The 144,179-nt window shown below is 44.8% G+C and overlaps 6 protein-coding genes across 6 annotated transcripts in view; 4 read left to right on the forward strand and 2 right to left on the reverse strand.

Annotated features, from left to right (window-relative positions):
* The window catches only part of LOC131294259 (chitinase-3-like protein 1), a 1,235-nt gene extending 1,063 nt beyond the window's left edge, over positions 1 to 172 (reverse strand). The window contains exons 1-2 of the mRNA XM_058322305.1: positions 109 to 172; positions 1 to 43 (exon numbers count right to left, since the gene is read on the reverse strand). The exon at positions 1 to 43 is cut by the window's left edge and continues 1,063 nt beyond it. Of these exons, the coding sequence (XP_058178288.1) occupies positions 1 to 43; positions 109 to 172 (107 nt within the window). The remainder of the gene's footprint in view (positions 44 to 108) is intronic.
* A 9,718-nt stretch (positions 173 to 9,890) lies between these two features.
* LOC131282308 (uncharacterized) lies at positions 9,891 to 10,142 on the forward strand. Its single transcript, XM_058311726.1, has one exon. It carries the CDS (start codon positions 9,891 to 9,893, stop codon positions 10,140 to 10,142), a length of 252 nt encoding a protein of 83 aa, XP_058167709.1.
* A 1,252-nt stretch (positions 10,143 to 11,394) lies between these two features.
* On the forward strand, positions 11,395 to 35,716 carry LOC131294260 (serine/arginine repetitive matrix protein 2-like). Its single transcript, XM_058322306.1, has 4 exons — positions 11,395 to 11,415; positions 14,826 to 19,252; positions 19,339 to 19,357; positions 35,672 to 35,716. Exons 1-4 carry the CDS (start codon positions 11,395 to 11,397, stop codon positions 35,714 to 35,716), a joined length of 4,512 nt encoding a protein of 1,503 aa, XP_058178289.1.
* Positions 35,717 to 36,932: 1,216 nt separating this feature from the next.
* Positions 36,933 to 82,393, forward strand: LOC131294261 (FH1/FH2 domain-containing protein 1-like). The gene is made up of 14 exons (XM_058322307.1): positions 36,933 to 36,943; positions 43,201 to 43,378; positions 52,046 to 52,155; positions 53,017 to 53,075; positions 72,066 to 72,474; positions 72,539 to 73,311; positions 74,142 to 74,773; positions 74,901 to 75,518; positions 75,593 to 75,739; positions 78,675 to 79,489; positions 80,354 to 80,593; positions 80,669 to 80,778; positions 80,854 to 80,988; positions 82,320 to 82,393. Exons 1-14 carry the CDS (start codon positions 36,933 to 36,935, stop codon positions 82,391 to 82,393), a joined length of 4,311 nt encoding a protein of 1,436 aa, XP_058178290.1.
* A 5,261-nt stretch (positions 82,394 to 87,654) lies between these two features.
* On the forward strand, positions 87,655 to 92,023 carry LOC131281733 (uncharacterized). The gene is made up of 4 exons (XM_058311080.1): positions 87,655 to 87,847; positions 90,825 to 90,977; positions 91,048 to 91,311; positions 91,383 to 92,023. The coding sequence occupies exons 1-4, from the start codon at positions 87,655 to 87,657 to the stop codon at positions 92,021 to 92,023; spliced, it is 1,251 nt and encodes a 416-aa protein (XP_058167063.1).
* Positions 92,024 to 97,002: 4,979 nt separating this feature from the next.
* The window catches only part of LOC131294263 (band 7 protein AGAP004871), a 55,594-nt gene continuing 8,417 nt past the window's right edge, over positions 97,003 to 144,179 (reverse strand). The window contains exons 3-7 of the mRNA XM_058322308.1: positions 100,480 to 100,589; positions 98,073 to 98,145; positions 97,818 to 97,900; positions 97,415 to 97,674; positions 97,003 to 97,294 (exon numbers count right to left, since the gene is read on the reverse strand). Of these exons, the coding sequence (XP_058178291.1) occupies positions 97,003 to 97,294; positions 97,415 to 97,674; positions 97,818 to 97,900; positions 98,073 to 98,145; positions 100,480 to 100,589 (818 nt within the window). The remainder of the gene's footprint in view (positions 97,295 to 97,414; positions 97,675 to 97,817; positions 97,901 to 98,072; positions 98,146 to 100,479; positions 100,590 to 144,179) is intronic.

The raw sequence follows: 144,179 nt of genomic DNA on the forward strand, positions 1-144,179 counted from the left end.
GGACGCCAGGCCGACCAGGAGGCGTAGTAACACACGATGGACTCTGCGGGGAAGTGAAAGCGGATTAGGCATCTTCAAGTGTTTATAACCCCCCAAAAAAAGACGTACTTGCCGAAATTCGATGTGCTACAAACACTAGTAGGATAAGAATTAGAATTCCACGAAACGCCATACTTTGAAACAGCAAACCAAGAACACTACTCCTTCAAACAAACTTTTTAGGAAACATACAACGACACGTTTTTCGCAAACAACACCGACAGGGGGTTGATGAAGGCCTTTCTCTGCGCTATCAATCAGACGACTAAACAACGGCACTATAAAAGCTCCGTTATATACCATCGTAACACCTTCAAATAAACTGGATTGCGATAATCGGCGTTAAAATTAGCCCCCTACTTATCGTATGCGACGCAATCGGATCAATTTAGATTAACCCAACCATCCACGCCACGTGCTGCTCTATGTGAGGTGAGTTTTAATCTAATTTCTCACAAAAGAGTGATAGAATGAGAGGGGAAAACGATGGTACTACATGGTGATAGAATGTTTAGGAAGTTTCAGACATCAATAAATGAGAAAGAATCATAATCACTAACGTAAACATGTTGTAAATTCCACCAGCGGACCAAAAGTAGGAACTTCTCCTTACGAATAGTAAGGATACGAAACAAACATCTAGATCAGGGATGTCAAACAAGCGGCGCGCAAGAACATTGGGTGCGGCTCGCGACCCCTTTGAAACAATACATCGAAAGTTTGGATCCTTGAGTATTGGCTTTCCTTTGAATATCAAAATATTTAATGTAAATCGTATCACGAACTGCGAATTGCAAGAGAACTGAACGAATGTCAATTTAAACAATTTCAATAAGAAAGAGATATGCAACTTTGATCCACATCACGCCGACATATAGCGGTTGACAACAGCAAAGGTGGCACACAGATTTTTTTAGACAAGTGGATAAATAGTGTTTATACAAAACAAACGTGATGAACTACAAGACCATTCCAAATAAAATAACAGATGCGGAGCAATAAGTTAGCTATAGTAATTATACACCTTTACTTTTGTAAAATCTTTACCAACATACACAATAGTGTTGAACTGCAACATATGTGTAAATAAACTTGATTTGAATTCGTTGAAATTTGGAAAACGATTGAGCAACAAACCCTCTCTTTTACTCAAAATTTGTTTATTTTTATGGGATGTAATATATGTAATATGAAAAAATTATTATTATTATTATTGATTATTATTATTATTATTATTATTATTTGAGTTTGACATCACTGATCTAGATCAGCTTAGACGAATTTATCACATAATTGACGTGAACGAAATTTACTCATTTGACTTACAGCATATTACATGATTTAACAAAAATAAACTTTTTGTATCCGCTTTAAATGCACCTAAAAATACGTCAACAATAAAGCTTCCTTAAGGGAAATGGAGTAAAAACTAACTGAAACATATTCATTAGTTAGTAAAAACAATGATCTTTTATCATAGCCTTTAAAATAGCAAATAATTGCACACACTTTCTTCTACGAAATTGCTCACTGACAGAACCTTTCCGGCAAATATAATCATTCCGTGCGCTGCCTGATCGAACACATGGAGTGTTGAGAAATAAATTTCCTGCTGGGTCGCGAAGGTGAGGTTTGTTTGCAGTGTGATAGCAACAACATTTTTCGGGAAAAGAAATATATTTTCAGCTGCCCCCATCGTGTTCGGTGAGCGCGGGAAACATCCACCGTATAAAAGATCTGACCTGCATAGTAGGAAAGAAGAGAACCTTCTGGTTTCGAAACGCAGGTTTTTAATGTGCGAACACCTTCTCGCACGACCACCTGGCGACCGGAGCGCATTATTTTTCCCTGCTGGGATTGCGGATGGAGTGGATGGTTAGGAAATTTTCTATTCGCTACCAGCTATGTTTACAGGACTATTTTAGAACTTATGGAAAAAATTAAACATACTGGTGGAACGTTTTGAATAATATTGTTTAGTGTATGTGCATATAATGATCAATATCGTATTTTATTTAAATTAAAAGTTTTAGTAATCTGTTTTAAGTTTTACAAACTAGGCACAGTGCTTTATTTGGTACAGTTTGCCTTTCATAAGCGGTGATACCCTACGGGCTGAGCATAAGTCTACTTCCTGCACAAGTAAGGAGTACTTATCCTAATTTTAATCTCTTCTATCTATCTTTGAGTTATAATACACGACACAGTAATTAGGACGTATAGTAATTCATAACCCTAGGTGGACATTTTAACTCTTATGTACGTCTTCCTTTTTATGCTTCATAAGAACATAAGATTGCAGCTATTTTCTGTACACATATTTTACCGAGCAACTGTGTATAACAGATTCGTACTTCGGTTGTGAAATATGTCCCTGTAATATTCTGAAATCCTGAGAAATATTGAAATATTTCATGAAATATTCAGCATGCGTGAGCAGTGACTATGAAATATATCAGACTCAAATTTCCGTTAAGGACATTTGTCTTCTTTTCAAAAAACGATGGTCAAACTATTATTTTGTCCACTTTTTTATTATTAAAGAAAATTTAGATTTGCATAAAAATGTATGCAAACGATAGTTAAGCAGATAAATTATGACACAATTAATCATTCTATTTTGAATGCATAACAATTTTTTCAAAAAGAGTGGAATAAAATGTTATGATCTCGTTTTAATCTTTTCTTGCAGGAAGATACAGTTCTTGCAGTTAACAACTAACAAAGCAAACCAGTGCATGAAATCTCACCATCGTAATTAACAAGCATATTTGGTCCATCTGTGGTGTAAAAGCGTTTAGAAGTGCATCGACTCTCGAATACATCGAAACGTGACGGTCCCATCGACTAGAACTTCACTCACAGCGAAAAGAAAAAAATGATCATCTCCGTGATCTCGAGTCGTGCCTCCGAAGAATGAACCGCGCACGATCAATTTCAGTTTCATTCCGATCGTTGCGTGATGTGCACGCACTTTCAGATGATTTTCGTGCCTCGTGATCGCCGTTCAGTGCCAAAGTCAGTGTGTGTTTTTTAAGGTAACTGGTGAAAAGTGTTTTTGGTGCTGGTGGTAATTAGTTCACCTTTATCGTGATTCATTCGTGCGTTACTGTGAGATGATGGTGTGACATTGTAGTAGACATAAAAAATGAAGTTTAGGTTTATTTCATGTTTAGTGAAAGTGGGCAGCCATGTTTGTGTCGAACTTTTCGTTCGAGAACGAGAAGCAGAGAAGAGGAGCGTGCAAAGTGAACTAAGACTTGAACAACAACGAACCGTAAAAAGAGAACAACTATTGTTCGAACGTTGTGTGGAAAACTTATCCCGAAACAACCTCCCGGCAGCGCTGTTTTGTTAATGTGACCGCATGTTTTATGTGATAAATTCCTCTTCTCTGCCGTCGACGACCGGTGGATGATAAAAATAAATTCGCCGTCTCGAGTCAGACCACTGAAACACACCAGCATACACACACACACACAGTTGGCACACGGGAATTCTTGGTACGTCCCATTCCTAATTCCCTAGGATTTCCCTACGGAAAATCCCATCCGCATCAGCGAGTCGCATCCAAGACGGAGCGCAGATCTTCCTCGACACCTTTCGCTAGCATAGCAAAAAGATTCGATGCGCTGCACCGTGCGTAAGGGAAAGGGCACCGGAAAATCGACTGGTAATACCTTCAGCTGTGTTCAGCTTCGTTGCAGCGAACGGGTGGACAGAATTAGATCATCGTTTTCCGTGTTTTGAGTGCGTTCCGAAGGAAACGAATTTCTAAGTCGCGGTTTCGCGGTACGCACAATCGAATGCTGTCGATCCCACAGGTGGGACCGATCGGTCTGGTGGTCTAGGAGATCAGACACAGTCCGGTGGGACAGTGCTCGGGTGCACTCGGCAGTACGGTGTCCATCCACGCACATCGAACCTCGTCGGGAACCGCACGGGAATGGCGATTAAATAATTATGCAAAACTGTAAACAGTGCACGCGCTGGGCGAAACGGACAGTTTGTGAAATGGTTGTGCGTTTTGTTTGTGCTTCACAAGACAGGACGGTCCGACGGAGACGACCGAGCATCGTCGAGGTCGTGTTTCTATTTTGAGCATTGTTTCACAACACAACTAATCGAATCGGTCTTGTAAATCACGCGAACATTCGTCTGCATAAATAAACAAATCGCCTATCGATACGCGGGTAGCAGAGCTTAGTTTATGCTTACTTTCTTCAGTTAGTTTATGCTTATAGTTAAACAGTTATTCTTTGAAAAATAATTAAAAATGTTGTTCTCTCAACATAAAACAAAAACATCCTCCTTAATCTCCTGTTTCTTAACATTTGCATAAAGTTATGTTCCAGAGTGCATGCACTCTAAAAACAATTCTTTCCCTCGGCTTTCCTGCCAACAAGGAAGAAATATGCTTTTTCCCGCTGCCCCTTCCCCCCGCTCCCAACTCTACTGCTTCCTTGCATGTGCATCCTTCCTTCAAATCCCGTATCCAATGGTCTCTGCTACTGAGTAGTATGAACTTATCCTTGTCGACACAAGGATTTGCCATGCCGACTTGTGCTAGCGTTCTGACATGTAGGATTTTCTTAACACACGAACCGAGATTAGGCCGGATTGAGGGACGGTAGTGAGGGGATGGGGGCTGCTCGAGCGTGGGATGTTCTTCCGGATTAGGCAGAATGTGCAAATGAGGGCAAACTAAATATTGGATGATGGAGTTTGCACTTTTTGACTCGGTGTGGGAAAGGGTGTCAAGTTGAGTTTTTTTGGTCGAAAAGGAATAAGCCATTTCTTACGTTTTAAGCAGATTATAGCAACCTTATTCTTTGGTGGTAGGTTCTGATACCTATTCGGATCGTTTACGATTTACTTTCTCTAGCTATAGTTGTCATGATTAGTTCAACACCTAAAGTCATGACATTAAACAATCATTCAAAAACTAGTAGATCATTGCACCTTGAACATGATTTTTGTGACTGAAATTTCAAACCTTGTTGATTACAGAATGTTTTACACACATTTTATTTAGCTCACACAGAAACAGAACACGGCGAAATGTCAAAGTGAGCAGAAAACATTTGTTACATTCAGCGGTGCACTCAAAATAGCAGAACATGCAGCCGCTACCCGAAAGCCAAAATATCGGAAAATGTGGGTCAGTTTCCCCACCGGTAGAAGTGTATCTGCCACTGGCAGAAGCCCCGATGCGCCAGCAGTGTGGTGCGTCACCGGCACGTCTACCGTCAGTTTTCCGTCTTTCCCGTCCATTCTCACCCCAGCTACAACTGTGGTGGAAAAGGAAAATGTCGTCAAGCATCGCTCGTCGGACATGGGTGTGCCGATGGGTCAGTCGACCACCGTCCGTGGAAGACTCGGACTCGCGGACGCAAGATTTTGGCATGCGTGTGTTCTCGGCGTTGGCGATTGCGGAAGAAAAGTGACCCAGATCCATCAGCTCGAGCGATTGTGAGTGGAACACCGTTGCATCATATGATCTTCTTTCAAACACACTTTACTTTTATCCACTTTTCAGTTTATTACTTAATCCGCGGTGGGTAATCGGGAAAGTATCTTCAAATCTTTTGACATGATTAGTTTTTGTCTAATGCAAGCTACACAATCTGGGATAAAAAATAAAAAGTTTACTATCATTTATTGTACTTCAAAACTTTGATAGAATTAACCTAATATTTTGAATGATGCAGTTAAAAACAAATCAAGAATCCCAACAAAACTCCTTTATGATGTTCTTCTTGATGTAGTGGTCAAACATGTTCAAACTCAAATTAAAATAATATTTGAGAATTTCAATTATATTTTAACAAATTTTTCGCGTATCATCTCATCACAAAATTTATTAAAATGCACCTTTTTGCATCTTCCTATGATAAACTCTGTCCGTACAGTTTTTTTTTTCAGAAAACAATAAAAGCCGTCCATATTTTGGAAAATATTGGTTTTCAGAGGACATTTCTTAGCTTGCAAAAATTGAAAAATGCAACAAATATCAAATGAAAATTAAAATCGTAGAGTTAGTTATTTGCAAAAGAATAATTTTGAATTCTTCTAAACTCAATTGTAGTTTATTGAGTTTAGAAGAGTTCAAAATTAGTGTTTAAACAGCAATTTCTCTGTAAAACTCACTTGCCCTTTGGAGCACCACTTGCCATTTGCTACTCAGAACAGCAATTATCTGTAGTGCCGGCGGTAGCGCATTAGCGAGTGAGTTCGGGAAAATAGGCCACAGGAAAACAAGTTTATTTTCACTCCCTTGGAAAATCAGCCTAGTCAATTTTTCCTCCGTTTTGCGTTTACCCTGCGGGAGGTGGTGGAGTCGCACAATAGAGCTAGTAGTTTGGTGTCGCTGCCGGTTATTTATTTGTTTATCCAACGGCCGGGCGAAAATAGAATTTTGGAGATGAAGCTGGCCAATAAAGTGCAGTGAAATGTGTATGTAAACAAGCGGACTGCAAACGGGCTACAGGGGTGGGAAAATCGGCAGCTTCCACAGCTTCCAGAGCATTCGGTCGGCGAATCAACGCAGGATCGTTTCAGGCTTCCCGCATCGAAAGTGGAAGACCAATTGGATGAGGTGAACCAAAACCAAAAGAAAAAGGATCGGAAAAAACAACTCAATCATCCATGATGTTGCGCTGGAAGGCCGCGCGGTCCAAACGCAACCCCGGAAGCAAATATGGGAATTATTTATGCTTTGCGTTATGCACCGGGCGCTTCCAGTGGGAGGGAAATATGACAGCAGTAGGATGAGTGATTTATTGGCATCAATAACGATTTGCCGCGCGTTTTTTAAATGACGACCATCGAGTCGCTTTCCCGGCACTCTTATGATTTATGCACATTGCGGCACTCCCGAACTTCCGGTACCAGTCTCCTCGCCGCCCTGGCCAGGATCAAACCATTATGCGTTCGGAATCGGTTGGACGTGGGAGTATCGTCGTCATCATCATCGCCCTCAGCAGCAAATCTGGCCTGGCCAAATGGGGTTTCCTGCCACTGTTCTGTTTATAGCCACCGTCCGAATTCAGCCACGGACGCACGGTGTTGATCTGTGTCAGATTTTACAACGCATCAAGCTGTCGATTCGAGCCGGCGGAAGATTGCACTCGAGCACACTTCACCGGAAGCGGACGATTATCCCGAGCCAACTAGCGACGGAAGAGTGAAAATAAACCATCGAGCATCGGGGTGGGTGCATGTTGCTAACCGCCAATACAACCCCGCAACACCGCGTTTGGGTGGACTCGATCGAAGTTTTGATTTATGGTTGGGGAGATCGGTGAAAAAATGTGTAATAATGCTACTGGGAGCTCTGTTTTTCCTGTGCAATCAATTACAGTGGCAATTGTTCGGCAAACGATTAAATGCAACAGTCAAGTGTTAGTTGTTTTTTCATTCGATGTAATTAAAATTTATTACAATCGATGTAATTTCTTTGAGAAAGTGGATTGGAACAATTATATAATTGGAGTGGAATCATTTTGTACTATTTATAAATTAAAATGCATAATAACGATCGAAATGCCACATACTTTTAATGTTTTGTTATCATCGCATAACCTTAAAATGCATATCTTTTTGTATAAAAATGCAAGTAGAAGTATATTCAATGGACGCAACATTCTGAATTACTTCATCCTAGTGTAGATTGAAATATATTAGAATTCAACGGAATCTCTTCATCGACTCTTACCTCTTTAACATTTATTGTGCAAGGTATCGGTTTCTTGGTGACACTAAACAGTTCATGTCACAAAACGTAAGCATGAAGAAACGATAGCGCATTCCGAATGGAGCAAAACAGAACAATACGAATGTCCAATTAACAAGTCGATGCCATCGCTTCCTCACACGTGATGATAAAAATAGTTTTTCCGACTGTCCTTGAAAGTTTCCTGACGCGCGCACCGGGTGCGTGCCCAGTACGGCATAAAGTACGTTCTGCTGAGACGTTAAGAACCCGACCCTTGGAAAGATTCTTCGGCGCAAACCGCCATTGCACGCACCGCGCATCGTGCATTCCTCCAAAAAGCGCATCCGCTCCGCGGGCATCCGACGCGAGCGCCCAGCATGATTTCCACGCTTCGGTGGCGCTGTCACCGGCTAATCTGACACTTTAATTGTTATTTATTTAACAGCCGACGATCCGCGCTCGAGCGGAGAGACGAATTTCCGTCGCGTGAAGCGAATACAATCCCGCATCGAAAGTGAAACGCTAAATATAAGCGCCCGTTTGGTGCCGACCGGCTCTTCCGGTTGGCGGTCGGCGCAGACGGGAAATTCTTTCAGCATTCGGGATGGGACCATCCGTAATCCGACGTCGCGCAGAACGAAGCGTATCGGTTTCAGATTTCACCGATCAGCTTGGCTTGGCTGCGAAGAGGGCTTCCTTGCGATCGTTTCACATTCTTTGTCTCCAGAATGTCTTGCTTCCGTACGCCATTTCTTTTCAAACAAATAAATAACGAAAGAAACTTATTTTTCCGCGTTGAATTAAATGGAAAACGAATGCTTTCCATTTTAAAGCCACTCATTGTCATTCAATTTCAAACAAGGTTGTCATTATAACCATTATTGTTCGATTAGCATTTGACAAGCACCTTGGTTAACAAAAATAGTAGAATTTCGGTTTCAAATCGAATTTCATTTATTCCATTTTAATATGATTATCACATTTTTGGAAACAATGATTGTGTAATTGAGATTCAAGTACATGATTACTACATGTGAAGATCTGATCTAATGGCAGTATAAGTCTATTTATGTGGCATTAAATTTAATAAACGATATTAAAAAATAATAAAAAATAGTCAGGACTGTTAAACTAGAAACATTTAAACTTATATACTCTACGCATGTCTTGCAGTCTAAATGTCTCATATGTATCCCATTTATCCCATGGCGATTAAACTATGTTTATTTATTCAATGTGCTATTATTTCAATGAATACCCTAATGTGTCTTTCGTTACCTAAAGTTGATGATAAAGGTGTTTACTGACTCATATGTTTTAGTCAAACGTGTTCATTAATCATCGAGTCGGATGTATCATGTTTTGACTAGACACAGAAGGGATACGCTTTAAAGACGCCATTACAAAAAAAAACGAAGGTTCACAGGTGAACCGTTTTGGCTTGCTTTCGCTTATGTCGTCACTTTTGCTTCTCCTCAAAAGACGATAGCGTTTGAAGACGTCTTCGAAATTCAGCACACTTGTTTGGTGTCGAAAGCAGCTGAGTTTTTGTCAACTCTGCTACTTCTGCGCCGTTTTTAAGTCCGAGTTGCGCCGTGAGAATTTGTAGTTCAATTCTGTTTTTTTTTTTTTTTGCATCGTATGATTCAGTGTTTCCTCCTTTGCAGCACCCGAGGGTGCATGACCACTCGCCGGGATGGGTTGGGTTTTCTCATCTCAGTTTCAACGAACCCCTTCGACCGGGAACAAGTTTTATTTCGAACTCGAGTCCGCCGCTATCAACCCTACGACAAACCTACGTTCCTTCTAACCTTTACACATTTCGAACCGAACTGCGACGAACTCGGCTCGCGAAACCAATCGACGCGAGCGGAGAAAACGAGGATTCGTGAAATTTTAACGAAAAAACGGCGCACGTGAAACGCGCGTTTCGAATCGACGAGCAAGTAAAACCACGGTTTTTCCGAGTGCAAGTGCGAGTAAACCTCAGCGAAAAAAAAGGATGTGCTAGATTGCATCGCAGTAGACCGGCGGAGTAGAAAACAGAAATGCGCTAGCAACGACGACCTGCTCTAGCAATTCGACGGTTCGGGTTGGCCAAGTTTAACCGCCTCTATACGCCGGATAGTGTGTGATGGCCATACTGCTGATACACTTGCGCCGCATTCTGCTTCTGGTCACGGTCGTCTATCTGCTGGGGGCGCTCGTGCGGAAGCTGCTGTACGGTGGCACGGCGGTGGCCACCCTCCGCTCGGGCGGTTTCCTGTTTGCCAAACGACTACACCTGCAGCCGTGGGTGTACATCTACACGTTTTATCTGTACGCACTGGTGCAGACCGGCGCCGGCTGGAACGAGCTGAACCTATTTGACAATTTCTTCCGATAGCGAGACGACCCGGTAGACGGCTCATATGTTGCAGAACCTTCTTGCGACGAAGAGGATGTGCGTACCTGCGTTTCCTGCGTGTCAGTGTTTCGGTCTTTCGAACTGTCAGTTTCAAAAACTGTGTGTATGTGTGTGTGTTTTCCCGTCGTGTTTGGCGTATCAGAAGATCCACGAGTGAAAACGTAGGAAGAATCTAAAAATAATATTGCGCCAGCGAATTAGTCCACTCGAGACGCAGCCAGTGCGAGTTAACGCGGTCCCATTTGGGGTACATCACCACCAAGATCTTCACTAACACACTACCCAGCATCCCGTGCGCGTGCCTGTGTGTGTGTGTGCCCTGTGACGAGTGAAAATTCGGATTCGCTTTCCTCTCCGTGGCTTGCTGGAAGTAGTTCGGTTCTAGCCGCTTAGCATCACGTAGTGCTAGTAGTGTCTACGAAGACCGTGTGCCGACCGAGTGTGCACCTAGGAGGGCCTCGAAGGGCAGCTCCGCGGTTGAGCAGACCCCTCCTCGCAGCTGAGTGTGCGTGTCCGCACATGGCGAAACATTCCCCGGGCATCCCGCGTGATAGATAGCGCATCGAAAGGGTTTTGCGAAATTACTTCTGGTTTCTTCCCAGCGAGTCGAGTGATTGAGTGAGTGAGTGTTCTGCCCACCGGTGGAGATCGTGCACGGTGGATTGGTTGTGGAAAAATCGTTTTCGTTCTCGCATGGGAAGGGAAAACTCCAACAGTTCCAATCGATACGCCACAGCGGGGGGAAGCAGCTCCAAACACGCTGGGTGGCCGTTCAATATCGTGAAGGGTGTGATGCAACAAGTGGGCGAAATAGTTTTCGAAACGTGTTGATTTTGTAATCGAAATGTTCGATTCTTGACGTTTCCCCGTGGCGTTAAGTAGCGGGAGGTGGCGCGGTGAACCGGTTGAAGTGATCGAATTTCATGCAGATGCTTATTAAAAAAAATACTTCGTGAAACCAACAACCGAAATTTTACACGAAAATCACAACATTATATTGTTTCTGTGAAGTTTTAGCAAAGTACAATCTTGATCGAAGGTCCCCAAGTGCCTAAGTTCTCTAAGAATGGTGATGGAGCTGAACAAACACAAATAATTGTAAATGATCGTGAAAGTGTTGCATAACAGGCCAGTGCAAAAGAAATTAATCCATGCTAGCCGAAACGTCCGAGAAATCATCAGTGAGCATCATTTTTGGGACAATCACCAAGCATCATAAACGCACAGCAAAATGTCGTATCGAAGTTACAACGTAAGTAATTGTTTTGAAAGCGAGCAAACGTAAGTAAAACATTATTTTAATGCTTTTTGAAAGTGTTTGAAGTAGCCAAATTTAAACTGAATTGAGTTATTGGAACACTAACAATAAAATACTTACATTGCTTATTACAAAATCGGGTAAGCAGAGGACAAACACAACGCAGACGTAATTGCATAAACAAAGATCAAAGCTGAACACATAGACCAATAGACAATACATCGAAATAGTTTTTATTTGATGTGAACATCATACAAGGACAATAAATAATAAGAACTTGAAAGACATACTGGAATATGCTTTATTTGGAAGACGTAATGCAGAAACATACATATAATATCTTTTTAGAATGTTGAACATCAGTGTCGAGTAGAAAAATGGTTTCAATCAGATAAGAACTAAATTCATACCTTTCTTCTACACAATAGTAAAATTAAAGTAAATTAAAGTAAAGTAAAATTAAGGTAAAATTAATGCTTAGAACTTAAAAAAAGATGATAAATTTAAACCTAGCATAGAACAAACAGAGATAGTTTCATATATGTAGAAATCCATCCTAGGGACGCAAAAGGAAAAGGCATCCACACTTGGTCCAAATTTATCGTCAACCAATTTCGAATCAATGATCGATCCTAAACCCTCTTTCCATCACACACGGATCGTTCGAGTTAGTCGATATTCCTATTTTAGAACGTTTTCCACCCGACCACATCGGGTTTCCATTCGGGGAAAGGAAAACCCGCTGCCCACAGCACCATGCGCATACTGCAGCGCCCGCGTTTTCGCAGCGTGACTTATGAATCATCGGGAAGAGCCGCCGTCAGCTCGTAAGCGACGGAATTTGTGACACTCACCCGAACGGGGCGCCCTTCGCTGGTGGAGTTTGTTTTTCCTCGCCGTCCGACCAAAGTCCATGCACGTCTGTAAAATGTGCTCCCATCCTCTCTCGATGCTCCTCGAACGGTGCAGGCATGTGCATCTAGGAAGCGTGTTTTGAAAAATCAGAACGTTTTCCAACCACCAGCACCCGAACGGGGCAGTGACACGGATTTTACCCCTCCATAAGCGCTGGCGAACGCGAACCACTGCGAATGCTCGTAAAACGTGATGGCGCTGATGGATGCAAAGCGATTCGTTGCGTGAATTGTTTACACGTGGTTTTATTCTTCACCGTCGGGTTTTTTTTTCGCCAGCCGAGTGGGCGTTAGGCCGGTTGAGTACATCAAACACGGCCCTCGTAATCCTCAAGAAGCTGATGCATTCGCTAACGAAGTGCTGAGAGTGCATCTTTTCTCCACAAGCACCACTTGCGAAGAGGATGCGAACGGTGCTTCGTGCCGCAAACTGTGTGTAAACCCTGTTAATTGCACTTTCGAATGAAAACAGGTCATGCGCGGCGCGGTGTGGTGCTACTATATATAACTTGTAAGTCATTAGAAAATTCACCGCAATTAAGTTCTATTGCAGCTGGCAGAAGATAAATAGGTTTAGGATTGTAGGACGTTTTGTGCAAATATTGCGTAGGGTGGGAAAGTTTGTGAACATGTTTATTCTCCGCTCTCAAAATTGATGGACAGTATTTCATTTAAAAGAACTCACCAAAACCCCAAACAATATATTACTTTGCTTAAATAAATCATTAGTTCAATTTAAATAATAATATGACTTAATCATTTCAAATTATTCCATCTTAACAATTCACATAAAAATATATACACAACGGACACACAAATACATTGAATAAATTAAAAATCTTAATTTCTTATCTAAAGTATTGGTTACTTGCCATAAAACTCAAACATTGAGACAGACAGCAAACTCTTCCAGAGATCAAAACATGGTATAGAGTGGAAGTTTGCCCGAATGTTTAGTACTCATAGCCATTTGTTCCGGTCCATTTCAGTATCCTTGGACATCGTCCAGCTATAGCTCAAGCGCCTCATCATCATATGCCAACTCGTCGAGTCTTCCAAGCTCGTACCGAAGCTCTAGAGTACGTATTATGGAGAGTTGGAGTCTCCCGAAAAGGGATTGCTCGAGTGTCTTGTGAACCCTCCCCCCAATGTACCTTATTTGTTGCCCCTTAAATGTGATTTTTATATGCTGTGTTCGACGTTCTCCTCCGTTATCTGTGGTCCTTTGTTTGAGATACGTGTTTAATTCCCTTTAAATGTTTTGATGTGACACTTTCCTTCAATGTTATCAAAAATAATTTGCTTTCCACCAAACCTCGGAATTCGAAACACCGTTACGCAGCAGTCCACCCTGAACTCGATCGGTCGAACCCTTATCACTCCGACCCGCTTGTGTGTCCCTGTTTCCACCCCCCTCGGTCGACGAAACCTTTCGACGATCTTCTGCGTCAATTTCGATGCCAATGTTTGCGTGCGCTTTTGGCTTCGACTTTTGCAGGTTGCGGATGAGCATTCGACCAGGCGACAAACTGTCGTCACGGCTAGCATCGATCTACGCCACTATCGCAACAGACGCTTGGACGTGGTTGGTCGCCAGTTGATTGACAGGTTGGCTTGCCTGCGCGGTTTTGTTTTTCTTCTCTGTGCTATTTCTGTGCGAAAGGGCTTCGAGATTTCCCGCATGGTTGTAGCCGGTGGCAGCGTGCCTTGCACGCAGGACGCTCAACCGGCTTAGTTTGGTCCCCCGAACGTCGATGCCGTACATGCAGACTAGGTGACGAGTGGTTAACACTGTTAATTGCTCCTTGGAAAGGAGAAGCAGCATTTCATTCCTTCGATTGAGATTCCCAAGGGGGAAACCGAATCTAACATGGCGCCAGATTCACGTTTCGTTTTCGCATTCAATGGTAGCCGTGTTTCAGGACACAAATTGCATATTCGCTTGCGAGCCAACGTGAAGTGATTGATTACCACTTCCGCTGCATTTTCGTTGCATTGCAAAACAGACAGCCGCGTTCTAAGCATGAATTCAGGCGAGAAATCCAACCATTTGTCAACCATAACGTATTTCTAGAATCAAAATTGCATGCAGAAATCTCTTTTATGTTCCTTTGTGAATAATAAATTATTTATATTTTGACACCAATTTATTTGAAGTGTTTTTCTGGGTCTGAACGAACCATAACTAATTGGGATGGTAATGTTATTTATTTTATTTGATTGTTTAAATGTTCCTTAATAATCCATATTCGATAACTAACCAAATAATATTATCCCCAACATTTTGTACGCTGTGAATTGTTCTTGTTGTTGGTTTTATTAAAATAATTTATGTTATGTTTTGTTATGTAAAATGCTTAGTACATCTTTTAAGCGTAAGTTTATGTTGATTTTTATAATCCGTAATTGTTTTTTACTAGCTTTTTACAGTGGTCTCCATTTAATCATGAAAAATTACTGATTGCATTGTATTTCCACTCATCTTTCCAGTTCTCGACCGAACCCTCGTCGACCTCCCGGTTCGGTTCGTTGAGTTCCACGAGCACCGGAAGCAGCTACCGCCCGTCATACACCTCCGGCACGTATCGAACGCCTCGGACAACGGCATCGACCGCACCGCCGAGCTCGACCGTGTCATCCTTCATCAGCCGCTACTCGAATTTAGCCGCCGAAAAAGATAAGGATCGGGAGCGGGAAAAAGCGAAGGAGGAAGAGCGCCGCAAGGAGCGGGAGCTGCGCGAGAAGGAACGGGAAAAGGAGCGCGATCGCGAGAAGGAGCGCCTGATCGAAACGTCCAAGAAGCTCGAGGCGGAGCTGAAGGAGAGCAAACCAACGCCGCTGAAGAAGTCCACGCTGATTGCCGCAAAGTACGGCTCGACCAAGGATCTCTCGGAGGAGGCCGGCGCTAAGAGTGCGGCTGGTGGGAGAGCACCCGCCAGTAAGGATGCTGGAACATTGAAGCAGAAAAAGGACAATGCCCCGCCAGTCACCTTCACCACAAGGTACGGGCGGGCGGGAGTGGCACGGGATAAGTCACGCGAACCGAGTCCGGCAACGCGAACAAACTCGTCCACATCGATTGCAGCCCGACCGAGACAGCGAGATCCGAGCCCGGTGGCATCGACGGTTACAGAAAAGGCACGCTCCCGGGATCCGAGTCCGGCAGTGGAACCGAAACGCACCGGAGGCTACGCGTTGGCGATAGCTAGCAAACTGTCCGGATCGAAACTGCCCCAGCAAAACGCTCCCAATGAGTACCGGAGACAGTCCAGCGGGACATCCTTTGCGCAAGGAAGGGCACGATCGCGCGATCCCAGCCCCACGGTACGGACGCGAACTTCTCGAGAGCCGAGTCCGGCGGAACAGCGACGAATACAGCTGGCCAATAAGATGATTGCTACGGCGGCCCGTTCCCGCGATCCTAGCCCAGCTCCGCTGCAGCAGTCCAAATTGCCCAAACAAGGTACCGCGGGCGATCCGAAGCAGAGGTTTACCAGTTCCATCACGATCAAAACTGGACCAGGAACTCGCTCGCGCGATCCGAGTCCGGCGGAGTCGAAGAAAATCCCTACATTTACCCCAGCGAGCAAGTTACGGTCGCGCGATCCAAGTCCGGCCGATGCGAAACGGCAATCCACGGGCAATCTTACCGGCCGGATGTCTCGAACGGGTAACGAAGCTGGTGGTTTGAAAACGCCCACTCTAGGTGCAGGCAAAAAGACACGCGATCCTAGTCCCGCCATCAGCATCAGCAAAGGACGCAGCAGAGATCCAAGCCCAGCCACGGTGACACGCCGACCCTCGCGGGAACCAAGTCCAGCCGAGTCCGTACGGGAGAAGTACGGGTTGGGTGGAACAAGTGCCTATCGGCCTTACGGCCGAACAAACAGTGGACTCCGGTTCGGGGCCAGCGCAAGTCCAATCCCCAAGAGTCCAATCGGAGACATGGCGCTATCTTACATGACGTCCAGTGAAGCTATAGCGGCTCGCACCAGCCGACCTTCGTCTCGCCTGCGACTGAACTCCCAATCCCGCGAACCGTCACAGTGTTCGTCACCGCTGACGGCAAGTCAGATCTTCTCGCCCGAACCGCGAGCCGTGCCCTGTGAGGATCAAAAGCGCGAAGGATCGAGCTCGTCGGAAACTGCCACCACCAGCTCGTCGGAGGAATCGTCCGAGGAAACGGAGAGCAGCGTCGAACCGGAGCCGAAAATCTTCATCGAAGTGACGCTGGTCACTCGTGGAACATCGCCAACGCCACCCGGTGCGACACCGCTGCTGAGAGCCCGCCGGGCAGAAATGTGCAAAACGATCGAGAAGACCATCCAGAAGCAGCTGCTGCCCGTCGAAACGGCGGACAAGCAGGTACAGTCGGATCGGTTGGACGACCCAACGAGGTACCTCCGCTATGGACAACCGTCTGCACGCAGCTGGTCGCCGTTTACCGGGGCATCGTCACCCACCATCGGGTACACGCGGTACTCGAGCGCTTCCTCCCGGTACAGCCGGGACAGCCCGAGCTTGAGCCGCGAAACGAGTGTCAGCTCGTCGAAGAGTGACGTCCCGGAGAAGCGCGAACTGTCCACGCTGGCCGCTCGCGTTAAGGAGCTCAGCCTTTCGAAGTCCAACAGCTCCAAGTCAACGACGAGCCGCTCGTCGACGGGAAGCAGTCCGGGAGTGAAGCTAAAGACGCCTCCCAAGCAAAAGTCACCCGAAAAACCTCCACCTGTACCGGCGAAGGATAGCCCCTCGCCCGTCAAGTCCATCGCGAACAAGGACTTCCGCAAATCGGCCCTAAACATGGGACCCGCTCCAGAGCGTCCCAGGAAATCGTCCTCGTCGTCAAGTAGATCGTCGAGCTCCACCACGAGCTCTTCCTCGGCCGCAACGGCCACTCCACTGGTGGAAGCGAATGGATCGAACAGTCGAATCCCCCAGGGCCGTCAGCAGAACGGGACCAAACCGGTCAAACGCTCCGATCGGTCGGCCTCGGCCAGCTCGGAGGATACCAGCGTTGGCAGTGCGTCGTCGGGAGCCGACACCGATCGGGAGCAGTCGATCACGCGTACGACGGCGAATGAGCTGGACGAGGCGAGTGCCGCGACGGACGCGTCCAACGCCAACAACGAGCTGCTCATGCGTGCGATCCAGCTGGCGACGACGTTTGTCAACAACCAGAACCGCGGCCCAGGCAGTTGGTATGACAACGCTAGCACCACCAGCATGGCCGACAGCTTGGTGGCGGATCCCAGTGGGAAGTCGGGTTGGGAGGCGGGCACGCACTACATGGAGAGTATAAAGGATGACTCCAGCGAGGAGGAGGAAGAGGACGACGACGAACAGCAAGGGGACGGTGGCGATAAATCGGATCTACAGCAAGCGACCTGGTGGAGACGGTCGGGTACCTTCCAGCAGACGGCCACCGTGCAGGACTCGCCCCCCAACGCGCGCAGTTTCACCTATCGCATAAGGCGTGTCGAATCCGGTGAGAAACCGTGGTGGCTTTCAGATGAGGGAAACAAACCGGTACCGGAGCTGGAACCAGATGCGAACGATCTGTCGGCTGGTGATGCCGAAGAGGAGGGCAAGAACATGGGAAATGTCACTGACGATGGTCGTACAACGGCAACGAGTCTGTTCGAAAGCCAGACGCTCAGTCCGTTCCGTCCGATAAGGATTACGCGGGGGGAATCGGGTGAGCGTGCCTGGTGGATGAAGAGTTCAGAAAACGTGGCCACCAAGAGCTCCGGTGAGGCGAGCAAAGAACCAAGCAAGGAGCAAACACCAGAGTCCGTTGGCAAGAAGAGCCCGGGCTACACGGTGTTCAAGCTGGAAGCGGAAGATGAAGCGTGGTGGGAGGAAGCGATGGCGGATCTCGCACGCAAGGAGCAATCCTCCGGTAGCAGTCCGAGCAGCTCTTCCGGAAGTCGTGAACCTTCGAAGGAACCGTCGAAAGAACCGACGCCGGAACCTCGCAGCCAGGGAATCACGCTCACCCGTGTGACGTCCGGTGAGAAGGCGTGGTGGTTGTACAGCTCGGACAAAGTGAACGAGCTGGACTCGGTCGCCGAAACTCGGGCACCAAATGATGGTGAAAGTGCGGAGTCGGTGCGTGAGTGTAGCCCGGTGAAGGCGAAACCGTTCAAGATTACTCGCGTCGAGTCCGGGGAGCAACCGTGGTGGATGCTGGAGACCTCCGACGCTCCCGTGTCCCGGTCGGGCTCGAAGTCGAACGTGGTGAGCCGCTCGAACAGCTTCAACTCGAAATCGGGCGCCAAGCAGACCAGCCCCACCAAGTACCGCATCACCCGAGTCGAATCGGGCGAGAAGGCCTGGTGGATGGCGAGCGATAGTACGGAGGAGTCCGGTGGAAGTCCGCGTAAGCTTTCCTCCTTCGTGGAGCAGCACGGCGAGGAGGAAGCGGACCAACAGAGTGCGGACATTGAGGCGCAGGTCGAGCAGGAGCTCCAGAGTATCACCAACTTTGTCGCTGGTTTGCCAAAGTTCCCGACCGGTGACTTTACGATCGAGCAGATCGACGAAACACCTCCGCTGGGTGATCGTGCCAGTCCGGAAGGGGTGGAGGATAGCCGCCCATCCGGTCGAGCGTCCCCGTACGACAACATTCCCTCCACGATGCCGATTTCGGCGCTCAGTGTGTCACCGGCCCCGGCAATCCACGTGGAAAAAGGTACGACCGTTCCGCCCGTCGGTTCATCGACACGCAAGGAAACTCAATCACCGATCTTCATATCGCGCCACACCAACATCGACGATCTGCTGGGAGGATCCTGCCACCCGCTCAGTCCGATGATGGACCGCATGTTCATCATGGACGGCCTGCAGGAGATCACCCCGAAGGACGTCCGGGTGCACGACAGCACGCCGCAGTTCATCGACTACGCCAGCGCCAACAGGTAAGACGAAACTCACCACTCACCAACTGGTTCGTGTCTTGGCTCGGTCGGAAATCTCACCACTATTTCGTTTCTTCCCATTGCAGATCACAAACACAACCGTCGGTAAGTAAACAAAACGCTCGCACATTCACAACCTCCGTGCCGCCATGCGATCGCGAACACGCGGTCCACGGTCGATGTTCGCGGCTCAAGACAAAAGCAGACAAACACGTGCTGCTTCTCACCGGCTCATCTCACACTCGATCGGGCCTCGTTCCGACGAGAGGTGAGAATTTATTTTTATCTCACGCTTCTACACTCACCGCTCCACACTGCAATGATCCGCATCTGCGCCGGGCGTGTGTTTTGATTTCCACGATTCAACTGGTGCGCGAACTACAAACGGCGAAATTCGGCTTCCGACCGTTCGGTACATGGTTCACGGGACGCGGTTTGGACGCTACGGACCATCTCCATCACCACCTGCGCCAATTTTCCACTGGTGTGGGCGATATGGGTCTGTGGTTATGGTTCTGGTTCGCTCTGCGGGAAGCGAACCTAACGTTTCCGCCGGGTAATGTCGATTCGGACCGAAACATTTGCGATGTACCAATAGTGGAGCAAAGAGTACGTCAGTACGTTCGTTTCTAAGTTTTAGAATTCTGCTGTTTGAGTCATGGTTTTCTCGACTGAATTTGACTTCCCAAAGTTTCTATCTGAATATCTAATATTGGTGAAATATGTACTTGCAGTAGAAATTCAGTGAAGCTGAGTTTGAAGATTTTAACATTAAAACTTGGTATATTTTGTTGATTAAATTTAGTAGAAGTTGATTAAGTTCTGCTTTATTTACAAATTATTCTCTCTTCCAACCTTTGTTGGTAGAATATATTATCGATTTATAGATTCGATCCCTTTTTGAGAAGGCAAATTATTTCTATTACTGTTGGAGCAAATACGGATACCCCAATTTGTGAATATACAATTTATGATAATTAATTGACATTTTTTATTTGTTTATCGAGTTAAAATTGTCAAGGAATTGGAAACAAATTGATCTCAATATTTTTTGAATTTATGTTGACATTAATAATTGATGTTATTTAATAATTTATTACATTTTACTAATTCGGTTGGAAAAGATCTAGTCCAACCTATTGTTCATTATGGCACTCGAAACTACTTCCTGCTTCAACGCCGCCGGTCGTTGACTCCAATCGCCCGTACGTTCTCAGCAAAACACGACACTCAGGGAACGTCAGGGAAACTCCGGTATGTAAATCGGAATGAGGGCTGCCGGAATTATGATCCATGCATCCAACTGTCCTCGTCATTTCACCGTAAGCACTTTGCGACCACACAGCACACGGACAGCTCCTTCCGCAGGGTGACAGTTTCGGATGGTGGCATGCTGTACGGGCGTCACACAAATCACTCCGGAACAGCGCATCATCTTTTTATCCGCGAGATCTACTGCGCCGTCGTCGGGTCGGTTCAGCTTACGTCGGAGCACCCGTTTCGCAATCCGCGCGACGGTCGGCAGTGCAAAGTCAGCAGGCGTGAAATATTTGCATGCACCGCAGGATTTACGACCATGAATTGGGGTTTCAGGCTGAAATCGATCCTGCTCAAAGCAGCAGAGCGGGATGAGGAATCAAAAGGTTTAATTTACACTCAAAGGGAATCGCATCTACGCGATCATTGAATTATGGGGATGTTTTTAAGGAACCACTATAAAATTAAATTTAAAGAAAAGCGTATAAGGTACAAGATTTCTAATTAGAACATATACTTGATGATTTCTACAACTTTTTGATGAAATTATAGTCTACTGTATATCGTCTGAGCCTACTAAGGTATATTCGCACATTGTTGATCATTATAGTCGAATGATCCTCCGAATCAACAATTTAAAATGAAATGAGTAAATAACAAACTTTCAAATTTACTGTCTCTTCATATGGCAGCTCTCCTTATCGACACTTTGTGTAATTAATTGTATCAATTGAGATCTTAATAGAAATTACTTGCACGCGCTTCCCCCCTAACTACGACGGTAGTGCCTTAATGGACACGACTCAGCTAAAACACACGATCACATTTGGGGAAGATGTCGAACGACCTCTGACGTCAACAGGGAACCACATGTTTCTGGAGCGGCGTTTTTGCGCGTTTATCATTTCAACGCGTGCAAAAGTTGCGCCGTCCATTGAAGGCCGAGAGGCGAGGGAGTCTATCACCAGTTCGGGTTTCGGTAATTTTATCGTTTAAAAATAGTCATTATTTCATCAGCGCCGACCAGAAACTCCGCGCAGTGTCTTTACACCGATTGACTCACTATCCACAAAGCGGCGGTGGATAAACATTGCCGCTCGTGCCCGCCACCCCCAGGGAACGTTGGATTACACTCACGGTGTAGTCCCTTTTGCTGCGGGATGCGTCAGTGGTAGAAGTAACCCCGAGTAGACGTTAAGACTTGTGCGCGAAACGGTCAATATTTGATCTCTCCTCGGCTTCACTCGGGAAGGAGGGTTTCTCGTTTTCAAGCGGTCGGGGAAGCGATGCCGGGGGGGGGGGGGGGGGGGGGGGGTCGACAAACAGAGGGAAACCGAAGCTGCCGCGAATGATCATTTTCTTTGTTGGCCTTCAAATGGCTACAATGTTTGCGGCCGGTACGGTGCGCCATTTGGAAGTCGGTGCAAAAGTGAGCAAACTTTGCAAAAAACCAAAAAAAAACCAGCTCGACTCCAACTCACACCAACGCGTGTGCGGAACGCGTTCGTTTTTGCCAAAACCACCCTCCACCCCGTGGGGGGAGTGTGTCCCGAAGGGGTTGGTTTTACCCCCAAATTAACGTAACCTTTGATGGTACGATTTGGGGCTCAGGAAACCTTTCGAGTGTCCAATTGGAGGTCCTGTATGCGATTAGCCTTTTAGGAGGAGTCTAACGAATTCCTTAGAAGTGTAGCGTTCGAAGTGCGCCAACCTTCGGTTGCAGAGATGCACTTTTGGAGACACCATTAGGCAGAACGTTGACTTGTATTGGTGGAAGTCTTGCAGATGCAGCTTTGTTCACAATGTGCAATGGTCGTAACGGTTTTGCGACTATCACAGCGATCATAAAAGAAGGTTGTTGTGGTTTGTTATTTTGAAAACTTTTTTCTCATTTTTGAGAGTTTACATTTACATTCAAATTTAGTGCAAGTTTTATGGCTTTTTTTACTCTGAGAAAACAAACTTTCGTGTTGAATTGCCAATTGCTTTAAATTAATTTTAATGGCTTAGTTCATAAACAATAATGGTAGCTAAATGACCTTCAGCATACTTGTTAAATAAAATTATGATTTATGTAACTTATTTTTCACCGTTGCCAGGATTGATGTTACCAGTTTTTACACTTTATTTATTGTCTTTGAATATGGGACCGTAATTGGGTACCCAAAAAGCACGGAATGCACCATGCAAACCATTTTCAGGCCATTCAGCTGCAGCTTCGATTACTTATAGTGAAGCCGGCATGCTGCCCGAGTGGTGTGCGTGGTCCCCCGGGGGTTGGCCATAACGCAGCCAAAGACTGGTTGGGTTGTATTTCGCACCCCGTCCTCACGGGTGCCCTTCCGCTGGCTCCTTGTGGAGCATAACAAACAGCCGTGCATAAGCCCTCGCCGGGGTGTTGTTTGCACCAACACAGCAACATACACTGGAGTCGAATATCCACCCCGTTGTCCGCGAGGTGACCTACACAGGTGAGTGCCGCTGAGGGCGGGTCGTGTAGCCGGGGTTGGTTGTGTTGGGGGAGGATGGAAAACTAGTTTCAAGGCAAGCCGTCCGCCAGCGATGGATGGTGTTGGCGTGTGAGAGAGCGCAAGCGAAGTAAGAGCGAGTAGGAAAGCGCAACATCGATCGATCCGCACAGCACGGAGCAAGGGAGAAAGAGAGAACCCAAAGAAGAGAGAAAGAGAGGACGTAAGAAAATGCTAAGAAAAAAGGGAAAGAAAAGAGCGAGAACGAGACCGAAAGTACGAGCGAGCGAGAGAGAAAACCGCGAAATGCACGGGCAATAAGCTTTCCGGCCTTTCAACCGGGCCGTTAAGTCAGTCGCCGTGCGATCGTTGCCGCGGAAACTTTGGGTGGATGTTGCTGGTGCCGCCAAGCGTGATCGAAAAGGACTCGAGCAGTGGATCGTACGGCTTAAGGGTAGAAGAAAACGAAGACAGCCATCTTTACCCCTCGCGAGGTGGCTGCAGCGAATGGCAGCTTCGCATAATGGTTTCGTTGCTGCGCGAGTGCTAAGCAAAGTGGAAAGAACGTGAAAATCGATTCCTGTTTGGTTCTATGTGATCTTGGTTTGTTCCTCAATTTGATTTATCCAGTGAATGCTGTGGGGCTTACACCGTTAAACCGTTAAGTTCTTACCAAGTTGTGTGATCGTGCTTTAAAAAAATCCCTTGTGCGCTCGGACCACTTACGAAGGTGTGGAATCCAAATGCAGAAGCAGTAAAGTGTAATAAAAAAGTAGAAACATATTTTACGATAGGAATTTATAAGACCATCACGCTTACCTCGTAGTTTCGTGAAGAGCTCAAAAAGGGTTTAGATTAATCCTTAACAAAATTCAACGCGCTCCTACTTTTAAACATCGGTGATTAATCATACAACATCTTAAGGAAGCCAGAACGGATTGCGTGAAGTTTGACCATCAAAAAGTGAAACGACGAATCGTGGACAGTGTATCTGAAAATACCGGTGCTCACAACGAAATTCGCACACCGTCCGGCCCTTGTCGTGAAGTAAGTCTTCGACCCTCTACCATCACTTTTGGCCCGAAGTGTGCCTAGAAGAGTTGGTTATGGATGGCTGAGCTATTTCTGTGGGGGTTTTTTCTCTCCTATCTTGCCATCTCCAACTGGAAAAGTAAAAGTAAACATTAACGACAACGAAATGGAATGGAGAATAAAATTCTGACGAATGTTCTTAACGACCCCATGGGCAATGTTGAGATTTTCGGAGCTTTATAAGAGGAATGCAATGTGAAGGTCACTTGGTTCGCTGGATATCGATCGGATTGCTTCAACAAAAACAAAAGTAGGGTACTATATAAGGTACAAGGAGGGTTTTACACGATTTCGAGTACCTTTTAAAGCGAAAATCGATAACGCACCTCAGTATTGCATAACAACCCGAGGTACTGGTCCCATAAATACATGCAACGAATCCGGTGTTTGCGTGGCGTTTAAGAATTCATGCCCACACAGAAGGACAGCGTGGCATGGGCTGCCGGTACATTCTCCTCGCATTCGGCCCGGGCGCCACCGAACGTGTGTTGGAAATTAAATTATATGCACTGTGAACAGGCACTCGGGCAGCAAACGCAAAAAAAAGAAAGCAATTGAAAATTCTAGCCACCACCGATCAGGTCCACCGAGAGAAAGACGTGTATCCAGCCGGCGATAAGCCAGACGCCATCGCCACAACACCGTTTCCCGGTCGCGCGAAGGCAAACAGCTGAGCTCGAACTGCCGGCAGTTAGAACCGGTGTCATGACCGATACACGGTTGGCTGCCTGGCGAGCGGTTCACAAAATGGTCGGTACAGTTAGTGGCCAATTATTTTGCCATCTAGCAGGCCGTGGTGGCAGGCAGCACTCAACGGTTCGCCTTTCTCCCTGTTGACAGGTTTGTCTTGCTTCGCCGGAGTGATAATAAAGTGGCACAGTGAACGAAAAAAACACAACTTTCCGCAAACTATCCCTTCCTGTGGATACGCGCGTTATCGTGCTCGATACGACCGATATTATTTGCACACTTTTTTGTGTTGTCGAAACGAACCAACACCAGAGGGACCGATTTCCATGGGGTTGACAACAACAAAAAAAACTATGCCTTTTTAGCACCATGGCGTCACATTTTTCGGGCAAAAGATAAAGTTATCTTTGCGATCGTCGCGTGGTTTTTTTCCTATCCGAACCTCACAGAAGGTAATGTGTGCTTACGAGGAGAAAAAAACCAATAGTGACACTACGGATGTTGCTCATTCTTTACATTGCTCTCGCCGAAAAAGTGTCACTTTTTTGTAGCTTCCATCATTTTTGGGGCATTTGTCATAGTGGAATTTGGTGGAAAAAAATTCAAAGCTATAGATAAAGTGACGTTGAAAGGGAACGAACTTGGTAATATAATTAAAAAGACTTCTTTTTCTACAAAACTTTCGTTTTTATTTATCTAGAATGATAGTTTGATAGGCTCATTAGTTCGAAGTAGTCCTAAAAATCTGTGTGCATCTTTATGAAAATATATGATGAACATCTCTATGGAAAATATTAATACAACAATACAATGTTTCTGATTCCATCAAATCAAAATATTTAAATTTGATTTGTTAATCAGTTACGTGCCGCAAATAACTCTTCAAGGGAATCGTTCTGTTGAGTGAATGAATAGAATTGCGGAGATTTCAAAATATTGGCTACAATAATTTTAATTTATTGTTTGTTTAACGAGCAATGTTGGAAGCATTTATGGCTCCTGGCTATAAATTTATGGCTAAAAGCATATAAAAACAAAATTTTACATTTTAAGTCAATTTTACTTTGAACTGAAGAGTCATGGCTCATGAAATGTAAATCTTTCGAGCTATTTCGGGCATCAACACAGGCGGGTAGAAATAGTCCGTCTATTATGTTATGAAATATGGGACGTAAAGAGGCAAAGATGCAGACACCTGTTGAGGTATAAATATTTACAGTATGCTGGCACCGGTTCCGGTGTTTCACCGTACCATTGACATTTAATCCCGGCCAACGATCAACGAGCAACGCTGAGGATCGAGGGGAGAATATTGATTTATGCGCTCGAGCTGGTAGATTAATTTCGCCGATATCCCATTGGACGGGACTACGTGTCTTCTCGTCGTCATAGCTCCACGTCAGGTACGGTTGTACACGAAAATGCCAGCGCTGGCGGTAGCATTTGCGACTGCAAGAACCGTTTAGCCGTTCGAACTCGCTGGTCTCGAAACAAACGAACGGGACCGAGACCTCACCGCTAACCGTTTGTAAGCGAGGTCGGGGTTCGGTGGAAAATGGTGCGCGAGATTTTGCCTCCAACACGTTGCAGCCCGGGCTTGCAGTCCGGGCTTTGCAAGAAGCAAGAAGAAGTTCATTTTCCGCCCGCGTGCCATGCCCTTCGGTGCCCTTTTACGCCAATTGGATGCCAGAGAAAGCCCCAACCGATTCGCAACGTACTCACAACGGTCTGGTTTTCTTTCCTTTTCCCACCCGCCCCGTCGGTGCAGGTCTGTAGCTCGCAGAGTTTGCTCGTTTCACGGATGCGGATCGATGAAAAATGGTGCCTTTGACCTCTGCAGACTCCATCCATGGGGATGGAGGGGGGGGGGGGGGGGGGGGAGGAATGAAATGCTACGCATTCTGCCCGGATAGTTTCCCCTAGTCTAAACCAGTACTTCTCCCTGCTTTAAACGCTCCACGGTTTGTGGCTCGCCCTCATTCCCCTGCCTAATCCACCGAACGATCGTGCGACGAAGCAAAACCAAAACAAAGACCCACAAGCGTCCAAATCAGATCATAATACCTCGCGCCACCCAAAACCCCGCCTGGACGACCGCGAAACCTCAACCCCATCATCCGGAAACGATGGCTTATTTATCGATCGATGCGGCTGCGCCGTCACATTCGCGATCCGCGCTTTGCTCGTTCGGGCGAAGAATTCAATCCGATTCTTCCCAGGGCCGCTGCTTTGCCACCGGTCCGGACTGGTTTCGGTCTTACCCCCTCGCTCGAGATGGTCTTGAACTTGGGTGCGGATTTGTTTACCACTAGTCCAGTCGAGTCTATCGTAACGCTGGCTCGATTGTTGCGTGTCCAACGGTGTCGCACGCTAGGAAACTGTGCCGTTGGACCTCGCCTGCTAACCGGACTAGCTCCAGACTGAGGGAGCTATTGATTTTCCCCAGATCCCAGAAGTTCTGAATGTTTCCCGGTGGCTCCTGCTCCCTGGTGGCTATTCGCAAGGTCAGAACGTTGCTTAATGCTTCCGTTCGGTGGGGAACTTAGCTCCCGAACCCGGCTGAAGCGAACGACCCGTTCATTGATAAGAATAAACATTCGCGCTGCCTCAATTTATGTACCGGCCGGGAACAACGTTCCCAGGTCACAGCGACGCCGTTTCGTGCGCGATTTGCTGGGAAACAGGTTTCGAGCGCCGTCGATGGGAAGAAACCCAAATAACAAAAAAAAACGGGCACATACACACAGCACGGCCAGCTTGGACCGCTGCAACTGGGGCTCAGCCGAGTGGATATGTACATACCTAAAGACCGGCGGAATCGGTCCGTCCTTGCGTCCGCCGTCAGACACTGCCCGGTTTGCTAGAGGCGAAACACCAGCTCGCGGAAGGTGTTCCACACGGAACAGTGCTATCTTCCATCTTTCACGTCGTCCCCGGCCGCGTTTGCCGTTTTTGCAACACCACCACAGCGCCAGCGGTGAGCGAAACAGGCAAACGAGTTGCCAATGGAGGTAAAATAAACGACGACGCGCCCAAGAATCGCTTCCCTTCCCCGCCTCCCCGGAGCAGGTTTAGGGCGTCTCGGAAAGCGGCCAGCGTCGCAGTGTGTCGCTGTGGTTCGGTCCGAGATTGGCGCGGTCCAAACCTGTTCTGGTTTAGGATGAGATTGCGCCTGTGTGTGCGAACAATGTGTAACAGTTGGCGTCCGAGGTTTGGACCTACGGACCAGAGCAAGTCCTCTGGAATGGTGGTACCTGCTGGAGCACTTTGATTCCTTCTTTTGGGGCAATCGAGTGGAAGAACTCAAATTGGCTGGGTCGGTTCGGGGAGGCTTTTCTTTTCGGCTTTGCCTAACGTCCGTCGTGTGACAGTCCGTTGGCCAGCTGGACGGTGTCTCAAAAATAAACCCCACACACGCGCACGCCTATAGACACACAACAACCGGTGACGATGCTTGTCCGACGGAAAGCATTTGTTCTCGCTCGTGTGTATCCCTTCCAAAGAGCCTTAAATGGATACTCCAGCATCCTTCGGCAATGCCGACCAGACCTGAGGCGGCTGTAATGAAATATTCATGTCCGAAAACGCATGGAAGCGCTGCAGAATGGTCCCCTGCGGTGCGGCGCGCAACCGTTGGATAAAACATGCGGCTTCGACCGTCGGTGGAACCGAACCCAGGGAAAAACAACCTGAGGGGGAAGGAAAAATAATTTCGTACGGCCCCGAAAAAATTGAGCGATTGAATCGCCCGACCAAATGGACGGCCGAATAATGAATGATGAGGTGTTCGGGTGGAAACATTGGCCGTTCGATTGAAAAGGAAGCAATCGAGCAGAAAAATGAAAATTATATGACCAGCCGAAGGGTGGGGGAGGGCGGGAGGAGATGTAGGTGAATGGGGTAGGCGCGGTTGATGAAAACTGATACCCTGGGCCAATGGATGATGGCGTCAGTTTGGCGATGGGCCGTTTTTGTTGCATATGGATACAGCTGAAGCTTTCCGGAGCGTGGAAGGAAATAAAAAGCGACAAAACTGCTTCGCCGTGTTTTCGCGGACATTGTCATTAATGTGGAAATGTAACACAAAATGAGCAAAAGGGCTTTCAGAACTGAAATTGTTTTCCTTTTTTGCTTCGAACAATTCGATTTGTTGAATTGAAAACACAACTGTACTCGCTTTCGTAAATTATTAACAAACAGAAATTGAACACACCGTAAAAACAAACATAACATCAGCAGGATTTTTTTACAACCATTCTTAAGTACTCAACATATACTTAGTATGACAAACATTTTGATTACGATAACGTTTTCAATGAAATCGTTTTTGCATATTCGACAATTGTTTTGATGATTGGAAGGTTTATTTTTCTTTTGTCAGTCGATTTCTAAAGATGCTTTAAATGAATAAAAATATGTAATAAACAAACGTTTATTATGTTTCAATAGCTAGCACAATGTCCTAAGCCATACAATTCACGGAAACCCAAAACATATACTTTCGAATGCTACCTGTTTTGATCTTTCAGAACAGTTTGTTCACGAAAGAGAATAAATGCTGCACTTCGGGTAATGAATGGGCAGTGCCGGCGATGGAAATCGAGAAACCATTCAGACCAAATTTTACAACTCATCCTTTTGCGGAAATCGAAAGGATTTACTGGGGCCGGAAGAGTAATTAAGGTTGATTAGAGCATTAAAATCGACTCGCCACAACAGGTAGCGCGGAGGGAAAACATTAAATCACTCGTCAAAATTATCCTCTCCCGATAATGGGCACCGTCGGTTAATGCGCGATTAAAGCAATCACCGCGCAGCGCCGTGTTCCCGCGGGAGACGCGGTGGCCTTCGCCCGATGGAACCACGTTGGCCATCGGTGGCCATTTTCAGCCGAGAGGGCGGATGCATTAGATCGAAAGTGGCTTCCGCTGGCGTACGTTCTAGACTTCGCAAGGGTTCGATTGGCTTCCTGTAGTGGTGGTGTTTCTCTCTTTCACCGTGCACAACTGGTTTTATCTCCGGCTCCGGAAGTCGGTCATTGCGAACTTCGTTCTTACATCCCCGGGGCTCCAACCGCTTTCCCGGTCGTGGGAGAGTGCAGTGAAGAGGATTAGGAATTTATGGTCATATGGGAAACGGACTGCTTTGAATTGCAAATGAGATCTATCCAGCAGGAGATCCTCGGGAAAACATTGGTTTCCGTCGGCCGGAGGGGTCACTTACAAAAGGGAGTGGGGGAGTAGTTCAATGAATAACCTTTTGCCTTAAAACTAGCCTTTTAATCCTTCCAAAATAGAGGAACCACACATATAAATCTTCCAAGGAGTACACGACTCCACGATCGACCGTAAAGCAAATGATATTTTAATTTCCATGTCATGGATGGTTACCCACCTTATCCCGACCGTGTTCACCTTTTTCCCGCCTCCCTAGTGATGGCACTATGTGCCATCAGGTGGCCATTGTCATCAGGCTGGAACGATCGAAATCATTTTTCTACCAATTTTATGCTCTTTTTTCATGGGAATTCGTTTGCATAATTTCATGCTGCCAACGCTCGTCTTCGGAGAATCTCTTCAACGTTCTGATGCAGGAGAATTTTGGGGATGGAGGAGTGGAACTCCCGGGTGGTTGTGTGTTGGCTGTGCACTGTGACTGATGACATCAGAATATGGTGGAAAGCCAAAACAAAACGCCAAAACGATGAAAATGAAACTGATAGAGTTGCTTCAAACCTAAATAACGTAACATCGCCTCCGTATCGCCTTGATCTTGGGTTTGGTCGGAGTGACCCCAGTCAGTCAGTCAGTCATTCCTGCCCTCCGGATTCCGGTCCCTGGGAACGACCTCTTTGCCACTTTGTTGGGGTAAGCTAACCGGGACAAAAAGTTTGGTGGACTTGCATGAAGCAAATGCTGTAAAATATTGGTTTTATGCTTTCCGAGAAGGTTTGTCTTACCGTTTTACGTGTGAGTCTAACACGCGGCTCGCAGGTAATTTTTACATGACGCTAGGGTAGGTTATCGTTAGATCTTCGATAAGAATCTTAACACGATCAGCGGATAATCGTATACCATTTCTGACACTTTGTCTACCTTGGAGATAAACAACTTACTTAAAAACTGTGGATATTCATAAATTGTACCATCTCCGGAATATCCGATAAATAAACAAATATTTGGGAACAGGTTCTGTGTCTCAAAGTGAGCATCAACACGCCCATTATCTCCCTTTGGCTTCTATGGTGGCATTCACAATACTTGCTAGAGGACAAGTCCAGCCAAATAGTTGCATTCTGACTCATCGTCCACATTAAACCACTAAGCAGATAAAATAATCCCAAATAGCTGAGGTAAAGGGCGAGACTATCGTGACTACGAGTTAAACTCTCCTTTGCTCGTGGATAATTCTGTGGCACACGCGGCCTAATGGGTGCTTGACGATTTGGACGGATAAGAATACAACCGGGACGGTTCTCCATTACGGAATGTTCTCAAAACCCTGCTGGGAAAGAATTTAAGGTTCACTTTAGTTCGCGAGCAGCGTGTAATTTCAGCGCATCATTACAACCTACTGCGCGCTGGTGCAGGAACAACAATTTAAATTCAATTACACGTTGTAAATTCCACACCATCCATCGGTGATTCCAGCGACCACCGGAGGGTTAAGAACCAGCTCGAGGTCCGTCGGCGCTCGCAGCAAGGGAAGCGTGAAGGGCAAAGGATTTTTTGTCGCGCCACCTTGGGAAAACAAGTCCATTCCCCGACGCGTCGTTCCGGTTCGCAGGAGAAAGGGCTTGCACACACATCTAACTCAACCACTTTCTCGCGATGCACGGTCACGGTTCCTGTGACGCGTTTTCGGTGGCCACCGCCAACACAATGGTGTGAAATGGATGTCTTCTGGAGCACGTTCCTGGAAGCGCTGACCACAATACCTTAAGCGGGTGTGTTGTCTCTAGCATGTGTTTTGACCTCTTAATACTTCCTTGCTTGCGGTTTCAATTTTTAAACTAACAGATGTAAGGATTTCTAAAAGGGTTTCTTTAAGGCAAACCAAGCAAACTGTTGATTCGCCATGACCTATAAATTAAATTAAAAAAAAAACAGCATTGATCTTTATTTGAGGACCGTAAAAACACGAGAACATACAGGCATAGCCAATGAGAGTGTAAGAAAGTTTACGTTTCACTTTTCATCTGGTCAACATCATCACTCGAAGATAAAAACAAACAACAAGCAAGAAACAGCTATCGGGAATTATCTATCTCGCTACCGCATGACGCCATCGGTGAGGGTTCGTTTTGCTTCTTTTCCGTTTCTCTCGTTTGACTTCAGCATGATTTTTGACAATCTGTTGAAAAGGGGTTTCTTCGCTGTTTCTTCAAATTTTTAACTTCTTGCACCCGATAGCTTCTTTCGTTCACGGTTTCACGGATAATTGTTATTACCCGCAAGTAATTAACTTTGGCCCGGTGTGGGTTTTTTTGTCTTTCTCTTGTCTCTCTTGTTTTGAGGAAACTTTCTCTACACTTCCCCATTTGTACCCCATCCAATGTACGTAGATCTAGAGAATTTGGTTTTGTTCGGTTTAACTCAAATTTTTCCGGCTCGTGTTCACTTTTGTATTTCGCTAGTGTTTCATTGCATTTCATCAACTCAAGGAGGGTATCGGACAATTTGATTCCATTCCGGTACCACTGGTTCGTGTCAATCCTGTTCCTTCCGTTTGTCGCCATGAGCTAGGATTATTGAATAGTAATCACGCAAGGGAAAGCAGAGCAAGGAGCGCACATCATCCCTAATCGATTTTTAAACATTATTACCCATGTTGATCACGAGCTATTGGTCCGCTGTTTATAAAGCAATAGACATTGCAGTGACGCAGGGTAATTGGGGGAATGTTCATACTATGTGGTCATCATTGTTGGATATCTAAGCTGCTTTTCTGACATGAAAATAACTTCCTGGTTTTTTGTTTTTTGTGAACATATTCTTCGATCTTGTTTGTTTCAAAATCATTTTTACAATAACAAATGATTTTATTTGTCTTACAAACTTAAAACAAAAGCTGTAGCATAAGCAAAAACGTCAAGAGAACATAAGAAACGAACCTTGTTGCAGTTTTTGAAGAATCCCGGTACAAAAAGACATTGACTTCTTGGGCGTGGGAAAGAAGTGCTGTTTTTTCTCCCATTGAATTCTTCCATCGAGCGCAATGAAGGATAAAGTAGAATGTTTGTCGTAAGACCTGAGCATGAAGAACCTGAGCGGCTCAGATGAATCTCTCCTGCCACGATATCTCACGTGCAATATCTTCATTTAGTGTTTTTCCTCCTTCGGGATCATCTTCGCGAGTAACCGAGCATCTGATCTCTAAATCATGACGCGCTGTTTGCGCGATGTCGATCGACGCAGAACGAAAAAAGTCAACAAAGAATCCAGCGTGTTGCCTCTCCAGTGATGGGCCAATGGTTGGGACAGAGGAAAAAACGGTTCGTAGGACTTCGGTACCGAACTGTCGACGGTGGAACTAATGATTAAATTTAATTTGAACCCTACCGTACCCGAGGGCGAGTCCTCGGCGATCGAAACGGCTTGGATCTCCCGTGTCTAGAACGGCTCGATTCCGTTCCCAGGCGTAGATCATAGAACCGGTGGCCGACGCTGGTGCTCGATGGATAGTTTGTTTGCTTTTGGGACTTCCTTCCTGTGTGTCGGTGCGTTCCCCTGCCCCGCGTGGAATGTTTTTCATTTCCCATAGCGCCAACGCGACCATAACGGATCGGTGGATAGGAAACTGGCCGACACTGTGACACTGTACAAGAGACGAGACGAGTGCCCGCCGGAGATGGAACGAACGCGCTGGAAAAGGTGAACGCGGAAAGGTCGGAATGCTACCTCTAGGGTCTGTTTCTTGTTCTGCCTTCCCCGTCTTTTGCCGCCGGGACGCCTTTTTATGCCTACCACCGTCCTTACGGTCGACGAAGGGAACCGGGTTCTTTCCACCGCGTCACGGCAGGTGGAAAGTGCGTGGAACAATCCACGGGCAGCTAATGAGTGATTCAGTCTCCGTGATATGTAATGCGTCACCCGTCGGCGTGTCGTACACGCTGGCTGCGAGCTAGGAGTTGCCCTTCGTCTCGGTACGGTCAAGAATCTCTGCCCGTCCCGCGAGGTGTTAAGAGGTTAGAAAGAGGGAATCTGAAGAATGTCGATGCCGGGTCCATCGACAGGCCGACGATCGTCCCGCGCCGCGCTCGACTTTTATTGCATTCTCACTTTATCAGACCCTCTTCGGGGGAACTACCTTGCCACGAATGTGAGAAAGAAAAAGGAAGGGAACGCTTTTCTTCTGGTAATACTTCCTGAAGAAAAATAAATTTACACAGACACACACTCAGGCACACACTGTTGATCGACGCTTGATCGACGTTGAATTTAGATTTCTAGCTCGGCATCGAAGGCCGCCGAAGACGTTGATGCCGCGTTGTTTCTTGGCGCTGGCGATGAATCATGTTCGATTTCCGAGCGCAAATTGCAGCACACCTTGTTGTTTCGAGTCGTAAAGATGTGAAAAATCTGGGATTTGGCAAGCTTTAACACTGCATGCTCTAGATAAATCATTTGCTAGGAGGAAAACATTGTTAGTTCAAAGCAACTTTGTTCAAAAAATTAGTCTCAAAAACAAAACAACTCCATTCCTCAAGTATAAGATCGTTTTAAAAATAATGGCGTTTTAAAACATGGAAAAAATGGCTCACGTATTAGCCATAAAAAAGTAAAATTTATAATTTGAAAACCACCTTTAAATTTTGTTTTGTTTTAAACATTTCGTTCGCAATGTTTTTATTGCAGGGTTTTTCACTCAAGCTCCTATATCGGCTTTATAATTTAAAATGCTGCGATTCTCATTTCAATTGACATCGCTATAGTTAAAATGATCGTATTATAAAATCAACTGATGCTGTTGGATTATCATGTGGTGCAGTTAGAAATGATGCTGCTTCCTTTCAATATTAGAAATATTATTTTCCCCCTTTATTAGAAGATTATTCGTTGTATGAAATTTGACATAACACAATTATATTTTGTTTGTCACGTATCGGATCCGAGAAACTGTTGTCGTTTAATTTTCTTTTCATTGTCATGTTTGGAAAAAACAGATTCATCTCAAAGAGACCAAACTGTTGCCAAAGGTTCTTAATTACATGAAGGTGATGAAGCGTTGTCCGTTTATGTCACTAAACTGAACATCCCTACAGTTTACACATCTTCACCTCGCGCCACGAACAACATGGGCCGTTTTCCTTTATTTATTTTCACATAATTTTTCACTTCATTAACCCCTTCGATCCATGAATGGACGGCCCCGTACTCGGCTCGGTCTGTTGGTGGCGATAATGTTCGCTCGCCGCTCACCAATATTCCATTAGCGGTGGCCGATCTTATGCCCGGCCGGGGTGAGTACGCGCTTGGGAGCTTCCAAATTTATAATTATGCAAAGCGCCACCGCCGCAGGGTATTAACAGGGTCGGCGGTTTTTATGGTTGGCCGGTGGGGAGGTGGTGAAAATCATTATGTCTCAATAGTGTCCAATCCGGTGGAAGAGAGCGGGATGTCCCGGACACGAAAGGAAGCTGGGCTGGGCATGGCAGTAAGTACGCACGGTCAAAACCGCCAGAATCCACAATCCCGGCAAATATGCATACATGCATCTGCCCCACGGGGTGTATTCATGTGTGTGTGTGTGTGCGATCGAGCATGTATGTTGCGTCAAAATGTTGCGGCGTCTGGCGTCATTCCAAAACGTGACCAGAAAGCGATAATTGATCGGCAAACAGAAGAGAAGCGAAGAGAGGGCAAGTTGTGGAAATTGAACTGAAAATCCGCTTCACTTTACGCCCCTCCAGTTGAAGTTGGTGTGGGTGGAGGCGCAGTGCACAGGGGGCGCCTAGGTGAGGATGAACCAAAAGAGGAAGCGAGCGAAATGTTCGGAAAAGTTTTCGACCCGGATTATGCATATTTTTAGAGCTGCATAAAAAAAGGCGGGAAGGGGTAGAGAGATGTTGAGCGATAGATAAATCTCGGCGAGGTCGGTTGAAGAGTTTGGAAATTGAGTTCCCGAGTGGGGCTTCGAGTGGGAAAACCACCCCCGGCTAAGGCTAGAATCTCGGACAGTTTCTGCTGCCTGTCAGCACTTTAATCTGTAGAATGTCATAAGGTCAATTAAGTTGTTAGTTTTGACGGTTTATCTCTCCTAGCTGCATTTTTATTTATGAGGTTTTCTTCTACTATATGTATATTTTGAATTGATTCCTATAACTTTTACATTCATTTAATTAAGGATTAACAAAGTTGATCTTTTTCAAGGAACTGCAGCACGAAAATTCATCCAATCTTCGATAGTAATTGACTGCTATAATTATATTTGTACCCCCTTTCGCACGCCGGTGCACCTTTTGGAAAGGTGGCGCAAACATGTCGAGTATCGATTTTGTAACGAACCACCTTCGAACCGCGTGCGGCCTTCAAACGGCGCCAGCTCGTTGATCGATATACATTTTCTGCGCAATTAAGCCGGGCATGTGTGTAATTTTGTGGCTTTTATCTTCAAGCCGACTTGCTGGAAGCGCCGGACGAGACATCTTGGGCCGCTTTTGGTTTACTTGCTTATTTGCTCCTCAACAACACCAACATCAACAACACGGAATGTCTAGCGAGAAGAAAGAGTATCAACTTCCCTCTGTTGGCCCCGTTTCGTTGCGCCTCGTTGGCGAACCGATCGGATCCGTTTGTAGCGTTTTGCGGTTGTGGGGATGATTCTTCGGATGCATCTAAGACTAAAACCTTCGCGGAGTCTGTGGTAATGGTTAATCTTCCCTTCTTCAGGCCAGATTAGCTGCGATCGATCGCCTTTCAATAGTTCCCTAAAGATGATGCAACGTCGTTAAAGCAACGCGGGTTTTGTGTGCGATGAACTATCGCATACTCATTTACAACAATTTCCGTTCACTGCAACGCCACGTTCACGTGCACTTCAAACCCATCTGTGTGTCTGCGTGTCACTTAAATCAGCTGATGCGTGTAGGAAGCCGGTCGCATTTTGTAAGGTTGCCTTATATGCACCGCCGTGCCGTTGCACGCCTCCAGCCAGTGAGCGATTATTTTTGCATGATAATTAAGCATCGCGTGGTTTACGCGAACGCACGCCAAGGGTGTGGATAACGATCGACGATCGATAGGGTTGGTCGCAGTGGCTGTTCCTAGTTTTAAATATATACATTATTCGACCTGATGTGTCCAATGCTTTGGAATTTCCGTACTTAAACAAGGTAAAATGGCTACAATGTGTTTGCTATGAATTATAAATTAAATTTCACCTGAAACAAACAAATGATGATGATTTTCCAGTATTAGTCGAAACCTTGTGACTTTTTCGACATTTTCCAGTTTTTTTGACACTATATTGTTTTGAAGCAAAAATGTTGTGTTCTTATTCACGGTGCCTTTTCGTTTTACATTTGAACGTTGCTATTTTTCCTACGATTTTTACAACAATTCGTGCCCTCTCTTTTAAAATGAACACCTCGGCTTGTCAAACAAAAATTTAAAGCAACCAGAAATGTTTTCACTGAAAGTTCTAGAGTAATTTGTGAGAAAAAGAGAATTTTCCGTTAATTTATCTTGCAATTTCCCTGCATAATTGATGTTCAAACGCGGGGCGTCTGAACCACGTTAGAAATCTTAACCTTGCGACATTCTTGGGAGAATATCCACCATAAACATTCCTTCCCGAACATACTCAACACTTGCCCTTCTTAATAAGGAACCAACTCGTATCGGTGGAGTGTAATTAGAGTACGCAGTTTTCCTTCTCTTGCGAATAGTGGTACCTTACAGTTACTCGCAAGCGCAGCGAACATACATCTCTTTGGCAGCCATTTTTTCTTCCTTCTTTCTGTGTTGCAATTCCTATCGCGGCGAGGAAAAACTACCGTTCAGTGGTAGTTGTGCCAGGGATTGACGTTGTCAACACCGACCGACGACCACACCGTCTGTCCTTTCACCCCCCCCCCCCCCCCCCCCCCTCGTCTTTTGTAAGCCGGCCCGTATCAAGTTGCACACGTGTATGGGTGCCTTTCCGCACGGGTATTATCGGCAATTTGCTGACGTTTATGGGATGTAATCGATGCCGCTTTCCACTGGTTTGGGGCGAGGAGGCTACTTTGTTGTCCCCGGGAAGACCCGGGACGTCGAGCTGCGGGATGGAGAACGCCAGGGGGGGGTCCGTTTCGTTACGGGAGGCACCGGATCGATGATGGATGAGACGCTGATGAGTGTGACCTGGAAGGATTCCCATGGTGGGCTATCGATCGGAAAAATGACACCAGCAATGAATAGCTACCGTAAAGCTTTGTTCCAGAGAGAAGTGTCCACCTCGTCTCATCGTTTGGTTCTTGTTCTCGCGGTCTTCAGCTTCTTGTGGGCAGATTCGCGATTAAAAATGCTTTAGTTTTTGGAACCCATCGGAACTCATTCAGGTGATAAAAAACAGAAGCACAAATAGTATTTTCTTCACTTATTTAAACGATTACACATTGTTCATTTACCTATTTACCGCCAGTTCTTTTGTGTTGTGTAACATTAAACAACTAATCCATCGGTAATTTCTGCGGATAAAGGCTCTTTACGAGATTAGTGCGGTCATTTGTTGACGTAAATCAACCCAAATGCTGCGGATGGCCTCGGTAAGAACACTCAGGAACACATTGAGGGTAATGGACGCGAAGAAAAAAAATGCATTTGCGTAACCTTCACCCTTGGGCGTGAAGTGGAGAAACCCATAAACATTTTTACCACCTCATGAGTTTGGATGAATGTGTGTTTATTTTGTTTTTTTTGTGGATAAAATTCTTCTACATTAAATTGCAACAATTGTCCCACTTTTTTTTCTACAACCCTATTAGTTACTTATTCATAATAGATTCCTGCTCGACATGGCCACAAATGTAATGCGTCGTCAATTGCCTCACGCAATTATTTTACTCGAGCTCCAAAATGGGTTCAAATTGTTATCAAAATTACACAATTCAAGCGTCTGCATGTAAGAGCATACGTTAACGGTTGGGCATCTCGTCGATTCGGTACAAAATGTAGTTCACTCGTGTGCTCGACCACGGTTATGGAAACACGATCGGCAAGATCTGCGTCCGCGAGATGATGAGGCATTGGAATTAATATGTCTACATTCAGGTTTTCCGCTCCCTTCCCCATTGTTGTCTTTTGCATTTGATCTCATTTCGAGCTCAAATTTTGATAGTGGAACGATTTTTTCCAGCCACACTTTTCCATCCACAACGTCACCGTATGATGTTTCCCGACACCGACCGTGTTCGCTCGTAAGCTGTTGATGCAACTCAATTGCAGGTCGAGTTTTTCAACCCGCCAGCGGTCGATTGCATCCCGGTGTGCATCCCACCCGGCGCACGAGCAAACGTCGGCAAGCTTTTGGAGTTGCCGTTTGGCCCCGACAGCGACCCCTCTGAACCTCGCCCATTGAACTTCTCACCCCCGGGGGCCAAACCCCCCCCTGGAGAGGGCTAATTTCAACCCCACCCCTTCCAGCCTTCGTGCCGGACCGGGGCAAACCGGTAGTGAAGCAACCGTTTTTCTCACGGACAAACTGGGGTGGCGTGTGCGCCAAGATGCAGGCCAGGGAGTGCACCGGCAAAGGGCAAGGTAAATATTTGCCCAGGAAATCTGGCTATGCTCCGGAAACCGGATGGAAGCCATCGGAGCTGCAAGCCGCTTGCATGCAAGGGGAGGCATGAACCCGTGCGAGCATTCATTGCACATCTTCGATGCATTGCATCGCAAAAGACATTTTCTCGCCGCCGGCACTTAAAGCTGTGTTTGTGCGAAGGGGAAAGTGAAAGCACACGGGATCGAAATGCTTCTTTCAAAGTGGCAGATCAAACTTGAATTGAAGAACTGGTTTGCTGTTTGTTTACGTTCACTATCATTGCTTTTATCGACTTCATTCTTGATATTCAACATTGAAAACGATTCCTCTTCGTTCTTAAAATAATGTTTAAGAGTAATTGCAAATCTACAATTTTTTTTTACCACAAAACAATAAAATTTTATTTTATGTTTACTTGTTCTGTTGATAGGTTTTGATTCTTTTGTTTGAATCTATTGTACCTTCCACATATTTTACATTATCGAAACAGACACGATTGTTGCTTCGGGTCGGGAAAAGGCTTCTTGTGCGTGTTTCGCTACGCACCGGTTTGGAGCTTGCGTAAAAGGTGTACTTTTCGCCTTCTCACCACCCTCCGTCACCCCTCCCAAGTGCGTTCCCTTTTGCACCCCACCAAAACCGGATGGCTCGATTTTCGATTACTTCCTTCTATCGGCGCGGGTTGCCGGGGGTTTTTCCCGTGGATGCTGATGGTGAAATGGTCGATTGTTTGCTGCCTCATTGTAGGCCTCCCGACCGACGGGAGGGACCGGAGGGAGAGCCGTTTACCCTTCCCGTGTAGGCCACCCTCCCAAAACATGCCCATGGATGAAGGCGGTGGTAAAAGAAACATCACGCACAGCGTTTCAGCATCTTGTATCAGGAAATTAGCAATCATTATAATTCAACATTTGAATGGTTGAATATTGTGGAACGCGATGGACGAGATGTGTTCACGGTGCGAACTGCGTGGGCGAGCGATACCGATTTAACACCATTACACACATACAGACCCGCCCAAATTGTGCCTAATTTCAAGTATTTCGTTGTAGATTTCGAGCCCAAACCGAGGAAAATGATGGAAAAGTTGTATCATTTGGTGCGGTGTTGTTCAAATTATTATTACATTTTTATTATTCATTGATGAAACGCGAGAAGGAAACTGTGTACGATGGAGATACGATTTTCTTACGAAATTTCATCTAACGATCTTATTGTTCAAATCACTTACCTCGTAAACAAGCATGAGATCACATGTGCTCATTGACTTCCGGAAAATCCTGCAAATGATGTCGTATAGAAGTGCGAATATGAAAAATACTGCCACGAACAAAACAATAAGTGATAAATAGATAAAGTCTATCATGTGTCTAATATTATTTTACTTTTCTCTAAGACGATCAGGTTTCTCGAAAACGTGTTTTTGTGATATTGCACAATACCGGCGCCACGACGATACCGTGTTGTAATTGTGTTGAAACGATTTCTCCAAACTTTTTTTCTAAAAGGCAGTGGTTCTTAACCTTATGCAAAACATGTGATTTTTGCAAAATACATTGGGGCTAAATGTTACTAAATGTTTAGTACTAAATTTGTTGATGAGTCTTGTTAAAACAGCAAAGGAACTTGATGAAGAATATGGGAATTCAATAAAAAAAATATTTTGAATGTTCTAGGCATTTCTTAAAGTGATCTAAAATACATGATTTTTCACCTTGTATTTCATTTATTTAAATTCTTTTAAAAGCATTCAATTTGTTATTTTTCAAAACAGTAAGAGCAGCAGACTTGAAATCAAAATCAATGAATCAGCTGTTGGTGCGATGGATCACATTGCGATACTGGAATTAATTCATCTCAAATAGATGATCATACGTGCTCCAAAGCATGTGGCAAAAATTAAAGATAAATAAAGTCATTTACTAAACGCCATTTTCAACTGTTCAATGAGGAGAGTATGCAAACAAGAGGTTGGAAAGCAGACGGAGCTGCGTATGAGAGTATACGTCACAGAGAGAGTGAGGAAATGTACGCATGGAAACGGGTACGCAGACAGCAAGCGAACTGCCAAGCACCGGGGCATCAAGTGAAACTGCCATTTACATGACTTTTGCCGTGCGTTTGTTTGCAATGGAAATAATTTATTGCTCCGTGCCCGATATCAAAACAGGAAGCAGCTCCGGGGCTCGCGCTGCAGATGAAGGATTTATGGGAATCGGTGGGAACGATGGGTGGGATTACGAGGGCAGTGCGGGAAAGTGGTGCGGATGCTGTGCATCACTAAAACCTGAAACCTGATCAATTATCCCCGTCGGTCGCTGAAGGGCTCGCGCCAACGCCACCGGGGCGACTTCTTCATTCCGGGCGCGTCGTTGGTGGGGAGGGGGAAAAAGAAACCAACAAAAATAGTTGTACCAACATGCAGAGCATTTTTCCGACCTTTTTTTTCTCTTCGCAAAAAGAATCCACCGAAGCCGAGCGAAGAACAACAGGAAGTGAAAGGAAAACGCACGTCAATTCTTGCAATTCTCAGATTTGAGTAGGTTTTTGCCTCTTTCTGCTTACCTTTACCACCCTTTGCACCCTCGTCTCCGTCGCTCCCGAGCAAGATCGACTTCCTTTTTGTGGAAGCTTTCCACCGCGTACGAGTGAAAGTACTTTGGCTACCGCATTTTCGACTGCATTTGCACCGCATGGAAACGATCGCGCGGGATGCACTACTGCTCATTCCATTTCGTCGCCGTCATCGTTGATGTTTGCTTTCCTCTTCTGAACAGAAGCTCTGAAAAGCAGTTTGTGGTATTGTAGGGAGGAAATTTCGGAAAAGTTGGCTTGTTTAACTCAGTCCATTTGGTTGCTTTTTATCTCTTCATACAGATCTGGCAAATCGTTAGTTAAGTGTGTCACATTTTTAAGGTTAACTGAACATTAAAAAATAAGAAATTCTCCATTACCTTCATGATTATTCAAAGTAAACAATCAATAACATTGATACTTAAAACCGTCCACGTATTTGTAATTCAAATCGCAATTAATATAACGAGTAGTTTCCACCAATTAAACCGTTTTTCCTCTTGTAGCCCAATAAACAAATATGAGGTTCCTAACTTCCCGATTGGCCATCTCTGCCATACCACGCTGCGTTCCTTCGAGCCGAACAAACGGCGCGTAGATTGTTCCGCTAAAATTGCCTATACTTGCAGATCGGCGCATCGTATCGGATGGTTCGAATCGCCAGCATTCAGCTGTCACCAGCGCCGGCCGCATAATGTGCTCCGTGGTGTTCTCCGCAGTGGCTTATGGTGCAACGGAGTTCGCAGCTCCCAGCGCTCGCGGATTGCAGCGGCCAACGGTTCAGCGGCGGCCAGCCGTGTTTTGCGTGTGATACTATCAACCGTGGTGTGTGTGTGTTTTTTTTGTGCATGTGATTTCGTTGATTGTGCATCGCTCGCGTGGAATCGGGAAGGGGTTTCGATTTTTCCACTGGGAAGCACCCGGTCAATGGACGGCCGGTTGATTGCAGCAAACATTGCGTGACCGCAAGAAGGTCCTGTGTGTTTTTCGCCGCCGGCTGCGTTAAAAAAAACGCGGAAATTGCGAAAATCTGTTCACCTCGTCGTGTGGGTGACCGGCGGAAACAAAAGGAGTCGGATAGGAAAACCCAAATAGGAACGAAACACGCTGCCACGGCGACAGAATGGAACCGGACGAGCTGATGACGGTTCGGGTGCAGTACCTCGTGGACAGCGATCCCTTCAACAGTCTGTCGATGTACCCGATCCCGTCCCGGGCGCCGGTCTTCTCGTTCGCCAGCGCCGTCCCCCTGGCCACGCAGCTCGGGGCACTGCTTCGACATCTGGGCGCACCGCAGCGGGTAAGCAAGAGCGACGACCGAACATGGAAAACCATGTCCAAGCGGTGTTGTGGTAGTTTAGCCAGAAGGTGGTGGAACTTAACTTGGTGCTGGATTGTAGAAGTTAAAAATAAAAATTTAGATGTACTTGATGTTTGAAAATATCCTATAGTCAAATCTTAATATGTGAAAATTTACTTGTCTATTCTTTTAATGATCCTTATTACTCAGTAATAAACCAAAACATGCGTTGAATAATCGTACACTAGAAAATCAACAGTGCTGATAGGGGGGATATCGTATTAGAATACGACATATACACCATTGAAAACAGTTTTTATAGTACATATCATATTCATTCTCAGATGAGCTTGTTTGCATAACATTAGAATCCTAACAGAGAAAAATATTAAATTATTCGAAATTAAGAAATTTTAATGTATTTTCTTCCTAGCACACTATTTTTTTGCGAAGTTGAAAATAATTGTGATTCGATCTATTTTTGCTCTAAACTGAGCTAGTGATATACGTGGGGGGACCCAAAAGTAACGGGAATCGGGTTGTAGGGAGAAGAGGGGAAAAAGGGGATCGGGTACAATATTTTTTTTAGAAAGCTTAACATGTTCTTGATCAGTATGCAAAGTTTAGTTTCTGTAAGTGCATCCGCTAGTCTTTGAGAATTTTTTAAGAGTAACGGTTTTATTGTTTTCGGCGATTTTGTGAGATGGGCAAGTGAAACTGAGGTCAACCTCGTTCTGGGCTCCCCACAGCTTCAAAAGCGGACGAAAATGTTTCAAAAATCAACAATCCTATTCAGCATTTGTGTATCCAGGATAGAGGATAAACTAAAAAATCCACCAGGCAGATTTGAAGATGTTGAGGGAAAAAAGCTGGAAGAAAACGACGGATCCGTGGCGAGACATGGTTCTTCCACGGAACTGAGACCACGACAACGCACCTGCCCACAAAGCGCTGTCCGTGTGGCAGTTTTTGACCGAAAATGGCATGATACCGATTTTTCCATCCTGGAGGAACACATTCTGAACAAGGTTGTTGATTTTTGAAACATTTTGAAAAAAAGCTGAAAGCTTTTGAAGCTGTGGGGAGCCCAGAACGAGGTTGACCTCAGTTTCACTTGCCCATCTCACAAAATCGCGGAAAACAATAAAACCGTTACACTTAAAAAATTCTCAAAGACTAGCGGATGCACTTACAGAAACTAAACTTTGCATACTGATCAAGAACATGTTAAGCTTTTTAAAAAAAATATTGTACCCGATCCCCTTTTTCCCCTCTTCTCCCTATAACCCGATTCCCGTTACTTTTGGGTCCCCCCACGTATGGAGAATCGCATCGGAAAACCGCTTCGTCACAGATTAATCAATTCTAAAAAGTTGATGGAGTTGAAATATAAAAAAAAATTACGAGGTTCTAGATTTAGTACTAAAGCGGTCAAGAGCTTTGTATTCTAGTGTTCGAAAGCACAACCATTATTTTCACTGACCAAATCATAACTTTAGTGATCAACTGATTGTGTATGCATTTTTGACCCCTGTAGACCATTTTAGTCATTTCTGAACTCATTTGAGGCTTAAAATCAACGCAAATGCTTATCAAATATTCAATATTTTAATGGCACAAACTTTCCCATTATCAGTAACTTTCTCAAGCTTCTTAGCCTCTGGAAAAAACTGCTTCGGATTAAAAAGATGCAAAGGAAACAAAATTGCATAAAAAACTATTTCATTCTTTTGATTCACTTTTGTTGTAACAGCAAAAATGAAGTATATTATAGAAAACCCAATTCGATGGAGAAAGTGTCATTATTTGTACAATTGAATATAGACTTATGATTTGATTATTAATTCTCTTATAGTAGTTTTTTTTTAAGTTCATTCAAATTTCTCTTGTACAATTCCAATTTTTGTTGGGATGCTCAAGTTATTGGCTAGCGGCATAAAAAGTATAAAAAAAACTCTGGCTACACACACACTGCAATGGAATTTGTAATAATTTCAAATTGTGTTTCGCTAATGCCCCGATCGGGCCATTGCGCCCGTTCGCTCGCCGGCAAATTAAATTAATACAGTTAGATAATATCACGCAGGCATATCGGCTGACCGACCGGGCTCGTAATAACGCTCGCCATTGTGGCCGACCCATTTTCGGCACGATTGCCATAAAAATTGAACGATCGTAGCTGGACCGCTCGATCGAGCCGGAAAGCCCGCCGGGTTTGCCCATGTTCCGGGCGGCCGAAGAAGCGCCAACGAGACAAGCTCGAGCCGGCTCGGTTTCAGTTAATCTGTTCACGTACGAAAACGTTAGAAACGTTACTCGGACTCGGTCACGTTTTGTGGTTGTTGCGCCGTGTGCTGGGAGGATGGAGCCGATGTTGCGTTTCGATTTCCGGTTTCCCGGGCCCCCGCTCGGGGTCAAGCTTTCCAAACCGATCGCAGCCCGAGAAGCGGCTCGCGATGTACGTGGCCTTTTTCCCCCTCGGAGAAGAAATTGCGAAGTTTCCTATCCGTTTTCGGGTGGCGTGTCGGGCGTTAATTTGCCAAAACAATAACAATAAATTGCACTGGCTAGTCTGGTCCCCGGTTCACTCTTCGCTTTTGTTTCTCCCCCTCCCCCTGTGGAAATCGTGGTCCGCCCAAGGGCAGCCGCCTTGACGCCACCGCTACCAACTCGGGGGGCCCCGTTCTCCGTTTCGGGCGCGGAAAAGCGAAACATGCGATGCACATGTTACACCCCAATCGGTTCCGCCGTTGATTGGTAAATTTGTCGCGAATATTGTCACTAATGGATTGTTTTTATTTTCCCTCCTTTCTTCGACGATCATTAAAGACCGTGATGTTGGTTCGCGTGCCGAAATTTAGGCGGTGAGCGGCGGCAAAAGCTGGCGCCAGCTCTGGTCAAAAGCTGTGACTTCCTCAACGAATCATTTGTGGCTTTCACGGTATACCGTCTTATAACGCTTGCTCGAGGTGTTAATGGCGATATTGTCGTTGCCCGAGCGATACATTCGCAGGAAATTAGAATGTAAAAAGCACTCAAAGGAATTATGTTGCTTGTTTTTCGTGATTCAATACCTGCGTTTGTTGCGTGTTAAACATTTTTACACCGTCTGAACAACATCTTTCTTTTAACTTTGTTACAAGATAATCTGAACAAAGTTATTAAAAGTGGTTGCCAGCAAATGTATTATGGCACATTTCTTTGACCTGAAACATGGATGAAACAAATTTTACATTTGCTGTTCCAGACGTCTTAAATGTAATATTAATATTCACCTTAAAATATTTTAAATTAGCCAAAACAATTAAAATTTAGAGCGCTCTGGATTATTATAGTCTTCTACCACAAGATTTTATAACATTTTGGTTCATGGTAATGCAAACAAACAAGTCAAATTTATCAACATGATCATGTTATTCGTTTCTACGTCCATTTTAAGCCGTTCCATAAATGGTGAAAAACGTCTTTCGATTTTATTCTTTATCTTTGTTTTTATAATATAAACCACATAAAAATCATGACTATAAACACTTAAATCTGATTATTAATCAACACAATGTGTATTTCATCGAAATTCAAACCTAAGCAAAATGTGTTAATCTGTTTTGTATCTTAAAACTGCCATCGTGAAATGTTGATCAAAGAAGGATTAGATTGGTGATAATATTCATAACGAATCCTAAACCCGTCTTTCATTCGCACTAAACCAGCTGCGATCTTCTTTGAATGGCTTTTAATTGGAGTAACCAAACATTTCGTGCGAGATTTGGCCGCGTTTTCCAACTTTGGAAATAGATGCATCTGTACGGTTTTTCCATCGCTCCTTCTCTCCGGCTGCTGTCCCTTCCTTCTCTCCTATTTAGCACATTTGTCATTGCGAAGTCTCGCCATCCAAGATGGTACCCATTTAATGTCCTATTGAAATTCAAATGAGGCTCGCCTCTATCGCCGGCGGGCGATCAGCGATGCGGCGGCAAAGATTCTGGCGCCTCGCCGGTTACCTCATTTTCCGCTTTGCCATTGTTGCGCGAACTAGCCGGCGCGCCGGAAAATCTGGCCACCGCCGTGGCCTACATTCGCTGCGCACGATCCCATCGATCAGCATCGGCGTGTAAAGATGCGAACCGAAACCGATCGAAGCTGTTGTAAGTCGTTCCAAAACGAAAACGCGAAGCGGAACCACCGAACGGTCGACGCTTGATTTTTTTTGTTTGGTTAGTGGGCAGATCTAATCGCTAGAAGAGGTTGGTCACCAAAAGTGATCGGTACTGCACCACACTCGGCGAGCTGTCAGATGGAATTGCCAATGGACACACGCGCACTCGACCTCCTTGACCACGTTTTTCGCGAAAACTTTTTTTCGGCCTTTCGGGCGGATGGATGGATGACCGTTTGTTGTTTTCTACTTGGTTTTACTAGCGGGTGTCAAATGCTAAACGAAACCCACCCGAAAGTAACGGAAGGCTGCGCAAGCCCAAGTGAACGGAAGTGCGGCTTTCGCAGGTCGAGCAGCGGTAACATGAACATGCGTTCGTCGCGTCATTTTGGAGTATGCAAATGACCGCTGTGTCCGCGCCCGTTACATAAAAGAAGGAATCGAAGAAAACCGGCCATCCATCAGCGACAAATCGCGAAAGCAGAGAGGGCCCCGGCCCCATTGCAGCGGGCCAATCGATTTAAAGTGAGTGCGAAATGCTGTTTCGATTTGGCCGTCGCGTGGCCCATTGTTAAGTATTGGACAATTTACACCCTCGACAGCGGGTGACAGCTGGGACGGCATCGTTGGTTAATGGATTTTTTACGGTCAGTAAAAGTGAAACCGTTTACTGAGTCGCTTTATTAGCGGATGTGGTCGGTTAGGCAGCGCGAAACGGCAAGCGGGAGGCTTTGCTGCCTTTGTTTTCCAATGCCGAAACATTTGTCAAGCTGCACTCTTTTCTCTTTGTTATGTCTTTGATGATTCAGTTTTGTTTATTCATTTTACGTTGTGGGGCTTTTTTTCTAAATTTGATGGTTGATGTTTTTTTCTCAAGTAGGAAAACACTTACCCACTTTTTTCATGAAATTTGATTAACAATTTTTGTTTTTGTAAAATATTGTTTATTTATAGTGTTTGAAGCGTGGTTTTACTATTAGGAACACCGAAAATTCATCACTTTTGGTACGGTCATTGTTACTGTCCTCTTATAGGGACAAGGCACACGCGAGAACATCAAGATCAATCACTCGATCGTTGTTTCCAACGATGTGGAACAATCATTTCAAATATAACAAGAATCGAATTTTTATATTATACACAACGTGAAATTTTTTAAATAATATTTGTTTATTAAAAAGGACGTTTTTGAAAATATAGGCGTAAGAGATGGAATAGGATCTTACTTATGAATTTTGTAACTATTTTGGGATTTGAAAAAAATTCTTTTTGGTATTCAAATTTCTGTAGCGATTTCTGTTACTTGCTCATTAAATTATTTAAGATTAGAACTAGTTTGGCATTACGTTTAAAAAACTTAACCAATTTTACATACGGAAAATAGCTTTAAAAAAATCGACTGATCATGGCGAATGTGCAGTTATATTCAAAACTATTTTTGTGACTCTCTGCGTTCGCGTTTTTCATAATTTTGTAATTTAGTTCATAAGTCATAGACAACCAATGTCCGATGGACCTAATAAATAATAATCATAATAATACTAATAATAATAATAATAATAATAATAATAATAAAACTCTAAAATGAGTTATCATTAAAACGAATCAAATTTGAAAAATAAACAAAACAAAGCAACATTTTACGAAGCGATCTTAAAGCTTGGAAAAACAAGAACGTAAACAAAAAATGAAGTTTAATCAAATACAGTTGTAGGCAAATTAAAAAGATACAGCTGGTTAGTATGCATTACATGGGTATTGTATGGATTTTTATGTCTTACCAAGGGACGTGTGTTCGTTTATATTAAAACGACAATCAACCTGGTACTTCTTCACGCGAATCAAATACAACCCCCATCTATAAACCTTACCCATCCTTCCTTTCTCGCGCTTTTCCTTTATTCAGGAGTTGAAATGAAACTTTCACCGTCGTGCAATGTTTTGACACTTTTCTTTGTCCACCCGCAACGCCACGACGTGCCTTATGGCGCCCGGAGCTCCGGGGAATGTTCCATCCGGATTCATTACATGACCACGATCGCTTTCCATCCTTCCGGAAGGGGCCATCTTGGTAGACCGAATGGCGCGAGTCAATCACGACATTCGTGGTCCCCGGGATGGTTTCTCCCCATCGACCTCCTTCCCCGGGTGCAGTTGGCAGATGTTCGGTTCTCGTGTTCCCAGCCAAGACAGCCCGGGTGAACAAACGATCGTTCACTCGCCGCATCTATTACCGCACCCCATTACGCGAATCGATCCCGTCGGGGGCTTTTCCGTGGCGGTAATTCTGCCGGGAGGCGAGGGCTTACCGGAGGGCTCTCTGGCCGGTTTGGGTGGGCTTCCAAGCTGCCGAGTTCAACGTGCACCCGCGGTGTTGGAGGTCTGCTGCAAATCATAATAATGACTCAGTTATGTGGTGCGCCCGAATGTGCGGGAGTTCATATGCTCTTCATCTTCCCACTTGGATTCCACGAAGGGTTACGGTCCGAAGGAAGGGGGAAGTGGGCGCCAACGGTTGCATATAATTAATGGCACCTCGAACGAAATCGAAAGCTCGTCCGGCGCCGATGCGTGTAAGCCTAGCTTTCGATCTTACCGCAGCGAGCGAACCAGAACGTGGTCGTGGCGTCGCAACAAGCTCCAGCAACGATTATGTACCTTCTCCAGCAACACGCTCGAAGATAGATCAAAGACTAAGATCGCGTCTCGGATTGAGTTGTACGGGCAACATAACACGTTCGTAACACGTGTGTATGGAAGCGCTGTGTGTGGGCGGAACAGCAAATGATTCACTCCATTGATGTTGAATGCTCGAATGTGGATTATTTCGTAAGATACTGTTTAGAAGCTGAAGGGTGGCGCTTTTGCTAAGAGATAATTAACTTGAAATGCACGACTTCATTATTCCTAATTTATCTTGCACTTCAAAAAGGCAATGTTGCTCGCAAGTCGCCTGAAAAATATGAGTGCGGCACGTCAATAAATTAAATGGCACTCAGGTAAGGTAAGCCGGTCGTAATCGGGATAAAGTGAGCAGGGTTGTTAATTTGCGTTCTCCTTCGAAAAGTTCATTAGGTGTAAAAATGCCATCCAGAATGAGAATCATATTTTACTCTACGGAAAATGAGAACAAAAGGCTGCGAAAAATTACGAAACAAACCGGAGTGGGGGCAAATTTCAAGGTTCCCTTACGAGGTGGTATTCTGCGTTGACTCAAATTTCCATCCACGAAGGAAGAGTATATTTTTAACTCGCTGTCAGAACATGATAAATTGTTTTATCACACACATCCTGGGTGGAAGCTGGCTCGTCCAATGGGAAAGATAGATAGAAGATAGCGGGGAATTATAGACCAAAAAAGGGACGCACCGAGCAAGGTTTGCGAAAGTGCAGTACAACCCCGAACCAGCTGCAGCTCCGAAAATGATCCAGTTGCAGCAGTGGAAGATTTATGAGTTGCATCCTTCGCAATGCACATGTCCTCTGTGTTCGCCGTAGAAAGGCCAGTGTTTTCCATTTTAATTTTTTCATCCAATTTAATGTTTTTTTCCATTTTAGCATACAGTTTGTTGTTTTTCGGACCCGAGGTTTCATGTTCATTTTTAAAAAAATGAAAACCGACCGAAAAATGAGCAGTGACCGTTAAATTTAATAATAAATTCTCATTTCAAGCCGCCAGCTTTTTGCGGTCAGTTTTCCCCCGTTCGCGGTGATTATTCGTAACCAAATTGGAAAAGCGTTGGTTAGCGGTTCCAGGTGGTTCCGTAACGCGCCCACAATGGTTGGAGAAACGGTGACCGGAGTCGCATAATATCGTCAATGCGTTGGCCGGTTTGTTGTTTTAAAACGAACTTTAAGGTAAAACTAAAACGTTCAATTTTCTATCCGAAGCTCTTTAATGGGATAATATTTCGATGGTGCATCTGGCTGGGCGAACTACTAAAGGAAACCCCTTTTTTCTGTAAGATTCATTAAAAATGCATCGTGTCGATGCGTTAAAACTTAACACCTCGAGTTATGGATTATCATTCATAATTCGGTAAATTTATTTTGTTACTTCTCCAACCCTGATTGAAGAATACTGGTTGCTTCAAGTGCCTTTTTAATTAAAATACGTCTTCACGCGTTATATGGCTGTGGAGGATGTATTTTTTTTTAAATTGCACAAGTGTAATATTCTATTAATATTTATATCTCGAACATGAAGTATATTTTCTGATTATTAAACTCCCACGACGTATTGCGTTACATTGCATCGATAATAAATAGAGTTTCCGTGGAAATAGGTACATCACTATTAATTTCTTAGTTTTGTAAGACTGCTTTATGTTGGGAAAGGTGTTTGTTGATAAATATTTGCTTGTAAACGAAAATAAGCAGCGTTTGTTGATGTCGCTCTTGATGGTTTAATCAATTACAATTAATTCAGACGTCCATTTGCTTTCATGATAAAAGCTTTTAAAATATAGCTTCTCACTCTTTCTTTCTCTTGTTTTTTCTTTTCCCCGCAGCTCGACGATGCCGCCCTGCAAGTGTACAAGGACGGCGATTATGGGGCATACCTGGACCTGGAGTCGTCGCTGGCGGAGCAGGCCGAAGACATCGAAGGTCTTAACTCGAAGTAAGTTACGCGCCGTATCGGCATCTGGGTGGTGGCACAAACAAATGTTCGAAAGCTATGAATGAATTTCAATTACCCTCACCGACATCCCCGGTTCCACCAGGTCCATCAGTGAGAAGCAGAACTGGCCAGCTAATTGCAACGCATTAAATTTTACCGCGAAAGGAATGAGGCGAAAATTGTGTGCTTTCTACGGCGCAATTTGCTTTCTTTGCTTGCCGTCGAGCGAAATTCCTTCCGTGGCCGCAAAACTCGTTGGCGATAGTTTCTGTGGCGTTCTTTTCATTCACTCCTGTCGCCAAATCCGTGCACTTTTCGAACTTCTCCAACCCGCCCTTGCCTTTACCGTTACGTTTCTACCGAAGCTTGGACGGTTCAGGGCAAAAAAGTACTCAAACTTTTCTCTGATACTTTGCTATGGTGTCCGTTTAAAATGTTGAGCAGCCTTATAAGAAGGCGAAAAAACCCTTAGCACAATGACGCAGGCGGCGATAAGACGTCAGGGCGCTTTGGATTTTTATGCGATCGATGTAAAAGTTGGCGAATAAAAACACTTAAAACACGAGTGGAAGAGTTGAAAGTTTTCTCGCGCTGCAAGCGGTTCCTATGCACTTTGCAGAATTAATTTTACAACCCCTCGGGCTAGTGATGCTGATATGAATAAAATCGTAGTTTGGGTAATTGGATAACGATAATATAGCTTTCGATATACGTACCCAATTTACAGACGTTTGACTGTTCGACAGAACCTTTCAAAGAAGTGTTTAAGGTTTTTAAAACAGTTTTGTTGATGTTATCGTTTTCAGCTTATTTTCTCAACCTCTTTTGTTTTATATTAACTATATTCTCTTTCTTTTGCAGCCGCAAAAACTCGCTGGTCGTCCGCACACAGCTTAGTGTTCGAGTTCACTCTATCATTGGTAAGTTGCTAACTAAAGCGTATTACAAACCGTTCCGTACTTCTTAAATTCCCACGGCAGAGACATCAAATATATACATTTGACCTGTGAAGCCGTTCATTGCATCTAGAAAACTACGTTCAGCAAACGAAGTCGTGAACCTCGTGATACCTTGCTCGTAAAAACGATTTCAAACTGAAATAGAACACGATAGAAAACTGCAATATCGTGCCTAACCAGTGAAATGCTGCAATAGCGCGAGAAGTTTAAACAGTTTAAATTAAGCGATGCAGCTTTTCGTTGCAATATTTAATTTTTGCTTGCTTGTGGACGTATCGAAATTGCTTTAATTGATTTCGTTTACAAATACAACCAAATTGTTCACAGTTGGACAATATGTAGACAGAACAAAGAAAAACAAAGGGCACGTTTGGTTCAAATATTGAAAATTCTATACCTTACCCCCATATCTATGCTCGAAGGAAACGATGGTAGATTTGAACGACGAAAATATTCTATGGAAGAATATCCTTGCTTGCAGCATTTTTCGAGACGAAGAGTATCACTCTTTGCCCCAAAATTCCCGATCCCGAAGGCATTATTGGCTCTACCGAAAGGACGACAACAAAGACGCTGGGAAAGTTTCGGCGACACGGGGCCTTAGGTGTCTCAATTGTCCGCCCTCTGCCTGCTTCTTTGATGTTTCACTCAATTAACTCCATTTTACGTTCGTAGTTTGGAGCGCTTCGTCACGGCCACACCTGGATGCCGAAGTGTTCCGGACCGTCAGGTTTCGGAGACCGAAAAAAGAACCCATGTGGTGAGGGTTTTCCTTTCGTGGCGTACAGGTGTATGGAGGATTTTTTCTTCTTCTTCGTTCCTGTCGTTTCCAAAGGCCTGTCCCTGCATTCCAGACGATGGGAGAAAAGTTGAACGGGTATTGGACCGCCGTCACGACTACCGGCCCACTTGGGAGATGGGAACCGGGGGAGGCACGATGGCAATAAAACGTGGTAACTGCCTTTTTTTATCATGAGATCTTTTCTGGACGCTTTTCCAAGAATCACATCGCACCGGGAGGGTTGATGATGAAAAGTAAATAAATTTCAAATTAGTTCCTTAAACTGGAGAACGGATGCAGGTCAGGAATGTGGGGGTAGGTGATTAAAAAGGACATTCCGGAATGGCCAAAACGCCTGGATTGAAACGACAATGTTGTGTAACGGTGGCAATGCAATGCATACCATCACGTTTATTTGTTTTCGATGAAAATCTCATTATATTTAAATTTCAACAATTATTGGACATTTTTTAGTCATTGCTTGTATAAAACAAACAGTCTGTTGATGAAACAAACAACCGAATCATTCATTTATACTAAATCAAGCAATCACATATTTCTCTGATGACTAATGAAACATCATTTGGTTTGGGATTGAAGTCCTTTGCAACAAACAGGGTTTCATTCCAATCTCTCTAAAAAGCAACAGGTTCGCCTGCCGAGGATTGCGGTGATTGCTTTCAAGCATCTAACCGCCCGACAATCGATTTTGGTGCCCTGCACCATCCGGTGCAGTACAATCATATCCCACTGGGATGAATATAGAATTTATTCCATGCCATTACACGCGTCGCCATCCTGAATTTCTCCTGTCAGGTTGCGCTCTTTCATCGAACAAGAAAAAAAGGAACAACGCTTCCATTTCCCGTTCCATATCGTTCCGGTTGGCGCAGCGGAATCGATGCCAATCCGCACACGTTGCACATTGCGTCGGGAAAGGGCGTTTTCGAATGCACTTTCCACCCAGTCGGTGGGCGAAACTGGAGCACCGGGAGCAGCGTGGAATGTAAATGTCGACTGCAATGCCAAAGTGCATGCAATTCATGGTCCGGGGAAGGGGGCGGGGGGAAGTCAGGGTGACCTTTGGGCCGAGCCACAATTTGTCCCGACACATTTTCGACCGATGTGCAATGAACCGGTTCGGTGGTTAGAAGTTGATAAATTTCCCATTTCACATTTGGCGGTTGGTTTTGCATTTCCATTCCGTATCTCTCGTTTTTATTCGATACTATTCACGTATTGATTAACATTGAGGTAGTTTATGAGACTTTTAACTATTTATTTTTATCCACTTTCAACTTTCAAGTTTTCGTTTTCGTATCTGTTATTTGTTTCTCGTACATTTTGTTAAATTAAATTTAGTTGAATTGAACCAGCTATATAAAATGTTGTTATAAAAAGCCCTTCGTATATATCGTTTCAAACTGTTCTTTCCCTCAATAAACAAGACCCTGAATAAGATAATCTTAACCGCGATTTGTAGTTCGAGGTGACCTCAACATTTAATAGGATCATCAGTGGCTACCGTTTGTGAACAAACTGCCTCAAATCGTTACCAGGAACATAGGTTTTCAGGTCCAACGTTTCGTGGAGGGAGATGAAGGAACATAAAAAAAAAGCTTAACACAACATCAATCCATAAGAAAGGCCACTGGCAGCACCGCCCACGACGACGCAATCAGGGATCAACAAGCGAAGCAGCATTGATAGCTCATAACCGTTTACATGGAGGAAGCAGAACGGAGAAGGGGACCTGTGCGGAGCGTAACAAGGCGGGTCATTGTGGACGCGTTGTTCTCGAGCCCGCGTCCTCCCGCTCACGGGACGCACAAGGGACCACTTCAGCGTCCCCCGGGCTGCTGAATCGATGTTTTGTTATGCTAATTAGGCAATTATCGCTATCGAAAGAAAACATAATCATCGATCGGTTTCGGAGTCGATCATAAATTCATACGAACTCATCGAACCTAACCTCCCGCAACGGGCTGGGCCCCGATTTTCCACTAGTGTTTCACTATTATTATGCTGATGATGATACTTTTGCCGCTTGTTTTTGCCCCCTCTGTGCTCCCACCGCCACCTAGGAAGGATGATGTCGATGATGGCGATGCTAAAGATGATGTTGTTGGGCTTTTGTATGGGATCATTATGGAAATGGGAGTGCGTGAAGTGTGCCGGTCGCTGGATGGTTGTCCGGTGACTGGACCGTTTGACCCGTCGCTTCTGTGAGGTCCGAGGAGTAGTTTTCAAGTTGACTCTATTGCAATAATAATGGGCCACGATTGCGTCAACGAAGATTTGCGGAAACTGTTATTTTAGGACAGCTGGCTTTGGCACACAGAGGCGGTACAGATGTCGTCCCGGGGATAGCCCTTGATGGATAAAAGTGGTTTTTTCCGCTTTGTTCCCGCGTTGCATTTTTCTACCATTAGCTGCTTTACATTTATGTAGCAGTTTGTTTAAGCAGTTTAAGAAATGATTTCGCATTCTATTGTTCATTCATGTTTGACTGTTGAGTGGAACTGATTTATTAGAAAAAAGATAATCCTGATATTCAAATTTAAAACATATGCAATGAGGACTATTCTTAGATTGTTTGAAATTTTTAAATCAAGAGTTCGTTTAGAAATAAACATGAAAAGCGTTTTTTTTTAATTTAACCAAATATAGCATGCGTGCTCATAATATTTTGGCTAGGAAGTAAGTTGCTATTATTTTGTTGAAAATGCTTTTTATCAATGGATCTGCAACAGAGACATCATCTGTATCTAATGCGGAGAAAAGTTAATAATTTCACAAACTGAAAGCTACAGAAAAAATGAGCTCAAATAAAGTCTGAGATAAAAAACCTTGATAATGATCCTTATAAGCTGTTTTATGAGAACAAAAGCTCTTGATAACATTGAATATTTACAAATACATACACTGGGCCAAACGGAGAGTGGGACACAAAATCATAAAAATCCTCCTTTGCGCTCCTTCCTAGAAAGGATGTGCAAAACCGCAGCCTTAAAATTTGGTCACCAAGCGGCGTAACAACGGAAATCGAAAAAAGTATTTTCCAGAGGTCCCACTTACCATTTATTTATGGTGAATGTAATATTGATCCTTAGTTTAATATTTTTATATCAATGCCATCAAGTTCTATAATTACGTTTCATACTACGCTTTTCATCAGTTTTTTTGGTTTCGTATATCTTGTTTTTGGGATTTGTTTTATTATTTGCGTTGCATAATATGCGACGAAATCATTTTTTGAATATCCGTCTTCTTGATAAGTATATAAGTTCAAGTAACATTTTAAGTTTTATCATGGTTCTAACGATGTTGTTCATGCTCATCATTAAGTCTCATCTTAAGAGTAAAATATCTTAAAGGCTGTGATAAAACCTTCATAAACCCGTTTTAAGTGTAAGAGGGCCCACTCTACAGAACGTTGTCAAAACCATCCCTTAAAACCTTTTCTAGACCAAAAATCACTGATTGGTTTTAAGAGAAGGTTTTAAGAAGGACTTAACAGCGTATTTACAGACTCTTCAAGTCTACTAAGATTTTAGACTTAATGAGCGGTTTTATAGCTATCCTCAAAAGGTTTTAAGGATGTCAAAATTATTAAAACTATTTTGTCTGCTGAGAAACCTCTATAAAACCGATTGGACATGGGTACACCCATGTTAAAACATTGATAAAACTTGTTAAAGTCTAATATGTCTTGGAAATGTTACTTGGGATGTTTAATTTGCTCAGAGAAACTCAACATACAAAAGCATCACCCTGCCGGACACTACAAGTGATTGCGCAAACAGTGATGATATCGCGTGAATTGTGACAGCTAATGATGATGTCAGCTAGCAAAACCGAAGAAGCGTAATCACGCCGGCCCGTGTCTACGCACGAAAAACGCACATATGCCACGAACCCGTGCGTTCCTGTTTACCGAAAGCACCACCAGCCGACGTCTTGGCCAAACAAAACCGTCCCGCCTTCCTCCTCTTCAATTGCTCTAATACCATCAACATCTCCTCGACACGTCGCACTTTCTGAGACGATCTTTTCCATGTTTGCTCAACATCTCCGAACAGCTGCGCTCAGAAAACCGAACCACACGGCTTGTTGTGTGTATTGTTTCTGGCCCGTTTTGTGAAGTCAAACCCGGGCAGCCCTTGGTGGGCGGAGGGAAAAAAAATTGCAAAAAGGCCAAAATCACCGATTAGCTTCATTCCGTATTCTGGCCTCGAAATCGATAATAATGCTCCCGAGTGAGACGTGGGAGGGCAGCAGGGGGATTTATTGACCGGCAGCAACGGAAAGCCCGCAGGAAGGGAGAATCGTGTGCCGTTTGGAAACGGACGATAATTTGAGAATTTTCAAACATGGTTGGTTGAGGGCGATCTCGCTAAGGATAGAGCCCGCGGTACTAAACGGTACTTTATTAGCCTGCCTAAAGGCGGCGATAGTTCGGTTGGGATCCTGCATTTCTCGAGCTCGAATGATTGGGCAGAATTCTCCAAATCCAGCCTCAAATCGGTGGACGGTGCGGTTGGACCATGCAGCAGTAAGTACGTGATGGAACGCTGAGGGCATCGCGTAATGGTCGCGAGGACATGAGCCGAAAGCAGAACCATTGAATGTAACGGTAACTACGATTCGAGGGTAAGGCAAGCAGCAACACGGAGGGGTACTTGGTCGGTGGTTTATCCAACGGTGTCGCAGAAGAAGACGATGATGGGCGGAAAAGGCAATCTCGGCCCGGCGAAGGATTGGCAAACATCGTAAGACCCGAATCGTAATAAACAGTCACATCAAGCGAATTATACCGTCCGGAATTTAAGTTGGGTCTTCGGAAGATCGCATCGTCCACAAGGTGTTGTTAGCAGCCGTGTGTAGGTATTATCGGAAATAGCAAATCATTCCTGCTGACTTCAATAGCTCGATTTCGGGAAGAAAATAGAGCTAAAAGTAAAAGAAGTGTTCGACGACAGGGTGATATTCATGTCGCTAAATATCCAGCTCAATGCGTACTTAGCCAATCTTTAACTTGCTTTTTTTCTAAAGGTTCAGACTTTTCAATCTTCACGTGGAACAAAACATATCCAGGATTAGGGCTTGTGCTCAAACAAGAATAAAAACAATCCAACTCTCCTTCAACAGCTCGCTCTCTAGCGTGTGTTTTCCTAATAAAGTAAGGCTACGTGCTTTCACTAATCGACGATAAAAACTTCCCCCCGGGCTTGAACTACTCGAAGCCTTCGCATTTTCCTCCCCAAACCGAGTGCGAGCGTGAAGATATGATATGCTAGGCACGGCCCCCGGGTTGTAACAGCTGGATGGATGGCTTCATTTGGATGGCGCGAGTAAGGCGGAACTCGGGAAACTTGCCAGAACCGGGGATTAGAAGGGCTCGCACGCGGGGCAGTTGAGATTATTTATTAGCGAAAAACAGTAGCAATTATTTTACGTGGTGCTCAGAGTGATTTGTTTGCTAATGAGGAAGAAAACGAGGAGATAGGAGAAAGAGAGAGAGAGACTAATAGAATTTGAGAATTTCTGCTGAAAAGGACACATGAAAGGGTGGAACATTAAACATTCGGATCAAAACAAAACTTTGCATCATTAAAATGTCAGTACAATTAATTTGTCCAAACATGAGAAAAGAACCAAACGTCCGCTTAAACGACGTTCAACAACTTGTACAAATATAATTGAGCCATGTCCTAGTCGTAATGTGATCCATTCGAACCCGATCTCAACTCAACTCAGCGCGTCGTCACTATTTTCGAGTACGCCATTGTGCTGCAGCGAAACAAATGAAATTGGCCAAATATTGACATGGCACGTCGTGCGTCGTTTTGTCAGTGACGGTCTTGGTCTTGGTGGAAGCGAACGCCATTAACGTGGCAGCACTTAGAGCCGCGAGTATGTAAACGACCATTCCGAATGCCCACACTTGAGAAAGGGCCCGGGCAAGGTCAAGCCGCTGGTAAACAGTTTCTTAAAACGACAGTGAGTGCATTAAGTCAGGAGTTAACGATTTGCGCTTACGATCGTCTTACGGAGGTAAGCAATTATGAAGGGTGTCGCAAGGCAGAGCTGCCGAGATGATGGGTTTGAAGCATTGTGTGCGCATGAGGCAATGAACACAGCCAAGGTGAAGTGAGATTAATTTGAGTTTTATTATTTACACCCCAACGTTCGACGGGAAACCCGGTTGGTTTACCCTTCTCGACCCTGCACTATTTCCTTGAACAGTACTGTTCCTAATTGGATTGCGATTTGGGTTACCGAAAGAACATTCCTTCGTTGCTTCAATTGTTTCCTCTATCTGTTTAGTTAAAACTACCTTCCAAAACCCTGCCGCAAATATCTTTTCTTTGCCGGTTCCATTCCTATTAAAGTGTGTCGATCATGCAGCTCCGCCGTTCCCTTCTAGTTGATCTTCATTTTTGTGTCCGCTCGTGTTTTCCCCAATCGTGACGTTCGATCGATGCTGAAACATTCCCCCCTCCGTTAGCTTTTCCACTCCGGGGGCTGGCTGTCGTTTTCACCCGAGGCAGCAGCTCGCGTGTTTCTCTCTGCCCCGTCTGTTGGTTTCTTTCTTTCACCGGTCGTTCGGAAGACTTTTATGCTTTATGACAAACATCGTCGTCGATGTGTTCGTCAGGTTGCGTTAAGTATATTTGCGCTAAACTACAGTTGTGTGCAATTTTATGACACCTGAAACAATTTGGGTAATACTAGGTTTATTAGGATGATGTATTTGGATTTGATCTTTTTTTTAATGTTTACATTACGATTTTTTATTTTTTAAATGTTTACAGTACGAGTTTCATATTTCTTAGCGTATTTGTTTTCTTTCCGTTTGCTTAGTAAAATAAACGTTTCATCCAACATTAATAAATACTTTTCCTTCCTTTTGAACACTTATTTGTGTTTCACCCTGTACCTATCTTACCCACGCAGACACACAACCCTTCGTATCCGCAAATCTTAGTTCAAGATGTTTGCAGTGGCAAAAAGCTACGCCGGAAACTCCAACAGAGCGAGGCGGTAGAAAGAAGAAAAGCTCCGGAAAAAGTAGTCCCTATCCGCAGAGATATTCTCCCGGTTGGTTTGTTTTTTTCCCTACCCCACTCCAACCAACCTCTTTCCCTCCCTCCCTAACGTGGTGCCATCACGGTGCAATGGTTTTATGCCGACAACCTGGTGCTGATGAGCTCGTTGACCATTTCGGTTGACAGCTCTCGTGCGCGATGAGTGGATAGGAAAGCGGGAGACGCAATGCGATATGGCACCCGGCCCGGGAGGGGGGACAACCGGATGATGGGCCGGCTGGGATGTGGGTGGCCCGGCGGTTCCGAACTGGAATCCGAGGAAGGGCCATGCCACCCGGTTTGGCTCCGATTTCGCCTCTTATGGCGCGCTGAGATATATGCCAACCGACGGATGCCTTTGCGCTGAGTGAACTTGAACCTTTTTTTGTCGCAAGCGTCCGCCACCCTACCCCCGCCCACCTCGGCTTCCTCGGTCCGGGAGTTGACGTACGAAGGCAGACACTCCCTTGTTCCCTTCTTGCTTCCGCGATTCCACCAACCTGATCCGCTTTTCCCCATCTCGGTGCGGTTTCCGTTGATTGTTCAACGCTCCCGGTAACGTTCGCCAGACCGACCGAGGTTCCTCGAGCGTGGTGACACACGCGGGCGCAAACTGCAAACCCCGATTCGCCGTTCGGGGTGGCCAAGCTTTCGCCACCTCGCCACCGCCGCAGTGGGCTTTTTATTAATTGCCACATATTTGCAGCATTTTTTCTGCAGCGCGACGATCAAGGTCGATATCTCTCGCGAAGGCACGCTGCACTTCCTCCGGGTTTTCGATGCGAACGTCGTACGTCGGACGTTGGTGGAAACAAGTTTCGATTGGTCCAGTTTTTATTTCCGCTCAACCCAACGAGCAGCACACCCGGCAGACATGTTGTAGGCTGAAGTAAAAGTGTTTTTGTTCGTTTTGGAAAATGTTTACGATGGAAGAGGAGGTATTTTTTCTGATAGCGTTGAATTATAGACACTCGATATTCTGCACTCTGAGATATTAAATAAGGTAAAGAAGAAGAAACGTTCCGGGAAAAGTAACTAGTCGCGTTCAGAGTCAAGTACTTAAGGACCAAAACTTCCTTCCTTAAATCGTTTGTCAAAGCTCAACGAAATAATCCCTTTTCCCGGAATCTATTTAAACATCATGGCCACCAACATGTACTTTCTATCGCATCACAGATGTGCTGCGGCTCTAGATAAGCTTTTGTACAACTCAACAGACCTCATACATATCGAACTCCATCAAACAATGCGAACCAGGGCCAGGGCGCAGCCTTATTGACATTTTACGACCGTGCATCAAACTTCGCATCGTTCGCGCACGGAATCGCGGGCATCCTTATCGAAAATCCATCGATGAATCCATTATTAAAAGATAACCGTCGATGGAACACGGCCTGCCATCTTTTTCTCCACCCACCCCGCATTCGTTCCGGATCCCCACCAAAAAAAAAGGGTGAGGAAAAGAAGATTGTACGTCCGCAAAAGCGAGGCAACCCGACGTACGGGCATAAAGATGCAATAAAATCGAATAAATTTCACATTTGACCCCGCCGGGCGGCTTCGGAGGGAAAATGGGAAAATGGGAAAACATCAGCTATCAGCTTGTGTGAGTCGAATGATTTGGTTGTATGTGTGTGTGTGTATGTGTGCTATACCATCGTTTGCGATTTCTTTTAGCGTACATTTTCTTTCTCCTCACCGCTTGCTAGATGAATGATTTCTATCAATTCACTCCAGATGACTTCTTTCGAGGGTTTGGCTTGGCTTCATTCAGACCAGCCTTATAAACCCCTTCTTTGTCTTCAAAATAAATGGCGCCATTCTTTCGATTGGGATTGTATTTAATGACCGACAGTAGGGGACAAAAATTGGGCTCCATCGGTGAAGCGGTTTACGGCACTAATTTGTTATGTTAACACCCACTCTGGACGCGGTTACTTGCCGTCGCCAGCACTTCATTACCCCTTTTTAACACCCGGTAGCATTACGGTTATGGTGATAAATTGCATCCTGCCCCAAGATGAACGTTATGAATTAACGGGCCCGTTTTTATGGCGGTTCGGACAAACCATCGGCATTACTGGACGCTGGAGCCGACATTTATCGGGACGGTCATAATTTCCAGACATCTTTCTTGATCTTCTTATGTGCATTTGCCAGCCCAGCATTTAATGATAATACTTGTGCGTAAGTCTGAACCAAAAAAAAAAATTAGGCCAATTAGAATAACCCATCGAACGGTCGCCTCATATTTTACAAGGCAGCTAATGCAAACGTTTGACCACGTTTTTATTGCTCTTCACGCCAAATTGAATCCAAATGAATCAGACACAAAAAAACAACAACAGAATAGCCTATAGTTTTTACCTTCCGCTCGAATCGACACGGCTTCGAAGAGAAAGGAGTGCACACAGTCTGGAGGTTGGAAATTGGTCGTCCAAGTCAGGCGCACACAAAAGATGACTGGGCGTCATTTTTGCAAACTCACTCAACTTAAAAATCACCCTCCATTCTATCTCGAGCGGGCACGGGAAGTGGCACGGAGCCCATTTTCTGCTGACCGTCGGCTTTCCTCGAGATGCTCGGCAGCATCTTACAGACCACCGCATCCTTCCGTCTATCACATCGACCCACCCGCTCCTTCCCGCCATTCATCGATTGGGCCACAAATGCTTTTCACTTTCGCACCCGTTCTCTTGATCGAAAATGGGGCAACCACGGTGAGCTTTTTTTTGTGGGTGAGTTTTGGAGTGTACGCTACATGCTAGAGAAGGAGGAGGAGGAGGAGAGGTCCTTGACAGTTTAGGTCATTCGATAAAATTTACTCTCGCTGACAAAAGACGACTCGGTGACTTCACAGGAATAGGCTTAAGAATGATTTGTTTTCTACTCGAGTTCATAATCGTTGCAAGCTGTTTGGGGAAGCGTAATTTCTTGCCTTGCACAAAACTAAGTGAAAGAAAGAAGAATATTTATTGGTTTATTGGACACCAATTTATAAATAATGGTTGTACAATGCCCTAGTTAAGTTCTTGCAACAATTATTCAGTTGTTTTTTAACTTCCTAACATTTGTTTTGCATTTATTCAATACTTCCTCGAAGTTTTTTCTAATTCTAGAAGCAGTCTTTGCACTGTCATGATAAAAATCATCTGTTGTTTTCTGGTGCAGTTGATTTGATCGACACTGCACGATCGTGACCCTTCAGCTTCCCTATGATGAAAAAGAAAACGAGAGTGCAGTTCAAAATTCAACACTCCGTTCACGCCTCAACCAAAATAAAAGCTTTTAGTTTAGCGAATGGCGATGTCAGGGTTCCTAAAGACGTTACCATGTCTAAGGGCGTTAAAGATTCACTTTCCATCCGAAAAGCCTTGGCTCGTGTCGATGATTTACGAATAAAGCTTTACCGTCAAAAAGGTAAAATGAAAAAAAAAACAGGCAAAGGTATCGGAAATCCAAGGTTGCCCACGGACACATTTGACTGGGAGATTGCCACTTATCGAACCCGCGACCATCTCCCCGCCGTCCCGTCCGGCCGACGGAAAAGGTGAAACTTTATCGCTCAAATTAGGAGGGATTAGCTAAGCTGATTCTGCTTTCTTCCCGCCGGAATCTGCGGTCACTTCCCGCAAAGTCCCAAATCGCGTCATCCCTTTCATGGTCGGTCGTCGTCGGAGCAACAGAATATCTCCTTCACGGCCTTTATTAGTTTCCTAGCGATGGTCTCGTGCGCGCAAATTTCGAAAGGCCCGCCGATCATGGGCGAGCATTTAAGATCGATTTATTTTATCACCTCGTCGGATGAGAACCACATTGGCCGGGCTTAAGGTGCCAATTTTGACGGTTCCAGGTTACGGATGATGATTCCGTAAAGGGGGGCATTTTAAGTCACTTTCATAATGGAAAGTATTGGAGGAGGTTTGGAAAATGTGTTTCCTTTGTGTTGCTGGTCAATGTGAGAGATCCGGTCCGGGGGGAAGGTCATTAGAGTGCGATACTTTTGATGCTAATTGAATATTTTTGTCTATATATTTTTCCCTCGCTTTTAGTTTTCTCTATAACGCATAATGTTATAGTTTATAAGTATCCGATTTTTACAAAGTTGCTATATTGAATAGTCGATGAAAAATTAAGTAAATGAATTTTGGATGTCACCCAGGTTTTATTTCCGGTCATGGGCGTTCTAGATACCCCAAGCAGCTACAAGCTGAAGGCCCCAAAACACATTTCACTCCACATTCAACTTTGTCCTCAATGTTATCCCTTGTTTTTAATGCCAAAAGCCTTGTTTTCAAAAACATCTTCTTCTTCTTCTTCTTCTTGGCGTAACGACCTCTTGGTCATGCCTGCCCGTTAAGGGCTTACGAGACTTGTTTCCCTGTTGTACGTGGATAGTCAAGTCCTCTCGTACAGGGGTGGGTCCGGTCTCAGTTGGGATTCGAACCCACGCCGTCGAGGTGGTGAGCCCCGGCGCTCATGGGTCGATTTTCTAACCGGCGCTACCGCTCGGCTGTCCGGACCTTTCAAAAACATATTTCATGCGAAACTGTCGTTACGAACATTCCAAGAGAATCATTTTCCACGAAAAGTATTTTCTATGAACGAAATAGACAAGCAATTAATTTTTATCATTTTCAATCTACTTTCTTTTAAAAACCAAGCCTTATCACTGTTTGGAAATTGGCAGGCCATTACTTTTGCTGATCCATGTCCATTATCCTCAAATTAATCTGAGGTTTATTTTTTCTCTTCTGTAAAAAAATCTTTACACTGATCTCTTTGATCACTGATCAGCCATTTGATAAGACAAGAAACATTCTTGAAAAATAGTTACAAATATTCCAACATTGAAATTCGAAAACATACGACCAAAAAGGAAGGGGTCCTCGCTAGCTTGGGGCCCAAAGCAGCTACTTAGTTTGCTTACCCTACGATCTTTAATTTAGCTTTAAACTACATATTAATTAATGTTAAATGTTAAATAGAGTGTGCAACATATTTAGTTTATCATAGTATTTTTATCACGCTTCTATAATTCTATAATATTATAATTTTCTACAAAGTTCGAAAAAGAAATAATTGAAAAGATTGGCTAGGAAATATCTCTGCTTCATTTAAAAATTAATACATCTGAAAGCAGTTCCACAAAAAAATCTTTGTAATCATATAGATCAAGCATACTTCCATCAAAAAAATGTTTGTTACTTACTTTTATCAAATGAAGGTCTTTTTCGTTGCTACTTGATAATCCAATCGATGTTCAATTTGGATAAGCTTTGATACATCTTATGCTGCTTGTATTCCGATCTCGTCCATCGAATAGTTTTATGCTGTGGCAACAAAACCACACCAACTCTCGTCCGGACGTCAGAGAAGCTTTTTTCTCCACCCAGAATTGTCTGCCAAGTCGAACTCCATGCCGAGACAATGTGGACGACAAACCGAGAACGCCTGCATGTGCCCGCAAAATTACAAATGCGAAACGAAGTGTTCAATATTCCGGGCTCGTTTATGCTTTGCCTCTTATTTATGGCACGGCCCACGGGGAACGTCGATGTGGGCTGCGTTCTGGGGATATTACTGTGCGGCGATGTTTTACGTTTCTGCGCTCTTGTGCTGTCTTTTCTGGGGACCGTCTGCGTTCCGCCGAGGACAAATTCTAGAGTAATTGCGGGTCCGCACCGTGGCCGCACAAAACAGCAAGATTCTATATCCAAGATTGAGGCGCGAACAGCATAAATCACTCGGTGGTACTTTCCTCCCCACCGAACCGCACCGCAGAGCTCGTAAGACTTCTTGTGCGAACGAATTCCTCACCCTTGCGCCGTGTGTGTGTGTGTGTGTGCGTGTACGTATGCGTTTTCTGACGGAATTTCGGTCGATTCTTTGACACGCGCAAACGTGTCCCGGTAGCGCCCGAGACGTGTCTGCATGCCGAAGGAAATCCGTACAGAATATCTGATCGGCGGCTGACTTGCGCCCCCGGGCCGGAGCCCATCTTTCGCAGATTCCCATCGCTTGCCTGCCTGCGAAAGCATGGTCGTGGCCAGATTCTCTTTTACCCTCCGACATCGATTGTTTCCCCTCAAACAGCCGCACGGGTGTCGCTAATCAAAACCGCTCCGGGTGGATCATTCAAGCTCGCACATAAAAATCGATTATCGAAAACGAAACAGCGCATCGGGGTGTGAATCGAAGAACCGGACCCCAAAGGGGATGGTTTCGGGTCTCGTTGTCGATGGAACGGAATCGATCGGCATTCCGGACCGGAAATGGGACTTGGAAGCAGCGGGGAGGGATGAAAGGATTGCCGTTAGTCATAAAACAAATTCTTTTATAGGCTCGGCAAAGCGAAGAGAAGAAAAATCGACCATGTATGTTGGAAAACCCCAAACACACGCCCGGTAAATTTTCCACAAAACGCCTCGAGTTTGGTGGCAGTTTTATAAAGCACCAAAAAGGTTCCAGAAGAACATGGGATGTAAATGATTTGTTTATACTATTGATATTTTTCCAATATGGTACGTTTTAAAATTTCTATTTCTTTTAAAAAAATACTTAGAAACTTGCAAAGTAGAAATGATACATCTCATTATTTGATTCAAGTGATAAATGTTAGTTTGTCGTTAGTTGAAACATTCTAGCTGATGGGTTATTGATCTAGTTCTACTAAGAACTAAGCTTACGGTTGTCAAAGTTTATCGTTTTTGAATGATACGTTAAGATTGTTTTTAGGTTATACTTCGTGATTCTCTTGACCAGTATTTTGAATCTGGAACCTTCAGAGAAAACAAAGTATAAAGCACTGCAAAATAACGGTCAAGGTTGTTATCTTTTCTGATAATTCATGCAAACCCCCTTTCCGACATGTCGTCACGATTTCTTCGTCGAATAATATCTTTTAAAAAAGGAAAAACAGACCGCCTGGAACCTGCTGCTGCGATTTTTCACAGTCCTTTGGAGCGACAGAAAGGGGGAAAACAAAATGGCCAGCAAAAGAATTGCAGCACCCACCAGCCTCGTTTTCGACGGCAGGCCCCAAAGATGAAATGTGTGTCAGCGGTCGTGTGCGCGATTCCGTTGTTTATTTATGAGTTCCTGCCAGGAGCCAGGGGAGGCTGCTAGGGAGGAAATGTAGGAAGGTAAAAGTAATCCTCACGAACGCCAGCACAACGAAGCCCTTCGACGAGAGCACATTGACATTGGCGCAGTTTTCAGGGAGGCCCGTTTTCACGATGTGTTATCGTTGGGCTGAAAAGTAAGCGAACGGTTTGCTGTTGGATCTCGAAGGCACACAGTACACTTGCTCCACTCGCAGCCAAACACGTTTGCGGTAGGTCATACCTACGCAGCACCTGACCCAACCTATGCAAAAACCGTGCGATACTCTACTTTGTCCGCAAATTGGCTTTGGCAAGAGATTACCAAACCAAACCGGTTCTTTTCGATCAGCCTACACGAGACGATGTTGGTAAAGCAATTAAATCCCTTCACTTGTGGGTCTTCCAGCCGGGCGGCTGCCTTGGCCGAACGGGTCAGGTGCACGGCAGCACCATATGGAACGCACGATCCTCCGCCTGACGTCAGTCCGAAACGGAGGGAGAAAAAAGCCCGAAACGAACCCAACACGTTTGATACTCGCCAGCTCGGCGTAGTTTCTTCCGTTTGTTCTACATTTATGTCCTACCACCTGCCGCGACTGAGGTTCCAAAATCAGCGCCTCGGCAGTCACCAAAGCCTTTGGGGTGCTTCCGATTCCCACACCAGGGGAGAACGTCCCTTAGCCGATGACAGACTTGTATCCAGAAGACTTGTCGGTGTCATTCTGTTGGTGGTTTTATGTGTGAATCAGTTCGTATCATGCTACATATAAAGTCCCGACATGCAGGACGAAACGAACGCCAAACTCGACTGACAGGAAGCATTGTGCAACGTGTCGAAAGAAAATGGAAAGCCTCCCCTAACCTCGAATTCGTACACAGAACGAACAAACAGGATGAAAGACAAATTCGATGAAAGATATTGAAACCACAGATCAGCAACAAACAGAGCGGACGAAAATCCAACGTTGGGAGTGTGAGGTATCGAAGAAGCCATCAGGGAAGCACCTGAAAATGAGGAACATGAGATACGTCTTGCTAAAAAAAACCGCCCTCCTCTAGAGGAGGATGTCGCCATAAAAGTTTATATCCCTTATGGCAGGCGTTGAGAAGTTCGGGACTCCATGCCGGCAAGCACCTTCCTCGAAGCCATACGCCACACTAGCTACAAACGGGGAGGCTAAAAACAAAGGGGCCAAATCCACAGGAGTCCAATCGCCCACATACCAACCTGGTACCTGGTGATACATGGTTTTCCGCTTTCTTTCGACTAGGTCATTGTCGATTACTATTTCGGGGTCGATGTGCTGCGGTGCCTTGATTTACTAGATGTACGCCGCCCTCCCTCCCTTCACTCTCCCCTGGTATGTGGACCGTCCGACCGGGAACGGAATCTGACATTCGGGTGGTTTATTTACCCCTTAATGCGCGGGATTAGGTGTTTCTCTCGAACGTAGCTCCACGAGGGTGAAATTGGTGGCCGGTTGCCGAGTTCATGTTCAAGGTCTAACGATGCCCAGGTTTTATGGCGCTGGAGGTAAGCGGTGGACAAATAAAACAGTGAGAGAAAAAAACCAACCATCACCACCGTTTAGAGCTTTCGGTTTCGGGTTTTTATGGCGCAACGGAAAACCTTAACTGTGGCTTGAGAGTTAAAGCCCGAATTTTCGGTGGAACTCGATCGAAACTTTTAACGCCATCCCACGGACCACGGGGAAATGCGGGGCCATCGAGGAAGGTAGGCAGATTTTTCGGTAATTAAAGGAATAGTACAGCATTAAGGTGCCATAAATGCCGAACCCGTTCAGAATCGTTCTTTTATACCGTCTTCGTGGGGCAAACGCTCGAGAGGTTAAAGGGACATCATTAACATCAAAACGGTTAATTAATTAAGCGAAACCCATTGCTTCCCTCAGCAGCTTAAGAGTCTTTTATTTGCTTTGGAATGAAAATTCCAAAACCGGTTTAAAGGTATTTTGAAACACGCATAACAAAACAAACCGACAAGCCCCTCGGAAGAAGCTGCTAATTCCCACCGTCACATCACATAATGCAGCAACATAACCCATTCCCCAGATGCACCATTATTCTACGACACACGTCGGCGAGAGACGCTCGTCGGCTCGGCTAACAAAGACTGTCCAATTTTCTCTTATCTAATAACGTGTACAATTTAATAATGAATCAAACTGGATCGAATGCTCGCTGGCGCCATTTACGGAAGAGAGTTTGTGCCGCGTGCTGTGTTGCGTAAAACGTAACTGCAACAATCTCATCATGACATGACAACGCCGTCAGCAACAATAAGCCGAAAGATGACGCTGTACGCAGCGACCAAGAAGCGCCGGTGCCTATCATCATCATCATCATCATCATCATGCCTGCCATTCACACTAACCTGCTTGAGGTCGGTGTTCGCGTGTGTTTATGTTGTGTGCATCTTGGATATTGGGGATTGGGGGCCTTCTCTGCTCGGGAGCCTAAAATTGTTCATGCTTTCTTCTGAACAAGCCACACGGCATGGTTTCCCGTTTTCATGCTGATTCGACTTGGCGACTCTCCGGGCGGCCCCTGGTTTTTTCGCCACAAAAGCAGAAACACATCGTACAAATCGATGAGCTCCGATTTTCGTTTTCGATCTAACGAAACAACCAACCTCTGGAAGGGGTACCTTCGAGGAAGTATAAACACGGTAACATGGCTAAGAAAAACAAGGCACCTCTTCAAGCCGGTCTCTATTTCTGTTTCTTTGGTCCGGCGTTTGACGCGGTGGCGCTTAGCTCATCCCGAGGTTCCGACCAACGACGGGATTCGATTCCACCGCCCCAAAGCAAACCTTTCTCCTTTCGCGTACCTGGCGCCATCCGTACGCGTCTTTCGACCACGAGGTCATCGTTTCGCGGTCTGTTTGGAGCTGTCGCCGAGTGCAATGTTTGCGATTGATTGATGTCTTTACTAGCAAAGCCAGACGGCAGAGGTAGTTCTGTCCACGAGCGGATCATGTGCTCCCTAACCGGACGGCCAAGGAATGTCCGGCCAATTAAGAGTACTTAATACTTTGTTGCATGCTCCTGTACAAGATTAATGGATTATGATTTGTTTCGTTAGGCGAGCTTCTAGACAAAGGTTGTTTGTGGAACCTTTTTTGTACAAAATATTAAAGTGTCGTACGTACATTTTTTAGAAAATCTATATAGGTCAGAGGACAAACTCCAGCCATCGAAGTATAAAGAAAACTTTACTGTTTTCAAATACTTTTGTATTTTTTTAGTACTCTTAACTAAGTATGTACCGTATTTTCACGTTTATAACAATATCTGTTTTAAAAACGACTTTTCTACACTAAATTCTGCATTTCTGTCATTTAAATCCAATTTAACCCTCTTGTTAATAAATAAAGCCTAGGTATGAGTAATGAAGTAATTGCGATGAAGATATTGATGATAGCAAAAACTGTTATTATACAACTTCCATGGACCTTTTTCCAAAACGAATAGACATTATAAATTTATTGACAAAAACTACCACCTGTAGGAGAGGACTGACTATTCACATATACAAAGGGAAAAAGTCTGGTAAACCCATTTTGTGTAGACACGACCGAACGAGATCGTTACGCCACTTAAGAAGATGTTAATAAAAATAAGTAATAATAAGATAAAAAATTTAAAAAATTCTGTCATATAAAACAAAGAAAATTTTCCAAAAGAAGATTTTTAGCCCAAATAGAGTTTAGCTAAAGATCAAAAATACTCCTGCGAGGTTATACCAAGATGATATAAGAGATGCGAGCGTATGGTATATAGATTGAAATTCTGCTATGTCAGACTAAACATTATTTAAATAACTTATGATTTTATAATCATACACCGTCTTTTTATTCATATATTTCTTTACAAACATAAGTCAAGTGGTTGAAGATAGTATGTTCACCAGACTAATTCCGTTTCATTCACCATTTTCCATTCTCCCTCAGAAAAACTACTCTCCTCCGAAGGCCGCGAGCTGCGGCGCGTCCTGTTTTCGCTGAAGCAAATCTTCCAGGAGGACAAGGACCTGGTGCATGGCTTCGTGGCGCACGGTGGCCTCAACTGCCTGGTGCAGATCGGCAGCGAGGCGGACCAGAACTACCAGAACTACATCCTGCGTGCCCTCGGGCAGGTGATGCTGTACGTCGACGGCATGAACGGCGTGATGAAGCACTCGCCCACGATCCAGTGGTTGTACTCGCTGATCGCGTCCCGCTACCGGCTGGTGGTGAAGACGGCCCTCAAGTTGTTGCTGGTGTTTGTGGAGTACTGCGAGGGCAACTGCTACCTGCTGGTCAGTGGAATACGCTTCGTCGACACGGCACGCGGAGTGGTACCGTGGAACAACATCATGCGGTAGGTGGAGGAACTGTTGAGCCCAGAGTCGATCCTTAACAATTCTTGTTGTATTTTGTTTTAGATTGCTTAAAGACTACGAAAACGCTGACACGGAGCTGCTGATCTACGCGACGTCGCTGATCAACAAAACACTGTCGGGACTGAGTGATCAGGACAGCTTCTACGACGAGAGCGACTTCCTCGAGCAGCAGGGCATGGAAGGCATCATCCAGCGGTACATGTCACGCCCTGGCACCGACCTCGACCTACTCGATCAACTGCAGCTGTACGAGAGTGTGCTACGCTTCGAGGACGGCGAGTGCGACGGTATGCGCATCCCCGACAACACGGTCCGGAAAACGCTCCGATATCGCTCGAGCGGCAACGACACGACCGACCGACGGAAGTCACGTCGCCATAGTACGGGAACGGCGCCTCCACAGCCAACCGTCCACTCGGTGCACATACCCGCCGCACCCACGTGCGCTCCACCACCGCCTCCGCCACCTCCGTTGCCACCGTATCCGATGTATTCGGTCGCTCCCAGTGGACCACCACCACCGCCTCCACCGCCACTGCCACCACCGGTCGCACCGGTGCAGATGTACGGAGGCCTGCAGCTGCCGACCCAACAAACCCAGGACGACGACAGTTCCAGCTCGGGCCACAGTGGGGATCACCTGCCGGGCAGTGGCTACCACGACCCGTCGCGAGATACGACCGGCGTTACGCCCGGACTTCGAAGGCGTCGCGAGCGGGCCGAACGGCAGAAGAGTTTCATGCGCGAACAGCAAGAACTCAGCCAGTTCCAGTACGGATCTGCACCGGGTGGAGAAGATGCCAACGCTGCTAATGGTAAGTAGGAGTGTCCGATTGCATGCGTGTTGTTCTTGTGATCGCTTTCCATGATGTCGCTCTAAATGAGTGAGTTTGACACACGCTAACACGCCCCTTCGCACAGTGGTTCAGAGTCCGATCTTTTGGTTTCACATTTCATAAAACCAATTTCAAAACTCTTTCTCTTCATATCAAAGAAGAGTAGTTTAATAAGATATCTCCAGAATATTACTTTTTTCGAAGCCCAATTGTAAGAGATATCGTCCTGGAAAATTGCACATAGTCAAAAAAATTAGGCTTTTTTAAATATTAGCTTTCGTTAAAATAATTATACATTTATTCAACATTTTCTCATACATGCTGTACAACATTGCAAAACATATTTTTTTGGATATCTGCTAAATTCATGTAAAAAAATTGAAGACAATATTTAGACACTTTCTAGAAATAAATTATTATCTCCAAAACAATTTTGCTGAATGAAGTTTCCATGTCAAGATACAAATATCTTGAAAAGTATGCACTCAATCACATTTATTTCTTAAGGCTGAACAATTCTACCAAATGTTAATGCATAACTTTCACACATCCAATGTAATGTTAATTTTTATGTATTCAAAATGTATTTTCTTTTTAATATTGAAAATAATTTGCGATAAAGTTTCAAGCGTAAAAACCGCGGTAGTTCTAGTGTTAAAGTGACCGAATCGCCCATTAAGCTAAACCACTGTGCCTCGTGGACACGCCACCGTCACTAACATTCATCCCATTTCCTTTGTGTTTTCTTTGCATCTTTGCTTGATTGCGTGTTGCGTTTACCGCGTGGACCCTTGGTTCGACCGTCACAGGCTACAACCATCATGGACTGCGCAACGGAACACACCGTCGATCGAACGGTCTCACCAACGGTTGTACGCCGAACGGACTGCTAACGTCCCCGTCGATTCCACCACCGACGATCCTCGAGGAGGACAAACTACAGCTGCGCCTCAATGGCACCCTAACCTCGACTGTGATTTTGCACAAGCAATCAACTAACATTAGCGAGCATGGCACGAATGGCAATTGCACGGCAGGAAACAGTATCGCTCCACCTGGGGAGAGTGTCGTCGACAAGCGGAACAGCCGGAACCTGCTGCTCACCAGTAAGCATATCAACGGCGTGACGACGGCACTCTCGAACGGGACCGGAAGTGTGGGGCACGATCGCTACAAGGTTGATCTCAATGGTAACAACGTCCGAGGCGGACGCAGTGGACTGCTTGCCGAGCAGGATGACGAGAACAAGAGCCCTAACATTAAGTCTCAGATGGCGCAGTCGGTTGGGTACGGGAAGCCACTGGTGGCAAACGGTAAGGAAACGTCCGAGTCGACGTACCTTCGGCGGTCGGCTCAGGTAGGATACGAACGCACGAACGGTTCCGTGAACGGAAACCACGTCGAGCCAAAGTCCCAGGATCTTCAGACGGTTCAAGGTAAGGTTTGGTGTGGCTTAGCAGCATTTCGAAGTCCTCCAAAAGACGAGGAAGAATTAAATGATCTTTGAAAGTTTGGAAGCATGTTTCACGAGTAACATAATCTCTACGCTCTTACTCTGATATGAGAAGTATTTCAATTTGTATCCCTCGGCTAATATTGTCCTTATCAATTTAGCAGAATCGGACAACGAAGACAAGAAACTCATCCTACAGCTGAAGAAGGACCACACGGTAAAGGACCTAACGCAGAAGCTCAGCTGCCTGCCTCTGAGCCCGCAGGAGGAAAAACCCCAGAGCCGCATCGGCGACATGACGGGTCTGATTTCCAAGGCGAAGGAGGGTCTCGCGAAGAGCAAAAGCAACAAGGACATCTCCCGCTCGCCGAGCGTCGACAACGACATCAAGAAGCTGGCCAACGGCGACCCGAAGAAGTCCGAAAACGAGCTACACTGGGAGGAGATCGTGAAGAACATGACGCGCAAGCTGAGCCTCTGCGATCTGGACTTTACCGATCTCACGTCGGACGACGACAAGGATCTGTTGGCACCGCGCGGCTTCGGTGGAGCCGTCCCGCCACCTCCACCACCCGGTGGCATGATGCTGAACGGTGGTATGCCACCGCCACCGAGCATGATGCGCCCTCCGCCCACCAATCTGGTCCCGCTGCCGGGTGTCCTGGTTAATGGGAACGGAATAGCGCTACAGAACGGTGCCGATCCGGCGGCCATTAAGAAAAACAAAAAGACTGTAAGTCATGTCCTGAATCAGGAGATGGTAAAAAAAGGGATTTCTAAGACTGGGTCTATAATTTCCCTCTTCAGGTGAAACTCTTCTGGAAGGAAGTACGTGACGACATGATTCCTGCCCTCGTCCAGCGCACTATCTGGGACGAGCTTCCGGAGGCGGTAGTGGATACGCAGAAGCTGGAACATTTGTTCGAATCGCGAGCCAAAGATTTGATGACAAAGGTAAGCGGAAGGAGGAATGCATTTGACAGGAACCGTTACAAAAAGGACACCCTCTTTAACAAGCAACATTTAAACAATTCACACGCCTTGTTGTGTCCTGTATGTGGGGGGATAGCCTCAACCAACGCTGTGCTCGAACCGAAGGAGTATTCATAACTCATTTCTGTTTCTCTTTACATTTCTCTTCCTTTGGCCTGTACAACCAAAAACCAAACCGAACCGAAAAACAAAACACTCTGTATTACATCATGCTCGTTTGCTATGCAAATTCACTCGACATCCACATCCTATGCGTGTGCGAAACCAATTTCGGCGACCATTTTCCTCCCACCCCCACCCCATCGCATCTTACCCATCGTCCATCTTGCTGGTTAAAACGCATTCGGCACATCGGGCACGCGTGGCGTAAACTGGATTGTCATTCGCGTAACTCCTGCGTCACTCTGTTGCTCACTTTGTCCGTTGTGTTTCCATTACTCGTTATCGAAATTGTTTTCCCAACAACAAAAAAACTCCATCAACATTTCACGTTCACCAAACATCATGACTAAATGTTTTCCGACAATTACCAGGAGGTGAGTGGTTCCGTAATTTCCGGCTCGTTCGTTTCATTTGTGCCTTTTTCCTTTCGGTGTTTCGTTTGTGTTTCGTGTATGCTGTGTGAAATTTAGACAATCCCGAACCCCATCGCATGTATCGTTTGTCATACATAAAAAAAAACTCTGTTAAAAAAACCTTCGTTAAGCTTAATAAAAATTCCTAGAAAATATTTCATACGAAACGGCTTGTTCACTCACGTTAGTCTGCTCTTGTACATCAAACGAGCTCATCACCATCCATAAAATGTTTTACAAAATGGATCCTTACCCTGAGCCCGCTATTAATCTCACCTTATTTAACCTTACGATACCGAGCATAAATTGAACCGAAATCCGTTTTTAACATCACGTTTAATTTTTGCCCGCTTTGTTCCCGTTCCCGGTTCGACAATGAAGCCCTAACCATTCAGTTATTCTGTTTTTTGTATGCTTCCCTTACCTTAACTCAACCCACTTTCCACAAAGGTTCAGTTGCTTACCAGCGTATTTTTCGTACATTTTCGTAACCTTGTTGTTTGCCCTTTTCCTATGGCTCTCCGCATTGCATTCGCCGTCGATCCTTGCGCTTAATCCTCTTATTTCCTTCATTGATTCTATTTGATTTCCCCGAGCAAATGTTCAATTTGCCACGAGCGCAGCGTGTCTGCGGCACGGTGTAACCAACCACTCCAAGCGAACCAGAAATGTCTACGTCTAAACGAAACCGATCTGTTTAATATTGTGCCCTTCGTTCACCTCCAAGCAGTGCGCCGGGGTTTTGTGCTTTCCCCGGATGGCATCCACCGTCCCGGGGAGTTTCTTTGCGTAACGCTTTTAGGATCCTTTTTACCTACAGAAAAAAAAAAAAATAAATAAATCCCTTCCGTTTGGGAAGTGGAAATGGTACCCTTTACGTATGTGTTTGCTGTGCTGGCAGCGACGTTACATAAAATGGTTCGCTTACGTTTTTGTCGAGACGCTTGCCGTGAACAAAAAAAAGGGGAGAAGAAAGCACCACTCGTTTAAAATAGATGAATAGTCTCAGATACGAAGGCAGGCACCCGGCTGGACGAATGAAGAATAATATTTGTACGGGATCTTCTGTAAAATTGGGACCAGGTTAGACTGATTTATATCAGGGAGAGCAAGAGCGGATAAAAGGAGAACTTCAAATGATCGATCGAAGGAAAACAACCCGAGTTTGGCCAGTCAAGCACGGGGGTCATTTTTCATCTCGTCGGTCGAGTTTGTTCGTATGATTCCTTTCCGATTGACCCCATGTTGAACCACCCCGGGAAAGGTATCCCCCCAATCAAGAACTCGTTGATTTCGTGATAATACCACGTAACTAACTCCACGAAGGTGGGTGATTTATTTTTCCTTGTTTTCCAAACCATGTCGAGCGCATCATCACCTTCTCGGGACACTCGGGTGAAAGTTGTCCTTAAAAACTTTCATCACGGCTTTACCCTCCTTTAGGGGACATTCCATCGATCGAAAGTTTTCTTCTCGGTGCAGCTAGTCTATGAAGATATTTCCCTGCTTCATTTCACACCTGTTCCACATCTTTGGTGGACTACTTTTGATACTCTTGAATTCTACTTTTGTGATGTCATATTTCTTCGGTTATTGATGGTTATCTTCAAACTCAATCGAAGTTATTTAAATCATATTGAAGTACACTTATCAAACAAAAGGGTATCGTTTGCTCCCATTATTTATTTATTTGCTTAAAATTTATCATAAGTAGTTATTCATTCCCTTTAAACACCTGAGCGAGAACGAAGTATACTCTCCTTTCGAACCTTCCCCGAAATGTCCTTTAGCGAAGGCATCACAACGGATTATCCTTTGCAAGCCCTGCTGTCGAATTCGGGATTAATTCGTGGAAATTTTTCTCCCAACGTCCCTTTGCTAGCGCTAAACCTGCCTCAAAGTTCAAAAGTGACACCGAGGGAGGATAGTTTTCTTCTTTCTTTATTATTTCCTATTTTTAGTTTGCCACCGTCTTCTTACATTTGGAGCTTCGTTTTTGCGCTTGTTTGCACTCATAAATATGCATGAGCTCGTTTAACATCTTATTTAGTTTCGTGCACTTGTTTCGCCCCCGTCGCCATTGCTTATCATATCGTATCACGTCCGTGGTCGTCGTGGCGTTCCCACTGCCAATGCTGTCAGTTACGGTCCAGCCCGGTGCGGTGTAACTTCGTGCGAACCTGCCGTCGCCGGGTGGACGGGTTTTCCAGTTTAATAAAAACCGAACCGTCCGTTTGCCTCCTCCTTCGACAGGCCATTTTGTAATCTTTTTCTTTACCCATTTTCCCCATACTTTCGGCCGAACCATTCCGTCCGAGCAGAAGCAACAGGAGCTGAACAAGAACAAGGAAATCATCGTGCTGGATCATAAGCGCTCGAACGCGATCAACATCGCCATGACGAAGCTGCCTCCCCCGAGGGCCATTAAGGCGGCCATCCTGAAGATGGACTCGACCGTCGTGACGCGCGAGGGCATCGACAAGCTGCTGAACATGCTGCCGTCGGACGAGGAGCGCTGCAAGATACAGGAGGCGCAGATGCTAAACCCCGAGCTGCCGCTCGGTACCGCCGAGCAGTTCCTGCTGACCCTGTCCTCCATCTCGGAGCTCGGTGCCCGGTTGAAGCTGTGGGCGTTCAAGCTGGACTTCGAGAACATCGAGAAGGAGATCGCCGAACCGCTGATGGACCTGAAGCAGGGCATCGAGCTGCTGAAGTCGAACCTCACCTTCAAGTGCATCCTCTCGACGCTGCTGAACATCGGCATCTTCCTGAACGGGGCGCCGGTCAAGGGTTTCCAGATCGACTACCTCGCCAAGGTGCCGGAGGTGAAGGACACCGTGCACAAGCACTCGCTGCTGCACCACCTCTGCCACATGGTGATGGAGTCGCAGGCCAACACGACCGATCTGTACTCGGAGATCGGACCGATCACGCGCGCTTCGAAGGCGGACTTTAACGAGCTGGCGCACAACATCACCTACCTGGAGACGGAGTGCAAGGCATCCTGGGATCGGCTGAAGCTGATCAGCAAGCACGATACGGCGCCACACCTGAAGCAGAAGCTGATCGACTTCCTCGCCGACTGCGCCGAGCGTATCATCATCCTGGACATCGTCCACCGACGGGTATTGAACAGGTTCGTACAACCAGAAGATAGTGAAGTTCCTGAAGGTTAACACTAGAACACATTGCTTTGGAATTATGCAAAAATACCTTACAGCTGTCTTTTTTATCGCTCTTTTACAATTGTATTTATTTCGTCATTGTTTAAGATATTTGAATCCTTAAAGGGCTACTTTATAGTATATCTGTTGACTACCTCTACACCTCTCCATCATTCCGCTTACTAGATAAAAACCTCCAAAACAATCGAAAAATAAGATTCTCAGAAGAAAAGAAGAAGAAGAAGAAGAAGAAGAAATGAAGGAAAAATGAAAATTTTCTTAGTGATTTTTCCATTTCGATGCGTTATGCGAGAATCGTTATTATGTTAGTAGGCGTTACCTTCCATCTTTTAGCCCAAATCATGGCTTCATTTTTCATCGTAAAAATATGAAACTATTTTTTCAACATGATGTGTTGTATTTGCTATACAGCACTTACTTTTTATTTAGGTTTTCACTTTTTCGTTGGTAAATATAAAAGATGAAATTGTGTAGCCCTATTTTTTTACTTTACACCGAGTAAGCCGAAGGATAGAGAGGTGCTGAAAAAAACCCCAAAAATGCTATTTAAAAAAAAAGAAAAAAGTATAAAAAAACACACTGCAAAGGAACCGTTTAAGGATCTGAAAAATCTTCAACAATAACGGTCTGGTCAGCTTTATTCTAATTTAATTGTCGGAACTGCTCAACCAGCTACAATTGTTTTCTTCAAAGACTTCTTTTTGGATAAAATAATCAACCATTTTCGAGATGTTAAAACGAATGAAAATTGCGACGAGGTCAAAACGACCTACCATTTGGATTCTAATGTTGACAAACCGGTCGTTCGTTTTCAGGTACCGCAAGTTCCTGCTATGGTTGGGCGTGCCACAGCTGCGCATCGCGGAGTCACGTCCGAACGAGTTCTGCCGAATCGTGTCGGAGTTCGCGCTCGAGTACCGGACGACGCGCGAGCGTGTCCAGCAGCAGATCGAAAAGAAGGCGAACCATCGAGAGAGAAACAAGACTAGGGGCAAGCTGATCGTCGACGTTGCCAAGTTCAAATCCCAGGAGGATCGGGCCGACGATGAGTTACGGTAAGCGGTGATCTTTCCCTCCTAGTGTTTGCAGTAGTTTGTACAACCGTACCCCATTTACCTTTCGCCCCGCAGCACTCTACTAGGAACGCCCACGAAGGGTCCCGGCGGGGACGAGGTGGAAATGAGCGGCACACTCACCTGGCGCCGGCGTCGGGGCGACGCAGCCGCCTCCCCCGTGACACTGATGCACTCACACCCGGCCGTGGCCAGCCCTGGTCAGCACAACACACCCGGCTCGGCCGGCGGCGGTGGGGGTGGGGGACGGGACGAGAGTTTCACCGATGGGGACGATGAGATACTGGAATCGCTGGTGAAAACGGCCACCAAAACGGCCACCCCCCGGCCAATGCAGCGGGAACGGAAGCGAACCCGTCAGGCAGATCGAAAATCATGTAAGTTTCCAACTCGCCCCTCCCCGCACATCGCTCCCCACACTCCCCTCGACCGGTGGGGGAGTTGTAAATTCGCGCCTCTGTTTCCGTCCGCCCGTCAGATGTTGTTGTCCACAAACACACACACACACACTCTAATTTCCCACTGTCAAATCCTTGCAAAATCCAACCATCTTCCAATATTGTTCAAAACTGTGTCTCCCATCTCCCTCTCTGAACCCAACACATTATCTGCACCAATCTAGCGAGCAAGTTTTTATCTGCCCCCCCTTCCCCTCCAGTTTTCCTGTGATGTTGCTGTTGTTTTTTTCTTTTCTTTTACCAACTGTTTCTCCGTTTTTCTCCATCCACCGATCCATCCAACCCCGATCGCCAGTCAAACGATCTAGAACGCGCGAAGGATTCACGATGGAACGAACCGGCCGCTCACCTCCCCTTTGACGAGTACAGCCTCGCGCCGTCTAGCTAGGCTTTCCCGTTTCCTAAAATAAAAAAAAAAAAACAAGAAAAAAGAAAAAAGAATGCCAGTGTGCCACTGGGTGCTCTAGTAATATTTATAGATATCTATAAAGATAAGCCTCTCCACACCTACCGAAGACTTTCCAAACTTTTTCGATTCGATTGGTTCGAATTTATACATACCGGTGAATATTGCCTTGATGTGTTTTCTTTTTACTTCGTTCGTGCTTGGCTTCCCCGTTTGACTGTGGTTTGTTTGTCATGTGTTTTATATTAATGTTGCTTTTCCATTGTTTTGTACACTCCCGAAGGTCCCAACTAAATTTAATTGAATTTATTCCAAAGTTTTCTTTTTTATACATTTTTGATAAAGATTTTTTCTTAATTGTTCACATAGTGGCTATACAGAAGATGTTAAATAAATAAACCAATATAGGGAACAACCAAATTGCATGCCCCTTTTTCTACCACAAGTTCCAAGTTAAAGTTTGCTAAACTTCATTACGAGTAAAGCCACTACCAGCCACATTTAGTTACTGTCCGCGCCAAGTCGTAGTGCATGCATCCACGACTGACAATGCGCTGATTACTGCCGTTCCGTTTTGCATGGTTGTGAAAATTGCAATTCTTCTCCCTTCCCATCTCCTGCCTTCCGCTTTCGAAGCAGCAGCAGCAGCAGCAGCATGTTGAAAATGTCATTTACCATTAAACGTGTTTCATTTTTTCACTCTTTTTCTTCTCTCTCTCTCTCTCTCTTCGCAACCCCTTTTCCTACCGCAACCCCCACTCCATCGACGCCGTGTCATCGTCGTTCGTAAAAAAATGTCCCCGTCATCGGCCACGTCCGCGAACCCCGCACCACCTCACCGCAGTACGACGCACGCTGAGAAACGGATTATCCGAGGAAGAAAAGCAACATGTGGCCTCGTTAATAAAAGGATATTGAATTTCGGCTGCATCATCGAAGGCGGACACAACCCCCGCAGGATGAACGGGGCGAGTATCACATTTTACGAGCATCGTCAATAGACATCGGGATGCTGGTGAAGCGGCTTTTATTTTTTTTTTTGGATGGATAGAGACGCAGTAGAGGCGCTAACGATCGTCGCCAAGGACGGTCGTCGTACGGTTGAGAGACACAGAAGGAAGCTAAGAATCCCTGCGAAGGAGAGAGGAAAAGCTCCAATCTCCAAGGCGACAGTCTCGGTTCCGCTAGGGCGAACACTCTTTTCCAGCGCCGGAAATTATTTATCCGAGGGCGCGAGGCAGATAATTTAAATATCACTACCAAAATTCGAACCGAAGCATAGGCGAATAGATAGGCAACTATAGGTTTAGAAGGGAAAGCTTCGATACGCCCGGCGCTCATTGATTACACAACAATCTGACTGATGAATAGAGATTATTTGCCTTTTTCGACGCATACACGCAATACGCTCGTTCGAAAAGGGGTCGCAAGGGTTGAGGGTAAACAATATGTAACACCAGCAATGTGATACGGAGAGTTCAGTTAGAGCGTACTTTTTAGCGTGCAAAAGACTCTCACACCCTTCCCCGTGCTAGGAACAAAGAAAAACGCTACGGCAAACAGTGCAACGACGCATCGATCGCCGGATTGGGTTGGCACTAGTCGAAAGTAAGACCAATTTGCTTAAGGCAACCACTGTAAAAAGTTAAAAGCAAGGAAAAAAGTTTTAACTAGACAACTTCTGCTAGAACAGTTTGTTCGATGTAAACAACCTTATATTTTCCTAACCACTCAAGTATATGAAAAGCCAACCGAAGGAGATAACATCCATCGAAACTTTCTGATAAAAATAATAAAATATCTAAAAAAAAAAACACACATACACAAAACAATGCAACGACAATTTGTAAACACACAGGGCATTTTTGCCAGGTCTATATGTCAAATAAATTATGAATGATAAAACTCATTTTACGTGACGTGGTTTTTTGTTGCACGATTATGGAATGTTGGTGAAAGAAATGGTTATTAATGAACGAAAGGGTGAACTGAAAAATAATACATTGTAATGACAAAAGTAAGATTTTCTAGTACCCTTAAAGCTCAGCAACTTTCTGCATGAGCTTATTCCTCAACATGCACCATGATATAGAGTCTGGGGATATTCAATCCAATCGCACAATTTCCACTCTAATAATAATGCAACTACCACGTACTTCAAACTTACACAACGCAGACAAATGATTGGTCGATAATTGAACCTGGTACATCTTGTCGTTTCCACTCCGTTTAACATAGGCAGCCCAAATGTTACTCTTGCCTAAGCCCCCCCCCCGATACTTCACTATCAGACTACGTTATATCATCTGCTAGTTAACGAGTTGTGAACATTGACACACTTCCTCCTGCTCCAATGATTGCACAATTGCTTGAACATTGCACACCTTCGGGAGTTTATTTGAGGAAGATGTTGGGTGATGTTTTTTTCGGTATCTACTGAAAGTCAGCCTGAAACCTGTTGACACACAATAGACAGAGAGTTAACAGAAACCAATTTGCCAGCGTTTGTTACTGTTTGCCTCCATTCTACTGTGGTTGAAAGTCAAATATGCCAGATGTGTTTTGCTGGCAGAAAAAAGACACATAGAAATATGAAGATGTTGTAACGTTTGTGCATAATCTTACTATGAACAACTTGGCTGTCCAACTTTAAGCAACTTTGTAGCAAATCTTTAAAACGGCGGCATTAGATAACTTTGTCTATTCATATTTTTGATTACGGATACGTTTGATTCCACTCACTAAGACAGGGGTCGGCAAACGGTGCTAACTGATTTTATCCAGCCTGTAAGAAAATTTTGGTGCTTCATACATAAAACCCATCTACAGTTTTTTCGGATTTTTTCACAATACCAGATTTTTTAAATAATGAAGATTAAAATTATTGTATGAGGTGTCTCTGTTATTTGTTGAAACAACTGAAAATTCAACGGAAATAAGTGTGAAAATGTTTTAAAATGTTCAGCAATTAAATTTCAAATATTTTATGTTACATCACTTTTTTATGTCACTTTACTATTTAGAAAAGTATCCGGCCCGCAGCTTTCGGTATCCTTTTAAATTTTTTTTTTTTAAAGGAAATTTAAGCTTTACTATATTTGTTTATTTGTTTATTTGTTTATTTAAAGTGTAAACTCAACGGACAGACAAAGTCCCAATGAGTAATTAAATCTATATTAAACGCGACAAAACAAAATACATACTCGATGAAAATATGAAGAAAAAAATTACATGTATAGAGTTTTTCCTTCACAGGATGGCAGCTACTAATGTTTTTGTTACATCTCTTGAAGAGATGTTTCAAGATTGTGTTACGAACTGGTTGTTGCTTTAAAGCTTGAAACACTTTACATACTAATTTATTGCTGCTTATATTAATCTTAAACTAGTTTATTTACTTATGAAACTAAATTACGAATTAATTCATGTATTGATAGGAGACATTTAGCTCTTGTTGATATGGTATCCTTTTAATCAATTGGCCCTTTTTAGGAAATTTAAGCGAACCCCTGCTCTAAGAGATTGACGATTTTGAACTAATGTCTATTTTAATTTTGATTGATACTTTAAAACAAAATATTTCTTCACTATTTATGCAATAATGGAAAGTAGGAACAATTGAAGAAAAGGAACATTTGAAAAATTTATATTTAATAATGTGTCGTGTTCTCGATGATCGACCGATCGATTTATTATCCGTCCGTTCTCCTAGACGATCCAGTTCAAAGAGACCGTTCTATCTTCCTGATCTCCAGTGACATGTGCTGACGGAGAGTAGATGCCATATACTCGGATCACACCTGACACTGCCCGTTATACCAGTTATAACTACTTATTTTACATTACTTAAAATTGTAGAGCATAAATAACATTCTCTTCAATAAAATGTTGAATTATTTATAAGTCAACATAAACCGTTTTAAAGCGAAGCACTTTTAATGGAACGCCGTTATCTGATTGTAATGATAACAAAAAGATAAAGTTGAAGGTTTAATAAAGGAAAAAATAATAGATTTATTAACGTCCAATATGTTTCAGTAACGTATCAAATATACGCTTAAGAATTTATTTCAGTGTTTTAAAATAAATTTATCGATTTTGGTGGTAATTCATGCAAGTGTATCAAATTGGCACCCAGGAACGAGTTACCATTCTGCAAGCCCTGCAAAAAACAAGGTCATCAGTGTAGCTATCGCTATTTCAAATCGATTACTACTAGGTCACCCGTCCGCAAGTGAAAGTGAGACTATGGCAGCTCAAATCATAATGTAAGCGGAAATGTTCTCGGCACAAACTCATCCGCAAACTCGATCGCCCGATACGTCGAACAACTGGCCACCGGTGGGACAGACAAGCGAAAGCAACACTGTGGCGAATTATTTACGCTTCGTCACAACCCACTTCCACCCTCAACCGCGCCGTTCTTGGCGACTGTCTCCACACTTTCGTTCGCTCTGCCCATATTCGGTTCCGGCTCATTGCCCGACGGTCCGGGAAGCAAGCATCCGGAACTGCGAGAACTGCGGGGTTTTGATGACGTATTGGGGGTGGCAGAACACTTTCCTTCACTCTCTTCGAGAGTATTGACGAGCGCGCCAAAGATATTCCGTCCCCGTCGAGGGCGACGCTTCCGGTTCCGTGAAGAATCAACAACGCGCCAAAGCACTCTAGCTCGTCGCACTAAAGTTACGCAAGAAATCCTCCGCCAACTAATCCACAGCGACGGCTGCGATGGCACGAAAAGGGAAGCAAACGCAACTTGGCGGAAAAACTAAAAGACACTCCCCCGGAGGGAGTTGGTTCTGTCTTGGTGACTTGTTCACACTTCCGTTCAACACCTCCGCCTGAAGCCTGCGGTAACAGTCACGCTCGCATGTTTTCCAGCCCACCTGAAGCTTCCGGATTGACAAAAAAAAAGATACCAAACCTGCATTCCTGATGCTTGCACGAAACTTTTACGCCACTGTTGGTCACTGTCGGAACTTGTCATCGCCCGGTGCGCTCGACACAAAACCGAATCTCGTGCCCGCTTCCCGTGGAGCATAGAATTGAGGAAGGGAGAAAATTGTAAACACCAACAATCCACCACACACCTGCCTCACCAGCAGAGGAAGTAACCCCCCCGTCGGAAGAGTGCAAGAGAAAGGGCTTTTGTTTTTCACCCACCGTGCATTACACGCATTGCATAATTGTTGCATTGTTAGTGCGCGAGGTGCCATAGTTTTTCCATCTCCAGCAGTGCATTGCATTTGGTGCTTTAATTTTGATATTTTCCATTTTTATGCCCCTGTTTTTTGTTTCTTGTTTTTCGGTATCTAGTTTGCCCATCAACTGTGTCACGCACGGTGCTGCGTGTTTAAACGGTTACCGTTTATCTGGTTGCTATCGAAACTGATCAGAAAAATTATGTCCCGAGCAGCGGAATGAACGCATGTTGCCTTCGTTCAGTTTTGATTTATTTTTATTTTGATCTTCACAACTTAAGATTTACTTACAACTGGTGGAATAAATATAATGCGAAATGTTACTGAATGAAATTATTCAAATCTTTTCCACTGCCCCACTTTTCACAATATGTTTTGGTATTTAAATTGAAAAATTGATAAAACCAAACAGTAAATTTTTATTTCAATTTTAAATTTGAAGGAATTTCAAAATATGTACGGATTTGAACTGATCAATTCACTGTTTCCAAGAGAAAACTACCAAAATCAGTTACATTTTTCATGATTTTGATAATATCCAAATGATTTTGTTTGAAACATCCAACATTGGTTTTGTTTGAAGCAAGTCACAAACAATTGTCAACAGTCGAAATCTTCACTTGCTCAGGACGTTTACGGCAATGCGCGGGCCCTTGTTTAGCTACAGTATGCTTACGAACCGCGACAATTGAATCTGGCTGCAAACAATCAGAGACGGAGCATCGAAACGGAGCAATGCAGGGTGGTGCGCCAGGGAGAGATTATAAATAAAGCTACACAACCCACAGGGCGGCAGATTCATTCGCGGTTCCTCGGTTAGTAAACAACTGTTGCCAACAACTGGTGTCTGCAGTATGAAGTTATAAACGTTTATTTTTCGTATCATTTAGTTGTAGTGTATGACATTTTTGACAGAACAACAATAGGAATATAAAGTGAATCCTCAGAACAGTGGTTGCGGCTAAAAGTGCAACGATGAATGTGTTTCAAACGGTTCACCCTTTGGGTGCGCACAGTGACTTCCGGAAGAATGTTGTGATGCTAGTGTTGGCGGAAATGGTTATCGGTGCATTGGTGCAGGCAGTTTCGGCAAACGGTATACAAAATGAGTTCCACGCTCATCGGTCCCTATCCGGACGGCAGATTGCCAGCCGACGTGATACGCGTTGTAAGGCTAACCAATATTTTCCGAATGTTACACCATTTCTTACCTGAATGATTGAGTGTTGTGGAAAATAAAATGTTAATGTCATTTTTTTGTTACCTATGCAAATAATGAATAACATACTGGAGGTTAATACATATCTGTTAGTATTCTTTGATGTTCCACAAAACATCATAAAATTAGTATTGCTTCACTTATCTAAAACGTCCCTCGAATTGAGTTGAACGCAAAATCAAACCCAAAAAGTAAGTTCCGTATGCTGGTAGCAAACAACCCAAACATGCTTATCGCGTCCATAAGACCGAAATGTGGATGGACAAACAAAGAGTACCCGATGATGAATGCCCGCATTATCCTTTGGTCGGATGTGTCGGCCAGCAATCGATCCTAGCGCACCCGGACAATGAGGCAGGGGCCAGCCTGGAGTGGTTGCGCCACTTGACACCGGAAGCCCTCCAACACTGTAGCGCCATCTTTGGATCTGGCAGAGACGAAGAAAAAAACTGCCACGGCCAGACCAGAGACGTGCCAGATCAAACAGAGCTACCCCACCCAACCTCGAGCCACAACAAGTACCACCGAATGAATGGCTTTATCCACTCCCATATCCGGTCAATGTAATCAGGGCTAAAACAGTCTCCGTACGGGCGTCCTTTCTTTGGTTGAGGAAAGAAAAAAGAAACTGTTGGGAAAATAGGAGCGAAGAAGCGGATGTGATGTGAGAGGGCATTCCGAGCCTAACCTAACCTTAAATGGTTCGTCCGTATTGCAAACACGTCCACGTTCGGATGTGGTGTTCACTTGCAAGGGAAACAAAAGAAGAAGGAAAAACAGCGATGTTTGTGAAAGTTATTTTAGCGAGCGAAAAAACCTTCCACCGCACGTGGAGTATCGGTCGAATCGAATCCTGCAATCGGAAGGTTCCACACGCCAAACACGCCTTCAATATTCATAACTCGCCCCGGTCGCTGTCGAAGCCCAGCCGATGTTTATACGCTTCATGCCCTCCATTAAACGCAAGACAAACACGGCGTGCTCATGGCCGGCCAACCAAGCCACTGGGAGACGATGTTGTAGCGCCCGAGCAACATACTTTCGGTGCTGCCTGTGCCTACTTCCGTCGTCTTTGTTTCGTCCCGGTATGGTGTAGTCGGTTTTCTTTTTTGGAAAATTGAATCCGAGCAGCGACGAAAAGTAACTCTGCTCCGTGCGGTGCAGGGACGCATGGGCGGCATTTGTGCAGGTCGAGGCTCGAGCTTCGGGAGATTGGTTCAAATTTAATTAACTAAACAACACTGGCCTTGTCGAGGCGATGGCTTTCCTGGCCTGGCCTCACCATGTAGTGGCGCACACACCTACAGACTTTGCCGTTCACTTCACTTAACGCAATGACTCCAGACGAACAACTTGAGCTTCACGACGTTGCTTAAAGCTGGAAAATCTTCGTATATTTCAAAACATGGATTTTGAGGATTTTAATGCCCAAGGGAAATGCTAGGCAGAATGGCCTGGGATGGATAAATGGAACGCCACAGGAACACAACCAAAAAAATAAAAACGGTTGAAAAGCCAAACGATGTCCTCGCCTAAGCTGGGACGGTGCAGAATCTCGTTTTGAATATTAAAAAGTTCATTCTGTTAGCTTCCACGAACGGGGGGGGGGCCTTGTCTGGGGAAGCGGTTTCGCTTAAGACGCACCCCGCCCTACGCTGGCCAGACTTATGAGGGATCATCGGTAAAACGGAGCGCCACAAAGGATTTCCCATGCTGTCAACAACACACACACGTACATACACACGAGCTCAAATAAAATGGACGGCTTTCTTCCCGGGGACGGATAGGTCACAAGGGGCTACATAGAGAACATTTTTCTGCGTAATTGAATATGAGACCAAGTCTGTTGGACGAACAGAACGTAATCCACCGCTTGGAGGTTTGCGAATCGTACTGTCGTTTCCTTGAACGACCTCCTCAAATAACGACTACGTGGATTGAGGCAGAAGATCTGCTTTTCCATAAAATGAGTCTGAAACCGGGAATGAGAAAAACCACAATTGTTTTACCGAAATTTTAAAAACCACAAATGGTACAACAAAACAATGGACTTATTTTTCAAAGAAATGAAAAACTTAATTTATGCTTATCACAATCCATTTGTACGGCATGTGACGAGTTATCGAAGAAAGGATTATGTTTAGCGATGAATTTTTCACTACAACGAGATAAATTACAGTCTCAGAATATTGCGATCGAATGGATTTTTTAGAAAACGAACTTATTACGTATTCCTACGAGATAGTTTTCTTATTTCTTCCACCAAAAATGAACGAATAAATAAATAATGTTGGTCGTAAAATAAGCAACGCTTTAAAGTAACATTCACAATTCCATAATTTCCTCGTTCATGTTCTAATTTAAAAAAAAATTTCAAAAAAACTCTAAACTTTACTAGTTTTCTAATTATTTAATACAAATTTGTAAATTATACCGTATACCGTTGTACCGTTGGAAAAGCTTCTTTTTCGTTATGGTAAATAATTGATGACCATTATTTGAATACCGCGACGATTTGTCATCGCCCGAAATTACCCCACAACCTCTACTCCGAAGAACTTCCACATGCGTTTATGGAGACCTAGTGAAAAAAAAAAGACTAAAATGCAATTAAAACGCGGAATTCAGGTTAATGCCTTTATTATTTAGCCGGTCCCCTACCGGTCCCATTGTTTGGGGCGGGCTGTCATTAGTCAAAATTTTACTTCCGACAGGTGATTGTGGAGGGAAATTTTATCACGCCGTTTCGATCACACACAGAGTCCGAAACATTCCGTGAAGTTCGTGGGGGTAGTGAACTTTCCAAATCGCTGTGCGTTAGTCCCTGAAGAGAGCATCGTGAACCTGTAGAGAGAGCGAGAGAGAGAAAGTGGAAAACTGGTTGTACTAACGAAATTCCTCACCATGGTCTCCTACCGTTTTCCAGTCCTTCCAATTTTCACCGTATACCAGTGGGGTCAAGGACTCTGCTCGGCCGCTTCCGGCGAGTACGGTTCCTGCCAGCCGAACAACGAGTGCGTCCTGCGTGGAGGCATCCCGGCCGGTCCTTGCGCCGGTGGCTACGGAACGTGTTGTATTTGTAAGTCAAAGCATCGCTTTAGATTCATTCGATTCCCTTCGTGACACCTTCTCTGTTCCTATGTTTTCAGTTATGGCATCGTGCGGCGGAGTCGTGCGTGAGAATGGGACGTACTTCGTCAATCCGAACCATCCGGATAGTACCGACGGTACGGGAAGTTGTCAGCTGACCATCCTGAAGATGCACCCGGACATCTGCCAGGTGCGGTTGGACTTTGACCACTTCTCGCTGCATGGTCCGGAGATCGTGAACCATATCTGCAATACGGATCAGTTTCTGGTGTCCGGAGGGAGTCCGGCGCCAACGATTTGTGGAAGCGCCACGGGGGAACATAGTAAGTGACGGGTCGCTTAGACGATCAAACCGAAGGTGAATTAACGTTGGTCCTTTGTTCCTTCAAACCAGTGTACATTGACGCAGGCATGGGCCAGAGTAATCCCATCATTCTGACCGTCATCACCAGTGGGCCCAGCTTTGCCCGATCGTGGCGCGTCCGGATATCGCAGATCCCGTGCGGTGCCATCGCCAAAGCGGACCAGGGCTGCTTGCAGTATCATACGGGCGTGAGTGGCCGGGTGAGAAGCTTCAACTTCGACCCAACCAACGGACGGCAGCTGTCGAACCAGGACTACAGCATTTGCATCCGGACGGAGCGCAACTTCTGCAGCATCCAGTATACGGCCTGTCCGGGCTCGCTGCCCGGAAACCGGTCGCGCACCTTCACCCTGTCCGGAAACTCGAATAGCATCGTGCAGGCGATGGTGGGTGGCGGTACTCAGGGTACGCCGAACTCTTGTACCAACGACTGGCTGATGGTGCCGTGCGCCAAGATTGCCGACCGGCTGCCGATGGCCAGCACCTGCGAGGACAAAATCTGCGGCGGAACGTTCAACGCGGAGGTCAGCTCGGTCGAGCGGACGGTGGTATCCACCATACGACCCTTCCGGCTGGCGTTCCACACGGACTCGATCGAGGCCCCGACCGACGTAGACAACCGTGGCTTCTGTCTCGATTACGTCCAGCAACCGTGCACTAGTAATAAGTGAAAGTGTGTGTCGGAGAGGTTTCTCAATAAAGCGATCTATATTTCCGTATATTAAAATGTCTTTTCCAGTTAGGGAAATATTGGAGTACGAATGTGGAAGATAAACTTAATTTGATAGAATTTAATGTTTTTATTTCAATCTGAAAGATAAAAATCTGCATAAAAAGTTGAATAACCAAATCAATGTTCGGTCAAATCATACTACGTTTTGCACAGTGCTAGCCTAACTACCATAGAATACAAGTAAAATAAGTGAGAAACTCTTAAATTAATATTTCCTCAAGTTTCAGAAACCTTTTGTGTGGCACATTATGTTCCTAACTTGGTGCATTTTTTTTGCAATGTTCCTTACTTGGCGCACCTTAAACAAAACGGATGCAGTTCATTGAATTCAACAGCTTTATTCAAAATTTAACTTAAAACAATAGAAACACTTTTCAACAGCAATTTAAAAAACAATTGAGCTTTTTTTGCAGCGGACTTTGGCTTCTCTCGTGGAAATAAAACTATCTCATCGCTAACTTTTATAATCTCATTCATCAAAACCTTCTATGATTCAAAAATATCTAGCAGCGCAAATATTCATAGTCTCCACGGTGAATAATTAGGAACACTGTGTTAATAATTAGAAAAACAGTGATATAGAAATAATTATCCGTTACGGTGCGTTTTATAAACATGCAAACACATTCAAAATAAATTTAGATAAATAGAAAACTTACCTTTCGATCGAACAAATTTTCACAACGGATAAAACCGAAACACGAATGCATGCATAATTAAAACACGAGCACGTTTTATTTGTACAGTTTTCTGAAAAAGAAACGTTTCTTACGAATTGGTTTATTTCCATCTTTTGATTTTCTCACAATCGGTAAACTATTTGATTTGGATGATTGATTTCTTCCCCGGCACGAGCTTATCGCTCGCCACTGGGTCGGATAAATTTTATAGCATCGCTTTGCAGAACACCTGTTTAGTAGTTTCATTCGAGTTTTGTATTAATTTGTAATGATTATTTCCTTTAAAAACATCGCTGTCGATCGGTGATAGATAAATAATTTAAAGTTCTTAACAATGACACATGCCTCTCTCTCTCTCGCTCTTTCTCTCTCTCTCTTTCTCTCTCTTTATTTCTCTCTCTCTCCCTCTCTTTATATACTCGCCAAATTTCATTTAATATATGCGTTAAACTTGCTGTCCTCTGTGTAATATCGGTTACGATTAGTTCAATATATACTTTGCTTTCGGTTGCCAATTTAATCTTTGAACATTCCGAGTGTGATCGTGAGTGGAGTGAAGAAGGGCAGGAAAATATACGGTGTGTTTCCCCCACACGATGGAAAACTATTCTAAAATGCAACTCTCGCAGGAAGGGAAACCGGAAATAGGGCAGCGGGCCATACGGGCATGAATGATGCTCCGATCGATGAGTCGATGACCGATTGGGGTGTGTGAAGTTTTCCCCGCTTAAGGGTTCGCTTAACTAGATACAATGCACTCCCCTGCGTGGCAACCCTCCCCCCTTCCCCCCAGTTTGGCCCTTCGTGCTGTGGCTATAAGTTGTAGAATAAATTCCTCAGTTTGTAGTTTTGACACTTTCGAGTGAAAAAATGCTCGTGGCAGCGAGAAGAACATCTGGACAGAGTTGTAAAGCTGTATCGAACACACAGCAATAGTGAAAAAATGTTTGTATCTAGAACATCGAGCTGAAAGTGATCCGGTAATCTAAATACGTTTCTATAAACTTCGTCCTCTGTTTTTTTTGTTTGTTTTATGTTTTCATTTTGTTTCCTTTTCTCCTCCTGTTGTCCACTATTTGTTTGTTCCTTCCTCGTGGTGTAGGTGTGTAAGTGTGTGTGCTGGCAAATGGCACCTGTTAACATTAATATATAATCAAATAACTAACGTGGTAAAGTGGCTCGTTATACTATCATTTCAAGTGGTACTTCCTTCTGCCTCAACGATCGATACACGCGGCCAGGTTTCAATATATTATTTTGTTTGTTTTTTTTTATAGAATTTGTCTTTGGTTCGTTTAGTACGGCAAATAGATGACAACACTGACAGATAAAGATGGGCATAAATCTCTGTTTAAACCTCGTACCTCTACCTTCGCTTTTAATCGTAAAAGTAGTGTTAAACTTGTCGGTTTGTTGTCCGAACAACACGTAGACTCATTCCATTAGTGAACAACGAAACAAACCACATGACGATTTCTCCTACCCGGCAGCCTACCAGTTCGTTTGTGCACACCATTTTTCGCCTACTTTAATGCCTTCCTGTACAGAGATCTTTTATGTGTCACCTCGATGTACTGCATTCGCGTGAAACTGTACCAACAACCACATCGGAACCAAATCAACAATGCCCGGCAATGCCTTCCCATCGCCGTTAAATCGTTTAAGTACTCTTACCCTTAAAGCTTATATCACTTTTAACGAGTTTTGTCATTTTGATTTATTGGTCATTATTTGCATGTACAGCTTTGCACTGTCTTACGGTTTTGATACTTTCTCTATACTTGTGTGTTCTTTTCCTGCGGCACAATCAAGAGTGGGACGTGAAAACAGAACCGGGTTTGTCATTCGCTTGTGGGATTTTTCGTAAGTGCAGTTTTACTTCGATTTAATTCAGGCTCATTAAACTATTTTCACATTGATTTTGGGGTGTGCGCGTATGTGTGTGAGTATTTGCTTGCTTGTGCTATCTAGTTGGCTAGAGTAATTTGTTTCTTCCACCGAAAGCTATACTAAACTCGCGCGGTTATGGTCGCTCCTGTTTGAAAAGTGACAGAAACGCTCTTACTAACTGTTGTGTGCGCAAAGACTGTATGTCTTTTGCAAACTGTGCTAACTGTTTTAATGGTCGAACACACATTTCGATCGGTAAACAAAACCTTCTTTGCCAAAAGAATTTCCCGGTGCAAAAATGGATTGCAGTGAAACACACACGTATCAATTTGGTTGTACATCGAATAGTGTAACATCTGTAAAACATCTCGCCAAGATAGCCAAAAACCAGAAAAAGCTTGCGTTATTTTCGCTATTGAGATTTCTTAACCGTAGGTGATCGGGTGTTTAGTCCAAATGAGTGATATGATTCTCTACAACTTCGTGATAAGTGTCCTGTGTTGTGAGAGGAGTATAAAAGTTATTAAAATATTACAATTATTCAAACTTAAACAATGATTTAGAAGTGATCCATTTAGAAGCCTTTGTTATTTTAAAGACTTAGTGTTGATTAAATGACGAGAAATTTAAAATTTACCATGATTTAAATTTCTTACTAATAATCAATGCAGAATTAACTTAACTTTCATTTATTTAAATATTTTCCCTTTAGCTCATCAAACACTCACAGTTTATCCAACATCACTCATCACGTTATATTGTTGGTTTATGATGTTTCATCCTTTGTTTTTGTTTGCCAAAAAAAAAACTAATCAGAAACAATCCTCTTTATGATTTTTGGGACAAACCATTTTTTCCACATTCAACGCATCCCCATCCCGCATCCAATCGTGCGGACACGTTTATCCTTGACCTGGAACCAGGTTGGACGCCAAATCCTTTCACTTTTGTCCTTTCTGTCGCTTTGTTTTTATTTTAGCGATTCTTGATAAACGCGCACCGGCTGAAGATGGCAGAGATATGAGCGGCAAAAAACAAAACGAGAAACACGAATGGGGATGGGTTGTTTTTCCCCTTGCTTCACCCCACACCCCCTCTCACCGTTCCCTGGCGAAAGCTCGAAATAGGAAATGGATGCTTAAAAATTCATCCATTTTGCCAACAACTTAACTTGCGCTCAGTCCACTTTTCCACGATTGGATACCTTTTTGTTTCGGTTGTTTATTTTTCCTATCGCTACGATGAAAAAGTTATACTAAAACAACCCGAGAAAAACCGACTCGAGGCCCAACTCGGGACGTCCAATTTGCAGTCCAGTGTGGAGCGAAATTCGGTCCCATACGACATTCGCAGGGCATACGGACGCCTTTCGCACATCGGTTCCATGTACGTACGGGAAACAGGGGACACGAAACTTTAAGTATCCGGAGAGTGAGAAAAAAAGAAACCCGACCACCGGGTTTCCCCACCCATGCAAACCGCGCAGCGTCGTATGCTGCATGCTGCGGAAAACGGAAATGGAAACAATTTACAAAGTTATATTAAAAACTTTAACAAGGATCCGACGCCCGTGTAACGGAGCGCCACCGCTCCAAAACCCCATTCCGATACCGGGAGTTTGGTTTCGGGAGAGAGTGGAGATAAAAATTTGTTTCCCAAGCGGACACCCCGGTACGGACGCAGGAAGGAAACGTAAAAATGAATGAATGCTGAATGAGAAATGCGCGGTGTGTCGTTGCCCATTGCTTCATCGGGCCATTGCTGTGTGTCTCTTCTGTAGAAGGACGTTTGCAACGGGTTTTTTTTTTGTTTGTTCGTTCTTCCTTTTCCCTTTTGTCAACCGATTTAGATAACCTTTGGCCTTTTGTCTGTAGTTGCACAATGTGGACTTTCACCGAGTGTCGTACTGAGTATATTATTCATCTGTCGTAGATGTGTTCTGAACTTTTTATCACTCTCTCTTCTAGTAGTTATCGTATTCGTTTGTTTGTTCTCCGGTGTTCTGAAACTCTACAGGGCTCTGTTGATTTGGTTTATAAAGTTATTTTTTTATGTTTTTGATATTTAAAAAAATATACCACACTTAGGAGTTGAGAAGAAAACTAGGTAGAAAACATTTAGTGATTGTTATACACTCGAGAAGTTATTTAAAATAATGCACTTAAGTTCGATAGAATTGTCATTTAGATCATATCAATGTGGTGACCAACGATCGGGATGCTGGGTGTCGTTTACTTCGGCCAGTTCGGCGCGGAAATGGCGGCCGGCCGGACCGGCGGGGGGCCAGCGCGACGAGAGAAAGAGAGAGTAAGGTGGGCAAACGGCAGGGCGCACCTTACTCGCGGGCCTATTGGTTCGCCTGGAACGCCTCCTTGGACTTCATGAAGTACGTGAGGATGTCGATCGGGAGCGGGAATACGATGGTCGAGTTCTTCTCCGCCGAGATCGTGTTCAGCGTCTGGAGGTAGCGTAGCTGCAGGGCGGCCGGTGAGTCACCGATCACTTCCGAAGCTTCGCGCAGGGCTCGCGAGGCCTTCTGCTCACCCTCGGCCGCAATTACCTTGGCACGAGCCTCTCGGGCAGCCTCTGCCTCCGCTGCCATCGCACGCTGCAGCTGCACTGGCAGACGCACGTCCTTGCTGCGTTTCAGTGTTGGAAGGTGTGAAGGAAAGATAGAAGAAAAAGGCGACACACATTGATCAACTCCCGGCCCCAGAGCCCGGGTCCTAGAGGGTCCTAAAGTCCAGGGGCATACTTACATCTCGACGCGCTCGACCTTGATGCCCCACGCCTCGGTCGCCTCGTCCAGCGAAAGCTGCATGCTGCCCGAGATTGTCATCCGCTCGCTGAGGATTTCGTGCAGGTGCCGGGTGCCCATCGTGTTGCGGAGCGTCGTCTGGGCCAGCAGGCGTGTCGAGTGGTGCGCATTCTCGACGTTCGCAATCGACACGGTGGCGTTCGAGACACGGTAGTACACGACGGCATCCACCGACACGGTGACGCTGTCCTTGGTTAGGACCTTTTCGGAAAAGAATAACGCGGGGGCGTGAAACGATAAACACCCGATTAGAATCACCGGAAAGCCGCGATTTGGTTGTTGCATCGTGGGAAAAACCCCTCCCCAGCAGGCAGTTGGATAACCGGAACAGTCGCAACACTTACCTCCTGCGGCGGCACGTCGTACGTTCTCGTACGCAAATCAACACGTGCGTACGCATCGATGCACGGCAGGATGAAGAAGATACCTGCAAGGGACACAAACGAGGCACGGGAAGACAAATTAAACGGTGAATCAATTAGTATGCTAAATACCGCCCAACTTGCCCCGACACGGAACGACACCTTAAGTTAAAGGTTGCACCGCGGGGAACATAAGACGGGTGGAAGGAACCCGCCAAATGGTTCCGGCTAATTTACCTGGTCCTTTAGCGCCTCCTTGCATCAGCCGCCCGAGGCGGAATATGACAGCTCGTTCGTACTCCTGCACGACCTGCGGGAAAAAAACGAAGACACACGTTGTGGTAAAACATGGCGCCGTACTTGTTCTACTTCCACACCCCAGCCCGACGTCAATGATTTAATGGCACCGACATTTCAATGATTGTGTTTTATTTTGTTTCTTCCTTTTCTCGGACGTTTCCGAGGGCTATTTTTCCTAATTGGGACTGCTGTTTACTTTTCTTGAGGTTCGTGACACACGATACGAGGGTAAATGGACAATTAATTGGTGAGAACAACCAAACAACAACCTTTCGGTCGACGGCCGGCGTCTTAAAAGTATGGCCTTTCAAATATAAAGCCTGTCAATTTTGTGGCCCGCGTTCAAAAAGGGAAATGCTACCGCCGTCAGAGAAGTCCAATTAATTTGCACGTCTTCTGCAGGCATCGAAGAAGTTGACTCAGGAAATGAACATCAACATTACGACGAAAGTAAATCAAATCAATTCGATTGATTTATTTCGAAAAGACATTTAAGCTTGTTGCGTAGTTATTGAAACATGAAGGTTCCGATACGCAAAATGAGTTTTTCCGTTGGAGTGAACAATGTTGCATACTTTTTTAAAATCACACGACCTACCTTTCGAAAAATAAAACCTGATAACTAACTAGCTGTCGATAACATACCTATATTTAGTTTACTTATGTACCTTGTATATGCATTTGACTTTAAACAATGTTAAAATTGAGAATTTGAAAGAATTAAAGGATACTATGTTTTTGTCTAGCAGAAATAAATCAAAAAATAAATGGAAACATATAAAAATGTCTAAACCTATGAAATGTTATATCAGTGTATGATTTATTTACAGCGAAAGAATTCAAATCCATAGCAGTGATACACTGTTTTCAGGGCCAATTCGTCGGCATCAAGCTGCTCTTTGTTGGTAGTAGGCAGTGAATTGCACGCGCAAGGTTTTTGTTTGGCATCGTTAGGAACCAGTTTGGGCTTATTAAGTTTAACTTTGCCATTTTCGGTAGCAACATTGACGCGACGAGAAAATGTCGCGTTGTTGTCGCGCCAATGTTGCTACCGATAATGGCAAAGTTAAACTTAACAAACCCAAAGTGCTTCCTAACGAAACCAAACAAAAACCGTGCGCGTGCAATTGACTGCATACTACCAACAAAGAGCAGCTTGATGCCGACGAATTGGCCCTGAAAACAGTGTAAGAGTAAACAACAGTAGAAAAGAATTTGGCCTCTAAATGGTCGATAAATTGTTGAAGTTACCCGCAGACGGAAATAAAAATTTGTTTGCTATTAATTATGTTAATTAAGCATCGAGTTGTGCCAAACTACAAAACCTTTTATAAACAATTAAATACTAATCTAAATGCCTGCTGATAAGTTGAATTAATAAAACTCAACAGGTTCTATAGTTTAAAAACATTGTGCGTAAGCGCCTTGTGCTGTCAAATTCTTATGGTCGTGTGATATATTTTACAATAATCACAGATGCTTTCCAAATTCTAGCCTGTTTTGAATAATTTATACAACAAAAACAGCTCTGAAAGCTATGGAAAGAAGTCTATTGTTCTTGTTCTACCAAATTTCTTCTATGCCCAGACGTACAAAACAATTCATCCCCATTTGTTTCCCAACCCATCGCAAATCATCCATCTCCAGTCAATAAATCTGTTGCACAAACAACCTTCCGGTGGGTTGCTGGGCCCAGTGGGCGCCGAACATTTCCATCAGAAAAGCTGGCAGGCACACTCACACAATGGGAAAACCCAACTTTTTCCATCGAGCATTTTCCCGGGCGGCCCCGACAAAAACCACATTATACGCGCGTGAAGTATCCGCGCTCATAAAGCATTCGCTGTTATCTTCGCCTTCGCTTTCCTTCCTTCCTTCCTTCCTTCCGCTTCCTTTCAGGGAGTACGGGAGACGCGGAGCATTGTGCGCAGCACAGCGGCGTTCCGTTCCGGCCACGCCGGCATTTTCATATATTCACATCGTTCGTCACTTTATTTAAGTTCACACTTCATTTAGTCAGTCTGCCACCAGCCTTTGCCAACGCGAAAAGGTTTTCCGAGCCGCGTGTGGGTATAGAATGGTTGGCAGTTCTCAATTGGGAGCAATTTTGCCTGCTCTGTTCCCGCGTTCGAGGGTTCGGTCGATCGTGCGCGTGATATGAGTGTGTCCCTGTCGGTGTGAAATTAGAGTGTGTGTGTGTGCTCGCCAGGGTGTGAGAGATATGCAAAGCGTGTGGTGTTTTTCGGAGCCCAAAATAAGATCCAAATTTAAATTGTACCCTTCCGCCAGAAGGGCTGGCGGGAAAACTTTCGGGCGGGTCGACCGTTGTCTCCCTCCCCCTTACCTTGAAGCAGACGAGCAGGCTGAACGGCATCGTCAGGACGACGAGCACCCAGGACAGAAATATCAGGATGCGGCCACAGGTCGACGCTTCGCCGTTCGTGTCATCCTCGGCTAGAAAAGAGCACAGGGAAAGCGTTAGTCGGGGCTGGCTGGATCGCGTCCTCCTGTAGGTTGTGGGCTTTTTCGAGGGTTCTTAGTGGTGATGCAAAAACGGGGCCGATGCAAAGAAAGAGTTTAAGAAATGGCATAAAAAGCATAAGAAACCATCGTCGATCGGGGGCCGGCGGTCGGGGCCGTGGTTGGGTGGCAAAGTGAAAAACTTTTATTAGATTTTCCGCCACGTTCGCCAAGGGCTTCGGTCGGGCCGCACTGCTAGAAGTTCCTGAGTACCCTTTCCGCCCGGGTTGGCTGGGCCAGTTCGAGCTCGAGAACGACAAGTTTTTCGTCGCTCAGCTATTCCAGCCGGGTAATTGCTAAGAAGTGATGGCTCGCACCCGATCTTTACGACTCTACGCAGGCGAGCTCTTGTGGGACAAGTGTTTTACATTAGATTACGCCAGGCGTAACATGTTGCGCAAAATGACAATCAGTATAAAAAGGGGTTTTCTAGATTGCGTTGTAGAGATGACTCATATTTACATGTGCACGGATAAGATTTATTACGCTTCTTACATTTCTAATGTGCAATCGTACTTATCCACAAAAGCTTCCATTCCTAAAGTAAATTTTTATCTAGAAACTCACTTGTTATTGTTATATACTGTAATTATCTATTCATTTTTCAATTCATATTGATTGAACAATTTATTTACAACCAAAAAAACACTCATATTTATTATTCCATTTTCAGCGCAGCCCAAAAAACAAGTAATCGCTTTCCGAATTCTAAGTGAACCTTAATTAATTCCAACGATTTCCCAGAACCTCGTGCAGGCGCATTTTAGGCAAACACTGTTTTTTCCTTTTTTCCTCGCGAGTCAATTACCATCACCAAATTGGTCTCGCTCCGAGTAACGCTCCCAAAGCCAGCCGAAACCGCTTGGCATAAAATTTAATTAGTAATTAAATAGCTTTCAAAAACACGAGCAGGCAGGCAGGTCCATCCATTCGGGAGCATTGCTTGACTGGCAATTGCTGGTTAAATGGATTTTTATGCTGCCGCCAGTTTACCAACTGTCGCTAGGAAAACTTTCAACCGAAATGCGTTTCCAATTAATGTGGATGCCGTGTTGTAGGGTTGGTTAGCTTTCGGTGAGAAGTGCAAACGAAAATGTGACCATCGATGGTAACAACCAGCCTCACTTGATCGTTTTGCAAAAGCCATAATTCTCTGCTCCACGAAACCTTTTATTCTTTTCACACTTTGCGGAAGTAAATCAACCGACTTAGGGTTTGATATTCCATTTTCTAATCCATTTTGTGTTTGACTAGGCTGTAAAAAGTTTCCTTCTATCGCTGTTGTTGCGAGAGTAAAAGTAAATTTATGTTCATACCTTTTTTTCCTCCCTCTTGCCTTTAGGCTATTTTTATCTCTCTCTATCTACTCACACTTTTTCCAATGTTTTCCTGCCTCTTAACTGTCAACCGATAGAACAACAAAACATCGTTTGTTTGGACAGACACAGCAGTTATACTACAGCGTTTGCTAGCGCCGATGCGCGCAGGCAAACTTCTGCAAACGGCTTTTCCGCCCCCACCTCCCCGGTTTCCCGACCGAGGCCGAAACATAACCATTTCGACGTTAATGTCCAAAACGTAGAAAAGCTGCCAAAAAGATAAACAGAAATTAATTTCCAAAGTAAACCAAAGTTTGTCGCGTTCCACAAAGCGACACTCAGGTTGTGGTACGGGGTTCGCAGAGGTGGGAGGTGTTCGGGTAGGTTTAGACACCCCTCCCACCCTCCCCCTTCACACTCTCGCAAAGGCTATTCGCAATTGATGGCCAAAGCAAACAGTATCGACCGTTTGTCATCGCGAAGATTGCGATACGGTTTGCTACGTAAATGAATTTTCGAGATTAACGCGACAAACCGCAAACGGGAAAGCCAGAAGAAGAGACACAATTCAAATCTACCGAGAGACACAAAAGGGCGCACTTCAAAGCGGCCGCCTTGTTTAGTCAAGGTTAGGCCGAACGGACGAAGATGAAATGCTAAAAATGAAATGTCCTTAGATTCCGGCGCGCCAAAGCTCCCGCCCAAAACCGTTACGTTCCGTTCCGTTTTATAGCGAACATAGTCCCGATGAGAGGAAAAATATTTCATCCAAAAGCCAAATGAAATACGGGGTTTGTGTTTCTTTTTTTTCCCTCGTGTTTGTCTTTTTACGTATTTCATCCCTATCTGCCATCGTGCACGAATCGAGGCACATTTTTTCACGAATCGTTTGGTCCAAGGATTCAAACATTGTGCGGAAAGCCAACGGTATCATCTCTGGCCGCTCCCCGTCGTCCTCTGCCACCCGGCTCTATCCGGGGAGAATGAGATTATGCCGTAAATTTTCATAAAATTCACATAATTGAGCCTGGTGGCGAATGGCGCCCTAATGGTGCATCGACTTGACTAAATTGTTCCGTCGAAAAGACGGAATAGGTCGGGCTCATAACCACAAGTTTATTTGATAATGTTTGGCCCTCGCTTCGGTACAGCTTTAAAAGCTGCAATTAACTTACGGCACGAGCCATTTACAACCGGCTCTGGGTACCTTGGGGAGTTTTGACTATTAAATAACAGGGTTTATTGACAATTGTTCGGCAGTACGGCGCACCTTGACTGCTTCCTGGCACCATAAACATTTTAAACCATCGACAACAGACTTGACAAAATTGAACGTTTCGTTCCAGCGGATAGGAATATTATACTTTTCAACCCTCGGCTGTCCTTTTGCAATAAAAAATACTCAAACTTACGAATGTAGGATTAGTTATCTGAAAAAGCAAACCAATTGGTAACAATTATGATTTATTTTGGAAAAAAAAGTATTGTAGATAATAAATTTAAATTTATTTTAACTTTTCTTTTTTATTATTTAGCATTCAGATTTAACTGTCAATAGAGTAAATTTAGATTCGGTTTCTTTATATGACATTTTTTTTTATTATTGCAACAATAACTACCAATTAGAGGAATAATGTTCTGAAATCGAATACTAATCAATGTAAATTCAATAGTCCGTAAAATACAAAACAAATTTATAAAAATTGTTTTAGTTAAATGCGTTGCAATTTCAACTTCAACATAGAGCTTCATCTTTATTAGAGATCCGAAAGAAAACTTGGTGCTTCAAAGACACTTAGAATTTGGAAGAAAAGGTGACACACTTAAAACGAAATGATATCGCGCCGATATCAGAGATCAATGTTAAACGCTCGTTAGCACACAATATGAGTAAATCAATATAAATATAATTTTGAAAAAGGTATCTAACACTCAAACGTTTCTCATCGGCATCGGTTCAACCGGTTCAAAACCGTTTGCTGATGAAACCCGTTCGACGTCTACAAATTATAACTGAACTATATTTCTACTGTCATGCAACTATTGCCATGGAAATCAGAAATTGAAAATCAGGACAATACTCGATGTAATATGCACGGGAAAATGGACAAATTGGTTCCATCGTGGAGCGGTACGAGCGGTGACTCAGTGGTTCGACGAACCGGCCACTTCACCCTGAGCAACAATTGAGCAAACATATTTTCCTCCGTGACACCGCAAATTAAAGGAGGAAAGAAACCTTCACATTGTAGTTGACATGCACGAGCTACGAGATCAATTATTCGTGAGTATATTCGGAAACTACGGTGGTGCTGACATATGGCGCAATCGCCCTCCGCAGGGGCGACACAAAATGCTTGGGAAGAGGGGTGGGGGGGGGGGGGGCTTAAAACGGGGAGCAAAACACTTAGGGACGGAACGGTTATGCAGGGGACATATCGAAGAAGAAACGAGAACGAGAAGAGTGGATGTAATCAAACGCTATGGGTAAACGTGTCTACTAGAAACTTCGATTAGAAAAGACTTCTACGTACTTCCTGTGGGTTTGCATTGTTTGGGTTTTGGTTTTGGTTTTGTTTTTTTTTTTTTTTTGTACAGTGCAGTTGGTCGATTTTCAAGGGCGTACAATTTGACGTGGCCAATCGATAGACGCGCCTCTCCCCGGGGTCGATTGGACGGACGGACGGACGGACGGATGCGGACGAGTGTTTGGCCGTGTGTAATTGATGGTCGCGTGATGTGATGATGGAGTTGGATTAATGTCATACAGTATCATTTAGTTAAACCGATCCATGCAGAAACACACACACACACACAGACAGACACCACACAATATAAGGGCACAGCGCGAGACAAAGAATATCCAACGACCACGTTGCATGTGAACGGCGAACGGGAGCGGGAGATATGGAGAGAGAGAGAGAGAAATAGAGAGAGAGAAAGAAAGAAGAAAGAATGGAAGAAAGTTGGAAAATCGGAAAATTTGTACCACACATTGTGATCGATCGTCCTGCCGTCCGACACTCTACCACACTACACGCCGCCACTACACCTCTCCTTCTCTCTACCGGAGCCGGGGGAGCCCTCCTGACCGAACCACTCCGCCGACGGCTGTCACCACTTACCGTAGAGCAACAGTGTGTTTTTCATTTTAACATCTAAAAAACAAAAACGGTATGCAGAACATGGAAAGATGAGTTAGTCTTTATTGCTGAATTTGGTTGATCGTAATTTAGACGCAAGGTTCGAATAGGATGATTACGCAGCGGATTATCAGATGGTTGGCTTACTCGCCTTGGTTGGGTTCGAGCGAGGGTGAGGGAATCAGATTTGGAAACGATGAAAATGATTTGGAAATGATGGAAATCCGATGTTTTAGCACTGGAGTGTAGATGATAGATTGAGTTTTTGTGTTTGAGTGTCGGCCTCAAGGTGGAACAAAAACATGGAAAATAATAGAAAAATGTAGAAGGATGGAATTTTTCGGTCCGTTTGATGCTAGAGACTCCAATAAACGTTGACAAAACTCAGAACCATCATCAAAGCATAGGACTGAAACATGGAATGTCTGGTTTACATATTTTCCAAAGAAAACAAATGACTTACAAAAACCGCACCGCAAGAGCAAAGTAGCTTAATATTAATATCCCATCGGTTATGTATCCCAGCTGATTATGATTCTGATTTAATCATATCACGCGCCATCTTTAAGCTTGTTAAATGGAGCAGATTTCTTGCGAGTTTTCTTCAGATCTCCGACAGAAGGCATATTTCCTTCGAATACCAAACCGCGAAATGCTTCCAATCGTTGTATTCCATTAGCTGCGGGCGGCTTAGAATATTCCAAAAACCCCCCGAAATCGCGAAGTCTCCCGCGGAAACATCCCTCCAAGCATGTACCGTACAAATTCCCTCCTTTTTTGCTGAGACATTAAAGGAAAATCCTCCGGGCGAAACAAAAGTCAGATACCGCTAGATTTTCCGCTTCTCCCACGCGCACATCGGTTGTCAACGAGCACATCGGAGCGAATGTTCGTTTGAGGCTAACACAATATGGCCTGCTTCGTTTCACCACCAAAGTTCCCGGAACACTTTCCCCATTCCCCACGCTTCCGCACCGTGTTCGCCGCTCTTTACTACCTTTTTGTGTGAAACCGCAAATATACTTCATGCCAACATTCTCTGTTGAGTTTCCGTTTTCATCGCCACGCGGAAACCTGGCTGGGGCAATGTTCGCGAGCAGAAAATTATGATGCACTTTTTCCCTACCACAACGAAGCCCCTTTTCACCCCGTTTATTGTCCCAAGACAGGACGGTGCAATGTGCAATCGTTGAGCGTTGTGTTTATTTGGCTTATTTATTTGCGCCAGGCAAGCCGACTAGCTTGCCAGCATAAGACTTTGTGCCATTCGATCGGGCTCTTTGTTGGGAGAGAAAACTTTCCACCGAGCAGCACCGGTGCAGGGCGGAGACACAGATTTGTTTGCTGCAAAACTGCAAATGGATCCATTTCGTGTCGGTTTGGACTGCCACATAAAATGTGTACCGAGTGCTGCATTTCATGAGAGGTTTCCTGAGAGTGTGTACTCTTTGTTCTGAACTCTATATTTTCGAGAGGTTTTTTTATAAGGGAGTTCTTTATTCTTTTCCTCTAAAGAAAACACAAGTACTCTACTTTGACCTGCTTTTTTCTTGGAAAAATCCGTCTGCAAAACCCTTTCGCTCGGATAAATCATAACCCACAATTCTTTCTCCTTTCCCCAAAAAAAAAGCGATTTCTTAGACGTGTTTTACATTCCAGTGAAAATATTTCGCTTCACACAAATTTGGAGCACAATCCGTGGCAACTAAGAAGACGTCATCCTTTTCCCGATTTTGCCACCCTCCATACATATTGCTTACACCCGGGACACAAAAGACCACCACCTTTTGTTGCCGGAAATGAGCTTCATTCAAACGGATACATACATTCGTTCGCATAACGAGCATTGCCATCGATTGGAATGGTACCATCATGTGCACTATTATCATGTCGTTGGCAACCCACAGAAAACTTATCCTTGTCTGTGTGTGTGTGTGTAGGGGTGTGCGACAAAGTACTCGAGAGTAAAACGGAACGAAGCGAAACGTAGGTAAATAAATTGCATTGCATATTTACAAAAGGATGCTTTTGCGAGGCGAACGCCAAGGAATCCCATCGCCGAAGAGCATGCGGGAGAAGAAATAAACTTGGCTGAGTACATGGAGTAAGCTTCTGCAGGCAAAACCTCGACGAGAAAAACCATCCCTTTCCGAGGGTGGCCACTCCATGGTTCACTGCCAAAGAAAAAGTCCTTCGCCTTCGGTGTGTGTATCATTTTTCGTCAGCTGTGGACGCTTCTCGGAATTCCGCCGTACACGCACGTGGCACAACAAAGGACCCGATGGGTCGGGAAAATGCGACGAACGGATCTTCCGAGCCACCCCATTTTCCATCTACCAAATCCAAACAAATGCGAAAGGACACACGCGTTGCGACACTGCGATATATTTTGTAGGTTTTTGTTGTTACTTTTCCCTCTTTTTCGCCGCTTTTCGGTGACCCCGTACGTCGCCCCATTTTCCTCCGTTCTTGGGAAATATCCTTCTACGAATTCACCACCACAGCTCGCTCCCGGCCACTTTTCGCTTCCCATATGCAAATTGAAACGCGTAAATCCAGGCGAAAATGTACCACAGAAACCGACAATCCTTTGGGGCCGGGCAAAGCTGATTTCCCAGAACGCTTTCGTCGGGCAGATATTTCAAATGAAAACGATCTGCACGACACGCCGTTGGGTGAAATGTTGATTCGTTTCACTTTTCACAGCAATCTTCCTTTTTATCGTCACTGCGATTAGATGGATAAATTGTGGAATTCGTATTTCAAGTTTACATATTTATTTAAGCAAAGCAATCAAAACGATTGAGGATTATTTTCGGCCCCCCCTTTTTTTGATGGAAAACGAAACGCACTTGAGGTAAATTTCATCACTTGCATTTTGATACACGTCACTACACGGAATGCATCAAAAATAGTTCTAGCCACTTTCGAAACTGTTTGGTTTATCCTTCTTATTTCAAAAACACTCCCATACGAAGCAGTCAAACTGGAACGCAACCGAGCGAACCTTGCAAAAGTGTCGTTAAAACTGAACCGTATCGAACATCTTTCGATTCATCGAACCAGGCCTCTCCGACGGTAGAGACAGATCGCACACTTTTCATACATTTTTTCCGGGCCCAAAACATAAATGGTGTTCCGTGTGTGCGCGTGCGATCTGGTTCGCGTTCCGATCGGAACGGTCCCAGCCCGGATGGTTGGCCATTTATCAAACGTATCCTGGTAAATTAATGGATTCCGGAGCGAACTAGGTAAAATTGTCCATTTTCCCAAAAACCGGACTCCATCCGAGGCAAGTTGGAACCCCTTCCGAGGAAAGGATTGTTTTCACAACCTTCTCAACCTAAAATTCCTAAAATTGCCCGAAGGTTGATGTTGCTTTTGGGGTATCTGCCTGACTTCAGCCATACCCGTTTTTGGCCTTTTTTGATGCACATGACGGAGCCTATTTCCATTGCTGTACACCATCAATAAAGGACCCTCGTGCGTGCCTTTGGGAGGGTAGAAAAAAGAAGGCTCACACGCACTACGCAGGGGTTTGATATAGGGCCACCCATAGAGAGCAGTTGCTGTTTTTCCCACCGCCTCAAAGTTCCATCGCACACACCTACGTCCACCCGTGCCCTTTTGCCATACTCTTCCCAGGCGTAATGATGATTGTGGTTTGACATTTTCGAAAACCGAGTCGGCCCACTGTGCTACTGATTACGCAAATGAAGACGCAATTAAAACGATATTACCCACCGAGATGGTCGTCACACCGTAACGGCCCAGCCCTTGCGGTTAAGGCCGGGCCTTCGGCGCACGAAATCATCGGAAACGATGTCTTAACGTTTGGCAGGATTATTCAGAATCTACCCGAGGCACATGGACGTTTCGGTAGACTCCTGCCGGCCAGAAGACAAAACGTCAGGCCAAACCTCTTCAACCCTCCTCCTGCTCCACCAGGCACGAGGGTCACCGAACGTAATGCCGATGAGCGAAATTAATAGGATTCACAAAATCACCGTCCAAGGACAATTCTCGTGGGAGATTTGCCGAGAAGTGCCGGTACGGTGCCCGCATTCTGAGCCCGCACCGAGAGCGATATCTTCCTAATTGGATCCTTCAGGAGACGCGGGTACCAACGGAAATCCGAGTAACGGGTAACACTTTCGGCGATGGCGCTAGATCGACACGGCGCGATAATGGAGAGCATTAAGGTTTGCGGACCACCGTCCTGGAATCGGGTCGTGTGAAACGGAATGTTCTTGAATGATAAATGAAATGTGATTGTACGTAAGCGGTGCCATTTCCTGAAGAGACGCTGATAAAGAGCACGCGTGAGGCATTATCGTTGACCGAACTGCCACCGCGGTGCTTTTGCATACAAATACGAAATTATGTACACAATACAGCCAGAATTTTCGAAATTAGGAATTTGGAATGATTTCTTTAGGAAACAATTTAGAAATCATGTACAAGTTAAACCATCGTTCACTACCATTTTATAAATAATACCAACTTACAATGCACAAACTAAAAATATTTTTTTTTATTTCTACAAGAAAGCTGAAAATGGAAACTCTGCATTGAAAATAATTTATTTTTATCAAATTTATTTATCAAATGAGTTTCAAATGGAAAAGCAAATGTAGTGCATTTCATGTTAGTAATTTATATGCTCAACAAAGTTAATTTACGTTTACTTAAAATTATCCTCTTTAATCTAAATGTAATGAGATAAATTAATAATTTTTCCTTAAAAGCCTATATGTACTACAGATGGTTTTAAAATAAGGATAAAAGGATTTTAAAATTGCCTCATTCCAACACTTCCAAGTTTCGTTTTCATGCTTGTCCAACCATTTGAGTAAGAAACAGCTTCAATCTATGAGTTCCGACTCCCCGAATATTTCATTTAAAAGTTTTCGTAAATTTTCGATTAGTAAGAGTACAAATAAATGTTGAAACGGGAAGAGCCTCGTTTGTGTTAAAAGCCTACAAGGGAAGAAATAACGTTATTTTTTGGATACTTTACCAATTGGTTTGCCTCTCAATGTTTTCCCCTTTCTAGACACTTCCAACTCCAATCTCTAAAACCAATTGCGAACTGTCCTAACTGAAATTTTGAAGAGTTGCAAGACTCTTATCTATCATTCAGGTTAAAAACTGATACGACTACATTCAAGCCGTTGCTACGCATGGAATTATCAAAAGTTAATTGGCTGCGGTAATGCGCAGGTTTACGATAGAGTTATGGGTTTTCTTCGTTCCACTCTATCTGATTAAACGGACATGAAAAGTGGCTTACGAAACCATTAGGCTTGGTCCTCGCTGACGACTCGTTAAACAAGTATGCGTGCACTTTCTCCCCCGTTGTTTTGAGTTATAATGGTAGTGAATGATAAACCATAATGGCACCTAATCATTACCCGTTGCCTCTTTCGCGGCGCTAAGGTTGGCTAAAAATATCGATAAAAACAATGTCCATGGCATGTAAGAAGCACTCTTTTACATCGCCCCGTTGTAATGCTCGACTTAGACCGTGTGATTGTAGTTACACGCCAAAGAACGCTGGCAGGGGCCGGTCATCGAAGCTCGGAGGACTAGGAAAAACAGCAATTAATTTACTGTCGCCAGCAAGTCGCACGGTATATCTAGTCTGACCTTCCACTTTCCCTCGGTCGAGAACTCCAGCAGCAACGTCCTAGACCGGTGTCCTAGTACTTTGCCACAACGCCATTCCCAACCAATCAACTGTGAAAAGCTTTGGAGTGGGGGATAGCGAATGCGAACGCTCAATAAATGACGTATAACGAGCACCGATGGTTATCATGATCGTACATATTCATTGGCACGGCACGAATGGCTCGAGCCAACCGTGGCCTACTGTGCGTACAAAAAAAAAACAGGGGACGCGGTTTGCTTCGAGAGCGTCACCGAACCGGAACAACCCCCAACAAAGAGCCGGAATCTGCCGGCAAATGTCACCGAGGAAAGTATCACAATGTCCTCGAGCCGGAATCGCCTTCACCCCGGTTTGCCTGATTATGGGAGTGATCCATCAAACCGGAACACTTTCGAAGCTCGCAAACACACACACACACACACATAGACCCCTTGTACGCGAACCGTACAATTGATGCGAACTTTCCCATTCATCATTCAGCAAAGCTGTAGAGCTTCGTTTCCGGTTTCTTTCGGTGCGAAATTCCTCCGTCCGCTCAAGCGAACAGGGAGGGGGTCTCATTTTTCTCTAAGCCCATTTCACGTCACAAACCAACACCACCACGACGAGAGAAACCGTGCTCGTGACGGCAGCCGATAAATCTCCTGTCTGCTGATGAGGAAAATTTAAAATTTTGACAATGTAATTGGTGAAAGTTTGGTGATTTATGTGCCGTAAGCAGCGAGGAAACCATTGCCATGCGTCGGTTCGCTGTTTCTGACGTTGCCTTGGGTTTGTGGGATCTCATCTATCAGACACAAAAATGGCAACCGTATTATTAGAAACGCTACGCCAGCATAGAAAGCGAGAATATTACTATTTCTATTCCGTTTTACAGCCCGTCAATGTCAATGGAGACGCCTGGTCGTTGATGGCTCCGAACTGAAGGACTGCGTCACTGCGCACAGTTTTCCAATAGTTCCCGCAAGCAAAGGCTCGGTTGACTTTCGAACCTTCCCACCGTAGCCCGAAAAACGCACACGCTCGAAGTTGGCAAATTGGGGGTAATTAAGGAGATTCGAATTAATTACGGACCGGCTCGCAAACCTCGCCCGTGGTCGTCCATCGTGCTGGACTGCACTAAGATGTGGAAACTCGTTGGTCCAGCCCCGTTGGAACGTTTCCTGATGAAGACAAAACGGAACCGGTTGCAAGTTCCTCGTGCCCGCTTTTCTTCCCACCCAATTCCTCATTCCTGTCAACCGCGGCGGTACCCCGAAGCCTGGTGGGAATAATTTAATTAAAGCATGCCCGTCTGCACTGGCATGGGGAGTTAATGTTGGGATACTTTTTAGCACAACATTGCTGCACCGCACTCCGTTCCGTTAGGCACCGTTACTTAGGGCTGACAAAGTACGCTTTCTTTGGTGGGTTTAATTTAACAAAATTTATCAAACTCCATCACGCTAGGGAGTGACGTGTAGCGTGCGATTAATTTTCCACCGTTGGATGCTCCAACCTAGGAGGCACGTCAGCTCGGTTAGCCGTCAACGTGAAGATGAGGTTTTTGAGCCGCGCACTGATTAAACGAGATGAAACCATAAAAATGAACAGGAAAGCAACGTCATCATTTTAATGAGCAGAAAAATATTGATTTTTGTATATTGTTGAGGCTTCAAGGTGCCTTCGTAATAATTTTTATGAGTTTCACATAAAACTTCAATCGAGTTAAAGAATGTCCCATAATAATTGTAAAAACTCTTAAAAAGAATCTCTTTTTCCTACATCCTTCTAAAAACATAAATTCAATGCAAGAAAATCACAAAATGTTGCTATCCAAAACTGAATCGGAAAGCAAAATTCAATTTGAATTCCATTTCTAACCTTTGACAAATCCCGAACCAAGAGAAAATGGTATTCGTTTCCCATTGAAAATTTCCCGCACTGACACGAGCTTCGCCGAGCTCTCAGCGGATACAGAGGGTATACAGAAAAAGATGAAAACCTGTCACGTTTTCCATTATCTGCCATTGTGGCCTTCACGTTTTTCATCTCTCTCTCTCTCTTCCTCTGCCAAGTACAATGGGGAAAAAATCCAATACCAACCGGCACTGCAAAACCTCGGGACGAAGAGGAAATGATGCCGGGATTTCTGTTCTTTTTTTCTATCAATGTTCGCTGCCACGGAGAGGATTTTCTCTTCAGAGCAGCTTTCCGTGGCAAATGCCTACTGTCCAGATGGAACCGCGAGGCTCCTGTTGATAGGCAACGCAATAAAGGTGATGTGGAAGCTGAAGGAAAAAAAGCGGTTCGTTCGGGAGGAAAACAGGCTTTTTTATCAATCCCAAATCGTGTACGAGAAGAATTAGTACAGCGATACCTAGCGCAAATAACGTGACACTGGAAGCATCCACCGGATTGTACACACTGTCACATCCATTACGATCACCTTGACAACTGCGTCAGTCCAAACACAGAGGCGCACAAGAGCTGGCGCAATGGACATCCCGGGTTGGGAAAGCCTAGCCCTCCCTCTCGTGACGCACTCAAACCTCCACCCCCTGCCAGAGCCTCATGTCACCAAAATTTATTTCCTCCGACAAGCTCCAGTGACCCGGCTTGACCAGTGAAAAACTCCGAAACCAGGGAGTCATTATGGCCGCCGTTGGACGAAGTGATTTCCACCGACCGCAAATGATTGGATTTTACGGTGCCGATGCTAATAAATTGCCTCCCTTCCGCCTGACCTGGTCCGGCTTTTAATTGAATTGAACGATAACGGCAATGCGCGTGTCGAAGCACCGAATGTGGCTTTACCGCAGTTTCCACCACCACCAACCCGAGTTTCTCACCCGGGACCAACACACCCTCTGAAGTGTGTTCGATTTTGGTGGAGTAAAATAATGTTCGCCCATGCTTAGCGTGGCTTTTCCGCCTCGCCCTACGCTTTTCCCTCTCCCAAACGGCGATGGTGACGATTTATTTGAAAATTTTATTTCCCTTCGGTTAAATTGAAGAAACCATAAATTCTAGCACCATTTCGTTGCTTCACAGCTAATTTTCGGATCGTTCTGGCGAAAGTAGCGGTCTGCCGGGAGCTGCAATCGCAAAACGAATCTTTATCTTCGAACGCAAACCACTCCACAGATTACCGCTTTGCATTCGGGGCTTTACCCGCAAGTATCATCGACGGTGGGATTAAATTATCTGCCCGTTTACTGCCACTCTTCGGCCGCTGATAAACGTTATCGTTTGTGACGTGAGTTTTACAGCGATGCAATGAGAGAGAGAAACAAACAAACCCACTGTACCGTTTTCTGTATCGGCTGCAAGCAGCTTGAAGCAGTTTTGCAACGAAAAATCAAGATTAAAATAATAAAATAACAATCACATAAATGTTGGTTGTTAGTTTGGTAATAGTGTTTACAAATACTTGTTTGACGTAGAGAAAACATTTAGTCGTTAAGGATAAATTAAAGTTTCAATCGTTTAAATAGCTTTTAATACCCTTATTAGATGATGACATGTTTGCCCAGACTTTTACTGTCAAATCGCGTTTGACAGAAATATTCTTTCCTCAAAAACTGAACCAAGCATGCCTTACTCCTTTCTGTTATAACCTGTAAGTTGTTTGTCAAAGTGGTGATTTGTTTACTTTTTGCTCTGTTAGAGGATTTATGTCAAAGTGACGATTTGTTTACTTTTTGCTCGGTTAGTAGCAACTCGCGTTGTTCGTTACTCTAAGTTGAATAATACGGTAAATTTAAACATGAAAATGAACATATAACTGCAAAACCCGTTGGGCAGAACTTTGCGTTATAGCACGAGCGGGCGGAATTTATATGTAAAACACCCTATCGGAGCCTATTTTGATAGTGAACTGGGCAAAGATGACGGTTTAAGTTCTCATCTAAAAACGGTATAACCCACGGTCAATGGAAAAAAGGTGGCCGCATATCATGTGAAGAGCCAAAAACCGTTGGAAAATTGTTGACAGTTGGTTGAAATTTGGTATATTTCATCAAACAGAGCAAGGAATTGAGGCGTTCTGGAATATGATCTGAAAGAAGGCTGCGCATGAGGCAAACCAACACACTTTATTTCCCCAATCATGGCGACCAAAAGGATCCATATCCCATGACTTCACACAGAAGAGAAGTTTCTATCCGCGGACCATGGACACTGTGCTCTAGAATTTCCAAGTACCTATTTTGCGAGGAATTCACGAAAATCTTTCACAAGTGCGCAAGTATGTTTGTAAACACTTTTTAAACCAACTGTCACAACAATGACGGAGAAGAAAATAGCTTTGGCCCGACCTGTCTTTGAATTGATCATGGTACAACCATTCTCTAGCTTTAGACGTTATAGAACACTCTAGTAATTCAATCAAACTAAACGTTTAAGATTATTTTAGGCTTGTAAAATACTGTATTTTGATAAACTCTGATAGACTTAGCAAACGACTTATCGAACTTCTGCCGTTTGAACACTGTTTAACTGCACTTGCGATGCACGATTCCAGCACCGAACTCCTCGTAGTCCTGCTTCGTTATCCACATATGCTGGAACATGGGACTCTGCGCCAACAAGCACCCACCAGCCCACACCGACAGTGCGGGATTCTGGGGAGCAATCACTTTGCACCGGAGTGGCGCAGGAACCCGGGCACCTAGTTCCGTCTGCATCCGCTCGCCGAACCCGCCGAGCATGACCGATCCACCGGCCAGGATGACGTTTGCGAATAAATCCTTTCGGGTGTTCTCCTTGCAGCTCATCAAAGACTGCACGATGAGATCGGGCAGTGCTTTGTCCTGCCGATGACCAATCGCCCCGGGGTTGAACAGCGCTTCCCCGCTGAGAAACCGTTCTTTGCCAACCGTGACGGTCCTGCCATCGGGAGCTCTGTACGCAACCGTCACCGAAGTGGCTTCCTTCGCGAGATCCGCACTGACAGTGCACACTTTGTGCAGCACCTCCCGGACCGTCTCCCGGTCGGTCAAGGCTAACGCACCGGCCAGATACTCCACCATATCGCTGCCCGCTAGCTCGAGGTTCACGATTGCCTCGCGCACGGGCGAATTCTTGTAGATGGGCACGATACTGGTCAGTCCCTCGCCGACATCGACCACGGTCCCACTCAGCCGACCCGCCGCGTACAGCGCCAGCAGCGCCTGAATTGACAGATACGTGGCCGGGGCACCCAACTTTTCAAACACTATCTGAACCGCCTTCTCACGGTTCGCCGGCGCACTCAGCGGCCTTTCGGTGAGCAAGATCTTGTGCTCTTCGGGTGCCACCTTCAGCACGTCCCGCAGCGTGTACTCCCACACGCTTTCCAGTGCGTCCCAGTCGGTCGGAACGCCCCGCTCGATGGGGTAAATCACCCGACCCGCCGGCGACCCCGACCGGCCACCGATGCACTTCGTCACCGAGCCATCAGCCTGCTCGGTCAGCTCCAAGATGGTCCGTACCGAGCGCTTCGGATCGTCGTCTCCGGTGAGGCCGGCCTTGATCGTGTAGCTTCCGTTATCGATGACAACGGCGGGCGTCTCGTCGTCGTCCATGATTTCACTTTCTTTCCTCACAAACGACTGGTGACTGACTGAAGCAGGCCATTCGTGCGGCGTCTATTGGATGCACGCTTATCACGCTTATCGACACTTCGATATGATTCACTAGGGGCACCAGCGCACAAGAAACTAGCATGTTTTGGAACTCTGCTTATCACTCGCAAAGGTTGATAAGAGCTGTGCGGTGTCAGGAAGCAGATACTACATCTTCCTGCTGGACCTAAAATTAGTTCTTCAAAATCTAACGTCATTTATTGGGGCAATTTAAATTACTCATAGAGGACATTACTTATTGTTCCAATTAAAATAATGCATAAATATAGCATTATCAAACCATACAATCATACCAGTGATGGCTTTCATTTAAAGCTTGAAACAGTTAAACAACTTTGAAAGAGATCGTTCTACCAATCTGCATGAAATCTTGAGCGTAGGAGCTGTTTGATAGTACATTTGTGTAAAATACACTAGCCATCGGAAAGACAGAAATTAAAAAAGGACAGTCAAGGTCTTCCTTTGACAGGAAGAAACCCTAAAAATGTTTGAATGTTCCCATCAAATGTTCTTTTGAAATGAGTCCTTATTATCTCAATTTAACTATGTTTGTAAATCCAAATTTCACATCGTGGCAAAATATATTCTCATACAAATTCAAACTTCACAGCATTTAGCCTGTGTGGTTTTTTATAATGAATAACTACGTTTTGGAGTAAAACACACCCACTTTTCTGTCAGTTCCAAACGTTTTCCAAAGCCGTTTCATGCAGCACGAACGACTTCTATCATAATTTCATCACAATCTGAAAGATTACGGCATCACACAGGGAAAAAGTGGATATCTTTTGCTCGTCTGCATTCAAGACATTATAAAATCACAAAAATAAATTATAGGGTTTGAATAAGGTACACGAGGAGGTCATATACTCTTGGCTAAAATGTCCATCTAATTTGTTGAAATTAATCATTCAGTTCGAATCAGTATGTAAAATATGTGTTAAAAGTGTATAAGAATAAAATGGCCATGGTGTACATCACCACACAAGTTTTAACACGTTGACGTTTTTAGAACACTTTTTAGAACAATCTTTTTCAATATAATTTGTATATAACATTTATTAAACCAATGATTTTTGAAAGCTAAGCAAAAACTTAGCTTCCCAAAGAATTGATATAAAATATTACTATAATTTTTATGATGCATTTTCATTTATTATCGGGTCAAAAACTTTTTAGAACTGAGTTTTGCTGTCACCCACATTTGGGTGACATGGCAGTCAACGTGTTAAAAAGGATACGAAACACTAGAAATGATATCGATCAAGAGTTCCGTATAATTTTCTCTACTTAAAATCTTTCAAGGTAATTGAAGAAGTCATAGAAATGTTATATCTGTGCAGTGCCTCGATCAACTTATCTTTTACGACGCAAAGAAAAACTTTGAATGGCAAAAACTGTCGAACAAAGACATACAGCTACTAACGTCAACAAGCTAGCGGTAAGGGAACGATTAGCCAAAGTCAAGCGTAGGAAAATCACCACGACCAAAGACAAGAGCTTGTCCAAAGTTTAACGACCAACAAATGGGACCCATTTTTTTGTGTGCCATGGACGATTGGGCGAGAAAACGGAGCAAATTGGAATTGGGATGAGTCCTTGGAAGAAACGGTCCTGTCATTACAAATCCGCGCTTGAAAAGCTGCGCCTTGTCACAGCATTACGAATCACTTTCTCATTAGTTTCCAACGAGGCGGGGTGGGCCCAAGGCGAGCAGCGAAACTTTTCCGGCCCAATTTAGACCAGAGACGTTTGAGATTTGATTCGTCCCCCCCTCTTCTTCACCCCGTTGATGACATTTCTTGCCGCCTGCCAAGATCACACGACCTCCGAGCAGCGACGGCGCTGGTGATGGTGCCGATTTTGGCATTGGAGTTAATATTTTCACCATTGCCAAGCGTCGCTCGATAGAACGCAGAGCGCCGAACTACTTAGCGATAAATCACTATCGAGTGCCGCCGGGGTTGACCTTCTTGCCCGTGCGGGGAACATTGGACCGTCGCCAACCGGGCGAGCCCCGTGGAGTCTGCGAGTCAAACTGATTTTCCGCACAAATTTATTACTCGCACACAAACGGGGAGCAGTCGCCAGCCAGGTCCCGAGTAGCACCGATTTTGCGAAAGGTCAGGACGACGGCAATCGGGACGACGACGACTTTTCCTAGGCTTGCCCCGCGTTGAAGTAGGTCAGTTCAGTCGCCTGCTGGCGACCGTTTAGTGGCAGCAGTCGGCAGTGACGGCCCGGCGGCCATGATTGAGCAAACTTTAAAGGATAATTTATTTCAAGCAAACGTGTCGGTTGCGAGCGAACCTAACGTTGCAGGCCAAGATCAAACTGCAGGCAATCGATCTGCACCGAACCGTGCACCGGAGCAGTAATCAAAGTCAGGGAAGCTGAAATGAATAATCGAGCCTCCCTCCGAACGTGGAGCTGTCGGTTATTGTGTGTGTATGTGTGTTTGTATGCTGCAATCTTGCCGTTCACAGTTCACCGCATCGACCGAGAGAAAAGCGTGCTGATTGAAAACCCGTGGTTCCGTGGTTGGAGTTTGATCGTCAACGGTGTGTACCATCCTTTGTTCTAGCTCGCAAGCAACCAACAACCCGTTCGGTGGAAAAAGTTTCCATTTTCATCAGACACAACCAAACGGAGGTGGAAGGGGGGCCTCTCAAAACCCATCGATCCTTCACGTTCGGAACTTCGTTTCATCGTTATAAACAGTACGTTTCATCAAACGCTCATCAATCACTTCTCATCCCACCCCCGTGACCCTCTCATCAGCGAGTTCCGACACAGGCTGGAGGACATTCCCGGCTTATAAACAAAAACCCCTTCCCCATCAACCCGCCTTCACACGACCCAAGCCGCGTTTTTGATGAAGTGTGCCACTTGTGACAAGGAGGCTGTACACAACTAGATACAGTCACTATTGTAGGCACTCTTCCTTTCCGGTTCCCAGGGCCTACGTCGGGTACTCCACTGGTTTACAACACCGAGCATGAGTCCCCTGTCACATCGAACGGTGCAACACGGTGCACCGGAAACGGTTACTTCCGTCTGACCTAGTGCAGTCCATCAAGAGATGGAACTATTCCGTCCCCCCGCGGTTCTTTCCCGCCTCTCGTTTCAGGTGTGCTCGTGTTCCTGTGCTGGTTGGTGTGCTGTGAGTGCTGTGAAGGGGAGGCTGTGTACGATGAATGACGTGCATTTGAGTGAAGAAAGAAAACATCCAGGAAAGTCAGTAGAAGGTTGAATTTAGAGATTTGTGGACAAAAATCAAAACCGGTTTTTTAATTTGTGCAAAAACAAGTCCAGCAGAGTTTGGGAGCCAAAGGGAACCATTTTATAAACAAAGGGGGGAGGGTCTGCCAACGAGGATGAGCGGGGAATGCAAGGGAATGACTAAGACGTGGAAAACTCGCTCGTTTTGTGCTCGCGCGGGCAGGGGCAGGGGCAGGTGTGGGTGGATTCGATTGAATTTTGCATGCGTCCTCCCTGTGTGCGGTTTCGAGGCGGCAACAAATAAAAACGTGGGAAAAATCCATACATCCGACTGGATTGACGGATCGCGAAACGACTCGTTCGAATGAAAGTCGCGGGAAATTGTCCGTCCCTCGAAATGGTGCGCACCTCCGATAGGGAACTGGGACACACAGACACACACTGTGAATGGGATATGTGCACTGGACATTGAACATGTGGGAATCCCAAGACTGGGTTTGGTGCGCCACACCCCGTTGCTCCCTACCTTCCACTATGACGGCACTATCTTCGGGCATATTTCCGTTTACCAGAGCGATGTGGCCAAGCTTTCCTCCTCCGTTGGTGGACGTCGTGGTGGCGGTTTTGTATCTACGTCTGCCGTAGACCCGTTTGCGTTCGCAACCAATTTACTCGCACGACGAAGGAAAAAAAAAACAAACGATCCGTGCCGCCCGCCCCCCAACAGTAAACGTCCGTTTGCGTCGCTACAGCTCGTCGAGCCACACTTGTCTTTGGAAAGAACAATTTTAATATTTACTAACGAATGATGATAATGATGGTGGTGGTGCCGCGGGAAGCGTCCACCCTGTGCACAGTGGGGTCGGCCAGTGGTTTTGTTGGGTCAGTGCTGGGAGCTCGATGGGCCACCGTGCGGAATCAATATTCCATGGGCAAGCCTCATTACGTCGACATGTGCTGCCAGATTACACCTGAAGGACACACATCCAAGCCACACACATACACACACACATATATATATAAACGCACATGCACACGGACACACAAAGGCACGGAAGGACGTACGGACGCACTCGGGAGTTGGTTCTGGAACCAACCCTGATGATTGGCTTAATCCGGCAGAGACGCACCACCACGTTATCGATCACGGATACGTGTTGTTTGTGCGGGTTATAAATAACACCGAACCATACGAGGGGACGCGCGCCTTGGCAGCAACACTCACGGCGAAACCACAAACTCCTGCCTGTCCTGAAGGGTTCACGGAACGATTCTTCTTTCGCAGAAGAAATTTCTTTGGCAAAAACATTCGCCAAGAACGAGAGCAGCACGAGCACCGATCCTGCGGATGTAGCACAGAAGTCTTTCCTCACCAACACCACAAGCCTGTTCACGGCCACGAGGCAACAGGACCAAGGCCCCCCTCCGCAGGAATCTCCCGAGGGCTCGAGCGCAAGACAAATTGTTGTAGTGCACAAAGAAATCGCTACCGCATGTTACAGCAGATGCTCGCGCTGGTAGGAGGCACCAACCCGTCTTACTTTCACTTACGACCCCACTGCGGTCTGTGGGCTACGCACATACACACACACACACAAACACACCCAGTCGCCTCTGCAGGTGAAAAGTTTGGAAAAAGTTTGATACCTTCCACCTCGAAAACGAAAAGGCTCAATGCACCGCAGTCGGGTAGTTCATCAGAAACATTTTCCTCCTTCCTTCCTTTGCATTCGCGAAGGGGAAAATCGGTGGCCAGCACGGATGGGAGGTGGGAAAACGTATAATCCAAGAGGAAACGGCACCCAGGCAGCCAACACGCACAAAGAGAGCGCGCACGGGGAGCCGAACGAATCGAACGGAAATGGAAACGTTGCCCGGATGCGGACTCGCTGAGGCTGATGCTGCTGAGCCTCGAGTCAGCGGGCCCTGACACACGCGCTCGAGATGTTGTGTTTAAACTAAGAGAAACATAAGCGCACACACACGCACACGCACACACATACACACACTCGAAACAAACACCCAACTAATAAAGCCAACAAGCTACCGACACCACTGGGCCAAGGGGATATTCACGCTACTACTTTTCTTTATTTTTGGTATTGGATTATTATTGATCAGGGGTTTAAATATTCGGGTTGGGGTTTTTTTTGCGATTAGGTACCGTTTTTCATGCGACACACTGCGGTTTGGCAACGCTCGTTATCAAATCGTGGCCGCGCTGGAAACGCACTACTTCGCACAACCGTCCGACGTTCGGCGGAGCACAACCAACAGCAGGACCTTTAGACTTCGACCGCTTTCTAGCGCACGCGAAGGCTAACTGAACTTGCAGCAGCCACGGACGGAAGCTTTTAGACCAAAGTGTCCTGCCGAGCGTACGAACGAATTTATACTGACCGTCTCCGTTCCCTGTCGTTTGGGCAGAAAAATCAAACTGGGGAGCGTAAAACACCCGAAACCGTAAGCTCCAGGGATCGCTCCCGGACTAAAGCTCCCTGAGCAAACGAAAGTGAGAGAGAGCGAGGCAGCCCGACCAAAGCAGCTTTGAGAAAAACTCTCGGATGTTGGGCATCCGTTCGCGCAGCCTGGATACCGAAGCTTTCTGCTTCACGATGCGAACAAAGGATCCGTTTGCCTTCTGGCTAGGGAAAGCTCGCGATAAGTTTCCACTCTCTACATATTCCGTGCGTGCCTGGGGAAAACGATGGACTCTCTCCCATGCTCAGCCACTCTCTATTTATGATTGCACACTAAGGCAAACATTGTTGACATGTAAAAGCATCTCTTCCACTGTTTCTTGCTCCATGTTTGGGGGACGACTCTGTTGCGCCTAACTAATATAAGCTTTCCACTGTTTTGTTGTGTCTCTCGGTGGGCCGTAGGTTTTCGATCCCGACACTATCCGGCACAAAACCGCAGCGGATTGCCAGGGTTGTAGTTCAGCAGGAGTCGCTTGGAAAAACAAATGCTTCAATACGTAAGTTATCAGTCTGCAAAACATAAATGAAACTTTTTTTCTGTTACATTATTAGTTCTTTCCAGAAAGCACTAAATATTGCTGGTGATAAGAAACATACCAAACTACATTTTCAAGGTTTAAACCCGTATGACCCGGTGATTAAATTCCAAAAATAAGACAGAAATAATCATGCAACACAAATTCCTAACCAATCAGAAATCCTTACAATTGAGCAATCGGCGTAAACGGTTTCACTTGTAGCACAACTGTATTCTTGTGAAATATTGATGAGATATTAACGACTTACGGAGGTCATTCCAAGTCAGGGAAGGAGCTGGAAAATGATAGTGTTGAAAATAAACGACAGCTCATGAGGCAACTTATTTTGAGGTGCTGATACCATAAACACGAGAAACAGCTGACGTACGAGAAGGGCCATATGACGTACCTTGATTTCATAAATAATAGTTTGTAAATAAACCATAGTTGTCACGATATATCACAACTTATGATTTGTTTCTAGCAAGTCTTAAAAATATGCATGATTGGCATTTAATTTCAATTAGTTTTACTATAAAGAATAATAATTGAACACAAACGAAACAATCATACTAGCCAAACTAAAAGTTTTACTGAAGCTCTTCAAAGCTCAGCTAAAAGTCAACATAATAACTGAAAATAACCTGGCGTAAGCCATCGTTCAGCCTATCCAAAGCTGGTATCCAAAATTGGGCGAAGTCTGTCTTCTACAACACAATTCACCTATGTTTTTAAATTATAAATTACGATAAATGGAAAGTGATAAGATGACAGTTCGAGAATCTCTTTGGTTTTCGTTTTTTGTTCAACGAAGAACGAAACTTGGTGGGATTAAAATCTGTGCCACTCATATACACAGGATTTTCCTTTCACACACCACTTTCCCTTCAGTTGGAGTTTCAGTTACACTCGCCAGATAGAAACAGGTAGTTGGAATCATTAATCAAAAGTACCAAAAGCTAAGGGGAGAGTGTAACGAATGAGCAAAAGAATCGTTCACCCCATTGACGTAATGGAAGTGAATTTGTTTAGTTTAACTTCCGCTAAGGATAGTCATTCTTCTACTGTGCCTTGCACTCGCCGTTCGATCGAAAGGGTAGCCGCGGAGGGATACGCATCGTCGAAAGAATGAAACACCGTACAGCGTTGAATAGACACGGCGACGGCAGCACTGGAAAACAGACTACAACCCCCACGTTACGCTTCACAGGAATTTGTGGAGGGCGCAAAAGAATTAGCACGCGAAGCAGCGATAAATTCAATGTGAATGTAAGTCACGAAATCACGCCCAACGTGTCGGGGCGTTCAAGGTTCGGGGCGCGTTCAGGTGCCACCGAGGTGAAGCCGACGCGAAAGAACAACAAGTCTCCGCAGGCTTCAACAGGTTCATCGTCGTAATTTTCCCGTGCTTTTACCTGTTTACCCAGCCAACGGGTTTTCCACCGCTTTTTTCCACCCGGTAATCGATTGGACTGAACCGGTCATGTACATGGTTGGGAAGGTAGGAATAACATGTTTTGTAAGACCAGCGTTTCTTTTCTTTAGACTACGAAATACTGTAGAGGCATCATGGTCATTATTTTAAGACTTTGTAAAGGATATTCTCAACAATTGCTTATGTCATTCTTCAATATGTTAGAGATTGAAAAATGGATGGTAAATATTTGATTGTACAATTTTGTTCAAGACTTTTGCTGTCAAATTTTTGAAGATCAAAGCCATCAGTAAAAATAGAAAATTGTCGGTAAACGGTGAACAACATTTAGTTCATAGCTGGTACTCCAGATATAGCAGAAGAGCAAGCAATTTGTCGGAAAGACAGTCGACAAGAAAAGGGCGTAATCTTTCAAGCGCGGTTACCAGCAAATGCTAAAAGGTCCGGCTACGTAAAGTCATCGAGGTAACCTCCCATCGACATTCTCAACTGACCAACGCTGCACATTATTTGCTGACACTTACACACGTTCATGCCATTTCTTTAGTCCTGGGAGGTCTGAAGCAGAAGGCGGGCATGCATGCTACATGTTGCTATCCGAACAATTCCGTCCGACACCTTACCAGTCGAACCAGCGGACTTCAGCAACAGGGGTTTGCTATAGCACAGGATGTCCGAGCCCCCACAACGGTACACACAGAACTCACTGGTCCCAACGGAGATATGGCCATGTCCGAGGCGCCTTCACGAAGGCTGGCTAGCTGATATTCTCTAAATCATGCAAACACGTAACACCGCTCCCGTTTGCATGCACCGGACACTTTCCGCTTTTCACCCAAAGTGGAAGCTCGAGAAGGAATGCCGGTCTGGAGGGTCCTTTCGCTAACCATTACTCCAGACTGGAAAGCCTTCAGATCGACACGGCCAGTGCCAGTGCCACGCTTTGCGAAGGTGCTCTCAAAACGCTCATCAACGGAATGTTACGTGACTGGCGCGGAGAGTGGAAAAACATACACTCCTGCACGTTCCGAGACACGGAACACTACCACCCGCGCACGTTGCACCCGAAAGTTGAAACTGCCTCGAGTGGGCAAACATTAGTCTGTTTGTGTATTATTTGTCCATAAATGTTTATTCTAATTATCTTCTCCATCATCATTCGCACCATCGAATGGTGGAAGCGTGTTTATATCAATACCAATAAAATACAGATCAGTATTTGCAGAATGCCGCGATTTCGATTAAGCTATTTTACATGTCGGAAAAGATAACTCAATTGAAACATTCGGCTAAAATGGAGACAACGATAAGGAAAACTGTTTTACTTCTTGATACTTTCATGAAAGTTTTAAAAGGTGAAATAAAACAAATTTGTAGCTTTGATAAAGACAAGAAGGATAATGAATCTGTTACAATTGTCTGCTTCTCATTTTTGTGTCTCTCATTAGCACACGCCGTGATAACCATCTGATTATATTTCCCTCCAGCCCTCAGGAAAACTATTTTTATCTTCCTGCTCAACTCATTCAAAATGTCACCGCCGAGAACTGTGGCCCACGGAAACGTTCGTCCCCGCTTCGTTACGTTGTGTGTACGCTTAATCCTTTTCAAATCCTCTGGCCCTCGCCTGGAATGTACGGAGCCATAATTAATTAGTACTGGCGTCGTAAAAAAGTTGCCGCGAGCTCTTGGGCGAATAAATGCACATCCCGCGCACATTGAAAAGGACTAGGACCGAGGACTTTGAAAAGAAACTCAAACAAGGGAACATGTGTTGCCCGTTCCGTTGGCGTTGCTTGACTTTGAGCCTGCGAATTACGAACGAGCTCAACAGTAGTGAACTCCTTTGCCTCATTCTTTATGATTTATCAAAGGCTGGAAGCACTCAACGTTTACGCTGTGCATCGCTAGAATAAGTAAGTGTAATTTATACTGCAGTTCTTTTCAGGAAATATGTCAACATATCGACCGAAACATAATTTAACGAAGAAGTATAACAAGGTTAAAATCCGACGCTTTACCAGTCCTCAAATTCAAATCTAGTGGCCTATAAAATATGTCTAGTTTTTGTAAATGTAATGTTCTCTACTTCAAAGAAGGAATGATAGAGTATTTTAAATCAAATGCTTGCACTCATTCGTCTTGTTTTTATAAATTTCCAATAATCAGTATAATCGTACATATTTTATTACTTTCCCAAATTTTAGTTGAACTAAAAACCGCGTTCAACTAAAACCCCTACAGAAAGGTGACAATGGAATTCGGTAGACTCAATCCTGAATCATAGTTCAATTGCATTATCTGCCTTAACTCAGTTCCATAATCCTTCGAAAAAATTATATTTCCTTCCACCCATAACTCCTTCCGGCTTTGCTCGTAAGAAAAGTTTTTCTCGAACACTTTCGCTTTCTCATTTGTGACACTTTATTTGCTTCTCCGTCCCGTACCTTTTGCCCCAGTTTCTCGATCGTATGCTCCGCAAAGCATCCCTGCCAAACGTGCTCTCCGTTGCCTCCGCACGGCTGCTCGCTGAAACGACCAGATAAAACGTCGTTGCCACTCTCGGCATCCATATGTTACACCTGTCACCGGCAGGGAAACATATTATCCGTCTGCCGCTTCCGTGCCTCGCTTTATAACCCGCTAGTCTCGTAAAAAAAAACGAGGAAAACTCCCGAAGGAGAAAAATAAAACGATTCGACGTTTATCGATGGCCGGAAGCGACGCAGCGATGCGCCGGGCAAGCAAGCGAGCTGTGCCGCAGAAGGGCGGGCGAAAAAGAGTCGCAAACACAATTTAAGTTCCCGAAAGAAATGAAATGGAAGTAAAATTCATCATCTGCTGTCATAATTGTGCTCGGATGCTGGAGTGTTCTTGCGAGCAAACGAATCAACGGAACATCCGCCGCTGGCAGCACAAGGTGCTAAGCACGGGAAACGGAAGCCGGATGGCGCTCGCTCGGAGCAGGACGCACAAGAAAGAAAATGGAAGAAAGGAGAAAAAAGCATTCCTATTCCAACCGATCGTTCATCGTACTTTCCGTCTGCCGGGAAGTAGTTGCCCGGTTGCACGGAACGGGTCGAACCGATGGACGAGCGACCTGGACAGATTTATGACCGATCTGTTGAAGCATCTTGCCAGGATTGGTTCGTGTCGAAGCGATAAGACGGTCTGATACAACGGTCGGATGTTCGAAATGTTCCATATAAAGTGACCCAACCAGGGCAAGTTGAAGGTATAATACATTACAACGATGGCTTATACCGGTACTTTCAACATGCTCTGTTTTACCTTTAATACTGATAACGATTGGATTACAACCCATTGCAAAAACTGAACATTGTAATTGAGTAATAAAAGCAATACAATTTATAAAAAGAAATTTGTTCTCCTATTTTTGCTTCCACAACATATTTTTAAAAAAACGTAAATACGAATAAAATATACAAGTAAAGTAATAAAAAACATTAGTATAACTACCCGCAAATTCTCAAAATAAATTCCCCATTCCAATTTCTTCTTTTCCTAGTTTCGCTTCCGAGAAACGTAAATAAAAATACCTCCCCTATGAACCAACATTATCTTCACTCAATTAAGCTACCAATAAATTAATGTCCATCACTAACCGATCGATGGCCGTTTTAATTACGTCAACATATCCGCATCAGAGCTGCCTCATAAATTCCGTAAGACAAAACACGTCAATACGCAAGTCATCCTTGAGATCGTGGCATTTGTTGACAATGCAAGCAAAACTAGAAAAAAAAGGAAACAATCTGCTTTCTTCACACGTGTCCACGATGGTGGTCGTAGTGAGGGAGAACGTAAAGATGGAGGAAAAATCGAGATTGAAGGTAACCTTCAAGATCGGTAACTATCCTATCGAAGGGCGCATGCAGCGTGCTTTGGAAGAGCCAAAGGGGAGGTGCCTCTGGGGAACGAAAACAACACAAAAAACGTTACGGAAAACAACAAACTCATCAACCACCTTCACGCCGCTTTCCGCCTGGGAGCGAGCGGGAAAGATTGTCGGGCGCTGTAGAAAAGTCGTTGGCGTGTCAGAAATCGTATCCGTCACAATAAGTGTCAAGCTAATGTGCCTCGGGAACGTATCGCACGGCGTAAAGGGACCCCATTGACAGGCGGATCAGGTTGGCCCTGGGAGTATGAGCACCTCGACAGCGAGCACGCCGTGACGAGCTCCATTGAGGGGGAAAACTATCGATTTTCCTATCACGACTACAACGGGTAATCATTTATCAGAATCCACCGTTCTGGGTCAGCAGAGGACAGGGAAAAACGAACATTGTGCCGAACGATGCTGCGACGCAACGATGCCGATAAGACGGGGAGTGCGTCGGAGATATGGCGGGAGGAAAGTAAGGCTACCGGAAAATGCTCTCCTCATTCTCGGCGTGATTCGTCAATCATTTTCAACAATGTCGTGGAAAAAGTGATTGCCTTCGGCGCGATGAATGTCCTGACAGCACGCTTTCCCACGAGTCCAGCCACGGCGCGGAACGGCACGGAAGAAAAGTGATGCGTGCAGTGTAATTGACGAGGAAATTTATGATTAATTAAGCGGTAAATGGGCATCTATTGCAAAACAGCTTATCGTTCACCATGACAACATTCCATTTTTTCGATACATTTTTTTTTCTTATAGCTTCGAAATGAAAACTTTAATCCGATCTCATCATTTGTTTGTATTAGTATGAATGTGTATTGCGTCTAATCGTTTTTTAATGGCCCTTCAGTCCTGTGCCACTTTTTACATTGATTTAGGTTTTAGATAAGAGAGGCAAAAAACACGGAGTTGAGGTTGGTTTAACGAAAAACTAACAAAATCCCTGACCAAACAAAGTGTATATGTGGACGAAATAACTCAAAAGTAAGTAAATATAGTCACATTATCTTCAAAATGCCTACAATCATGAAACTTCTCCAATACCCAAGAGATTGGCAACAATGTCGCGAGTCTTTGTTAAGTTTTGTTAGAAACGATTATGTACGAAGCTACTCTACAAAGCAACGAAACTGCACAATAGGGAGTGAAAACCTTTTCAGACAAAAGGAAACATTAGTGGAAAAAGTAGAGTCAGTCCCCGAACACATCTCACTGTTTGTTTCATTTTATTCGGGGCTTTCGTATCGTTTTAATGGTATCTTTTCATTCAACTGCACCAGGATCGAGCTGGTTCGCCTGTCGAAAGCAATACCTTCGGGACAAATTTGAGTGAAAATAAAAACCCCCAACGAACCGCCAGACAAGCCCACAGCCGTGATGGACAGTATGCAAACGCGCTGTACTGCGAGCAATGTGGTGAAATGAATCTGTAAAGCTTGCGATAAAATGGAAGAATAATCATCCGCCGAAAAAGAGACTGGCTGTCTCAGAACCTCCAAGGATGGTCCTCCCACGGGAGCCATGAATACCGCCCGAAAGAGCTGTTTCTTTGTTGAACACAATCCGAGGATACAAGAAAAAATATATACACACACACACACGAACAAACGAAGACCTGTTTAGAATCACATTAGCCGACGGATCACAAAGGATGCATTACCAAGAATCTTTTCGCGAGCAAACAGACAGAATGGCTTCGAGACGTGTGACAACGTATACGAAAAGAACGTACAACGGTATTTCGGTGGTTGAAATGTTCATTCCCATGGATACTTCCAGCTGAACTTAATCCAGCCTGTTATAAATCAACGGTAAATAAAGCACATCCCCATATCGTAAACAGAAGTAAAGACGTCGGCAAATACCGGAAAACCGACGCGAACGTACGGAAAGACGGTTCTAGTTGTCAGAACAATAAAACACCACCGTTGACATAAATATTGACAAATTGAATGCGTCAGATAGAGGGTGTATTTATGTTTGTTTTTTATATCCATTTCTGCCGAATGTACAAAACGAATTGTACTTCTTGAAACTATGAATAAAAATCTACCCATTCCATTCGATTACAAGAGTGAGGCTTTATGTCAGACGATTTGTATAACCGAAAAGGTGGTTAAGGCAAAATATTGGTGTATTTTTTTGTAAACATGTACGATAAACAACAAAGTATATTGGTAAACTACACAGGAATATGTAGTTTTAATTTCTCATCGACATAAAAAGAAGAAGGTAAGGTCGATTGTTAAATATTTGACTAATTTATCCTTTCCTGCAAAAGGTTTCTCACTGAAATCATGCTAACCTCATATTCGCATTTTCTAATTCATTGTACTGCCTCTAAAACCCTTAGGGAACTGTTGTAAGGTCCAACCCATAACGGGGCACGACAAACACTAGCAAAAATGTTAAATAGTGTAAAAGAGCTAGGAAGCTACATGAATCAGCTGCGTAAAACTAAAAATATTCTTCGAATAACGTAATTTGTTCCCAAAGGACATTAATCCGTAAATAGGAGTAAGGATCGCTGATCATAATATGATTTAATTAAATTAACCCTCCTCATAGGCTAGCCATGCTTTCTCCGGGACTCTGCCATTATTAGCATTAGAAGGTGCGGCTACGATATGGTCCAACCCATACCATTGGACAGCCGACTTATTTAGAATACAAATGTGTTTAAATGTCTAGAGGATATAATTAGTGTAATTAAACTATGACGCATTCTCAATAATGCCAGTTGCTTTAGTATGTAGAGAAGTTGTTTCAATCTAAAAATAACCTAGAAATAGCGCTATTTATTCGCAACGGACAATAAACTGACAACAGTATCGCTGGCTGCTCATAAATATTTTTAAATTAAATTATCGCTCCCCACAGCTCTAAGGCACACTGTCTACAGAAACCTTCCAACTCCCATAAAGTCCAACCCATAACGTCCCAGCTCAGACGTAAATATTTGGCAGATAGAGGCTGATTTTATCACATATTAATGAATTGGAAATGAGCTTTGGTGCCTTGCAGCGCCCTGGCGGGTGTGACCGACGGAGCCGACCATCGGGGAGTGGAACCGGATTTGCTATGTGTGCATGGAGTGGACTTGAAAACCCCGACGTGCTCCGCACACCAACTCATATATCATTCTTCAACCGCTCATGCCATTAACCTCAGATCCAGTTACTGCCGAACCGATGTTATCCACCGGAGAGAAAATTCCTCATCTAAATCGAACTTCGATAGGATCTTTTATGCGTTGCTCGCTTGCCATCCCGAACGCCTGGCTACGGACGTGTGCGGATCGAACGATACACTTTCGGCAACAATTATTCGTGACCAGATAAGGGTCTGCCTTAGAGAGGGTCGACTGTTTTTTTTTTTTCTGTGAGCTACCAACACACTGTGTGGCTCGGTTTTCGGTGGGCTGTGGCTGGAAAGCCCCAAAGAGATGAAACTCCAAACCACACACACACACAGATACAGAGTCCCCGGACCTCAGCCGAATCGACCCAACGTTTTGGCTTGCCATCTGTCCGTTTCCCATCGAGTGCCGTCGAAAAGCGGAAACAGGATCCCATCGGTTCCCTTTGCGGGGGAAATGTAGACCCGGGCTGAATAATGCATTCGTAATGTGATAATGAATTTTAATTATGAACCGAAATTGCTTCATTTGCTTCGAGATTGAGCGTTTTTTTGGAATGTTAGTGCGGACTTGCCGAATATGCATAAGGGATGGCACTGGTTGGCTGGCATGCTGTGTTGTTATGTTCACCGATTCCCCGGCCGGAACGAGACACATAGCTAGTGGAAGATTGTCAGCTATGTTAGTTGATTCCGCTTGACAAAGGAGGGAAATTAGATATGGACAGCATATCACTCCAGCATGACAAATGATGCATAGTTAATCACGGCGTTACGACCGGTTCACATAATTAAATGGAGCTTAAATGATAACGAAAACTATCGTTAACTGATACTAAAGCCTATTTTAGATGAAAAGCTACTAGCAATAAAGTTATTGAAACATATTTATAAACGAGCTGATTTTAAACATACAAAAAATTAGATAACAGTTCGTCAAGTTAAATTGGTCAAGCGCTATTTTTTCCAAAAGGGTCGATGTATACGTCCAACACGGAAAAAAGGAACCGGAAACAATCTACTGATGTTTACACAAAAATAACCAAAAACAAATACGCACGCTCCAGGGTTCGGTGTCCAAACAAAACGTCACGCTCGAAAATGTGACCCCCCCTCCGTCACCATTTCCCGTAAAAATCATCCAAATTTCAGCGACGGTGCGATGACAAAACGTTTCTGCACGTTTTCGCCCCCGGTTCGGGTGATTTCATTTGCTGATGCATATTTTCACTGCGTCATCCGGCCGGTGGTGCTGTTTTCCCACCGCAAACACGGTGCCATTTGCAACTCGGAAAGGTGAACCAGTCCTTCGCAAGCAAATCAGCAGCGGCAACGTCCGGCGGGAAAATTAGGTCAGCCTTGTTTTGTTTGCGTTAGGTTCGCCTGGCGCCGACATATCGAAAAAGGCGACCAAACACGTTAGGGCGGTCCTAACGCCGGCGAACGCCGTTCAGGGTTAGAGTTGCTAATGAAAATCAACTGGACGGAACCGTAAGCCGACGCGCGCCCATTGCTATTACTTGCGTGGAAATGTCCGTTCAATGTGTGGCAATAAATAGCCATTAGTCAGCGTACAAGACAAAGGCCGGTTAGTTTTTTGTATTTCAATTGCGTGTATGAGTGTGATGAAATACAGAAAAAGGAAGACAAACAACACGATTATTATCTGTGTTCTAATAGAGCCTGCCCTGTGTGCCAACCAAAGTGAACGTGTTGGGTGACTCAAACAGGGAGTGTTAAATAGAAAAAAAAGAAAACATGTGGTAAAAGAGCACACCCTCATGGATCAGTATAAAAAGGCAATCAATAATCCGGTAACAAACGAATTGGATAAACGAATGGATATAGAATTGCTCATTTGCTTGGATTTGTCACTCCTTTGAAGAGTTTTACTTGTTACTAGGCAAAATAACAAAATAATAATATCTCAATTTAAGACATATGAAATTAGTTTATAATCGTAATTGTTAGTTATTTATCACGTGAAGGTCAAATTCTTATCTTTTTAAGTTGATGACAAAGTTGTTAACCAGCTTTCTTTACTTTCTTTCAACATTTTTTTTTTGTGAAAAGCTTTATAATTTCATAAGGTAAGTATCTGTTCCCTAGTATATTGGTTTTTAAAATATGAAACTGAGAAAAAATGAACAAAAAACAACAGCAATGACTTGTTCATCAAATTTTTCTAAAAAATAGTTTAACAGATGCTTTTCAGGGAATGATTATCACTCAGTATAAACTCGTAAATCCCTTTCCTAAAACTAATCTGCCTGGGAACGTTTAGTATTTCATTGCAATTTTTCGTACCTGAACAAAAAAGTACATTTCTAGACCACATTTAACGAAACATCTGACTCTTGACTTTTGTAAAAATATCACGATCAACGGTAAATAATTCTGTGAACGCTTATTCCGAGGTAATTTCTTCCTCGAAAAGGATTAACGACCCATAACCGTCATCAAAATTTCTTTGGAAAAAGAAAATGGGATATAATCCACACCACACCGAGTCCGTTCGGATGCCTTCATAACGCTTGCATGACGGCATAACGACATTTCTAAAATGTCACTCGAGCTTGGAAACCGGCTGAAAGGTGCTCCACTAATTCTACACCATGTTCCAGCGTGTCCGCACCGGCTTTGCCGGTACAAAATTAGATTCCGTTCAATGAACCGCATCGGTTTTTACAGGTCAATGCACCTACAGTGCGCTACATAATGCACGGGATAATTCACTCCCGGCCCTTCGAAATAGGGAGGCGATTATGTAGTTAGGTCGGCTGTGGGCTGTTTACGCTGTAGTTGCCATGCGGGAAGGTTTAATCATACCACCCGATTTGCTTATTTGCATTACACCGGCAGATTGAGCAATCATGTGCACACGAAATTCATCGGTATGTAAACCGATCCACTTGATCTGTGGTTGAGCCATTGGAGTTAGAGGAGGCAAATCAAACGTGAATTACTTTAACCGGTCGCCTTTGCCGTTTCAGAACAGTAAAGTCACGAGAAACGAAAAGAAAATTATTCAAATGCAAAAGACATACAGAATGCGTAAGGGAAAGGAAATTAATTGGAAGATGATGGCAGAGCACAACTTTTTATTCGTCATGCCGAACCAACTAGCGAAACACGAGTTAGTACCAGTACAAGAACAGTAGATGCCATTTCCCTGCTCATTTGCATATAAATTATGGAAGCCACACAAAAGTAGCCTATTCAAACAGCTCGTTAGAGCCGCTTTATTGGTGAAAGACTTTTTTATTAATGCCTTCGACGTCATATTTATGTTTCCACTCAACCGTTGCGATGCGATCTTTTCTCACATTTTCACGGCTGATTAACTTGTCCATATCATTTTCGGCAGCGAATTTGTACGCCACGCTACTTCCATCGTAGAACTTTTCTTCCCTTTATGTCCGGCATTTAACTTGATACCTTCGGAGCCGGCCACAGAAACCACCGGAACCGTAAACCGATTTCGGTTCCACTCCCTGCGCCCCAAACGTCCCCCGGTGGAATGTGTTGTGTTGTTGTCCCGTTGCTTGCTGGAACGGTATTTCAGCTTCCAACATTCATTCCCTTTTTTCGTTGCCCGAACCGAAATCGAAAGAAACTTTATTTGCCAACCGCGAGCTTCCGTACCATCTCAGATAAGCACACCCCCGTCGGTTCGCGGAAGACATTTCTCCTTGCCCACGGTGTCGGTAGGTAGGGAAGGAAAGTCTCTCCACACAAAAGACAACCGTTTTTCGACTGAGAAATGGAATCAGACACCCACCGAAACCTGCCGGTGACATCGTTGGGCGCTGATGGGAAAAACTTTTTCACTCCTCACTCGCACACCGCTTTCACGTCGTGAACCCCCGGGTGAGTAACAACCACTAATCCAGCGACCCGGACTACCGTTCCCCGGCATATCCCCCCGGCTACCTTTACCTTGGACCGGAACCGGGCAAAACCAACGGAAAAGATTCAAAACTTATTTACAGTAAATTGCAACTTGTCGGAAGCGCCGTGACACTCTGATTAAAAGTAAATTCTGCTCTCCTTTGTCCTTCGGTGGTCGGGCGTACCGACTGGTGTTTGTTTCCCGCTCAGTTCACCTTCTTCCGGGGGAGGAAGCAGGGCGCACAATTTCGCACGCCAGGATCGCTTTTGTGGATCGACAGTGGAAAAGGAAGAAAAATATATCTCCGCGCTTCGGTATCGCCCGAGGCGGGCGAGGGAGTAAGTTTTTCCCTGGTTTTTCTCATCGAGATAAACCGGTCGCCCGCCTTGATGGCACCGATATTTAACGGCAAACAACAAGTAGACAATAACAGCTGACGGCGATGGAATTAATCAGTAAAGCGCAAGCACGACTTTTCAAACGACTTTATGGGCAACTTTCCTCCGGCAATGGTTCTTTCATTTTACTCTCTCTCTCCCTCGTTTTTGCCAGTTCCGCTGGCTCCGGCCAAAGTCATTTTACAATGGAAGCGAACGACTTGGAATTGGATGCCATTACAGAAGCCGACTTCTGGCGCTGCTAGTGTCGATTTGTTCCACCAGCTTAGGGCTTATAATTTATATCAATCAGAGCGTAAAATTGGACGATTCAAAATTGATCCCCCGACGTTTGACTTTTGGGGCGCGCCGTACCTACGGCGATGGTTCTAAATATAAAACGATCGAACACACACACACACGTGAGCACCGTTTTGCCCGTATTGACGGCTAAAAGTTGTTAAGGAGATTACTGGAAAAATATTACTCGCATAAAAATTCAAATAATGTCTGCCTTTTTACGCCTCGCCTGTGGTGTTCGAATTCCAGCCACGCCGATCCTCTAAACTGTCCCTTCAAAAATCCCTCTCCCAAAAATCCCGACTCCAGATCGAAGTGGAAGAAAGAAACCAAGACCTCCCGAAGATCCCAGACTACGCCAACATTTTGGGGGAAAAAAATTCACCACGACTTGGGGGCGTTCGAACAAACCGATTTTATGCAGCCATTCAATGGGTTTTTATTTATTCATTCGACCTTCGCACGGGAACATCGTAAACTTTGCAAGGCGTACGTACGCGCTAACCTTGAAGACGTTGGTGTATAGTCAACCTAACAGCAACTAAAAAAAGGGCTCCAAATTTTGAGCATTTTGTGCGAAGAAAGAAAACGGAAATCAATCCCAGTCCTGCTCTTTTCCTTTCGCTCGTGGTCGAACGGAGAAAGTTGTGCCAGTGGAGGGCAAAACTTTTACCCCTCTATCCCATTCGGTGATGTAAAACAACGTCCACCCGGGTTGAGAAGGTCGGGGGTACTTAGTTTCGCTCGCACTTTATTTGCCGCGCCGTACAACAAATCGGAGGGTAAATGCAAATTAGATCCTTTCCGTTTCGATCCGTAACCGCCACTTACCGGGGGGGACGCAAGCGGGAAGGAAAGAAAGCGGAGAGGAAATAAAAAGCGGACCCGGGTACCCGGTTTGTGCTGTGCGCAACTAAACTGCCCTCTTGTTAAATGGCTTGTTCCGGTCGTCATTACTTTTTGCTTCGCCTCCTTTTATTTTTTCTTCACCCCTTAACTTTATTCCTCCAACTATCCAGTATGGAATGCCATCCGGGTTCGTCGACGCTTGTTCAAGGCGCCGCCAGTGTCTAGGTGGGCGTGTAACATCAACGACGGGATGTACAGCATGTTGGCTGGGCCGCACGCCGCACACACTCTCCGACCCGGGGGGAGGGCTGAAGGTAATTGAGCTTCCCGGTCAATTCCGCTTTTTCCTTTTTTCCGCAAACGAACTCGTAAGGATGTGCGGGAAGAAGGCAACCAAACCGGAGGTTGAACATTATTTGCATTCACACCAACCAGCCCTGAAAGGGATGATCCGTTTTACTAAGAGAGTTTCCTTGGTAAAAGCATTACGAATTCCCGTAAGAGAAGCCGGCGGCGTATGGTGAAGAGTTTCAAAAGTTGACCGTTTGTAATGCGGAAAAATGTAACTGAAGATAAAAAATTTAAGGAGAAATCTGGATTATCATGTTTTGCATGAATCTGTAAAATTGTTTTAAGAAGTGTCTTATAATGGAAATTACCTTAAGCTCAAATTCAAATAAACGTTTGGTTTAAACATTTTATAAAAAATTTTCTATGTCGTAAATATTCAAACAGCTTTCAAAACTAGCATCTTATACAATGTAATAATACTATATTTGACTAACTTCACTTCATTTGCAATACATAAAACACTTTTATTACGCATTTTCGTGCAAATAACCCGTCTCAAAAATTAAACTCATGAATTACCACCACCCGGCAATCATTTCGCACTAATGGACCGCATAGAAACCATCCCAAAAGCAATACGAAAAAAGCAACAAAATGAGATCATCGTTTCGCAAACCGCCCCTAAGCCTTGGTGACACAGCTGCGTTTTCAACCGTGAATCCGTTCGCGAACGAGCGATGGCTCACCTTAGCTAACGGTCGCTTTTATGAGCGCTAATGTTTGCCACGGACAGTTGGTGTTCCGGGGTTTTTGGGAAATTCAATTTCGGAGTGTTTTAATTTGTTGCTGCTTGCCAAGCGCAAACACCGTCATTACATCAACGCGTCGCAAAATCGCGCTCACCGGGATCAGGTTGGAAAGGAAATGTGGGTTAAAAGGAAACAATTACAAAACTCTACCGGAAACAACACCCGGTTGGCATCCGAAATGAGCAAAGAATAATCTGACTCACTCAATGGGCCTACGGTAGAGGAATGAGATTAATTTATGAAGCCCTTCGTAATAATTTATTGAACGCCACTCACTTGGAGCTGGCGTCGTTGGACGACAGCATTAACAAACTCATTAATTTAAAATGTGCGGCCTCTAGTCTGACTCTCTATCAGTGGCGGTGTAAGTAAACTAAATTCAAATTCATTACAATGCACGGAGCGTCATGCACCTCACGTTCGTGTGATTGGATTATTTGTTCAAACACACACACACACACACACACAAGCTGATACTGAAGAGAAACCACTTCGCCTGATGCGTTTCAAGCCGGAGCCATTAATCAATGCCGAGCGAAAATGTGTATATCCCGAGCCACCGCAACAAACCACTTATCGCTTCGCTCCACATTGCAATGCGAAACAGCGGTCGATGTTGTCTGCACACGTACCACGAGTGCCGGTGCGTGACGGTATTACACATCATCCTGCAACTCCCTTCTATGCTATCTTCATGCGAACGCGCGACCAGGCGCCTCCATCCACCCCATGAACGACCAGGCGCCTCCATCGTGACTAAATTTGATTATCCTATCCATCTACAAACTTTCCACGGTGGGTAACAAAGCAAAAGAGGAGCAGAAAAACAAAACCTCTCCAGCGAAATAATGTGAGCCTCTTTCGCAACGTTGCTATTTCCGCTGTACCTTCCAATTAATGTTCCACTGCTGGGTTCACAAATTAGTTTATCTTAAAAATCAAGAAAATAGCAATCATTTGCTGGACACAGCTGCTCGCTAATCGCACGCTAACGATCCACCGCAGTGAACGTCCTGCCTTCCCCCTCTTTTTTCGCAAAATAATAACGGGAAACTAACCTGACCGCTTGGCCTGAGCCACGGAATTTCTGTAAGCATTCCCACTGCTTACCACATTATCCAATCGCACCGGCGCGAAAGGGTGCTTGCCTTTCCATAATTAAATGCCGCGACCGCAGCGCAAATTCCTTGCCCATTCTATCCGTTACGGGATGGTTTCGCCAAAGCCAAATGCTCTCTGCATCCACCCGACGGACGTGCGAAACAAGGCCGGGCCCCGAAAAACCTGCCGCGGTTTCCGGCTCGAGAGCGAGATAATTAATCAACTTTGCTAGTAATTACGTAAATCCTTCTGGGCGAAGCGATCTATGCGCGCTCCGGGAGAAGGCTTGCAAAGCATTTTCCTTCCGAAGGGCTTCCAACGGTGCCTCGGATGGAAAAGTCCGGACGAGATAGGGTATTAAATATGAATTAGGCCCGCGTGACCTAAGCTTTCGATTTCATTCGTCAAATAATTATCTGCCTGCCTGTTCCGAGGTAGGTTTCGTTTGCAAATTGGATGCCTTGTATTTGGCTCCTTCTAGCGCCGCTCTAGCAGTATGCAAACAGGATTTTCTAATCCTATGGCATGAAGGATTTATCGGAGCTCCCTTTCAAACGAGAACGACTTGTTCCACCGACGTAAATTAATTACAAGAAAATCCACAGCAAATGATTTAATATTGAACACAAAAATAATCAATTTAAGCTTTTTGAAGACTTGTATCTCGCCGAATCCTATCCATATCATAGTTGCGGATAAGAAAGCTTCAGAAAGCACGACTCAAATCACTCCTTTATTCAAATCCTAATCAATCTGAATAATTATACGATAAGGTCCATACGCGAAAAATCTTTTCGGTTTTAATAAAATCATCCCACAACACAATCAGATGAATCGTCCACCCACATTAGAACCTTTTGTGCTAGTCTTTTGGACACGTTTTTGAACTGAAAATGAAATTGTCCACCGCTCCCGTTCGTGAAGCCAAACGGCAACGTGATTCTTCAGCACGTGATTGTCCCTCCAGGGTGCAATCAAATCGTAATTAACATCCTATCATCATCCTCATCATCAACCACCCAGTCCCTTCTCACGCTTTCGGCATTTCTCTCCCTCGAACTGTCCTACCGCTCTTCCCGGGCGTTGCTTCTCTCAAATAATAATGTGCCTGCCTCACCTTGGACGAAATTTTCCAAGCGAGGCGATGCGACACCCGGTGATGGTCAATTAATACGCCCAGGACGAACGTTCCACGCTTCCACGGCCACAATCAGTAGTAAATTAGGGTTGTGACGCACGGAAAACCCTACCCGCCGGTCGAAACACCTTGATTGCAGGACAAAATTAAACAATAGCTGAACATTAACCTCAGCTGTGGCGTTCACATCTTCCGACCTGAAGGTCAGAGAATGCATCAGCTGGTTGTTATCAGGGACAGTTTGGAGGAATGTTTACGACAGTGGCATGACGCCTAAGAGGTATATTAAAACTCTTAACTGTAATACAGATCGTGAAGAAAATTCCTTGTTGATTTTCAAACACCTGACAAACACTCGGTGCTCGTGTAGATAATTTTCTGTAGATTAATAAATAATTAGTTGTAGATTAGTTATTATCCTGTGGAGGTTAGATTTATTATACTGAGGAGGGTTGTTTGATTCAAAAACAATAAACTAAACAACAAGCCCTTAAGGATGGGGTACAATATTTTAACAATTCCGATTGAACGATTATAAAAACGGTTTGACAGAAACCCTCATCCACAATATGCGATGAGTCAAGGGAAACAGCGGGCCTAGGATAAACTCCAAGTCCAATATATCATCCGGGGATTAAATTCTTTCGCCAATTTATCTTCCCGGACAGCGTCCAGCGGTGGTCTCGTAGGTCACAGGACCCCATTTGCCAGCACCAGCTGGCGCAGTGCACTCGACCGCGACCGACACCAACCACGCAACCGGCTTCCCCAGATTACTATCCGCAGGACTCGGCTCTGGTTCTGGGTTCAGTGTTACAGCTTTGTTTACGAGTTGCACATACATCCTGCCACTCTGGTGGGACCACCATGGGCCGAACGCGGTGTCACCAGCAAAAGTGTTTCGGTGGGTGTCGGAAAATTTTAACGACCAAACCAATCTGGCTGAACGCTGGCTTTACAGTGGGCGTAACCGGACGATCGTGGTTTGGCGAAATATTCCAACGATTTCTAGCCGAAACCGCTACGTGTGTAGCGGAGTTCAAGTTATGCCGGGCGCATAACTTAGAAGAGGGAAAAATTGAAAAGAATTTCACAAAAAATGTACATCCTTGCGGTGTCGTCCGATCTTTTGATTTAGCCCATCCTATACATATGCGTAGTATGTCATATGTAATTTGGAAAATGGAATTTTATCTTTCGCATGAATTTAAAAATTAATTTGGAATGAAAAGTATGTAGCCGAAATGCATTATACTTTCGGCATCTTGATGTTTCTGAGCTTACAAAACCGAACGCGATTCGATGGTAGAACAGTGATGACAGAAAATGAAATAAGGTACGATACAGCCGTTGAAACTAAATACCAGCTCAAAAACTGATGGCGTTGTCTCTAAAGCACCAAGTTTTGAAATAGTTCATCAGATTTTGTCTCTAACACATCTAACTTTCAGTTTTTGACTCATCAGTTTTTGTCTCTTATCAAAAATAAAAATAAAAACAAACAGGGTAACTCTAGTTTTTCTAGATAATTACACTGTACCAACAATAAACATTAATTCATTCATGCTTTAAAACTAGTTTGTGCTTATTGCTATGATTTTTTACTGACTTTCCGAGAACAGTTTTGTTTTTGCATTTCGAAATCCCGCACACAGCGGTTGAATTCGGGGGTAAACTTATTTTCATAGCTACTAAACGGCACGTGTTAGGTTTGTTTACAATCACTGCCGTATGTTTTTCTAAATTTTTATCAGTACCAAACTTCTAACGGATATCAAATTTTACGTCGTTTCTTTTCTGTTGGCAGTTTTATAAAATAATTTTTACTACAAACAATAATCTTCATATTTTCAACCATTCTAAATTGTCACCAAATCTAACAAATTGTTAGATAGATACAAAATGAAACCAATAGGTAAAATCAGATAAGCACGAGACGAAAACTGTTGAGTTAGAGACAAAGTCAGATGTGAGTCAATATGTGATGAGCTATTTCAATCATAGGTGGGTTAAAGTCAAAGATAATGTAACTGTACGAGAATTCGCTCATAGAAGGAGAACCAGATTTATCAACAGAAAAAAAGGATTTGCATCAAATCCTTTCGCAAATCATTTTCAGTCCAGCCCGGGAAAAAGTATGCACGCAGATGTTGCAGACGGAAGGCATTTGCCCACACACAGTCTAGGAAATCACCGCCATCAGCATATTATTCCGCTCAATGAATACCTTATTGGAAACGCATGACATTCCGGCCGAAGACAACAGCTGCTGCTTAGGATACTTGTGTGTGCGCGCGTGTGTATGTGTGTGTTTTGTACTAGCCATGCTCATGTGTGCGTGTGTGTGCATGTAAATGCTTGCCTCATCGGCGCTGTCAGCATTTCGTATTACAAAATCCTATCGACTTCATCAAAATCACTGCAGAGCTGGGCGAGCACGTGCGGGCTAGGAAAGTCCGCTCGGGGGAAATCGTCATCGTCGTGAAGGATTTCGTAAATTACCCAACGGTTCCGTCTACCGCAGCAATTACGAAGCGACTTAGGATGGCGCAGATCTGCTGCCAGCGAGGAGGACCGCCGCCACGGGAGAATGGTTAAAGTTTTGGCGCATTGATGTGGAACATTCGCCCTGGTTTAAATCTTATGCATAAGGGAGCCTTTTTTCGGCGTTTGCTTAAAAGTTTTAATGCCATTTAACCACATCGACCCAGAGAGGTACGTGCACGGGACTTTCGTAACCCATTAGCTACGGTTATCCGTTTACCAACCTGCGGAATACATCGACGAACCGGAAGCGGTGGTATCCGGACGTCGCACGGAGCTGGCGCGCGAATTGTTGTTGTTACCAAAGTGCAGCATTTTAATAGGATGCGTCGCCGGATTGATCGTCGGTGCCATTCAGTCGCTCGCTTAGGTGCACGCGGCCCGAACCAGCATGCAGTACTCAACCTTTACGAAACACGGATATGTACGAGCACACTATCGGGGTCCCGAACGAGTTTGTTAGCACGGAGTTTATCGCCTTCGCTTCACAGCTTCATTCAATCAGCCACCAATCAAAACCCTTTTGGGTAGTTCAATGCCCGAGCGACAAATTATCCTTTAATCCTCGTCCGTTGTGGGATGGTTGAGACACCGATAATCCTTCGAGGGCAATGAATTGGACAGAGATAACTTTCCACACCACCGACAAGCACACAGTCACGCCGGATCGCACCGGAAGTGAAAGCACTACAGCGAAAGCAACGAAAGCGCAACAGAATACGGATCGATCGAACTTTGGCGCGGATTTGTCTCGTTGTGTGTCCAAACAGAACCACTTGCTTTAGGAGACCAGTTTTTGCTTGGAAAGATACCACTTCAACTGACGTTTGGATTGTTCACTAAATGCTGTTTCGCGTGCACTTTCACAGAAATTAATGAATACGAACAAACTACCAGGCGCCTCCACCGCGATGATTCTGTCAGTTGTTCTATATTATCCTTTCGCTGCGTGCAAAGCTTCTAGGGCTAGAGTTTCACCTGTACGTCATCCGTTTCGTTCGATTTCGCTTTCCAATAGGGCCACTCCATAGACAACACGCGGCTCGAGAAACGTCGTACCATTCAATATTCATGTGCGGAAATGTCCATCTGGCCTACTCGCAAAAACGACGTCCCAGCGTCGACTAACGCCAGTCACCCACAGGCGTGCTCCTCGAAGGTGCTCCTGCTTGGAGCCCTCGACACACAAACAGCGGCAGGTGGCTGTCAGCACGTGCTTGTGTGGGTGTCTGTGTGGGTGTGTGAGGGGGGAGGGGGACTTGTTGGGGGTGTTTTGAGTGTTCGATGCCGATGCACTCGTCGGGAACGCCATTCACGGCAAGGATATTCCGGGCGGAGTACAGATCCACTAGGAAAAACTTCGTCCACTCAGGCTCTCAGAATCAGACAGGATCCACTCACCGTGGGTGGCTCTCACCAGCAACGGAAAGCGCGCGCTCCAAACCCAGCACCCAAATAAACGCTCACCGACCGCGTCGTTATCGTCGTGGTGTTATCGGGCACAATATCACCCCCAACATCATCATCACCATCATCGCAACCCCACGCTAGCGACGACGCTGAGTGGTCGAAAAAGGCGCGAGTGACGGTTTATGAATTCGCCTCTCTTATGTGTTTTTAACACGCCGATCTCTCCGTCGATGGTGCGGGGGAAAACGGGGAAACTCAGACCGGACCCCCCCGGGGGTGGAGACAAACGACGACGGGAAGACGAATTCCATTCCACACGCGAACGATTTCTTTATCGCAATTTTCCGGCAAACACCCGTACATTGTCGCTC

Source organism: Anopheles ziemanni, chromosome 2 (assembly GCF_943734765.1).
Source record: "Anopheles ziemanni chromosome 2, idAnoZiCoDA_A2_x.2, whole genome shotgun sequence".
Taxonomy (NCBI): Eukaryota; Metazoa; Arthropoda; class Insecta; order Diptera; family Culicidae; genus Anopheles; species Anopheles ziemanni.

Excerpts from the sequence above, each read along its gene's own strand:
- LOC131294260 (XM_058322306.1), top strand. The coding sequence starts at position 11,395 with ATGTCGTATCGAAGTTACAAC. Across the intron at positions 11,416-14,825 it reads TGTCGTATCGAAGTTACAAC|TTCTCGACCGAACCCTCGTC; the intron begins GTAAGTAATTGT and ends TCATCTTTCCAG.
- LOC131282308 (XM_058311726.1), top strand. The coding sequence starts at position 9,891 with ATGGCCATACTGCTGATACACTTGCGCCGCATTCTGCTTCTGGTCACG.
- LOC131281733 (XM_058311080.1), top strand. The coding sequence starts at position 87,655 with ATGAATGTGTTTCAAACGGTTCACCCTTTGGGTGCGCACAGTGACTTC. Across the intron at positions 87,848-90,824 it reads CAGCCGACGTGATACGCGTT|TCCTTCCAATTTTCACCGTA; the intron begins GTAAGGCTAACC and ends ACCGTTTTCCAG. Across the intron at positions 91,312-91,382 it reads AAGCGCCACGGGGGAACATA|TGTACATTGACGCAGGCATG; the intron begins GTAAGTGACGGG and ends CCTTCAAACCAG.
- LOC131294261 (XM_058322307.1), top strand. Across the intron at positions 53,076-72,065 it reads TCGAGTTCACTCTATCATTG|AAAAACTACTCTCCTCCGAA; the intron begins GTAAGTTGCTAA and ends ATTCTCCCTCAG. Across the intron at positions 73,312-74,141 it reads AGATGCCAACGCTGCTAATG|GCTACAACCATCATGGACTG; the intron begins GTAAGTAGGAGT and ends CGACCGTCACAG.